Source organism: Rattus rattus, chromosome 11 (genome assembly GCF_011064425.1).
Source record: "Rattus rattus isolate New Zealand chromosome 11, Rrattus_CSIRO_v1, whole genome shotgun sequence".
Taxonomy (NCBI): domain Eukaryota; kingdom Metazoa; phylum Chordata; class Mammalia; order Rodentia; family Muridae; genus Rattus; species Rattus rattus.
The window spans coordinates 74,638,886-74,781,449 of NC_046164.1; the positions used below are offsets into that span (position 1 = coordinate 74,638,886).

At 46.8% G+C, this 142,564-nt stretch overlaps 6 protein-coding genes across 10 annotated transcripts in view; 3 read left to right on the plus strand and 3 right to left on the minus strand.

Annotated features, from left to right (window-relative positions):
* LOC116912780 (ankyrin repeat domain-containing protein 26-like) overlaps positions 1–3,219 on the plus strand; it is a 104,002-nt gene extending 100,783 nt beyond the window's left edge. Inside the window, exons 26-27 of the mRNA XM_032916942.1 lie at positions 409–600; positions 2,965–3,219. Coding sequence (XP_032772833.1) covers positions 409–600; positions 2,965–3,195 — 423 coding nt within the window. The 3' untranslated portion in view covers positions 3,196–3,219. The remainder of the gene's footprint in view (positions 1–408; positions 601–2,964) is intronic.
* Positions 3,220–28,669: 25,450 nt separating this feature from the next.
* Positions 28,670–32,473, minus strand: Mrps24 (mitochondrial ribosomal protein S24). Its single transcript, XM_032916002.1, has 4 exons — positions 32,384–32,473; positions 32,232–32,300; positions 32,040–32,151; positions 28,670–29,086 (listed from the first exon to the last, which is right to left on the minus strand). The coding sequence occupies exons 1-4, from the start codon at positions 32,420–32,422 to the stop codon at positions 28,803–28,805; spliced, it is 504 nt and encodes a 167-aa protein (XP_032771893.1). The 5' UTR covers positions 32,423–32,473; the 3' UTR covers positions 28,670–28,802.
* Positions 32,474–38,408: 5,935 nt separating this feature from the next.
* LOC116912103 (up-regulator of cell proliferation) lies at positions 38,409–82,250 on the minus strand. Of its 3 annotated transcripts, none has more exons than XM_032916000.1 (6): positions 82,026–82,250; positions 48,652–48,678; positions 48,206–48,276; positions 45,928–45,978; positions 45,668–45,706; positions 38,409–41,662 (listed from the first exon to the last, which is right to left on the minus strand). In XM_032916000.1, the coding sequence occupies exons 4-6, from the start codon at positions 45,959–45,961 to the stop codon at positions 39,078–39,080; spliced, it is 2,658 nt and encodes an 885-aa protein (XP_032771891.1). In that variant the 5' UTR covers positions 45,962–45,978; positions 48,206–48,276; positions 48,652–48,678; positions 82,026–82,250; the 3' UTR covers positions 38,409–39,077. The 3 variants fall into 3 exon arrangements, with proteins under 3 accessions (XP_032771891.1, XP_032771889.1, XP_032771890.1); XM_032915998.1 differs by lacking the exon at positions 82,026–82,250 and adding an exon at positions 63,306–63,388; XM_032915999.1 differs by lacking the exons at positions 45,928–45,978; positions 82,026–82,250 and adding an exon at positions 63,306–63,388.
* A 111-nt stretch (positions 82,251–82,361) lies between these two features.
* On the plus strand, positions 82,362–103,527 carry Ube2d4 (ubiquitin conjugating enzyme E2 D4 (putative)). Its single transcript, XM_032915913.1, is given in 7 exon segments — positions 82,362–82,575; positions 89,715–89,734; positions 89,792–89,901; positions 99,570–99,676; positions 101,673–101,726; positions 101,729–101,753; positions 103,482–103,527. Coding segments are annotated over 7 exon segments (576 nt in total).
* A 4,555-nt stretch (positions 103,528–108,082) lies between these two features.
* On the plus strand, positions 108,083–122,632 carry Dbnl (drebrin like). 3 transcript variants are annotated; one of them, XM_032916116.1, is made up of 13 exons: positions 108,083–108,241; positions 112,553–112,608; positions 114,444–114,556; positions 115,182–115,256; positions 117,330–117,476; positions 118,622–118,699; positions 118,886–119,037; positions 119,165–119,225; positions 119,525–119,618; positions 119,916–120,011; positions 120,114–120,223; positions 120,990–121,095; positions 121,576–122,632. In XM_032916116.1, the coding sequence occupies exons 1-13, from the start codon at positions 108,159–108,161 to the stop codon at positions 121,713–121,715; spliced, it is 1,311 nt and encodes a 436-aa protein (XP_032772007.1). In that variant the 5' UTR covers positions 108,083–108,158; the 3' UTR covers positions 121,716–122,632. The 3 variants fall into 3 exon arrangements, with proteins under 3 accessions (XP_032772007.1, XP_032772008.1, XP_032772009.1); XM_032916117.1 differs by having other exon boundaries at positions 119,174–119,225; XM_032916118.1 differs by having other exon boundaries at positions 119,177–119,225.
* Positions 122,633–123,246: 614 nt separating this feature from the next.
* Pgam2 (phosphoglycerate mutase 2) lies at positions 123,247–125,386 on the minus strand. Its single transcript, XM_032916115.1, has 3 exons — positions 124,937–125,386; positions 124,663–124,843; positions 123,247–123,448 (listed from the first exon to the last, which is right to left on the minus strand). The coding sequence occupies exons 1-3, from the start codon at positions 125,348–125,350 to the stop codon at positions 123,282–123,284; spliced, it is 762 nt and encodes a 253-aa protein (XP_032772006.1). The 5' UTR covers positions 125,351–125,386; the 3' UTR covers positions 123,247–123,281.
* Between the last annotated feature and the right edge of the window lie 17,178 nt (positions 125,387–142,564).

Genomic DNA, 142,564 nt, shown 5'->3' on the forward strand with positions numbered 1-142,564 from the left:
AACACCCATTCCTAAGAGTCTCCGTTTTGAGGTCTTTCGTGGGGAAAGGCACTCACCCATCCAGAGCCAAGCAACCGAAAACCTTGCCTTAAAGCTGGCTTAGAAATTACAGAGAAGAAATCACCAGAGATTTCTGTCAGTGTAACCAGACATGGAAAGTGACAGCTGTAAGTGTCCGGCAAAGAGGATGTGTGTGAAGTATAAAGAACATAATTGTGTTATTCCTGCTGGGTTTGACTTCATTTTCTGGATATTTCTAATAGGCCAAGAGTCTAACTGACTTATTACCGCTGAACTGGGCAGACGTGCATTGGTTTTTTGGTTTTTTGGTTTTTTGGTTTTTTTGGTTTTTTATGCCTGATTAGTCGCAGATCCTTCACCTTGAAGCCATGTTATTTATTCCTACAGTTGCACAATCTGAAAGAAAGCTGGGAGACTACCTATTACAAATACCTACACATGGTTGTGAAACTTCAGTTTATCGAGCAGGAGCTAATAGCGATAAAAACAGAGCAAAAGAAGTGCGGGCACCTGCTCGAGAACCAGAAGAACTTGGAAAAAGAAGTGCTCGACTTGAAAAGTTGGATGAGGGAGATCGAGGTGGGTGTCGTGAGGGCAGGCGATTTGCAGAAAGCCGGCTCGTTTGCTGGTCTTTTGAATTCGCGACGTGTTTAAATTCATCCCCGTTGCAGTAAAAATAAAAAAGGGGTGGGACAGTTCCTGGCGGTCGCTGGTTCCAGCTCCCGCGGGCCATTGGAACTACCGCTAATTTATCTCAGCGGCTCCACGCTGCCCCCAAGTACTCTAACCCAGGCGGGTCTCTGCCACGCCAGTTTCATACAGAGACCACCCATCTCGCAGCTCTCTTACTGTGGACTCTGTTCACATTTCTAGCATCATCCGCCCCCTGGTCCCAGCAGCGGCTACCCTCTCGCATCTCTCTGCCACTGCTCCGTTTACATTCCCAACATCCGCCCCCTAATAGTTATGGTATAAACGCCCAACAAGCTGTTAATATCAAGACTCAAACTGTAACCCAACAATCAGACTTATATGCTACATTCTCAATCCACAATACATCCACACAATAAATTTACAACCAATTGATAAGGATATAAACCACCCACCTAGATAAGATAAATTTGCCCACAGAAATCCATCCCAGCTACCTTGGCCATTCAAGACCACCCGGATCTGGGTCTCCATCTTGATTCTCCTTCCTTCTCCTTCTCTCCCGCCTTTCAAAAGCTTTGTCCCCGCCTTATTTTTTTACTGTCCAATCATGGCCCGGACCTAACTGGTGCCAGCCCTCAGCTCCGTGTAGACATCGGCCTACACATCCCTGCATCCTCTCCTCTGCTAACAGCAGGGGGCTTGGCGGATCTCTGAACGTCGTTTGCCTCTCTTTAAAAAAGTTTTCAGTGCACGTCTTTCTGGTTTGCTTTTGCATTGTTGAAATAAAACACTGACTAAAAACAAATGTGGGGGGTGTGCTGGATAGTTTTAAACTCGACAGGAGCTAAAGTGATCTGACTGGAGGGAACGTCAATTAAGAAAATGCCGACATAAGATCCGGCTTTCTTAATTAGTGATTGATGGGGAAGGGGCCAGCCCACGGTGGGTGGGGCCGTCCCTAGGCTCGTGATCCTGGGTTCTAGAAGAAAACAGGCTGAACAAGCCAGTAAACAGCAGCCCTCCATGGCCTCTGCATTAGCTCCTACCTCCAGGTTCCTGCCCTGACTTACTTCAGTGATGGACTAGAGCGTGGAAATGCCAGCCCAGTAAGTCCTTCCCTCCACACTTACTTTTGGTCATGGTGTTTCAGCACAGCAATGGCAGCCCTAAGACAGGAGGGGAGTTTTTGTAATAAGTTTCTACGTCCTTCTCGCAGCCCATCACCGAGAGGAGCCAAAGCAGGAACTCAAATCAAGCAGGGCAGAAACAGCCAAAGCATTAGCGAGCCGGCTGGATCCCTGGGCACACTCGGTCTGCATTTTTTATATAATAGAGAAACACCTGCCCGGGGGGTGGAACCACCCAGATGGGCTGGGCTGGGTCCTTCTACACCAATCAAAACTGGAACTGCCTTATGAACTTGCCCACAGGACAGTCTGAGGGAGGTAGTTAATTCCTCGAGTGAGGTCCCTTCTTCCCAGGTATTACTAGTTAGCATCAAACTGTCAAAAAATAAAGATTGCTCTTCAGCAATATTGTAGTTAGACATCGTAGTTGGCATTTTAAGAAAATTGAGAAGAAAAACTTCTATATGAAAGTTGTCTCATACTCTTAAATATTTCTTCAGTTACAGTTAAATGTTTCTGGTTTTTTCTTTAAAGATTTATTTTATTTATATAAGTACACTGTAGCTGTCCTCAGACACACCAGAAGAGGGCATCAGATCCCATTATAGATGATTATGAGCCACCATGTGGTTGCTGGGATTTGAACTCAGGACCTCTGGAAGAGCAGTCAGTGCTCTTAACCACTGAGCCATCTCTCCAGCCCCACAGTTAAACTTTTTTAATTTTTTTAATCGATTCACTTGTTCTGTGAAGTATGGAACTACCTGAGGGCTAGCATGAGAGCGTGAGAGTGATTCCGAGCTGAGGTGGCCCACACAGGGCCCGGGATCAATCTCCAGCACCATTCAAAGGAATGAAATACACTGCTTTATGTTTTAAACGTTTTTAATTAGGGTGTGGTGGTTTGTTTGTTTCGTTTGAGACAGAGGTTCATTATATAGACCAGACTGGCCTCGAATTCACAGAGATCCACCTGCCCCTGCCTCCTTCGTACCGCCATGCCTGGCTTTATGCTGTGAATGTAATTGGCATTAGTAATAAAAATCTAAATCCTAGCATCTTAACGTACAACAGCCCATGAGCTGGTGAGTCTTAACGATAGGAACAAGAGGCATCATCTGAGGGTTAATTATTTGGAACTTTTGTTCTTTTTTTGCTTTAGACCCAAGCAAGAGATCAAAACAACATCAAAATTTTAAGAGACACCAACGATGCGGCAATGATACACCAGATGGATCTCAGAATTAAGAACATGGAATCTCAGCTAGCCATGACAGGAGCTCAGCAACATGAAGGAGAGATGTCAAAATACAAGCCCCACCATGCAGATGAAGAGGGATGTCAAAATAGAAGCCCCACCATGCAGGAGAGAGTAGCATGGCCCAGCCAGTGAGAACAGAGCTGGGGGAGCAAGCCAAACAGAGCCCAAGGAAATAGCGAAGCTCACTGCAGGGTTTGTCTCCGCTGCAGGGTGCAGATCTCACAGCAGACTCGGGGTTGGAAGATGAATGTGCCCTTGAACTGCCGCTCAGGGAATTCTTCCCCTTTTCAGTTTGGATTTCTGTGGCCTTTTGCCCACTAATGCTCTCGTGTAGCTACCCTGATGCATTAGTCTTTTAGATTAGGATTCTAAAACGTTCTAAATATGGTCTTTATGTTCTTACTAAACTGCTTCTCCACTTTATTAAATAGAAATGTTAGCACGCGTAACTATTTGGGGACTATTACTTGAACATCAGTGGACAGGGAACGACAAACTTCCCCTGGCATGTTCTGACCCGAGCAGACTTTCGGGATTGGGAACCTTGGTATCACCTATTGAAGGGTCCCCATCATTGACAGGTTTTCTAGTTTGTATAAGGACATGCTTATGACTTGGGAAAGAAACACACAAAGGAAGGGGAAAGCAATCACAAAAATCATAGAAATAACTCCCTGGTCAGCGTATAGACATCACGGAGAAGGTGTCGGTGTGCTGTGTCCCTTTCCCATTTGCAAACCCCAAAAGACCACCAAGGAGCTGTTTCTGATGCAGTCGCACTTCCGGGTCCTTTATTACAAGTTCCATCTTGTGCCACACCACAGGTGCAGCCCTGAGCTCTCGGCGGGACAAGGTTTTATAGGCAATGGTAAGCAAGCGAGGGGGTTTCTAGACTGGCCCACATCTGACTGGGGGGCCATTACAGAATTTTGTTGCCCTTTAACATAATTGGGCGGTGCTGGGAGCCAAACCATAAATGTAACTTCTGTTTTCCTCCTGATTGGTGGTTCTTAGAAAGTGGTGCCAGAGACAAGCTTGTGACCTGGAAACTGGTTCTGGCTTGTCGGGAAGTAACCTGGAAACCGGTGCTAGACCCCAGCTTGTTAACTCTGAACTCGAGATCTTCTCCCAGGTGTATAGGTGCCAGCGAATAGGTATAGGCACATAGGTGTAGGCGTATACTTTTCACAACCTACTTTAATAAGAGTTCAACCTCCCCTCTAGCCCCCCACCCACCAGAGTTAGTGGAAAAGAAAGGTTATTAGGATACAGGGGAAGTGGACCTTTCAGGTAAACCTGCTTAGAAATAGTTCTTTGTGGCAAATCCAATCTGCCCTCTTTCTCAGTCCAGTCCACTAGCAAAGGCCAAACATAAGCCAGCAGCTGCAGTCCAGTGCACTCTGCAGACACCAGACACAAATCAGCAAGGGCAGTCAACCCAGGGAAAAAAAAAAAAAAAAAAAAACCAAGGCTGGCCAATTGACCCGAGTCCCTGTGAAGGGGTGTGCAGAAAAAGTAAGCAAGCCCCACCCTCGATGGCTTTAGTACTGTCACATAATGAACTCAGGAACCACTCTCTTTTCTCTCTGATCACCAAATTAGCTTATTCCCACCTCCCCCTAGAGACTGCCATTCTAAATCAAACCCTCACTCAGTGTCAAACACTTTATCCCAGGTTTCAGGTGGATTCTGCAGATACTTGAAGGGTTTACCTTCCAGGCCAATTTACAAAATAAAGTTTTTTCTAGATTGGGTGTCAGTTTTATTTTTAATTAAATACATGTAAGAGCACACTAATTAATGTATGCATAGCATACAAGTGTTTGGGATGGAGAGACGGCTCAGTGGTTAAGAGCACTTGTTGCTCTTCCAGAGGTCCTGAGTTCAAATCCCAGCAACCACATGGCAGCTCACAACTGTCTAAGCTACAGTCCCAAAGGATCCAAATCCCTCTTCTGGCATCCAAGGGCACTGTATGCACATAGTACATGGATATATATGCAAGCAAAAATTCATTCACTTAAAGAAAATAAACATTTTCTTGGCATCAAGCCTTTTAAATTTAATTTTGTTAATTACATGTACTGTGTGGGTATGTGCATGCACATGAGTGCAGGTTTCACACAGGCCAGAGGAGCCAGATTCCCCCTGAGCTGGAGTTATAATTGGTTATAAGCAGCTGATGTGGGCGGTTGTTGGGGATTGGTTCTAATGTTCCGAATTAATTGGGAATCTGCAGGTCCAGACACTAAAGGTCCTTGTCCCCAGTTGGTTTTTGATCAATCAGTAAAAAGACAATGGCTTGGTAGAGAGAGGGGTGGAACTTTTAGTGGAACTGGAAAAGAGGAAGAGGAAGAATCACCATGACTGGGGGAGAAGGATGGGGCATAGAGCTGCAGGAGAGAGAGCCAACCAGGTGTAAGAATCCAGGAAAATAGCCACTTCCCTGATTGGGCCTAGGGTGGCAGGGGAAGGTTTAGGAGTCTCGGGAGTACCGAAGGGGAGTGTTTGCTAACAGGGAAAGGTTTAGGAGTGTCCACCCTCTGGGCTGGTCACAGCATGTCAAAAATTAACTGATGAGCGTGCATGCGTGAGTGTGTGTGTGTGTGTGTGTGTGTGTGTGTGTGTGTGTGTGTGTGTGTGTGTGTGTGTTTCGCTAATCCAGATAGCTCCTGGGTGGGTGCATGCTAAGCGACCAAAGTGGTTCAGCCAAACTACCGCTACCGATGGCTCGCAGTGTGGTAGGTGAGAACTCTATTAAAATAATTAGAGATGCATGAATGAAATGCACACACACCATGAGATAAGTTTAGGAGGGGAGAATTGGTTTCTCGAAGAGCAGAGCAGAGTCATGTGGTTCCCGAAGCCACCTACAGGGATCTACCCCAGGCCCTTTTAAAAGGATTCTAACCACCTCAGAGAGCCTTAGCTAAGATGCTGAGAGCCCCTGCTGTGCAAAGACACAAGATGGCTGGTCCATGACAGAGAGTCCTCTGCCTGCTTCCTACAAATAATCAAAGGATAGGGATAAAAAAAATTGTTTTCAAAGATAGAAGAGAGTATAATGATAATTGTTTAAATGTTCTTAAGTATATACAGAACAGAGTAATCCAGGCCTTTGATCTCAAATGTAAGAAAGACAGGGAGAACAGAAGGGAGAAGTTAGGGAGATTAAATGAAAACATTCATTAAAGAAATTTAAACATCTTGCCAGAACAAATTCTCAAAAACTTTGAACATGGTCCACATGGTATTTTGGGGACGGTTTGACACCTGTGCACATGATATGCACACACAGAACACCTGTGCACATGATATGCACACATAGAACACCTGTGCACACGTGACATGCACACATAGAACACCTGTGCACATGATATGCACACACAGAACACCTGTGCACATGATATGCACACACAGAACACCTGTGCACATGATATGCACACATAGAACACCTGTGCACATGTGACATGCACACACAGAACACCTGTGCACATGATATGCACACATAGAACACCTGTGCACATAATGATGTACGTACATAGAACACCTGTGCACATGATATGCACACACAGAACACCTGTGCACATGATATGCACACATAGAACACCTGTGCACATGTGATATACACATATAGAACACCTGTGCACATGATGATATGCACACATAGAACACCTGTGCACATGATAATATGCACACATAGAACACCTGTGCACATGACTGATCTACACATATAGAACACCTGTGCACATGATGATATGCACACATAGAACACCTGTGTACATGATATGCACACATAGAACACCTGTGCACATGACTGATCTACACATATAGAACACCTGTGCACATGATGATATGCACACATAGAACACCTGTGTACATGATATGCACACATAGAACACCTGTGCACAAGACTGATCTACACATATAGAACACCTGTGCACATGATGATATGCACACATAGAATACCTGTGCGCGATTGACAGCACAAGTTAAGTTGGTTCTCAGGCTCAATGTTCCAGGACTCCCCTCAACTGCTGAAGTTTCTCTGTGGCTCGTTTGCCTCATGAGTCTACATGGCCTTCTGGGAAATCTCAGTATGGAGACTGGCAAACAGTTTCCAGTAAATTATGATGAGTCTGAGACTCACAGAGAGGAGAGCACTGTTGATACTTCCACGAGCTCTTCTCTCTGAACTTGTCAGGGAATTGAGACCTGCAATGTGTGGGTGTGGGCAGCTCCCCAGGAACCAAGACTCCATAAGGAGGGCTGGAGAGGTCTGTCTTGTTGAACTGTGTAAGGAGAACATCTCCACCTCTCCAGACTTTGCCCCTCAGGAGCTGTGTCAATTTGTAGGTGACTCATTCTTGTGTTATAGCCCGAGTACCTAGAAGGTGGAGGCAGCAAGAGCAGGAGTTTAAAGTCATTGTAGTTAAATAGAGGTTTTAAGGCTAACCTGAGCTACTTGAGACTCTCAATCCCCAACCACCCACCAAAAAATTGAAACAGGAAAAAAACAACAAACGGCAAACTTGCTCAAAACATTGTGAGTTTGTTGGTTTGTTATCTTGTTTGTTACTTATCTTAATCCAATCCTTGCAAAAAGTACTCATGTATCAGTATTTCATACAGAGTGGATTGTACTTCATAAACATGTACGATGGTTATTTTTCAATTAAAAATAAAATCTTAGTGGAACGAGATTTCCCAGGTTTCTTGTTAATCTCACAAATGAGAGAAAAAAGACAGCAACCCAAGTGAAAGCCAGCTTTATTTGTGTCACAAGAGATTAGACCCAAACACTGGGGATTTAAGGTTTTTATAGCTCAAACGATAAAGCTTTTCAACAATGAACCTGGTAAGAGAAATTCAGAAGCAGATAGCAGTGTAAGATTACCTGGCAGAACATCTTCTGGTTTCAAGGTCAAGGCACAGTCAGGGTGTGGATTAAGTCAAATCCAGGAAACAGAAATTTAGGTTTTACAGCATTCAGAACTCATTCTGACCTTTAACAAGATGGCTTCTTAAAATGGAGTCAGACTGCTCTCAGTTGATTTCCCCAGAGCCATGATTAAAAAAGACTCAGAATAAGCCATAAAAAAAATATGCAATTCTACCTTAATATGATGGAGTTGCTTTAAAACAGGGTAATCACTTGATTATACAAAAAAGTTTGTCCAAACCAGGCACATCTCAAGAGCACCCACTCACCAGGAAGCTCCAGGTGACCGAGGCTTACCAGTGTTGAATTTTCGTAGAAGTCAGATGTTTCCAACTTTTTGACATTGCAACAAAGTTCACGCTCCAGATCCATAGTCAACTTCCAAAACAAACAAGAAAACAAACCAACAAACTCACAATGCTTTGGGCAAGTTTGCCATGTGGGTTGAGCTGTACTCATGTCTGTTGTGGTTTGCCTTGAAATTTTCTCTGAATTTGTTAAATAAAGGCAAGAGCGTGAGATTTGGACAGAGGGAAAAGTCGGGAGTGAGAGGGGGATTAGAATCAGAGAATAGGGTGAGAGTTGACAGTTGGTGACAGTTGAGCCAGTAGAACCTGAGCAAGGGGGAGGGGATTAAACAGTGGAGAAGGAGTTGGGAGAGAGTAAGGAAAGATAGGTGGAAAAGGGGACTGTTGAGCACGATGGGGTACTGAGAAAGTAAGAGGAATCAGGGGAGAAAGAGAAGAAGCGAGGAGAGTGTCACGTGGCAGAAGAAGAAGCTGGAGACTTGGCAAATAAAAGGTGCAAGGGATGAGAGATTTGGGAACTAGGAATAGGACAGTGTAGGGTGGATCTGCCAAATCTAGACGCTGATTATTTTCACATTAATTGAGTTTGCCGTTTTTCTTTGTACGGGCGGTTCGGGTTGGAGAGGAAATCTGCAACAATTGGCAACGAATCCATTAGAACTCAACTAACCTGAGATAAAAGTTTACTTCCCTCTCAACCCCAGAATAGGGCTCTGATAGAGATCTAGGCAGGAGTACTGGTGGATTGGGAATTGACTGGGTCTGAGGGGTCTACGAAGAATCGAGAGGACTGCACGTGTTCTGAGGCAGAGGGAGAAAAAGGTACAAGGGGCTTCAGATCAGGTACTACTTTGATGTAAGAGAGAGATATAACTTTTTGATACCTAAAGATGAGAAACATAATGAATATCTTTTGGGCATTATGGAATGATATTTTGAATGGTCTGACAGTTGTGAATTTTGAGGAAAAAGACACTTTATCATTTACCAGTATTGCAATATTCATTCTTCTGATTTACTATATCTTCTCAAAAGACAAGGCCCTAAATAGCAAATTTCTAGCCTTAGAACAGAAGATACAGGTAATTATGGAACAACATGAACAACAGAAAGAGAAAATTAAATCTTGGCAATGTAGCCTAGAAGGAACACTAGAATTGAAGACACAGGAAATTATAGATCAGAGTAAGAGACAGAAAGATGAAAATGAAAGTGGTAGACAGGAACTAGAAAGGATGTTAGAACAGAACATACAACAGCTCACAGATCATACTGAACAGCAGAGAGAAAGTAATGAGGTTTGGAAGCAAGACTTAGAGAATAACTTTTTAAAATTAATCAATCAAAAGATAATGGATAACAAATTATTAGAAGTACAATATAAAGAAAAATTCAAAGTGTGGAAGCAAAGCCTTGAACAGAGAATTCAGGAACTCAAGGAACAGGGGGAAAGACAGAAGGAGAAATATGAAGCATGGGTACAGACTTTAAGAGAGGAATTTAAAATTACAACTAAAGAAAAAACTCAGGTAGAGACAGAAGATAAAATTAGGGAAAGCCACCATAAGGTTATTAGGAAACAAAGGCCTCCAAACGATGATCATCCACAGGGTTATGAAGAATTTGAATGGCAACCCATGGATATGTTAGAATTAAGGAAATTTAAGGAAAGCGTAACTAATTTTGGAATGCATTCACCATTTGTAAAACAAATCTTGATTTCTTGGGCTATTAAAAATAGAGTAATCCCCCAAGACTGGAAAGATATGGTAAGAGCAATTCTAGAGCCTGCTGAAAATTTACAATGGATTTCGTGGTGGAGAGAAGAAGTGAGGGAGATAGCAAGACAAAATAGAGCTAGGGGCAGAGAGATTTTCACAGATCAACTGCTTGGTGAAGGCCGCTTTGCTGAAGTAGAGGTGCAGGCTATATATGATGAAGAAACTCTGTCATGGTGTCGATTGTCAGCCTTAAAGGCCTGGGACAAAGTCGCAGAATCAGGGAAAAGACTTGAAACATTCATTCAAGTCATACAAGGTCCTAAAGAAACCTTCCCTGACTTTTTACAAAGGCTTACCTCAGCTGTGGAAAGGAGTGTATCAGATTCAGCGGCAAGAAAGGCGATAATTGAGTCTTTAGCCTTTGAAAATGCAAATACCAAATGCAGGGAAGTAATCAGACCACTAAAGGCGAGGTCCGCACCAATAGATGAGTGGATTAGATATACAGCTGATGTTGGATCTTGTTCTCCTGATACTACTGTGATAGGAGAAGCTGCCACTGGACAGCTAGAGATGACCCAAGATTTCAAATGTTTTAATTGTGGTGAGCAGGGTCATCTCAGATATTACTGCAAGAAAAACCAAAGTAATACCAAAAGGGGGACTGTGCCTCCTAGAATGTGTCAAAGATGTGGCAGAGGTGGACATTTGACTAAGGAGTGTAAAGCAATAACAGACAGATGGGGCCGCATCCTGCCAAAAAACTCCCAGGGGGGCCTCTTGCAGGCCCCAATACCAGGCAGGGAGAGTTCTCCTCCTCAGAACAATTAAACAGCAAGACTTCAAAAATAGATACTCTAGAACCAAAGGAGGCTGAGGAAAGTCCTATGGACAATTCCAAAAACCGCAAGGGGAGCAAAAAACGAATATTTTGGCTAATGTCTATAGAGGACCAAAGGCCAAAACTAAAAATACTGGTAGACAATATCGAAATTGAAGGAATGGTTGACACTGGAGCAGATGTTACCATCATCTCTCCAAAATCTTGGCCCACTAGTTGGCCACTTCAAGGAGTGGATATGCAATTTCAAGGTGTTGGCACTTTATCCCAAATAAAACAAAGCACCAGGTGGCTTAAATGTATAGGACCAGAAGGTCAGGTAGGAAAATTAAGGCCATACGTGGCTGATATAGCCATTAACTTATGGGGAAGAGATCTACTACAGCAGTGGAAAACTCAAATTAATATCCCCTCAGTTTCAGGGTCTGGCCCTGAAATTCATCAGGCTCCTAATAAAAACTTTAAATCAGTCAGGGAATGTTATCAAGGACAGTTAGAGACTGTCCAAGCTGTCCATAATCAAGATACAGCAGAGGCTGACAATTTAGTGCTACTCCAAGGAGCCACGGCTGTTAAGACAACAACAGCCTTGCCACTAAGGTGGCTGACTGACCAACCCATCTGGATTGATCAGTGGTCTATGACAAAAGAAAAACTACAGGCATTAGAACAGCTAGTCCAGGAGCAGCTGGAGGCTCAGCATATAGAGGAGTCCACCAGCCCTTGGAATTCTCCAGAATTTGTCATTAAAAAACGGTCTGGCAAATGGAGGGTGTTGACAGATCTCAGAGCAATTAATAAGATTATTCAGCTGATGGGTTCCATGCAGCCTGGGATCCCACTGCCTTCTTTGTTGCCTAAGGAGTGGCCTATTATAGTGATTGACTTAAAAGATTGTTTTTTCACTATTCCTCTACATGAAGGCGATAAGGAAAGGTTTGCCTTTTCAGTGCCTACCCTTAATAGAGGTCGCCCCATAAAAAGATATCAATGGAAAGTCCTGCCACAAGGAATGTTAAATAGCCCTACCTTGTGTCAATATTTTGTACAGCAGCCATTAGAGATAATTCGCAAAAAATTTCCCCAATCTATTATTTATCATTACATGGATGACATTTTATTGTCTGATTCAGATATAAATATCCAGGAAAGAATGTTTGATGAAGTGAAAAAAACCTTACCATGCTGGGGATTACGAATCGCCCCTGAGAAAATACAAAGAGGAGATTCTATTAATTATCTAGGATATAAAATAAGTCTACAAAGGATTAGGCCACAAAAGGTGCAAATCAAAAGAAATCAATTAAGGACACTTAATGATTTTCAGAAACTACTGGGAGATATTAACTGGTTGAGGCCTGTGATTGGCTTGACCACTCAAGAGTTGAGCAATTTATTTCAAACGTTACAAGGCGATAAAAGATTTAAATAGCCTAAGGAAAACTATCAGCTGAAGCTGAGAAAGAGCTAGCTTTGGTAGAAAGGAAATTGCAGGACACACATCTAGATCGTATTGATCCAAAGATGGCCTGCATATTAGTCATCTTACCCTCTACTCATTCCCCTACAGGAAGTCTCATGCAGAGGGAAGATTATATCTTAGAATGGATATTTTTAGCACATAAACAGAGTAAGAAACTGAAAACCTACATTGAGAAGGTCTCTGAATTGATACTTAAAGGAAAATTGAGACTTCGACAATTAGTTGGAATGGATCCGGCTGAAATTGTGGTACCTTTTACTAGTGCAGAAATTGCCTCTTTGTGGGTACAAAATGAACATTGGCAAAGAGCATGCAGTAACTTCTTAGGAGACATTAACAACAGATACCCTAAAAGCAAGCGACTTCAGTTCATAAAATGAACTAACTGGATCCTCCCTCGTATAATAAAGGGAACTCCAATATCTGGAGCCCCTACATTTTACACTGATGCCAGTAAGTCAGGAAAGTTAGGATATAAATCAGAAAATGTAAGCAAGGTGACTGAGAGTCCCTATAAGTCAGTTCAAAAATCTGAATTGTATGCAATACTCATGGTGTTGTCAGATTTTCAAGAGCCTCTTAATATAGTAACTGACTCTCAATATGCAGAAAGGGTTGTTTTGCACATAGAGACTGCGGAACTTATTCAGGATTATTCTGAATTGACATCACTATTTATTCAGCTACAACAAAAAGATCAGAAATAGGAGTTACCACTATATATAACACACATAAGATCCCATACAGGTCTGCCAGGCCCTCTGGCAAAAGGTAATAATGAAATTGACCAGCTACTGATAGGAAGTGTACTAGATGCTTCAGAATTCCATAAAAACACCATGTTAACAGCAAAAGGCTTAAAGAAGGAATTTTCTATCACTTGGCAACAAGCCAAGGAGATTGTGAAGCAATGTCCTACTTGCTCGTTATATAATCAAACTCCATTGCCTACAGGAACTAACCCTAAGGGCACCCAAAGAAATGAAATTTGGCAAATGGATGTTCTCCATTTTACAGAGTTTGGTAAGCTGAAATACATACACCATACTATAGATACATATTCAGGATTTCAATGGGCAACTGCCTTAGCATCAGAAAAGGCCGATTCTGTAATTACACATTTGTTAGAAGTTATGGCTATAATGGGAATACCCATACAAATTAAAACGGACAATGGTCCAGCATATATCTCTAATAAGATTAAGCGCTTCTTTGAATATTATAATATAAAACATGTTACAGGTATACCACACAATCCTACAGGACAAGCGATTGTGGAGAGATCTAATCGAAGTCTAAAGGAGATGCTTAACAGGCAAAAGGGGGCAACAAAAACTCCCAGAGATAGGCTACATAGTGCTTTATTAACCTTAAATTTTTTAAATGCTGATGAACAAAACAGCACAGCTGCTGAAAGACATTGGATTGTGGAAAAGACTACTGAACTAAACCAGCCTGCTTATATTAAGGATATTCTGACGTCAGAATGGAAAATGGGAAATGTGTTACGCTAGGGAAGGGGTTATGCCTATGTTTCTACAGGAGAAGAAAAGCTGTGGGTTCCTTCCAAGCTGATAAAAATCAGAAATGACAAGGGGAGACCTCCTGAAGTCCTTGGCAACACAGAAGAAAAGGGAGACTAAAACAATTAACAAATAGGTAATGAATATATGAGGATGTTTAGGTCTCCGTGTATGAACTGGCTGAGACTAAAATGTCTATAAACAGCCAGTAACATTTTGAGTACGAATTTCTCATAACTTGTAATACATACATGTATTACAAAATTATGTTACAGTTTGATTATATGATTAACCTAACCTGAAGAAAGGTAGTCACATTTCTTTGTTGATCTTTATTTACCAAACTGTGCACCCTGCTTACTCCATGTGAATGCGCTTACAGAACTATATGATGCTTGTAAAGTTTTGTGTGCTGCAGGATGAAAGAAGAGAAAGACAGCCCTGAAATGATCCACACTCTGGGATGCTGAGATTCCGGGACCTTCCAGTCCAACTTCGTGTTTGATTCTCCCTCAATTACACTGAAGCTGCTTCATTTAAAGGCCTGCTTTCAGAACTTTTCCAGAAAAGTTATCCAGCCCTTCCGACTGTCATAGTCAAGAGGTCAGCTAAGCGATGAACTTTCTCAGCACAGAATGACTGGCAGGCAAATCCCGGCTAGCTCTACTTCGACAAAGCCAACTTTTCCTAATTCCCCTTGGGCCCCAGAAGGGAATTCTTCGCCCCAATTCAGCTGGAAGCAGACAAGGAAGATCATCGTCCCAGTTCCTTATGTTGGGGTGGATGGTTCTGGTTATTTTAAGAACTGTGGATACGTTTTCTTTTAAGGGATACAATACAAATGTAGCTTTGGGCAGGGGGAACTAGAGAATTTAAACTCAGGGATTGCTACCTTTCCTTTCCTTTTTTGTATCCTTCTTAGTTAAAAAAAAAAGGGGGGGTGATATAGTAATACATAGAAGTTAGAGAAATAGACAAACAGGGATAGATTGGCAAACTTACTCTTAAACAAAATTTTACAGCTATATTTTACATTGATAGAAATGTTTGTAATTGATACAAAGTTGAAGCTGCAATCTTTTCATTGGTATAGAATGCATTTTACACAAATGCGAGGTTTTCATTGGTATACTTTCTTATTGATTTATAATTGAGATTAATATTGCTACTTTAACATAAGCATTGTGCCTCCACTATGCATCTAAGAATACAAGTCTTAAACCCAGTCCTATAACTGCTATTATACATTATTTTTAGTTGATTAACCAGTACCAGCTAAAGGTCAGATAGCAAAGTCATGGTTCTAAGTCAGTTTAGATGGGTTTTGTAAATACTTCGATTAGAGAGGGCCAATGGTATTCTATGCTTAACAGTTCAGAAACGCCTATGTAGATAGGAAATCTTCAAGGGCATCAGAAGTCCAAAGAATAACCCGTTTATGGACATTTCTTCGTCTAGATCATTTGACTAGAGACTTGTCTGCCCCTGACAGGACCGCTTAGACTCGAAGAAGAAATTGAGCATCAATGGAGTTGCTCAAATCGTGGTGACACAGCCACTGAGCAAAATTGCTTCAATTCATCTACAGAAAAAACACTGTCCAGAAAAGGACAAATTATGCAGAATAGTCGACTGATAATCTCTGCCAAGGCAGGGTGATCAGCCCTTCAAAATCTGCATTACTATGGTCTGTCAGATGATCCTGGGCCAGAAGGCTGAAGACTGATGCTCCAGCATATTAAGGAATAAGGGGACTGTCCAGGTGATCAGTAGTCTGTATAAATTGGCTAAGCTTGGAAGCCATGTTTTGTGCTTCCTATATTTTCAGGTAATATTAATCATTCTTGGATTTCTGATGTGGTTGGAGACTAGTAGTCTCATAGACAACCCAAACGGTTTAGTATTGAGAAAGATGATAAATCTGTTAGAGTAGTTTTAGGGTGGCATAGGATCTAGAACCAGGATATAGTCAAGTATAGTTTTTAGTATAGATGACATGGTTAATGAACAAAATTGATGGACTGGGTGATGAGTGTATTGTTGGTTTTATAAATTGCAGAATGGTAATAATAATACTTAGTTCACATATGTATTGGGAAAAGGTTTTTTAACTGGACAAAAAGGGGGAAATGTTGTGGTTTGCCTTGAAATTTTCTCTGAATTTGTTAAATAAAGGCAAGAGCGTGAAATTTGGACAGAGGGAAAAGTCGGGAGTGAGAGGGGGATTAGAATCAGAGAATAGGGTGAGAGTTGACAGTTGGTGACAGTTGAGCCAGTAGAACCTGAGCAAGGGGGAGGGGATTAAACAGTGGAGAGGGAGTTGGGAGAGGAGTAAGGAAGATAGGTGGAAAAGGGACTGTTGAGCACACGATGGGGTACTGAGAAAAGTAAGAGGAATCAGGGGAGGAGAAAGAGAAGAAGCGAGGAGAGAGTCGTCGTGGCAGAAGAAGAAGCTGGAGACTTGGCAAATAAAAGGTGCAAGGGATGAGAGATTTGGGAACTAGGAATAGGACAGTGTAGGGTGGATCTGCCAAATCTAGACGCTGGATTATTTTCACATTAATTGAGTTGCGTTTTCTTTGTACGGGCAACAATTGGCGCAGTTTATAACAGTTGGTTATAAGTCTGTGCTGTGCAATTGTATCCACCTGTATCTGGGTGTCCCAGAGAGCTAGAAAAGGGTATTGAATCCACTGAAGCTGGAGCTCCAGGCAGCTGTAAGCTCAGTGTAGTTGCTGGGAACCAAGCTCCAGACCCCAGAGAGCAGGGAGCCTCTTAGCCACTAATTTCCATTGATGAGTCTGTGGAGTGGCAGGGCCACTAAGACAGGCAGCTACAGAAGGAGAGTGTTAGTTGAGGCCAAGGTGCTGACCGTTCAATTAAGCCCCTCAGGCAGAGGAACTTGGTTGTAATCAGAGACAACTTCCTCTGAGGAGAGAAGAGCACCTTCTGTCACAGAAATGAGAGCACCTGTGCCCACAACTGACTAATGAAAGCACGTTGTAAGAGGAAGTGTTTATCTTGCAAGTGTGAGGACTAGAGTTCAAGTCCCCCAGAACTCACAGGAAGCCAGGCACAGTAGCCCCTGTCTGTAACTCAGTAGCGATGGGGGTTAGAGACCAGAGAATCCTGGAGGCTTTCACATGTCACATTCAGCAGGAAACAGCAAAGACCCTGTTGATGTATCTCACAAGGGAAAGGTCGTCTTCTAACACATGGAACACCCACACTCGAACAAGACAGCTATGATAGCTGTTTCAGGTTGTCGCCTTGACTAGATCTGGAATGAACTGCAATCTAGAAATGGAAGGCAGATCTTGAGGCTGGAAGATGCAGGCTTCTGACCCCGATCTTGACATTGGATGACATGCTTTTGATCTAGATCTTGAGGCATGGTGGCCATGCAAAGCTTGTACCCAGGCAAGGTAGTACATGCCTTTAATCCTAGGAGACTGAGGCAGGCAGATCCCTGAGTTCAAGGCCAGCCTGGGACAGAACAAGTTCCAAATCCAGATGTGGTGATACATACCTTTAATCTGGGCCATACCTTCTGCTGGAGACCCACATAAAGACAGTGGAAGCAGGAAGACTCACTCTTCCTCACCTGCTTGCACTTACTTGCCAGCACATCTGTTGGAACCTACTTCTGCAGGATTCCGGTTTATACAGAAGACCAGCTCCAACAACCAGCCTCGTGGACTGAGCAACTACTGGATTCTTGAACTTCCTATTCACACCTGCCCACTGCTGAACAGTTAGATGGACTACAGACTCAAGTCATTACAATAGATTCCCTTAATATAATAGAGACATTCTATAAGTTCTGTGACTCTAGATAACTCTGCCTAATTCAAGAACACACACACACAGTTAAAGGTAAAAAATCCTTCTTCAAAAAGAAAAGGGAGGTTGCTGGAGAGATGGCTCAGTGGTTAAGAGCACTGACTGCTCTTCCAGAGGTCCTGAGTTCAATTCCCAACAACCACATGGTGGCTCACAACATCTGTAACCATCTGTAATGGGATCCAATGTCCTCTTCTAGTGTGTCTGAAGACAGCAACAATGTATACTCCTTTACATAAAAAGAACAAAAATATAAAAAGAAAAAGAAAAAGAAAAGGTACCTTAGTGATAGAGCGCTTGCCTAGCAAACTCAAGGCCCTGGGTTTGGTCCCCAGCTCGAAAAAAAAAAAAAAAAAAAAAAAAAAAAAAAAAAAAGAAAAAAAGAAAAGGAATGTCAGGTAGTGGTAGCATTTAATTCCAGCACAAGGGGGCATAGGTAGGTGGATCTCTAAATTCAAGGCCACCTGACCTACATAGCAAGTTCTAGGACAGCCAAGGCTACACAGAAAAACTGCCTCGAAAACACTAAAAAGGAGGAGGAGGAAAAGGAGGAGGAAGGAAAAAGAAGTGTACCCATCCAGCCAGCATGAAGTCGAACTTCTCTGAGAGGGCAGTGAGGCTGATTATAAGAAGATAGAGGGGGTTGGGGATTTAGCTCAGCAGTAGAGTGCTTGCCTAGCGAGCGCAAGTCCCCAGCTCCAAAAAAAAAGAAAAGAAAAAAAAAGAAGAAGAAGAAGGTAGAGAAAAGATGCAAGAGACAGATGTGAGAGGGCTGTGGTCATTACCACACCAGCCCTGAGTGTATTTCTCGTGGTCTCCTTATACTACAGGACTGTGGGAAGCAAAGCCACAAGCTAACAGAAACGATTTGCTGAAATATACACAAGACATTCGTTCCCATCCAAAAGCCTCCCTATTCCTTCCACCAAGGTCAACGGAATCGTCAGCCCCTCACCTTGAGCCTCAAGTGCCCCTCCTCTTATCGTTCCATGCCTCAGCAGGTGGGGGATCCACCAGCAGACCCTGACCCACATTGACTCTGCCTGGCAGGCAGACTTCTCTCTTCTTATTTCTCTGCTTCAGAGAAGCAGGCAAACGGCTCCGACAAACAAGAGGAAAAGGAAAAAGGGAGGAGGAGGAGGAGGAAGAGGAGGAGGAGGAGAAGGAGGGAGGGAGGAAAGAAGGAAGGAAGGAAGGAAGGAAGGAAGGAAGGAAGGAAGGGGAAAAATTATTTACTTTTCCACGTAAAGCTTCCCTAACCTTCCCTAACCATACGGAATGGACAGGGATTATCTATGTAACTTACTTAGAACAAAGTAACCCTCTAAACAGATTCCTCCTGGCACCACAGCTTCCTTCTTTCCAAACTTTCACCGTCAGTCAGGATCTGCAAAAGCATGGGCATAATTTTGTTGATAACTTAAACTCTGGCATGGTCGACAGGTGGGCGTTCATTTCCGTGTCCTCAAGGTCCGTGCCTCTGTACCTTCCTACTGCAGAGGGGACTTGGGCTATTGGGCGGGACTGGCTGGGACATTGGGGTGCTGGGTCAGCTCTGCAACTTTCCCGTCAGATGTGCTGCATGAATCGGGGGTCTCCTGTCATCTCTGCAATAAGACAGCTGCCCGAGCACAGTTGTCCATGGCTTATTCACAATGTAATGGAACTGTCTGATATTCCCTGTCTGGTGTAGGACGTCACTGTGGGTGAACTTGAAGCCACAGTTAACAGTTACCACGTGATCCTGTGTATACCTCCACCTGCCGGCTTCCCACATTCTGAGGTTCCATTGGAAAGGTGCCGTCGCTTGCCCACCAGCCACAGCCCAGCGAGAATAACCACACAGCACTCGGACAAACATGGTCTGATACTTAAGTTTCACACTTGCTGTGACTTCTTCCAAACAGCTTTCATTTGCAAGATGGGGAGAAATGAGGGAAGGTTTTTGAAAGAGACGTGGAACGGCCACAGCAATCACCCACCCCAGTAAGTCCACCCACGCACACAGCCTGAGCTCCCACACCAAGCAACAGCTCTGACAAGTCAACCCGAAATTACAGAGGAGATTGTAGATTAAAATATGGCTGCACCAGGTATGTGGTGCACACCTTTAGTCCCAGTACTTGGGAGGCAGAGGCAGGCAGATCTTTGAGTTTGAGACCAGCCTGGTCTACAGAGTATGTTCCAGGACAGCCATGGCTACACAAAGAAACCCTGTATATGGGAAGAAAGAAAGAAACAAAGAAACAAAAGAAGAAAAAAGATGGCTACATTCTCCTTTTGAGACCAATCTGATGAAGAAACCTCACACATATACATACATACTTCCTCCAAGATATACACACATATATAACACATAGATACATACATATCACACACAGAGATACATATGCATATATATGCACACATGCTATACACATAAACGCACGTGAATATACATATACACACAGCATACATAAAAACACATAGATACATGTACATATCCCTATATACACATATATACACATATACATAAAGATACATACATATGTACTACACACACATGTACATACTGCACATAGACATAAACACACAGACACACCATGAGCACACATGCATACTCCAAAACAGATACTGAACACCCATCATGTAATTATCTCTTCTTAAGGAGTACTGAAATATTTCAAAGTCAATATGCATGCAAATGCAGTACAACGAATCAAATGTCTTCATCAAACAGTTGCAATCTGTTATCACACTATAATGATCAGATGAAGGAAATTGTGATTGCAGGGTCTACATCCTGACATTACATGCAAATCAATGGGGCCAGGGAGCAGAGGAGGAGACGGCATGAGTGCAGAGCCGTGAATGGGAGGACGGAAGGAGATGAATTGCAGTGGCTTTCCTTGTACAAACCAGGACTCATCTGCTCCTTATCTGGTCAAGGCATTTCTCCACCCCACATGTAGGTCCTGTCCATTTCTCTCCTTAGCTTTTAATTTTAATGTTATTATCTTGGAAACATCCCATATGTTACTTTCTCCTTCCTTAAGGGCTTTGACTAGAGGGAAAATCCGTAGTTACTGTCCATGTCTCTGATTAACTATAACTTGGATAATTTAGCTTTTGTGTTTGCTGTCAGCACACCCACCCCCTTCTTGTACATCATTGTTTCTGAATGCTCAGATGTGCATGTGACTCTGGTGCTAATTTGAGTGAGGCTTCTTTTTTTTTTTTTTTTTTTTTTTTTCTTTAGGTTTTATTTCATGTATGTGAGTCCACTGTCGCTGTCTTCAGACACACCAGAAGAGGGCATCAGATTCCCATTACAGATGGTTGTGAGCCACCATGTGGTTGCTGGGAATTGAACTCAGGACCTCTGGAAGCACAGTCAGTGCTCTTAACCGCTGAGCCATCTCTCCAGCCCTTGGGTGAGGCCTCTTACAATTTCTAAAACATTCCAGGAACTCCCGGAAAGGAGCTGTGATACAAAGACTGAGAAGTTGGAATATTTCAAGTCCACAGTCCTCAGGCCATCATTAGCTCCCTCAGGACCAATCTGCCGTACACCTCAGGATTCACCCTAACACCCTTGTGACTATTAGGACATCATTTACAATATATGAATAGACCCTAAGTGTCCAACAACCCAAGACTAAGAACATGGACAGACAGCATCAGAGGTCCACATCAGAAATGTTCCTGTTTTGCTGAGGCCCACCTACCTGGTTATGATTTTCTCTGTTGATATAAGAGCTTCACACAACTGTTACAACACGAACTTTGCAATGACCTGACACTGTGGTCTTGGGCCACGCCACTCATACTGAGCTCCAGAACAAAATCTCTCTTATGTCCTTTGACATGAGAATTGTGTCTCTTCATTAACAGATTCTTTTCAATACCACCCTTTGCTATCTATTTTAGAATCATTTGTGTCCATATGTGGGACCACAGGACATGCCTTTTGGATCTGCCCATGTAGCTGCAAATATACAATTTTTGTTTTGCTTTTTTTCAAAGGCTGGTTGTCTGTTAGGTCCGCTGTGTGAGCTCCTGTGCTATCCAGACAGGAAGTCACGTGCTCAGTGACGACCATGTTGTCACAGTCTCTGCTGTTTTCCACAGAGGCTGATCCACCTGTAAATGGGACATGTAGACATTATTCGACAACATCAGACCTCATTTCTAAGCAGTATCATGACTGTGCTCTGCCCTCAGAACAAATTATAGCAAGGCTATCCCTATCCCGTGTCCCTTCCCTGTGAGGACCCCCAGTGCTCTCCTGAAACCTGTCTCTGTTGTGAGTGCCATTTCCAAGAGACAAATTTGTGATTAATTTGAATACAGGCCAATTCTCCAGGACTCAACTCAAGGCTCGAAGATGAGCAGTCAACCAACCCGGGGTGCCTGTTGTAAAGGGCTAGGACGCTGGGGTGCAGACAAGGAGCAGCAGAAGGAACACTGAGGTCAGACGTCTCGGTTGTCCCAAAAGCCGGGGCAGAAGAGGGCGGAGTCTGTACTTACACAGCTGATTACTGTTATCCTGTAGCAGCCCCAGGGAAGTCTGGTAACAACCTGCTTTCCCGGCGGCTCCAGGGGCAAGTTATTCCCTGGAATAGAACGCTAGCCAATTGCAGAAACTCTAGGGAACCGGTAAAAGTGACCTCTCATTCCAGAACCTGGAACGCCAGTGCTGCTGCGACCACTGGAATGTGTAGCCCGCTGTTGCTGTCGTCTTTACGATTTCTTTCTCTTTTTATTTAGAGTCTGAGTGTTTTGCCCACATAGATGTTTGTGCACTGTCTGTGAGCCTGGTGTCTAAGGAGGTCAGGATAGAATTCTTGGTCCCCTGGACCTGGAACTGAAGTTGCAGATAGTTGTGAGCCTCCATGTGGGTCCTGGGAATTGCTCTTAACCCTTCAAGCCATTTCTACAGCCCCAAGAGACACCATTTTAACACAGAATATTGCCATGTCCCACAGTGTCCAGTAGCTCTCTTTATAGAGATCCATTAAAGTTGCGGTTTATTTGCTTTTCCAGAAGAACAATAGCGCCACCTATAGGTTACTCAGAACCGTCCTGGCAGCTCATTGGGAAGCTGGGACTAGAGATTTCCTGGGCAGAGACGGATGAAATCATCCTGTGGAGGGTAAATCGCGTAGTGTAAGCACGTAGGAAGAATTCGAGGATCAAAGGGCCTCCCGGGTGAAGTGCATGACTAAAACCCAAAACAGGAAGAGCCTAGACGGGTCTACTGGTGCTAGTGATTGAAAAATGCTTCAAGGCGTGAGACGGGCTTGGCAGTTAGGAGCGCATACGGCTGTGGCCAAGGATCCGAGTTCGGTTCCCAGCATCCACGCGGGGGTGACTCACTACTGACTGTAACCCCAGCTCCAGGGAACCGGACGCTTCTGGTCTCTTCAGGCCCCTGCATATACATAGACCTAGCCATATACAAAGATATTCATAATTTAAAACAGAATTTTACAATTAATTTTAAAGTATGAACTCACCAATCCCTGCCAGAACTTTCGTAATACACCCATGTAAGTGGAGGAGTGTCCTGGCTTGATTGTAATGGTTTGTATAAGTCCCGTGAGCAACCATTGGCATCTGTGGAGACCCAAGTCTGTCTGTGGACAGTGTGGGGAGCTGAAGAGCCCCAAGAAGTCCTGAGCCAGTTATGTATGTATATGGCTTGGGGACAAGCCATGGAATTCTTGGGCTTCCTGACTGAAAACTAGAAAAAAAAATCAAGTATACAATTGGACACCATGGGCAGTTGAGTGGATTTCTAAGCAGAATTTGGACATTTTGTTAAACATCCTTCTGAAAGTTTATGTCTGGTCCCAGAGATCAGTGAGAGTCAGAGAAGCTGGTGTGTGTGTGTGTGTGTGTGTGTGTGTGTGTGTGTGTGTGTGTGTGTGTGTGTGTGTGTGTGTGTGTGTTGCAGCACTCGGCAGTGGCTGCCAAGACTCATAACTGGTCAAAGTCCTGGAATAAACGATGGGTAAAAACTTAAACATAAACATGTCTGCACCTCTCCCTTAGAGAAGCCACCAAAGAAAAAGTAGAATGTAAGAACAGAAGGAACGACCCGGATCCTGACACGGAGCATGGAGTGGCTGTTGCACTCCTGAACCCACGGAACTGACGATTGGGCCTGTCAACACCCGTCATGGGAGGAGCTAGAGGCTCGTGACACCCTATCCCTCCCAGGGGATTTATACACTAGTAATGGCTGATGCAGGGAGAAACGTCTTCAGTGCTGAGGGCATTGGTAAGGCATCCATGCTCCTATGGGGGCGGAAAAAACCTCTGGGCTGGAGGGAGGACTGATGGTCTAAGAGCACTAACTGCTCAAGGGGACCCAGGTTCAAGTCCCAGCACCTGCATGGCAGTTTACGAACACTTGTAACTCCAGTTCCAGGGAATCCAACACCCTCTTCTGGCCTCTGTGGGAACTAAAAACCCACATAGTACAACATTAGTGCTGCCCAATCTAGGCACATAGCTTACAATTCTAATTGGATTATGTGTTTTTATAGGGCCTTACTGGGGTTGGAAATTACCCCCAATAAAATAAAAACAATCATTGACCAACAGGAAAAACAAGAAACTGAAAGTTATCCCTCTGAGGGAGTTCCTTATCTGGATGCTTACAGTCCTGTTTAGCTTGTCGTTCTGCCAAGCTGTGGACTTGTCCATAGTAAGAATGAAGGGCTGTGGCCCCCTTGTCCGCCTGCACAGCATCCTCCTCAGGATAAACTCACTACACCGGGCCATCTCTTCTCACCCACATCTTTCTACACTGGATGCCCACATGGATGGGGGGGGCCTGGATTGCAAAGTTGCCTGATACAAGTTTTACCCAAAGGTGAGACCTTTCCTATGACAAGGTGGCTTAATTTTAGTTTGAAAATTAAGAGTAATGAGAGAAGTGGTAAGCAGAGCCGAGAAAGGAATTTTTTAATTCCCATGTCAGTTTATTATGGATTCAAATCCATGTTTAACTCCGCTGAAAACACTCCTGTAGTGTACAGCATTAGCTGTGCACATCTTTGCACCTACGTCCCAGAGACTGTTTAGAAATATCAAAGAAACATCCTTCTATGTATCAGCCAGGGTTTTCTAGAGGAACAGAACCCCTAGAGCAAGTCTGTATTAGATGGAGATCATTGGATTCACTCAACCTGGTCTGGAAGGTCCAACAATTCTGCCTCACGCCAAAAAGGCCAGTAGCTTCTCAATCCATGGAGAGGTGCCTCAGTAATTACAATGTGGGGTAGCAGCCCCACGTAGAGGCTTTCCAGGAGCTGCTGATCTTCGGTGGACCTCAGAAGCCTGGAGAGATGGGTCTGATATCAGGGACGGAATGCAACAGGGCAGATGTGATTGCCAATATGAGGGCAAAGAGGCCAACAGCCAGGTTTCCTTCTTCTGTCTCCTTTCTGGTTTGCCACAGAAAGGTGCCACCCACATTTGGGGGTGGGGGTCTTCCCACTTCAAGTAATCCGGTCAAGAAAATCCCTCACTGGTGTGCCTTTTGGTTGATTCCAGGCCCAGTCATGTGGGAGGATTTTATTACGCAGGCGAAGGCAGGTACAAGAGAGAACGAGGCCTGTCATTGGAGTAGAAGGAAGGATGGGCGGGAGAAAAATTCAAGGGAAGAGGAGGCGACAAGAGGAGCCGAGAGAGAAGCTGCGGAGAAAACATGGAGTCTGACGTTAAGATTCCATTCTGTATATTTACAGGTTGTTATGAATATTCTTAAGGGATGGATGTGTACAGGGCTTTGTGTGACTAGGTGGGCAATTATATCTTATCGATTGGATCAGAGGTTATTGTGTTGTGTGTTCTTTCTTGTGGTGATTTGACTTTGGGAGAGTGTGTGGCGGCAGAGACACTGGGCCACCACGGAGTTGGGATGTGTGTTTCTGGCAAGATATCTACCAGATATCCAGGGGCACTGCGGTGCTGGACCTAGTGGGGGTAAAAGACACCATTTTTTATAATTTTACAACAACATAGTCATGTTGACAGCCTAAATTGATCGCTGCAATCCTTTTGGACCACGGGAAATGCAAAGACAAATGTTAGGGCTATAGGATTAACTCCCTGGGGTTTTGAGTCAGCCGGAAAAGCAATTGGACAAACAACGTAAGCTACCTCGCTTTTGTACGTGTGTTTACAAAGTACTCCAAGAAAACACGGGGCAGATTACAGTGTTTTGTAGCTGGTTTTATCCAGAAATGATTCAAGATAAGCACTGCATATTTTAAGTCGTATCTTTATTCATAATTACTGTATTTGCTACCAGAGGTGGTTCTATAAACGCTATTGAAAAATATGTAAATTCTTAATGTCCTGCATACTAACAAAAAAGTTTTGAGATTGTGTTTTAGTTGGGGTTTCATTGCTGTGAAGAGATACCATGACCAAGGCAGCTTTTTATAAAGGAAAACACTTACTTGGGGCTGGCTTACAGTTTCAGAGGTTCAGTCCATTATCATCATGGCGGGAAGCATGGCCGTGTCCAGGTCTATATGCTTCTGGAAAAGGACCTGAGAGTTCTACATCTTCACTGGCTCTTCTGCAGGCAGCCAAGAGGAAGGTCTCCCCCACACTGGGTGGAGCTTGAGCATAGCACCCCAGAGCCCACTCCCACAGTGACACACTCCCTCCAACAAGAACACACCTATTCCAACAAGGACACACCTCCTAATAGTGTCACTACCAAGCAATCAAACACATGAGTCTATGGGGGCCATACCTATTCAAGCCGCCACAGATGGGATGTCAAGTTTGAGACTTGCCTCAAACTCACTATGTAACTGAGACGACTTAAATTTCTAATCCCCCTGCCTCTACCTCCCAAGTGCTAGGATTAAAGCTCTGTGCTGCCACATCTGTTTACAGTATTGGGGCTCAAGCCCAGGACTCTGCACATGTTAGGCAAGCACTCTATGAACTAAAGTACCCAGTCCCCTAACAGTGTGTTATGTGGGTACACAGGTACATATTCAGGTATATGCACATGTGTGTGTGCATATGCTATGGTAGCCAGAGGCCAATGTCAGACATGTTCAGTTGCCCTCCACCTTAATTCTGAGACAAAGTTCTCACCTGGCACTCATCAACTTAGCTAGGCTGCCTGCCTCTCTAGAGACCCACTGTCTCTGATACCCCACCACACCTAGGTTTTTATGTGAATACCAGAAATCCAGTCATATTTTCAAGATTATGTGCCAGGCATTTAGGTATTTTTTTCTTTTCTGATTTTTTTTAAGATTTTATTTATTTATTGTATGTATGTGAGTATACCATAGCAGTCCTCAGACACACCAGAAGAGGGCATCAGATCCATCACAAATGGTTGTGAGCCACCATGTGGTTGCTGGGAATTGAACTCAGGACCTCGGCACGAGCAATCAGTGTTCTTAACCACTGAGCCATCTCTCCAGCCCGAGGTTCTTATTTTTGAGGTAAGTTCTACTGTATGTGGACCAGTCTGGTCTTGGAATCACAGATATCCGTCTGCCTCTGATTCCGGAATGTTGGAATGAAAGGGCTTTTCCACTATGTCTGGCCCGAATAATACAGTATGTGAAGTCAAAATCATTAGAACTAAAAAGAGGAGAGCTTCATCATCATAACTCATAACATCATAATGTCATAAAGACATTAACAACAACCCTCCCCTGTCAAAAACAACCTCAGTAGGGCCTTGAGAGATGGCTCAGTGGTTAAGAGCTCTGGCTGCTCTTACAAAGGACCTGGGTTCCGTTGCCAGCACCCACATGGCGTCTCCCAACACTAACTCCAGTTCCAGAGAGTCCAATGCCACTGTCTGGCTTCCGTGGGCACTTTACATATGTAGTGCACAGACAAATGTGTAAGTCTTAAAATACTTTACTTTTCAACTGCCATCATAGACATGTTTAGCTCTGAGTCTCTATATTTGGATGTTCTGCCTTTGGGGGCATTATCCCATTGTATCTGTGCTGAGAATGTGTTGATAATTGTTCATAGTATCCGGTCTTGTCCTTAAACTTTTAAAGCTTTATTCTGTGTTTGTCTGTTCGCCCTGCACAAAGTGCTCTGCAGAGGCCAGAGTAGGCACTGGATTCCGCGGAATTGGAGTTACAGATGGTTGTAAGTGGGGGTGGGGGAGCTGAACCCCGGTCCTTTACAAAGATCAACGAGTGCTCTCACCGGTGAGCCACCAATCCAGCCCTTGTGTAACAAGTACTGACCAATATTTTGTTGACTTTTCTGATAGAGCCTTGCTGTTGGGAGCGATGCCCTTAAAACCCTCCATTATTGATGTTAATATTATAGTTAGAGTTAAGTATGATGACTGGGTTCATTAAGAATTCAGGACGATGGAAAGTCCCCAGCCAGCTGCAGAAGGCTGATACAAATCTGGTGGTCAGGATGCCTAATGATATGACAAACTTGTGACCTTTCTGAGAAACCAACATCCTGCTGACATCAGCCAATTTCCTGACCACAAGAGCACAGTGTCCTTGGCTTGCGTAAATAGTTCCTGCTTCCCCCATCCCTCTGTTACCCCTGCTATGGTATAAATTCAGCCTTGGCATCCTTGAGTCTCTTGTCCTCCATTCTCTCCTAGGTGGTCCCTAACCTCCACTGACTGCCCTGCGGGTCTGGGCACTTGCTGTATAGCCTGGAACTCGCTACTTAACCTAGGCCAGCCTCAAAGTGCACCGGCACCCTCTGCCTGCACAGCACTGGGTGGAGCATCCAGCCATGTCCAGCACGTCCTGTTTTCTTAAGGGACTTCCATCATTGATTTCCTGTTGAGTTTTTAATTAATTTTCAAAAGTCACCTGTAACTCCAGCTCCAGGAATATCTAATGCCTTCTACTCCCGTGCACATACACATGTCTATACCCACCCACATACAATGAAAAATAAAATCTGTAAAAGACACAGAGGGACAAAACATCATCAGGGATTTATTGGACAGCAGCTCGGAGTTGACGCCTCCACCCTCTGAGAGCAGGCGTTTGATCTACTTCGCTTCTTTGGGCCTTTGCAGGTGACATCGTGACAAGAAAGAGCACCCTTCATATGTACTTGTACACAACCTTGGAGGGCACAGTTTGAAGGTGGAGTCGCACAGGACACTTGTAAAAGTGGGACAACAGAGTCTCACTGTAACCCACGAGAAAGTAGAATTTGTGTGCTGGCAGCTGCCTGAGGACCAGGGCACAGATGTCCACTTGGTTGGCCCGGCGCTTCAGAACAATCTGGTCGGCCAGGCAGCCTGGAAAGGTGCCCAGCATAAACTTTCGAAGGAATACATCCTCCAGGGTTCTCTCCGCGGCATGGTCTTCTCCATCCAGGTTACCTGAAGAGGATACCATAGAAGTCAGCCAAGGGAGCTGTGCAGACTCCAGACCTCACATGGAACAGGACCGGGCACTCAATTCTATCCCTTGCCAACAGCCATTTCCCTCTTCTTCTAATGGAGAAGGAAAACTTTGAAAACCCAAAGCACAGGGATGGCTCAGCAACTAACGGTGCTTGGTGTAAAAGTCTACCGACCTGGGTTCAATCCCCAAAGCACACCTTAAGAAGCCAGATGAACTTTCCGTGCTGTAGCTGCCTTTGAGTCCCCTGAACTCACCCATGAAGTAATCCCATTAAACCCGTCAGTGCACAGCTCCTCACACAAAGCCAGAAGCAGCGGCACACACCGGTCAGCCCAGCTCTTACAGCCAGATGACGGTGGAGACGGAGAACTGCCCAGGAGATGCCTGGAGTCCAAACCATAACAGACACGAGAGAGACACCCTGTCTCAACAAGGTGCAGAGACAACTGGCTCCTGAAAGCTGCCCTCTGACCTCCACAGGTGCGCCATGCAAACATGCGCACGCACAGTAATGATTTAAATAAGATCCAAAGCACCATGTCTTTTCTCTAATCAATCCTTTGACGTCAGCACTATCATCACCCACATTTTACCAAAGGCTGAGACAAGCTAGAGTACAAGGTTGGGTACACCCTCCAAGCAGTATCTTACTTAGATCTTTTTGGGCACTGAATTCAAGAACGTGTATTTTAAATGTTTTCCATGTGCATCCTAGTGAATGTTAATCAGGGTGAGGACTCACACGCTGAACAATACACAGGTTCTCCTTAGTTCACCAGAGGTCTGATCTGTCATTGCACACCAAACCCGTGCCTTCTGAGCACCTGCTCCTAGTGTGACTCGCACGCCTCTAGCCACAGTATTTTTTTAAAGAGATTAGTAAATAACTAATTCTGCCTGTCCTTCTATTTAAAGACACTGCTAATGTATAAGTCTGACTCATTAGTATTGAGACCCCATAACTCAGGCTCAAGACAAGTTTATCCAACAAGATTTCCTCCATAAGGCACATCGGTCTTCTTGAGTTCACAGAAACACTAGACAGCATCTCAGGACCACAAAAAGTGCCACATTCCCAACACAAACACAGTAAATGTTTGAAATACCGCTCTAAACTATCAAAAGGGCAGTTTACAATAGAAGCTTGTTCTACCTCAGCTGGGGACCCTTGTGTGAGCCTTGCTCTACCCACCTCCCTGAACGACCTTGAATGACTCTAAGGTCACAGATACATTTTAATCAGTGTAAGAATGAGCAAGGGCTGAGGGGCTGAGCAGATAGCAGTGGGTGTCCCATCTGCTGTACCTCATGTTTATGAGGACCTGAGCTTGGATGTCCAGAACTCACACAAAGATCATCATGATAGTGGGTACCAGCGTCTGTAATCCCCACGCTCCTACTGTGAGATGGGGCAGAGGCAGGAGAATCTCCAGAAGTTTGTATGCCAACTAGCCTGGCATACACAGGTGGTGACAAGAAACAGACCCTGTCTCAAACAAGATAAGGCAAGGACTAGCCTGAGGCTGTCCTGCCTGTCACACACATCCAGTGTCATACACCTGCACTCACACATGAACATGCATACACAAACGTGTATAGACAATGTATAGATTGGGAGCTGAACCTCCAGTATCTATGAAAGATAAACAGGCGGGCGATACAGTGCCTATCTAAACTCCAGCACTGAGAAAAATGAGGCGGAAGTATGAGAGTTCCAGGACAGCCTGAGGGGCACTGCCAGACTCTCTTAAACATGGTTTGGCAGGTGAGGATGCTTGCTTTATCCCTGGGACCCATATGGTAGGAGAGAACTGACTCAGACAAACTGTATACACACACACACATACATACACACACGCACACCAGGCATACTGAAATGTAAATGAACAAGAAAAATAAAAAGAAGGGAAGAGGGGGAGAAAAAATAGAAGTCTGCAAATATGGGTTCTGTGAGTCACGAAGACTACAGCTCATTCCTGCCAAGAGTTTGTAACTTGGTTAATACTACATTATTGAGGCTGGAGAGATGGCTCAGAGGTTAAGAGCACTGACTGCCCTTCCAGAGGTCCTGAGTTCAATTCCTAGCAACCACATGGTGGCTCACAACCATCTGTAAATAGGATCTGATGCCCTCTTCTGGTGTGTCTGAAGACAGCAGCACTGAAATTAAATCTTTTTTAAAAGAAAAGGAAGTACCATACCGCACTGTTTAGGGTTTAGGGTTCGCTCTCCCAGGTCTAGGATTCTGTGTAGAATTCACTACCTCACCACCTCTGGGCTATTACACATCTGCAAAATCTGTAAACGGCTGACATACCACTGTCAAACCCTGTTTGTAGGCATGCAAATACTATTCTATAGAGGCCCAAGTGAGACTTCTTAGCAAGGAATATTCAAATTCCTTTCAACCTCTTAATGTGTGAGTCACACTGTAATCTGTGCAGGCGGGAATGTATGCAGGTGCTCCCCTGACAGAGGCATGGAGAAGACCAGGTAGCTTAACAGCCAATGTTTTTCTCCATTGCTCTCCCTTTGTTTACTTACTTGTTGCTTTTTTTTTTTTTTTTTTATTGTTCTGCAAAACAGCTGCTCTTCCAAGACTGGCTGGCCAGTGACCCCAAGGACCAAATGTCTCCTTCATTCTCACACCCCTCGATCTAAGTTTTCATTTAAGAGCTGGGGTGCATCCTCATTCCTGAGCGGCACATTTTAGCAATCTAACTGGAAACTGATTGTTTCCAGTCCCATAACTAAATGTGACAGGGTCTCTCTCACTAATCTTAACTGTCTTTAAACTCGAGGTCATCCTCCCCAGCGCGTTCGCCATCCTACCCAAAAGTTCAGATCTTTGTCTTAAAGAGCATGTTGGAGAGTCACCATGCCACCTTTCAGTCACACCGGGTGGCGGTCCTTCCCAGGCGCCCTCACCTGTGTGCTGCGACAGCCAGCCCTTTCGGTGTGCGATGTAGTGCGGGGCGTGCGCCTCCTCGTAGCTCACCGGCTTGTCCCCTTTGGCCACGCGGACTCTGGCCGCCCGGTTCTAGGAACGAAGGTGCAGTCACGGGGGGCAGCCGAGCCCAGCCCACCCTGGCAGCCCCTAGACCCGCCCGCTGCACTCACCTTGGCGCAGACCGCGGAGGTGTGCAGGGCGCGCCAGGCGCAAGGCAGCTCCCGGCTGCAGGCCAGCACCTGCGGAGAGACGGGGAGTGAGCGGACACCGGGCGGCGCTCCAGCCCGCCCGCCCGCAGTCCACTCGCCCGCAGCTCACTCACCCGCAGCCCCAGCCCGCGGACGGACGCGGACGACGCCATCTTGGGCCGGCGCAACGCGGGATGCGTCAGTGCGCAGCCGCAGGAAGGAGGCGCCGCAGAGCAGGAACTAACGGGAACCGGCGGGGAGCGGAGCGGGGCGTGGCGTAAGAGAGGGCGTGGCGTAGCCGGTGGCCGAGGGACGTGGGTCTCTGACTACACCTCCAACTGTTCCAATTAGTAGATAAGGGAACTAACTTATAAAGACGTGACCTTTTCAAAATCCGTTGTCCTTTGCAAATGTAAAGTCTTTTAATTTTTCTCAAGTAATCCTTTTAAGCTGTTTTTTTAAATTTCTCATAAAGTATGATAATTTTATAGTTTGTCAAATTACATAAATCTGCTCTACCGTGGAGAGAGATAAGGTATGCAGCATCTGAACTATCCAGGTCCAAACTTGAACCTACTTCCTACCTGTGTAATGTAAGCAGTGACAACCTCCCTGTGTCCAGACTCCTCCGTCTGTAAAATTGGGACAGTCATGTCTACTTTGGGGCTGAGGATGTAGCTTGGTGGTAGGGCACAGGAGTAAGGCTTTGGGCTCCATCCATGAAAACTCACACCATATTACCACAGAGAAGTTATATGCCTTCTGTGTTTGTTTGGCTGCTTGGTGGGGGTCTTACTGTTTCTTTCGCTTGTTTTTGTTTTATTGGTCCTCAGAGGCAGAGAGAAGAGGAAGACAAGATACTCGAGCTACTCTTGAACCTCATAAAGGTGAAGTGACAGGGTCATACACTCTCCTCAGGCAGTAGGGGATGGCTACATGAGCAAGCATGAAGACTGTGCTTGGAGTTTGTTTCCCATCCGAGCATCAGGCATTAGCACGATCAAATGTGTTCTATTCGAGCCAAGATGCCGGGGGTGGGGGGGGAGTCTTCCTTAGTCACCCCCCACCATATTTACTTAAGCACGGTCTCTCAGAAACTCTACAGAGCTCACCAATTAAGCTATATCTCCACTAGCTGGCCAGTTTGCTGCAGGGGTCTTGCCTTCCTCTTTTATGTACTTTTTTTTTCATTCTGTACAGCTCTGCCTGGCCTGGCATGTGCTATAAAAACTATCTGCTTCTGCCTCCCAAGTGCTGAGATTAAAGGCATACATCACCAAGCCAGGCTCATCTCCCTCCCTTAAGGATTGGGATTACAGGTCTTTCTGTGCATATTAGGCCTCCTGATTCTGATCCTCACACTCAGCCAAAACACTACCCATGGAGCCATTTCCCCAACCTAACCAGTGGGAATTTCATTTTTAACATTTGGGGGGGGGTGTCCGTGATTATATGCCAGGTATGTAAGATACCCTGGCACTAGGGAGTCGTAAGCTGCCTGGTATGGATGCTACACTGCAAGTCCTCTGAAGAGCAAGGTGCTCTTAACCAGAGCCATTTCTCCAGCTCCGGGTGGAACCTGTGAAAGGGAGACACGCTTCCTCCAGCGTGCACGTTTTAACACACTGCTCCGTCGTGCTAAGGCGGTATTTCCACTACCTCACCCCATCACAGAAGAGACGGCAGAGACTCTGGATTCAGAGGAGCCGGGCTCGAGCCTCGTTCAGAGCATGAGCTCATTCTATTTCTGGGGTTCCTGCCCCACTTTTGATAGGCTGAAGGCTCAGAACCAGAACCGTGTTAGAATGAGGGAGGGGCCCCAGTGTCTGTGGCTAGGTGATTACAAGGTACAGAGCAGCTTTGGCCAGCAGCCCCATAGGAATGGCCGCAGCACCCCTCAAGGCCCAACGCCAAGTCTGGGGTATACATAGTTTTCTCAGGTGCGAGTTCTTACTCTTCGTGTGACAGCCAGTAGCCTATGCTCTCAGAAGCAGGTACATGTGTTTTCTGAAATCCCCTCAGATGATTAGAGTTTGCAGTAGAGGGTGTGCGTGCATGTGTGTGTGTGTGTGTGTGTGTGAACTTATGTATGCATACTCTATTTGTGCCTGGTACTGGGTGGGAGGGCAGAAGAAGACACGAATGATGAACAACCACATGAGGGCTGAGACAGAACCCAGGTTCTCTGCAGCAGTCATGTGCTCCTAATCACTGAGCTAAATCCCCAACCCCGCATGAACTACTCTTAACTCACATTGGGAAGCCGCCGTAAACCTGTCTGCAGACCTTCCTAGGGGGAAAGACTAGCAATTTCCCAGGCCTGCTGACCCTTGGTCCACCAGGTAGAGGAAGGCCCTAGTTTCTAGATGTCTTAAAAATGATCCATCTGTGAAGTTCAAGAAGGAAGACCAAAGTGTGGATGCTTCAGTCCTTCTTAGAAGGGGGAACCAAAATACCAACAGGAGGAAATACGGAGACAAAGTGTGGAGCAGAGACTGAAGGAAAGGCCATCCAGAGACTGCCCCACCTGGGGATCCACCCCATATACAGCCACCAAACCCAGACACTATTGCAGATGCCAAGAAGTGCATGCTGACAGGAGCCTGGTATAGCTGTCTCCTGAGAGGCTCTGCCAGAGTCTGACAAATACAGAGACAGATGAGCACAGCCAACCATTTAACAGGGTCCCCAATGGAGGAGTTAAGAGAAAGGACTAAAGGAGCTGAAGGAATTTGCAACCCCATAGGAACAACAATACCAATCAACCAGAACCCCCCCCCCCAGCTCCCAGGGACTAAACTACCATCCAAAGCATACACATGGTTGGACTCATGGCTCCAGCCACATATGTAGCAGAGAATGGCCTTGTCAGGCATTGATGGGAGGAAAGGCCTTTGGTCCTGTTAAGACTCGATGCCCCAGTGTAGGGGAATGTGAGGGCGGGGAGGCAGGAGGGAGGGAGTGGATGGGTGGGGGAGCACCTTCATGGAAGCAGGGGTAGGAGGGATGAGATAGCGGGTTTCTGGAGGGGAACCCGGAAAGGAGATAACATTCGAAATGTAAATTTAAAAAAAAATCCTATAAAAGAAAATGATCCGTCTGTCCCAGCATAGCCAACTGTCTCACCTAGACAGTGTTCCAACCTGAGCTATGGAGTGACTTCATGCAAGAGCCGAGAAAACAAGGAGTATTTCCTAGGAATTACTAGAATTCAGGAAGGGTGAGACAGCTTCTTTGGTGTTTTTCTCAGTCCTCTGATATAGCCCCATGTGGTCTCTAACTCATGGTCACTTGGCCTCCCAAATGCACCATCAAATCCAGCCTTTTGGTTCTCTTTACAACTGATTTAACTCAAAAGGGCTGACATTTTTACTTTGTAAATCCAGGCAGTACACGAGACTCACTCCAGTGCTTTTCCTAGGTAGTCAACTGCTGAACCCTACAGGTTAAAACAGAATGGAGCTCCACAGGACTGCAGCCTCCTGCTTCATTCTTCCCATGGAGGAAAAATGGGCTAAGTCCATGGTGTTGGGCACACTACAGCTACAGTCAACTTCAGCTCTGGAGCCCTGAGAATGCTCTCTTCTGACATCAGAGCCAAGGGCAACTAGAAAAGCTGAACAACTTACTGCCAAATACTACAACTCACACCGGGTCCGGCTGTACAAGTTTGATTGCTAAGAGCAGCCCTGACATCCTTGGGCTAGGAACATCAGACTGTCAGATAGGCAAGCTGAGCAGGCACATTACTTCTAGAGCTCAGGGTGAGCTCTTCTATTCCTATGTCTGAGTGTCAGTGGTTTCAGCTTGACTCTGTAAAGTCACAGAATTCTCCCAAAATGCCCTGCTTCCAGGGGAGTCTCCACTACTTCTGATTCTAAGACTGCTGTGTTGTCCAAGTCTGATACATAAAAACAGATGGGTCCTGATATGTGGAATAACTTACTGTGTAGATCAGACTGGCCTTGGACTCGGGGGATCTACCTGCCTCTGCCTCCAGAGTAGTTTTGGTATTTTGTAGATAGGTCTCGCTACGTAGCCCAAGCTAGCCTTGAACTCTTTGCTCTGTTTCCCAAATGCTCAGAATACAGATATGTGCAACCAATCTGTCCTATAATCTGTCCCTTTGAAGCTGTGACCAAAAGTTAAAAAGTACAAACTCTGGGGGCTGGGGATTTAGCTCAGTGGTAGAGCGCTTACCTAGGAAGCGCAAGGCCCAGGGTTCGGTCCCCAGCTCTGAAAAAAAAGAACTAAAAAAAAAAAAAAAAGTACAAAGTCTGCATGGATCTAAATCTTAGGGATACAGAATAAATTTTGTTTCTGGGCAGTGGACAGACTTAATTAAAAAAAAAAACAACCCTTTCAACATCTTGGAGACGGGGGTGGGGGATGGGGGGTGTTGCTGCATATCCGGACTGACCCTGAGCTTTGGATCCTCCATCATCAAGTACTGGTACCACAGTTATACACCACTCCCCGTTTATAAGGAATCTTTTTCTAAGCTGTCATGAATCTTGCCTTTCTTGTCTCAGACTTTAGGAACAGCATAAAGCAATTTTTAAGTATGGTTGAAACTTGAACTTGCGGGAGTAGGAGGGACTCTGAAGGCAAACACTCTGGTTCTATCCCTAGCATGCGTGCTTATGTGTGTTTATGATGTGTGTGCATGGGGGTGGGGGCATGGCACATGTGGAGGTCAGTGCACAGCGTTATGGGGTTGGTTTTCCTTCTAGTCTTATGTGAGTTCCAAGGACCAAATTCAAGGTGACATGCTTTGCTGCAAGTGCTTGTACCCATAGAATCATGTCCCAGGCCCTCTGTATGCAACAATTCCTAAGAAGGATTCCCTGTGCTTGAACTTGGAAGTAGGAATAGAAGTGAAAAAAGGAGAGGTTTTGGTTTTTTATTGTTTTGTTTTGTGTAGTTTTAGACATGGTCTATTATGTAGCTCTGGCTATCCTAGACCAGGCTAGCCTTGGACACCCAGAGATCTACCTGTCTCTGCCTCCTTAGTGCTAGATTAAAGGTGTGTGCCATGGGGCTGGAGAGATGGCTCAGCGGTTAGAGCACTGACTGCTCTTCCAGAGGTCCTGAGTTCAATTCCCGGCAACCACATGGTGGCTCACAACCATCTGTAATGGGATCTGATGCCCTCTTCTGGTGTGCCTGGAGACAGCAACAGTGTGCTCATATACATTAAATAAATAAATCTTGGGGTTGGGGATTTAGCTCAGTGGTAGAGCGCTTGCCTAGGAAGCGCAAGGCCCTGGGTTCGGTCCCCAGCTCCGAAATAAAGAACCAAAAAATAAATAAATAAATCTTAAAAAAAAAAAAAAGGTGTGTGCCAACATGCCCAGCTGGCAAAAATAAAATTTTTAAAATGGAAAAGAAAGGTTTGTTATTTCTAACTGAACCAGCATGTTACAAGTTATCTTAATGCTCTAGGCAGATCAGAGATTCCCCTTTTCCTAAACTTAGTTTCAGCACTGCTTTCCCTCTTACCACACGGCCATACCTATCACCACATCACAGGGCACCAAGTGGTCATCCTGGTAAAGCCAGGGAGCCAGGCCAGCAGAGTGCAGTGGGCCTTTGGTTCAGGAAAGGGCTCCAGATCAGAGAGCAGGCAAGTACCCTGGAACCAAGGGCAACTTTGCTGAATTTAGTAAAGGGACAAGACACAGAAGAGGTTCTCAGGCCACTGCCTCAATTCTCTGAAGACAAAAATCAGATGAAAGGAAAGCCCAAGATCTCAGCAGCAAGACACGGCTAAGTAGAAAGTCTAGGCCTGGATGGAGGCGGCAGGGCCCTGAAGCTTACTGAAGAGACTGACGGCTGATCCAGCCAAAGATCAACAGAGGAGAGCCCCAGGTCCCTGGCCAAGCCTCTGTCCCCAGCAGTGGCTAGTCTGCTGTGGAGACATTTCAGAATCTACAGCAGATCCTCTCTGTCCTGCTACTCAGGGGTAGTGCAGTCTAAGATTTCCCTCTGGCAACCATAAAATGGGGCAATGACTCCCGTGCTGAGGTTATAGGAAGGTACTCTTTCCCCCGTTCCTGTTCCCCAGGACCCTCGTCAGGCAGAGGCCGTTGTCCCGAGCACAAGGACAGTGAAGGCTTGGAGAGGCAGAACCTCACGCTACTATCGTTTGCACATTCATTCAACTCATTAATTCAACAAACATTTATTAAGCGCCTATGTGTGCCAGGCCCTGGGGACCGAGAGCTTCGGCCCTGCCCTGGAGCGGCTCACAGTCTAGGGGCGGACGGTAACATAGGTGACGATGTGCAGTGAGGTGCTGAGGAAGGATGAGAGTGCTGGAACCACAGACGGTGACTGGGGAGCGCTTCCTGGGCGAGGGTCGGAGTGCTCCACACACCGGTGCAAGCTCAGTGCCATGGCGGTGCCTCATCACCAAAACCTTCACGGCTGGTCCATGAAGGACCTACCTGTGTGGCTTCTGCTTCCTTGGGACAACCCGAAATATCCCTGTCTGCCAGCATCTGCAGTGACTAAGGGAGCTGGGCCCTACTTTCAGGGGCCAATGGAGGAGCAGCTACCCAGAGGGCCAATTGCCAGGAGCCTTGTCGTGGGTTAGGAACGGAGAGCAACTTACTGCTTGCATCACCCCACCCCGACCTCCGGTGACTCCGGTATTTCTGAGCTAGTCGGAGGCTGCTGCTTAACACTGTGAAGGGGCCCTTCAGCCCCGGCTATCACGGCCTGCTGCCCCATGAGCAGCAAGTACCAGCCAACCCTCAGGTGCCAGACGCGCGCAGCCTTACTGGCTGTTGTCACAACAGGCAAGAGGCCCTGTAGTCCAAACCGTCACAGCCTCCGCACCAGGTCAATGAGCTGCTGAATGTTTTTGTTTTGGTTGGACAAGCCATTCCTGATGTTTTCTAATAGGCATCTCTTCAATTCAAAAATGGCCTCGCTGTAGCCCAGGCTCACGGAGGCCATAGGTGGTGCTCCATGCCACAGGGCTGGGATGTGCCAGATGTGCTGCCTCTCGGCCAGACCCGCCAGTGTCCGGAAGCCACCACCCTGCTTCTCCAAGTGGGTAGCGGCCCTGCTCAGGTCGCTGGGCGGGTCCAGGAGCTGCCTCCTGTCTCTGGGCTTGGGACTGGGAACAGGCAGGTCGTGAAGGTTCTGATACACAAACTGATAGTTGGGCATGTGTCCCATTTTTTCCAGCCTCAGGAACGCATGGAGAACGGCTGGTGGGATGTCCTTTGTTTCAGCTAGGCTGACCACAGTGACATTACTTAGCCCCATTAGCAGCGTGGCCAAGGAAGCCTCCAGTTCGAACCTGTCTCCAGCAGAGGCCAAGGCCCCACTGATTAAACCCCCAGAGTCTATTACCAGGATTTGGTCACAGCCCAGGTCCTGGCTGAAGCCCTCAGCTACAGGGAGGAGCTGCATGAAGGCCCCTCGGGCACTACAGCTCCTCCCAGTGGCAAACTTCAGGCCAAACATGGTGTTAAGGAGTGTAGACTTCCCTGTGCCCGGCACCCCCAGGGCAGAGAGAACCACTAGTCGAGATCTCCTGTCTAGGCGGACATGCAGCTCCTTGAGAAGCCCAGTGACCCATCGAACAGGGATGCTCAGAGTGGCCCCATCGACCAGCTCCAGGGGCAGCCCACCCAGCAGCAGGTCCACAGCCAAACCTGGGAAGTGGGCAAAGCGCCTCTGGCCAGCAGGCAGCCGCCCTGCCTCCACCAGGCAGCTTTCCGCCTCATAGAACTGCCCCATCTCCCGCAGAAAGTGCTCCACCCCCAAGGGCTCGGGCCAGAGTGGCTCATTCAAGTCCGAGGGCCCACCGAGTTTTGGTCTCAGGGTGAGAAGGGTCTCTGGAGGCTGTCTTGGCCGTGGTTGGCCCAGTCGGGCCAACCCCCACTCCATCCATCTCAGGAAGTACTGCCTCTCACTCGGGGAGGGGCTGCTTACTCCCAGGATGAACTCCTGTACCCCCGAGGTGGGCTCCTGGCCATTCTGCTGCACCCGGAGCTCTAGGGCCCGGCGTCTCAGCTCAGCCCGGTGCTTCTCTGGGGGCTCCGAGGCCCACTGGAGCTGACAGAACTCCCTCTCGGCCTGGGCTGCCTTCCTTGCAGGGTCGCCCTGCAGCCGCAGCTCGTCTCTCTTGTAGGCGTCCACATCCTTGATCTTCCTGACGATCTTCTCCATCCGGTCCTTGGCCTTCTGACACTCCTCAAAGTCCTCGTCAACTCTGAGGCCTAGTTTCCGTGCGGCATGAGCCATGTCCTCCACAGACATCCTCCTGCAGGGGGAGCGAGCCACGCTGCACATAATGGCTCGGATCCGCCTCACGAAGCCCTCGCCATCAGTGCTGCTGACCTTCACCAGGACGTGGGAGTGGTCGATCTTCAGCACGGGGATCAGCCTGTTGAGGAAGCGCAGGTTGGTGTTCCGTTTCCCCCGGTAGGGGCTCAGGATGAAGTAGTACTTTGTAGTTGACTCCCTCATGGAGTACAGCAGTTTGTACTCCTTCTTGCTGATGTTGTCAGTCAGAATGAACACAGCAGAGGAGACTTCTGTCAAGAGCTTGAACTGCAGCCAGTGGGACCCAATGTCACCCCTCAAGTTCAGAAAGGCCATGGGCTCCGGGAAAACATCTAGGTCCTCCTTACCACTGGGGAAAAACCAGGAGATCTCTACTAACCCGTCTGCGATCTCTCGGGGATTCGTACCTAAGTTGAGGTCCCGATGCCAGAAGCAGTCCCACTGCCGTCTGGCAGGGCTGAGGACAGCGTTGAGCAGCTGGGACTTGGAGTTGCTGCTGACGTCCATGCGAACGAAGGCAAACGTGGGCACCCTGGACAGGACCACACTGTCTTCTCGAAGAAAACTCCCAAGGCCCCGTGGGGGCTGGAACCACCATGTCCGTACAACACCCCGAAGGGCCCAGAGCAGAAAGGTGTGGTAGTGGTTTTCAGAATCGGGCAACACAAGTGGGAGTGCAAACTGACAGAGGGACATCTTCAGCAGGACTTCCTGCTGCAGAAAGGTGTCTGAAGACAGCAAGAGGGCACAGAGAAGGTCGAGGGGGTTCACAGGTGTATCGGGCATGGGCAGCTCCGAGAAAGAGTAGATATCAGCAGCGACGTCCTCAGCCGGGTCCCAGTACATCATCCCCTCCTCCGTCTGGCTCCCTTTCTCTGTAGGCCAGGCCTCTGGAGGCGTGTCCAGCACCATGGTGGTGTTCCTGGCTTCAGCGTTGAGGGCCTGCAGCTTCCTGAGGAAATGCCAGGGGAGGTCCTTGGGAGCCTGAGGAGCCCAGTTCTTCATGCTGTCAAAACTGATCTGCAGGGAGTCCTGGAGGGTGAGCTTCTGTACCTGGTATGTCTCCAGTCCCAACAGGGACAGCATTTCCTGAAGCCTGCTTCTCTCCACTGTACAAAAACAAACAGAGACATAAATGTTTAGCCTTCAGTCAAGGCCAGAGCAGAGCTGGGTAGGAAAAGACGACCAGAGAAGGGTTGGAGGACATCTCTGAGAATAGGATGTAGGTCCAAGGGACCCCGAATATGCTGGGCTGACCTGTGATCAGGGTAGAGGGTAAATCCTGTCTCAATTGCACCCCCAACTATCATGTGTGAGACACTGAATACACAGCGGGAAATGGGGTAGCCGGATGACTCGGTAGTTAAAAGCACACACTACTCTATCAGAAGGCCGATGTCAGTTCTCAACACCCTTGCCAGGTAGCTCACACTGCTTATAACGCCAACTCCAGAGAATCCTGCAGCCTCTGCAGACACCAGCACTCACATGCATGCACCCACACAGAGACAAAACCCACACATAGGTAAAACTAAGCTGCACCAAGGCATGGCGATGCACACCTTTAATCCCAGGACTGGGGAGACAGGACAGGGGCAGGCAGGCAGATCTCTTATGAATTCAAGGCCAGCCTGGTCTTCACAGGGCATTCCAGGTCTGCCAGGATCTCACTATAAGACCATAGCTAAGACAGAAAAAAAGGAGGTGGGTGGGGAAACTTAGGAGTTAGATTTAAGAATCAAGAGCGTTCATGTAGAAGCCATGATTTCTAGTTTTTCGAGTTTTTCTAAGCCAGAGCTGGACCTTAAGTGACTAGAGAGAGCACACATGTTCCTAGGTGTTGAGTGCAAACTCCACTTCTCAGATCTCAACCCAGGCCACGTGGTCACCCACCCCTTCATGCTCCAGCCCAATCAGGAATCTGGGAGCATGGCAGACCTATAATTCTGGCTGTAAAGTCAAGACCAGCATGAGACACGGCAAGGGACTGCCTCGGAGCCTGGAGGAAAAAGTGTCGACAGGAAATTCCCAAGGGGGTATGGCCACTCACCAGTCACACTCCAGGTTATCTCTCAAATGCTCTTTATTTGTCAAGAAACTGGAGAAGATTTTTTAAAAGAAAATAGCAACCATATCTTGGCAAGAGTTTGCAAATCTAAGGCCAGCAATTCAGGGCTCCGGCTTATGCTGTGAATTGGGATTTTTCTGGCGCTGAAGATGGGGCACCCTCTGTATGCCAGGCAAATGCTCTACCATTAAGTCATTATCTCCAACCTTAGTTATAGATCAAGATGTGGCAAATATATTTAACTTTTTATTATTTTTTAAAGATTTATTTATTTAATTTATATATGTGAGTACACTGTCTCTATCTTCAGACACCAGAAGAGGACATAGATGCCATTACAGATGGCTGTGAGCCACCAAGTGGTTGCTGGGAATTGAACTCAGGACCTCTGGAAGAGCAGTCAGTGCTCTTAACCACTGAGCCATCTCTCTAGCCCTTATCATTTTATTTTTAAGTTTTATTTTTGTTCTGGGTTTTTTGTCTTATTTTGTTTCTAAGACAGGTCGCTCTATCCAGCCCTGGCTCTCTTGACTCTCACTTTGTAGCCCTGGCTATTCTTAATCTATTTATACCACGATGGCCCCAAATTACAGACCCACCTGTCTCAGGGATGTACTGCCACACCCAGCAAGCACTTGACTGTTTTAAACACATTTTATTTCTTTTATGTATATGAGTACACTGTAGCTGTCTTCAGACACACCAGAAGAGGGCAAAGGATCCCACAGATGTGGTTGCTGGGAATTGAACTCAGGGCCTCTGGAAGAGCAGTCAGTGCTTTTAAGCGCTGAGCCATCTCTCCAGCCTGAAGCTCTTGATATTTTGAAGACAGCTTCATTACGTAGCTCACGCTTTTCTTGAAATTGTTAGGACTATATCTGCAGGCCACCACTCCCTCTGTAACACTTGCCTTTTAGTGACTGTGATTATTATTCTTGGTTGTCAACTTGACATCTGGAATTAACTAACACCAAAAGTGGAGGGCACATCTGTAAGAGATTTTTGCTTAATTTGAAGTGAAAAGAACCACTTCTAATCCAAATCTTTGAGGTGGAAAAACACCTTTGATCCAATCTCTTGAGTTGGGAAGACCCACCTCCAGTGTGGGTCACACCTTCTGCTGGAAGTCTATATAAGGACACAGAAGGAGGAAGGTTTTGCTGTTTGCCACTTGCTCTCACCTTGCTGGCAGATCCATTGCTTCACTGCCATTAGAGCCCACTTCTTGAGAATTCCAACATATACTGAGGACCAGCTGAGACCTCCAGCCTTCTGGACTGAACAACTACATATATATTATGTCATATGTATGTATAGATAGATACATAGATAGATGGATATGTACACACACAGGCACATACACAGACTCACTCTCTGAGCTCTGTTACTCTAGAGAACCCTGGCTCATGCAGTAAGCATTGGGCGCTGACTGTTGCTCTGTAGACAGAATGATTAAGATATTCAAACGCCAACCTCTGTAATGCAGATGTTTATAAGCTGATGCTCACAAAGTTCTCACTGTTCTGGGGATTTGGCCTGATATCTTACCAATTTACTAATGTAAGTATGCATGTATGTATTTATTTTGTAGTACTGAGATAAAAATCCACATGCTAGACAGCATTTCACCATTGAGTGATAGCTAGCTCTTCTTTTTGTTGTTGTTGTTGTTCAAGACTGGAGGAGGAATGAGGGTGTTCCCCAGTCTTCTCTCAAACCTGTGAATGGATTCAATTTTCCTGCCTTTACCTTGGGCATACAACACCATAAGCGTCCCATAGCACTGATTTTAGGGCCCAGAATTGTAAATTTATTTGCATGCATGAGCCATGGCATATGTACAGAGACAAACTAATAGGCATCCCAATGTTACAACTTTGGTCACCAGGCTTGGCAGATAGCACGTTTACCCCTGAGACATTTTGTCAGCTCAGGGCTCCAAGTTCTAGAGCAATACGACTGAAGGCCCACTTGAGAAGTTTCAAAGGGGCTGTGAATTTGTTTTAAAAACAGAACAACTGGCCAGATGATATGGTTCAGCAGATAAAACCAGCTGCCTCGGGGTTGGGGATTTAGCTCAGTGGTAGGCGCTTGCCTGGGCGCAAGGCCCTGGGTTCGGTCCCCAGCTCTGAAAAAAGAACCAAAAAAAAAAAAAAAAAAAAAAAAAAAAAAAAAAAAACCAGCTGCCTCCAAACTTGATGACCTGAGTTTGATCCTCGTTCCTACGTGGTAGAAGAGAATAAATTCTCCAATTGTCCTCTGAGCTCTATACACCTGCACATGTGCATACAAATATAAAAAGTAAGTTTTTAAAAATGTAATTTAAAAAAAGGTTTTGTTTTTATGTGCATGGGTGTGTGTGTGTGTGTGTACACACTATGTGCATGCAGTGCCCAAAGAGGCCAGAAGAGGGCACAATAACCAAACCCAGGTCCTCTTCAAGAGCAACAAGTGCTCAACACTGAGCCAGCTCTGCAGCCCCAACACAAATGTAATATAAGAATAAATGGATAAATAACAACAGAAGAACTACACAGGAAGACAGGGCTGTGACAGAAGTTCTATATTACTTGGGTTTCTTTGACCAAATGAAGCCAGGGATGTACATCAACCATTATTGCTTAAGAGCATGATCCATCAAAGCAATGTGGGAAAACCACAGAACAACAGCCTCATTCTCTATGTAGTACCACACCCCACACGGCCCTTAGGACACCATTCGGCAGCTCTAGGTCCAAGTCTGCCGATAAGCGAAGAAAGCTATTGCTAGTGTTTCTAAATGTAGCTAGCTGGGCACTGGAGTAACTTCAGGAGCTTGTTAAAAATAAGACACACCTTTGCCTACAAAGGCCCGCCGTGGAGGTGTAGCAAGTTAAAGGAAACACTGGTTACTTTCTAGCTAGTAACTTCCACCAAGTGGTTTTCTTCTAGCAACATTATTAATAGTTCATAAAGGGGTGATTTGATGGAGTCAAGTATGAGAACTAGCCACCCATACCGTCCTCCCCTTCAACAGAATGCAAAGCTAGAAAGAGAAATTGAATACCTGTTGGGAAGTCATTGTCCTGAGCCTCATTTGTACCATCTGTAAGAAAAAGCAATGGAAAATAAAGGGGATTAATCAATAGGGTGCGTCTGGATGACAGGAAGTAGCTTAAGTAGAGCCTGAGCCTCCACTAAAACCGCAATTGCAATTCCTGGAATCCTAACAACATAAATTGTAAAGCCACCGGGTCCTAGTGCCTTTCACTTCTTCCCTGCACCCTCCTTCCCCAGCCCAGTGTGTCTAAGTCCTGGAGCCCCTACCTCCATAATGGAACCCGCAGTCATCTCCTTCCATTTCTCTCCATTCCAAATCTAGAAAGAAAGGACACAGGCATTTCACCTCATCAGCAAGCTAGAACCTGTCTATGAAGTCTGAACTGAACATGATATCAGGAAGAAAAAAAAATTGAGGAAGGTGTAACTTTGGAAGCAGGATGGTATGAGTGAAAACACAGAAGGACTCATGCATCAACCCACAATGTCCAGCAATTAAAAATCTCATTTAAGGGCTGGAGAGATGGCTCAGTGGTTAAGAACACTGACTGCTCTTCCAGAGGTCCTGAGTTCAATTCCCAGCAACCACATGGTGGCTCACAATCATCTGTAATGGGATCTGATGGAATCCGATACTCTTTTCTAGTTTGTCTGAAGATAGTGACAGTGTTCTCACAGAAAATAAATAAATAAATCTTTTAAGAAATGTCACTCAAGGGGTTGGAGTGGTAGCTCAGTGGTAGAGTGCTTGCCTAGCAAGCACAAGGCCCTGGGTTCGGTCCCCAGCTCCAAAAAAAAGAAAGAAGAAGAAAAAAAAAAAGAAATGTCACTCAAAGTGAAAGTAAGATACTACAAAAAAAATTCCCTAGGAATTCAAAATGCAGTATGAAAAGAAAGAACAACTAGAAGAAAATCAGAGCCCAGAATAGGTGCTGGAGAAACCAAGAGGTCACCTGATGCTCTTACAGAGAGGGCCTGGTGCAATCCCTAACACTGGGCCCAATTCCAGGGATCCAGTGCCCTCCTCTGGCCTCTGTGGGCACTGTGCACATGTGTGTACAAACATACATGCAGGCAAAACACTCATACATATAATTTTGTGTTGTTGTTGCTGCTGTTTGAGACAAGGTCTATGTAGCTCTGGCTGTCCTAGAACTTGTGAAGTAGGTGAAGATGGCCTTGAACTCACAGAGATCCATTTGCCTCCAACTCCTGAATGCTGGGATAGCAGGTGTGCACCACTACACAGGGTTGGTAATCTGTTAGAGGCAGGAATGTCTGTAATCCCAGGCTGCTCATCAGGAAGGTAGCAAGTTAAAGAACTGACGAGGTTACACAGAGTTCCAGACCAATATGGACAACTTAACAACACGTCTTAAAAATCAAAAGGGTGAGGGAGAGTGTGACTGTGACTCAGTGGCCAGCCCATACTCCACTGGACACAAGGGCAGTGTGTGGCCCAGGTTACACCGTGGAAGTCCCATGCTGTGAGAACTGCTCCAAGCCTACGTGGGGGACTCAAAGTGGAGCACTGAAGTACGTTCACTGGCACCGAGTGGTCTCCCCCTGAGCATCACAGCGTCCAACGCACTCTGGCTAGTTTTCCATCAAGGTAGGATATTGTTCCTGAGCACTAAATGGACGCATCACCACTGTTAGTGCTGGCTAAAGTTCATAGGTCGCCCCCTATCTCACACCATCCACAAGAAATTAACTTAAAATGGACAGTCTACATAAGAACTAAAAACAATGAAACTCAGGGTTGGGGATTTAGCTCAGTGGTAGAGTGCTTGCCTAGGCCCTGGGTTGGTCCCAGCTCCAAAAAAAAAAAAAAAAAAAAAAAAGAAAGAAACTCTTAGGAGACCTGTAAGAAAATCCTCACAGCCTTGGACTTCATTCTAGTTTCTTCGATGTGATACTAAAAACATAGCTGGCAAAGCAAAAGGTAAGTAAAAAATCTGTGCATCAAAAGACAACACCAAAAAAGTGAAAACCAGCAGGCGTGGTGACCTTTACTCCCAGCACTTGGAAGCAGAAGCCAGATCTCTGTGAGCCTGAGGCCAGCCTGACCTACATAACGTGCTCCAAGCCAGCCAAGCAGTTTAGCGAGAGCTCGTCTTAAAAAGCCTGAACACAGAGCTAGGGGTTATCTCAGTGGCACGGTGCTTACCACTGCCATCTGAGGCCCTGGGTCTGAGTTCCAGCACCAGCAGCAACAAAACACACACACGCACATGCGCACACACGCACGCACAATAGAGAGACATACACTAGCACACATAAACACAGGGACAGACAGACACACATGGGAGAGCAGAGATGGGATAAAATATTTGCATAGTATATATCTATGTTTCAAATAAAGATCTAGAATTTGTACGACTTCCAGATTTTTATCAGAAGAAGCTGAGATGGAATAATCTTTCTACAGAAAGAAGAAGAAGAAGAGCTTAGGCTTACTTTAGAGGCCCCCGATCCCCAGCCAAGTCAGAGTGCAGAATCCCACAGCCAGAAGAACCCTATTTAAAAACGGGTCTAATCTTACCTGCAATTGCCACAGACGTTTGGCTGTCTGAAGGTTTTACTTCTGGGGCCACTTCTCCCAGGTCTGAATGCCTGAAGATTTTTGAGAAGAAAATTATCATTAAAATAGTTCACTATTACTTTCGCCTAATCAAATTGGCTGTATATAAAATCTCTCAGGGAGCGTCTGTAAACTACAACCTCGGGTTGTTAAGATGGCTCAGTGCTAAAGAGCACATACTGCTCATCTAGAGGGAACATCCACATATCCTTACAATGTAGTCGTTCAGAGCTACAAACGCTGGGTACATCCTAGATCCTTGAAATCAGACCTGGGAGCTGATCCTGGGCCCCTATGCAATACGCACTACGACTCCAATTGACAGCCCTAGGGAGACACACTAGCCTGGAAATGCCACCACTCACTCACACAGCTGCCAGCCACTCACAAAGATGTAAGATACATACCCTTTGACCAGTAATTCCACTTCTATCCTAAGGGAAAAGAATAAGATTTAGTTACAAAGACGTTGATGTGAGCTTGACATTCAAGAGCAAAAGCTTTGTGCCCATTACAAGTCCAGTAAAAGAGAGGGAATTCAGTCCTATTCTATGGCCAGCACAAAACATTCTTTGGGCTTCTTTTTGTGAACACAGCCAATTTCAGGTACACAAATTAGTAGGGATCAAGTTACAGAATAGTATGATATAAATATGATAAAATTTTGTATGTTCTGCAAGAGATAGAGAAATGTTCATCAAAAGTTAGGGGACACAGAACAAAAATGTCTACACTATAGAACTGTGTGGGAGAGCATAGACCTGTAACCCCAGAACTTTATAGGCTGAGGCAGGAGGATCTCAATTTCCAGGCCAGCCTGGTCGACAGAGCAAATCCCTGTAGAAAGCAAACAGTGCAGACAAGAAGGCGTGTCCTCTGTTTTCACTGTGTGTGTGCTGAGGTACAAACCCAGGGTCTCCCACACGGTAAACGCTCTGTAACCCACTCACTCCCCAGTCCGACACTACAGAAGGCAAGGCAGAAGAATCACAAGTTCCAAGCTACATCCTGAATCCAAAGATAAAATAAAATTCTAAAATTCGAAATTATTTTAGGTGTATCGTAGAAACAACATGGGCCAGAAGGAGGGTTCAGCAGACGAAAGCCCCTGCCTCATGAACCTGACAACTGGGTTCAGTCTTGGCAACCCAGGGGGGAAGCCAGAGGTAGCAGCACTCCTCTGCCCAGAACTCCTCTGACCAGACGGTAGGTAAAGGAGAGAGGGGAGAACAGGCCAGCCAGTCTATGGTAGAAAAGAGGATAGCAAGAGCAGAGGAGCGACAGGCACCATCTCAAAGCAAGGCGGAAGGAGGAAGCAACTCCTCCACAAGTACACTGTGGCGTAAGAGTGCCTGTACACACGGGCGCCCGTGCACACACACGTGCGCACACACGCACACTCACACACACACACACACACACGCATACATGTGTGCACATGTGCATACGCACCCATGTACAATACACATGCTCTTGAGCACATGCCACACACACGCAAATTTTTTTTTTTAAAGAGAGCAAGCAAGCCTGGTTCTAACTGGAAGATGAACACACAAATTGGGCAAAATTTATAAAACTCGCAGGGGGTGCTGGAGAGATGGCTCAGCGGTTAAGAGCACTGACTGCTCTTGCAGAGGTCCTGAGTTCAATTCCCAGCAACCACATGGTGGCTCACAACCATCTGTGATAGGATCCTATGCCCTCTTCTGGTGTGTCTGAAGACAGCTACAGTGTATTTATATATACATAATAAATAAATCTTTAAAAAAAAAACTTGCAGGGGTGTCTGGGTAAACTATGGCCTCTACATACATATGTATGTGTCCCGTGCCTAAGTCTATGTATGTCTGTATGTACATGTCTATTCCTGTGTTTGCTGAACGAGTCAGCAAGCAAAGACAGCAGTAAGCAATGTGAACACCCCATACCTTCAGAGTCATTCCATGTTAAAAGAACTAAGGGCTCCTTGGAGATGGTGGCTAACACCAGGACTGAGAAGGAGAGGAGAGAGACTTGAGCGTGTGGGTAAGGAAGCTCTCTGCAAAGTCTTGGAGAATGTCTCTGCATTCACGTAGCAGCCCAAGGGTCTCCCACTGGCCAAAGCTGGGATAACATGAGCAGGAAAAAAATGAAATATGGTAATTAAAACCAGTGAGAGCTGGAGAGATGGCTCAGTGGTTATGAGCATCGTTGGGTCTTGCAGGTCCTGGGTTCTATTCCCAGCAATCCCATGGTGGTGTGTAACTATCCCCAGCTACAATTCCAGGGGCCCTCTACTAACCCCAGACACACACATGGTACACATAACACACACACACACACACACACACACACACACACACACACACACACACGCAAAACACTGCTATGTATAAATAACTCTCAAAAGGTAAACAATCTAGGAAGTACAGACAGATGGATGACTGTGAGCTCACCTGGGCCTGCATAGTGAGACTGTCTCCAAACCAGCAACAGCAGTAAGAAACAAACACTGAAGAACAAAATGATTTGTCCATATACGTAACAAACAGCTCAAGAAACAGATGGTACAAGTGCAGGGGAGGAACACCAACAGAGCCATCAGGCCAGGCGTGGCAGAGGCAGGTGGATCTCTGTGAGCTGCAGACCAGCCTGGTCTATAGAGTGAGTCCCAGGACAGCCAGGGCTGCACAGAGAAACCCTGTCTCTAAAGCAAACGAACGAGAACAGCACATCTCTCCGCTGTGCTAGCTCTGTCTCGAGTCTCCCTAGGAAGTACCAGTGAGGAAAACCCAACAGCAGAGCTCAAGCTGAGCCGAATGAATCTTAATAATGAGGTCAGACCTTAGTGTGTGCCCTCTGTGGCCTCCCCACAGCACACTGAAGACCAGTGACCTTCTACCGGAGCACGAGAGATAAAGTACCTCAAATACAAAGGGAACATTCCAGAAAACCACACGCAGCAGCTGATCCTAGATTATATCCTGAGGAAGGAATTCTGGGGTGAGGTGAAAATGAAATGTAGGTCCCGTCAATGCTGTGGTTATATAACGGAGTATCTTATTTCTTAGGAAGCGGATACTGAAGGGTTTAAGGGGAAAGCACCAGGAAGCGAGCAACTAGTCTCCCTACACACTGAATGCACTTGGTATCTCAGAGGTCACTGCGCTGAGAGCCTAAAACCAGCACAACGGCATTTGGAGGTGGAGCGCTGGAAGGTGATTAGAGAAACTCCCAAGAACAGGTTTATTAAATGACAGAAGAGGCCCTAAGCTAACAGCAGTCTGGCTGGGGCTGGGGCTCAGTGGTATTGCATATGCACGGCGTGTGCAAGGTCCTGGTGTGAGAGCGGGACTGCACAGACCCTGTCTCGGAGGGCACAAAAGGACGAGAGTAAGTGACTGTGAGGAGGTTCGTGAGATGGCTCGGCAAGTTACAGTACCTGCGGCCAAACCCAGCAACCTGAGGTCAATCCTTCCAGTCCACATGATGGAAGGAAGGAAATGTTGTCTCCTGACTTCCACGTGTTTGTTGCATGCACACAAGTACACTCTCACTCGTGCGCATGCACACTAAATAAGTAACATATAAAAGAAGTGTGTCCGGTTAAACATAGTCCCTCAGAACAGAGGCTGCAGGCCTGCCTGCCTCAGAGGTTCACGAACACTGCCAGAGGATCACAGACAGGCTAAGCCACACAACAGGTTTCTACAGCTCAAGACATAGTTCCAGCCATGTTCCGAGGCTGGACACTCATCCCAGGACATATATATATATACACGCTGGCCAGTACTCAAAACAGGAATTAGACTTCACCCCTTTCTAGTCCACACCAGGAAGCAGTAAGCAAACAGCAAAGAATGACCTCCTAACCATGCTCACTGGCACGTTCTGTGTTTTCGTTCTAGCTTGCAAACCATGTCAACAGAGATGTGCAAAGCAAGGCTTGGGGGTCCATCTCTGCTCCTGTGCCTCACTGAACTCATGATGCCTTCGAACAACAGACTGACTGTGTTACTCAACATTAGTATGTTGAAGTCCTCACCCAATGTGATTAATTTGGACTTGAGATCTTTAAGTAACTTAGCAGGAAATAAGGCTACAAGGTGAGGCCCTCATGTGACAGGACTGGTGACCTCCAAGAGGAGGCCCACTCTCCCCCTGCAGACACAGAGAAATGGCCCTCACCAGAAACCAAATCTCTTGAACCTACCTGCTATATCCCAGAATCATCAGCTATAACCAGTTTATGGTGCCTTACAGCAGCTCATGAAACCCCCGAATCCACACTACAAGGTAGGAAGCAGGGCTCAGAGAGATGTGGCAAAGACCTGCCCATATCACCAAACATGTCTGGAACCCAAAAGTCAGCTGGTTTCTTTTTAGCACATTCTCTGTTTTTTATGAGTTTGCAAAGTTTTTCAGCTTTTCGGTTCATCGAAGTGGTGCTGAGAGTTGACAAGCACAGGTGAGCCACACATCGATAGGTTACTGACTGCTTTGGGTAGTAAGAACACCTCTGTTTTTAACGTTCCCTTCCCCTTATGCCCTACAATTCCAGAAAGTGGCAAGAAAGTTCAAGGTTCCTCTTCTTTGATGCTGACTGTGGACTCTTATCCTAAACTAAAATAATATCCCAAGAAATTTATCCTGCCCCAAAGCCTGGCTTTATGAGACTGAAATATGTAAACCCCTCTGGATATGTCTTGAGGACTGAACTGTGTGTGATCCTAACTGGAAACAGGATCCTTGCTGGTCTAATTAGCTAGACAGAGATGAGGTCACAGCCAGGTACGGTGGTTCATGCCTGTAACCCAAGCTCTTGGGATACTGAGGCTGGAGGTTTATGGCTAAGTCTGACACCAGCCTGAACCACCTGCTGAGTTCAAGTCCGCCTGAGCTATAGAGTAAGATTTTGACTCAGAATAAACAAAAGATGAATAAGTCATGACGTGGTAGGGAGAGGGAAACTGGACACACTGGAAGGACAGCGACAGGTGAAGAGGCAGTGACGTCAGATGTCGTCAGCCTTCAGAATTCTGGGATTTTAAAGCCTCCAGCAGTGAAAGGATAAACACTGTGTCAGGTGTCTCTAGAGCTGTTATACAGCAATTCTCCTCCTAGATTCAAATCTTCCAACTTGGAGGCAAACGTCTTGAGACAGGGGTTGTAAAGGGAAATGAGGACATTCTGGGACAAGGTGGAACACGCCATCTTTCAGAAAAACTCCCTCAAGACAGAGAGTAAACAACTTAAAATAGCTTCAACAGTCCCTGAAACCGAGTCTTCGCTTGGCTCCTCCCTCCCAGGAGTGAAGAGCAGAGACTGCTGAGAGGCTCTCCTGGACGAGTCGAGCTGCACAGAAGGGTCTGAGACCAGACCAGCAGCCCGGAAGAGGCAGGAGAGGCTCGGACCATCCGCCTCCTGTAGCCATGCAGTGTGTTTAGCTCCCAGCTTTGTGGGCTCTCAGCCATGATCCGGTGGGCTTTGGTGATACCGCTGTCCTTGAGTCATTTCCGCTCATATAAGTAACCCCCTACCCATTCTCTGAAAGTAACCCAATAAAACTCTGTGGCTCATCGAACTGGACTTCCGTGGTATCAGTGCTTGCTGTCATGGGCCTCACAATCTGGGGTGAACAGATGTGTGTGTTGCATCTCCCCAGGAAAAGTCCATCATACAACAGTAGTACCCTGTGACACCAGCTACAGGGAACAGCATATGTGCTTCAAGAGCTGTCACCTCATTAACCCAATCTTCACAGCGATCTTTCTTTTAAGATTTATTTATTATGTATAAGAAGTACACTGTAGCTGTCCTCAGACACACCAGAAGAGGGCATCAGATCCCATTACAGATGGTTGTGAGTCACCATGTGATTGCTGGGATTTGAACTCAGGACCTCCGGAAGAGCAATTGGTGCTCTTAACTGCTGAGCCATCTCTCCAGCCCCAGAGCCTTCTTTCTATGTGCCTGATTCTTTTCCATGTACAAGCCCTGGTCATACTACCCCAGAGCCTGCCCTAATCCTGTATAAGACCTCATTTTAACTAATCAGACCTACAAGGATCCAGTTTCCAAAGCCACGTTCACAGGGGTCTCCGGCTTCAACATATCTTATTGGGAGAACATTAGTCAGATTATGATAGCACCGATGCTAGGGCTGGGCTGAAATCATCGGTTGTGTCTTATTTCCTCCAAATTGAGACATTTCCTCCTGGAGGGAAGGGGAGCTCACAAGGCTCAGAAAGCCCAGCCTTTACAAGAACCACAGGCCCCTCCCCAGGCTCCAAAAGCAATAAACAGCAGCCCCAAGATGGCTGTCAGTTAAGTCCCTGCCACACAAGCACTGATGCACACATCTGCTACTCCTTACTGTGGGAGCAGGTCCCGGGGCTCACACCTAGCCAGCCTCCCTGGGTCAGCGTGCTCCCAGCCCAGCGAGAGACCCTGACGTCGTGGAATACAGTGAAAAGTGAGCAAGGGGCGAGAGATGGCGCAGAGGTTAAAAGCATGTGTGCTCTTGCAGAAGACCTGCGTTTGGGTGCCCCTGCTACTAGGGTGGCTCACAACTACCTTTAACTTTAGAGCCAGGGCGCCCTGGTTTTCTAGCCTCTTGGGCACTGCACTCATGCACAAACCCACACTCTGCCGTACATGTAAACATGATTAAAACTCAAAATAGAAAAGTAATTAAGTGATTAAAGAGACACCCAACATGGACCTCTGGTCTCCACATACATGGGTATACACGCCATACAAACAAATGCCACACACACACACTAAACAGGTAAGAATAAGGGGCGGTGAGACAGTGCCACAGGTGAAGGTGTGGGCTGTCAGGAGGAGAGGCCTGAGCTCCATCCCGGGGACTCACACGGCGGAAGGGGAGGTGACTTCCACATGTGCCCTGTGGCATGCCCTGCAGTGCCACCACGCGCGCACACACACACACACGCACACATACACACACACACACATACACACACACGTATACACACACACACTCACGCATACACACATGCAGAACAAACAAAAGCACAAGATAAAGAAGGACAAAAGCAGTAAATAACAGTGGGGCTGCACACAAAGTGTGCAGTAAGCTCCAGGGATGCAGCCACCAGGGTCACCACCCATGCTGATCTCTGGGTGACACAGCTGCTTTTGGATCACCCATGTTCCTATAATTAACCCAATGAACTTGAGTGGACCTGTTCCTTTGTTCTGTCCATTGGGTGCACCAAACTCCGGCCTTGGAGGGAAGCTGGGGCTGAGACAAGCAGATCCTGGTCTCAAAAAAAATAAATAAATAAAGGAAAACAGCAACTGAGGAAGGCACTCAACTGTGGGCCTCCACAGAGCACTGCAACATACATACAAAGTAACACACACACACAGACACACACAGACACACACACAGACATACACAGACACACACACACACAGACACTCACACACACAGACACACACACACACATAGACATACACAGACACACAGACACACACCGACATACACAGACACACAGACACTCACACACACAGACACACACTCACACACACACTCAGACACACACTCACACACATACACACACACTCACATAATACACACACACTCACATACATACACACATACATACACATACAGACACACATACATACACTCAGACACACACTCACAGACACACACACACACACACACAGACACACACACACAGAAACACACACACACGCACATGCACACACACACAGACACACACACACACAGACATACACAGACAGACACACACAGACATACACAGACACACAGACAGAGACACACAGACAGACACACACGCACATGCACTCACACACTCACAGACACAGACACACACTCACACACACACTCACAGACACACACACACTCACATACACACACACACATACACACAGACACACACACACACACACACACACACACACACACACAGACACACACAGACACAGACACACACTCACACACACACACACACACACACACACACACACACACACACACACTCACACACACACACTCACACACACACACACTCACACACATCACTCACACACACACACACACACACACACACACACACACTCAGACACACACTCACACACACATTCACACACACAGACACACACACTCACACACACAGACACACACAGACTCACACACACACTTACACACCCACACACAAATTCATTTCGGAGCAGGTGCTACTTTAAAGCTCTGTTGGGCTTGACTTCCTTCTCTGTGGGAAGGGGAAGCAACAGCACCCTCTGCCCTCTGCATAGACTTGCCATGAGGATTAGTTGACAGCCGAAAGACTCAGGACGGGCCTGACAACACACTTGTTGGAAGTGGGCCGGATCTAAATTTAAGAATAGTCTCTGGACTGGAAAGTCCCTGACTCGGAGATTCTGGTCTTTTTCTAGGCACAGAGAGGTCAAGAGCAGGTCTGATGGTGAAGAACTGCCCCCGGAGCCAGAACACGCCAGCCTCCAGTACCCCAACAAATCACCAAGTACACACATGTGGGGACCTCAGATTTACAGACCACTCAGAGCCTGAGTGCTGAAGGCACAACCAGCCACGCCCCATGTGCGGAGGTCACAACGTCTGTCTATGCAGTGAAGGTGTTCCTGTCAGGTTTCCCCAAAGCATGATGCATCTTTTGTTTCCTCCAACTGTGGCATCTCTTTGCTCTTTCCTCAACCCCCAATATCTGGCCCACTCGGTCCAAGCCAGACTCTAGTATGAAAGGCAAGTCCTTCACTCCCACACATGCTGGGTTGAGTATCTTCCCAGACAGGAAGAGCAAAAGACTAAACTAAGCCTTAGGTACCTTTTTATGTCCAGAAAATGTTAATGCAACAGCTCTTAGCTGCTCTGAGAAGCCTGGGTAGTGGGGATGTCCTGTGGAGAGTGGGCAAAGTGGACACAAGGTCTCCAGGTGGTTATCGAGATCAACTACCTGAGCAGAGATCAGATCTGGAGCAAGGCTGAGAGGAGGGGAGGTGTTGGGAGATGAGAGGGGAAGAGGGCAGAATGAGAAAGGCTGAAGAGAAAGCTCATGGCAAAGAGCTTGCATCCACTTCCCTCCAGTTCTAGGGACCCTAACACCTCTTATGACCTCCCCATGGTCACATGTAGGCAAACATTCATACACATAAAACAAACTAAATAAATAAATCTTTTAAAAATTGGCAGAGAGAAAAGACTGTCATGCTTTGGGGAAAAGGAAAGGAAGAAGGGAAGGAGAAGGCACCAGCCTGGGTTCATATCTACCCTGGCTTCTTCTCACCCGATCCTCACATTCCTGCCTTCACTAAGTTCCCCACGCAGCTCCTCTCACATCCAAATCCTTCTTCCTCACTGTGGGTGATGGTCGCTGCAGCCCGAGCCAGGAGGTGAGAGGCAGGTTCACTTTCCATGCAAATCAGCTGTTACTTGTGGAATGTGGGTGCTCAGCATTCAGTGTTATGAACTGAGTCACATGTTATCAGAACAAAATAAACTGGGCTGAATATCACTGAGGAAATACCAAGGCCAAAGAGGAAGCTTCCTACTTCTTAGGTAGGCTTATTATGTGTAAGTGGGTATAAGGAACTCTTAAAAATCAACAGCAAGAGGGGCTGGGGATTTAGCTCAGTCGTAGAGCACTTGCCTAGCAAGCGCAAGGCCCTGGGTTTGGTCCCCAGCTCCGAAAAAAAAAGTAAAAAAAAAATCAACAGCAAGGGGCAAAATAGTGCCATTTACAGAATACTTTGGTGGTATCAATTTTAAAATGGCCAAGGTATCTACCTAAAATAAAAAGCCAATTCTTTCCCTTTTTTTATTTTTCGGAAGTGGTTAGAGGGAGATAAAGTCTCAGTGTGTGGCCCTGGTTGGCCTGGAACTCACTATGCAGACCAATCTGGCCTCAAACTCTCAAGAGACTCACTTGCTTCTGCATCCAGAGTAGCTGGATTAAAGATATGCAGCCACAGTCCTACAGTGTGCCTTCGTCTCTGCTCTTCAACTGTTTAGGGACACGAATGGGCATTACCTCAGACAAAATTAGTCATTCTTTTTTTTTTTTTTTAATTCTTTTTTTCAGAGCAACCCAGGGCCTTGCGCTTGCTAGGCAAGTGCTCTACCACTGAGCTAAATCCCCAACCCCAGAATTAGTCATTCTTAACTGAACACTGTGACCTGTCTCAAAGTTTGACCTAACTGTCAACATTTGGGTATACATTTCTTTTGTCATAGAATTTCAAGTCAGGTGTGGTGGCTCATGCCTTTAATCCCTGCAGACAGCATGGGAGAATCTCTGAGTTTGAGGCCAGCCTGATCTACAGAACAAGTTCCAGGACAATCAGAACTACATAGAGAAACCCCTTTCTTGAAAGAAAAACAAGGAGCTGGAGAGATTGCTCAGCTGTTAAGAGCACTGACTGCTCTTCCACAGGTTCAAATCCAAGCAACCACATGGTGGCTCACAGCCATCTGTAATGGGATCTGATGCCCTCTTCTGGTGTGTCTGAAGACAGTGACAGTGTACTCACATAAAATAAATAAAACGTAAAAGAAAGAAAAAGAGGCATTGTTGGCCAAATCAAATGAACACAGAACAGTAAGACAATATGACACTCTCTAGCTTCTACAGACTGAAAGGCAGGCTCGGGTGGCACAGGCCTATATGACTAGCTGTTCCAGAGCAGTTACAAAAGGATCACAAGTTCAAGGCTAGCCTGAACCATGTAGTGAGATTAAAAACCAGTAAGATGTACTTCAGATTTAGAAGGCTTACTTAGCTTGTATGGGTTCAATCAATCCCCAGATACCCCCAAAAAGGCTGTATAAATATAACAGACTACATAAAATACACACAGACACACACACACACACACAAAAGGGGATTTCACTTTTCCGAGTTCTCGTTCCTTGTGACCAACTGCAGACTAGACATCTAAACTGAGAAATAAAAAAATAAATAAATAATTCCTAAGTTTCAAAGTTCATACTGTTCTCAACAGCATGAAGGTCTCCTGCCTCCAGTCCAGTCACACCCAGGACATGAATCATCCCTTTTGCTCACATATCTGTGATGTATGTCAGCAACCTATTAGTCATTTAAAATCTCCCTGATTACCAGGTCAACTGGCATAGTATCACAGCTTGTATTCAAGTGACTCTTACTTAACTTACAAATGGCCCAAATTACTGTTATTATAGTATATTGTATGAATGTTTCATTTTTATTATTAGTTGTTAATTTACAAATTAAACTTTATCATAGGGGTGTGTATATAAGAAAAAATGCAAACGAAAATTGCTAGGGACTGGAGAGATGGCTCAGCGGCTAAGAGTTAAGAGCACTTACTGCTCTTGCAGAAGACCTGAGTGCAAGTCCCAGCACCCAGTGACTCCCAACCATTTGTAACTCCAGTTGAGGGGATCTGACGCCATCTTCTGACTTCCTTAGGCACCAGGCGTGCATGTGGTGCACACACAAACATGCAAACCATTCATACACATAAATAAATCTTAAAAGAAGAAAAGTTGGGGTTGGGGATTTAGCTCAGTGGTAGAGCGCTTGCCTAGGAAGCGGAAGGCCCTGGGTTCGGTTCCCAGCTCCGGAAAAAAAGAAAAAAAGAAGAAAAGTTTAAAGGTTTGCTGCATTAGCTGGGGGTGGGGTGGGGTGGTACTTGCAAGTCCTGGGAGACAGAGGCAGGGGAATCAGGACTTCAAGGTCACCCTCTGCTACAGTGAGTTTGAGGCCTGCTCGGTCTACATGAGACCCTGTCTCAAATCATTTGATGTTAGCCAGTTTCAGACATTTGCTGGGTGTCTTAAAAGAAACCCTCTCAAGATAACAGGGAAAGCAACACTAGTATTTTAGAGCTTTCCACAAAGGTAGAAGAATTGACTCTATAAAGTTTTCCTTTAACTTCCAAACATACACACACACACACCACACACCCCACACACACACATTATAAAAGGAAACTTTAGAATCAGGGAATTTAGGATGACCTGCGATCCTGGTGAGAATGAGAATGCTAGGACAAGTAGGGCACAGGGTAAAGGCCAGTGATCGCAGCATTCCAGAGGCTGAAGCTGGAAATTCAAGGCCTGCCTGAGCGACATAGTCACACATACCTTGTCTTGAACCCAACAACAGCTAGATTTTGTTTACAGGATAACACACACCACCATAACACTGCATACAATTTCAAGGAATGGAGAGGCTCCTAGAAACCTACATGTGAATTGTGAATCAACAGTGAGGTCCACAGAGAGAACCATGACAGTGCAGAATACATGTGTTGAGATGAGCAGAGATGGACGACAGAGAAACCCCAGCTATCGAAGAGAAGGCTAGATGGGAAGCTCTCTAGGTGGGAAGTCCACATGGGTGGAGACAAGAAAACAAACCCAGAGTGAGAGCAAGACTGGCAGGTATCTCTCTACCCCTCCTCTGGGGAGTGGGCAAACGTAAGCACTGTTAAAACCGACAGTAACATTTCAAAGTTCAGTTTTATTTTAAGACAGGTTCTCGTGTATTCCAAGCTGACGTCTTCTAACACAGGATGGTTGTGACCTTCTGATCATCTGGCCCATACTTCCAGAGCATTAGCCACCAGGCCGAGCTCGTGTGGTGCTGAGGACTGAGGTAAAGTGCTTGTGGTTAGGCTGGCTGTTAATAGGAGTGAGACCTGCTCACAGGGGCAGGATGGAAACAGATGGGCGAGCTGTGTCACGTGTCCTCTCCCTCTACAGTGCTGTTAGAAGGGATTCTCCCAGAGCTGTGATGCTGCTGACTGGAAATGCCCTTTAGTGGTAGGCAGAGCCCATGGGCCCTTCCTTCTCTTCTTGTCTCGATTCTACTTAGTCCAAGACACAGTGGATTATGGGTCATCTCTGAAACACATCTGTTGCGGTAAATACCTAGCACATCTGTAAGGTCCTCCAAACAGGCAAAGATTGTTTTCTTTCCTCTCTAGTTCTATCACAGTATCACTGACACTGCTACTTGGCAAAGAACATGATATTTAGAGACACACCCCCCCACACCCCCCAGACCAGCTACTTCTATTTCTGCCATGCATTGATCTACATTTGCTCTCTAGAACACCTAATGCAGTAGGTTTAGTGATATCCGTGCACACGTATGCACGGATATGTCTATGAGCTTGAGACCCCAGGCCAGCCATGGTTACATTAGCCAGACCCTAGCTAAAATGATAATGATGATGATGATGATGATGATGATGATGATGATGATGGTGGTGGTGGTGGTGGTGGTGATGATGATGATGATACAGACAACTAGCTGAGTGACAGGGGAGTCTAGGAGGCATTCTCTCACCCACCAGAGAAGCTTATTAAAGAGAATCCTTTGGAGTAAGATCTAGAGAAGTGAACTGCAGTAAATGTATCAAAACAAGCACCCAGTTGTCTCCTTAAATGGAGTACACTAAATAAAAGTTCTGTGACCTCAGTTTTATACCCCTTAGGAAATTACAGATTACTATATACCCCAAATTAACTGGGTCACTCACAATGAGAACCCCCCAATATTAATACCTACTATACAGACCATGGCTCAGGCATTATACTCTTCTGTTATCAGACAGTACAATAGTTCTGTGGGTTCAGGCCCATAGAATTATTAATGCTAGTTAGGTCCTCGTCTGACCCCTGTCTACAAAGCAGTGTGCTTAGACACAAAATGACTATGATGTCTTACAAGCCTAAAGACAGCTGCCAAAAGGCTCAAACACTCCCTCACACTTCCCTAAGAGGCAGGGCAAGAATGTAAGGGGACCTTGACCCTCTGGGTCCATCAGCCTGGACTGCCCAGGATGGGTCACTGTTTATTTTCCTTATGAGCTCAAAGTACTGGAAACCCAGCTGGCACTGGAAAAGGCATGGTCCCAGAAGTGCCGACCTGCCTGTCTGCCTGCCTGTCTGCCTGCCTGCCTGCCTGCCCTCAAGCCTAGAAATGCACTAGGCAGGTGGAAATTGCCCATGATCTGGCTGGCGCCTGCAGGCCTGGATCAAGTTCAGATTGCTTCATTCACCGTCATTCAGACCACTGTACCGAGCCAAATCACTCCACAGCATAGCGGAGTCTGCCTTTGTAGGAGAGCTAACTTCTTTCTGCCTGCTTCCCCCAGAAGTCCTCCTGCACCTGTAAGCCTTCTAACTGCAAAGATGCACAGCTTGGACTGCTACCAGCACTGCTGGATCCGAGACCCTCTGAATGATGGAGTACAGTCAAAAGAGCTGTTTACCGACTACAGCTATGACCTTGAGACCCATCCTCCTTTCTGTGACATAAAAGCATTAGTCCAATTATGTCATTTCAGATCTCCGAACCAGTAAAATCAAATAAAACAGTAGCAATGAACTGTTGAGAAAATGAGGAAAAAAATACAAACTATATGTGTCACTGTAATTTCCTAAGAACATTATTTGAGAGAGAGAGAAAGAACACTAGGAAAGAGGTAAAACCAGAACAAGTGTAGCCAGCTCACAGAAGCACCCCCACCCCCACCCCCACCCCAACACAGACAGGGTCTTAGATCCCGAATCCGCTTTTTTACTCTGGACAGTGGTCCAGTCCAGCTGAGCCCCCTTACCCTGACGTTGCGGGACATCCTGGGGATGTCCCCTAACGACAGTGAACCCAAGCATCAACTTCCAACGCAAGCAAGTCCAAACGCCAGAAACACACGTCAGGCCTGCTAAGCCGCTCTGCGGCCTCAGCCAAGCCCTAGGACCCCGAGTCCCCTCCCGCAGCTTCCCTGTTGCCCCGCTCCAGGATCCGTCTCCCCAGCCCTGACCGGCTGCTGTCCTGGCTGGTCCTGCCCGCGGCCCTGCGGGAAGACCCTGGCCCGGCTGCGACCGCCCAAGGTCGGCGGGGGAGGCCGCGGGTCGTGGACAGGCACCTGGCGGGACAGAGTCAGCCGGGGTCCGGCCGAGGCCAAGGGGGCGCCGGGTCATGGACACGCACATCTCGGCCCGCCCCTCACCCAACAGGCGCCCCCCGCGCACCCGGAGCGCCTCACTCACCCCGGCGACGCCATGAGCGCAGCGGCCTGGGCGCTCCCGCCTCCTCCGCTGCTTGCGCGGCTGCCGCTGGGCGCCGGGGAGGGGCCTGCAGGCCGCCCCCGCCCGCTCCGCTAGGGCGTCGGGCGCCGTGGGCCGAGCTCCCGGTGGAGTGCAGGCGGGCGCCTGGGGCGAGGGAGAGGACGCCCAGGCCCGGGAGGACTAACAACTGCAGCCACTAGCCCAGTCCTCTGCCCCAGGCTGGAACTCACCTGCCGAGCCAGACCTGCCCCGGGGCCACTGACAGCTGCCAGACTGCAGGTTGCCAACCTCTAGTCCCAGTATTCTGATGTTAATTTCTGTAAGAAGTGCCCTTTCCTCTACCTCTGGCGTGTACAGTGTTATTTCTGTTCTTATGAAAAACAGTGTCTCTCCTGTTACTAGTTGGCAGCGGGTTGGAGTAAGGTTGGCCTCTGAGCTGGTTACCCACTTTTTAAAAAAAGTGTGAATATTAGCCTTATATTGTATTACGTAGAAATAAAAAGTTTAGAATTTGTGCAGTGGAGTTTCCTAGCATCACCTACAAGCTATGAATACCTGGGCATGTAAAATTTTGAAGCTAGTTTCAAAGACAAATTATATCTTTTAAGGGAAAATACCTAATTTAAAAAAAAAAAACCAACCAACCAACCTCTGGACTGTGTAGTGCAAACCACTGCTGGTGGCAAGTTTGTGTTATCACATTTTAAGTTGTTTTTTCAATTAATTTTTTTTTCATACATTTTGGTCATATGCTTTCCCTTCCCAGATCATCCCCACCTTCATGTTCCTTCTCCTTATTTTTATTGAGACAGGTTCTGTTTAACAGTGTCCTGAGAAGAACTTGCTGGGTAGACCAGGATAGCCTTGAATTCATAGTTTCATCTGCCTGCTTTTGCCTCCAGAGTGCTGAGAGTAAGAGTGCAGGGCCCAACATTAAGTATTAGTATTCTTTTCACCACTAAGAATATTGAATACCAAAGAGATAATTAAACTCTTCGTTCAGTACCAGAACATCTAGGCTGGAAACTGGGTTGCCCAAATAAGACAGAACCTCTCCAGGGCCACGATTCCTCATTCTCTTCTTTGAGGACTAAATAGATGAGTATTCATTTGGTACTGGTTCTCTTTCCATCCTTGAATCCAGTCAGTGCTGCCGGACAACAAAGGAGAGACCTGACAAATGTAGCCTGGGAAGGTCCGATACAAAGTACAAATCCAGAGATTTTGAGAAAGGTTGAGGTGGATTCTCATGGCAATAATGACTACCACTAGAGGAGGCCGGACTGAAGCAAGTCCAAACAAACAAACAAACACCTAAATGGACTGTGCAAGAGAAGGAAGCCTCTTCAGCCAAGCTGAAGTAGTACAGGCCTTCAGTTCCAGCACTCAGGAAGCAGCAACAGCAGGTGGATGGATCTCTATGGGTACGAGGGCAGACAGAATCAGTGCTTCCTAGCCTGGTAATGTGCGCACTATCTGCGTGTCCAGAGACTTCCCAGCACTGGATACCCCCACCCCCCGTGAACCTATATAACCTATCTTTATGTAACTATACAAAGGGTTTCAATGTAGTCCCGTCTTCTCTGTATTTAGCTTACTTTGTTCCTCAAGATGTATGTAGACTTTGTTGTACATGTGGGATTAATTATCACCAGCACAGTTTTTACCGAATTGTAAATTTTAGGTACTTATACATACCTAAAATTACCCACTCGTAGTCAGACCCTTGAAGATTGAACCAACGTAGGCTACGAACTGTCTCCTTGTAGCAGCTTGTGTTCTCATGCTAATTATGTTCCCCACTCCCACTCCCCAAGTAGTAGTACCAAAGGAAGCCTGTCTCCAGTTGGTTTTTGACTGGTCAATAAAGTTACGGGCAGCCAATGGCTGGGCAAGGAAACAGAGGCGGGACTTTTAGGATTCCCTCGAAGGGGCGGGTGAAGGATGAAGAGGAGATTCCACCGTGAGGAGAGGTGGGACCAGGATGGAAAGGTGCAGGAGGGAGAGACAGCCGAAATATAGGTGCAGGAGGAAAGCGGACCCAGGAGGGCTGCCCAGCAGGGTCCAGGGCAACAAAGATAAAATATAGCTTTAGTATTAACTAAGGAATATCAGAGGGGACTGTGTTAGCCATGTAGAGTTAAGGAATGTCCCAATCACCGAGCTGTTTAAGCTGTTTACTTACTTGAAATATAAAGCTGTGTGTGTATGTGTGTGTGTGTGTGTGTGTGTGTGTGTGTGTGTGTGTGTGTGTGTCTTTTGGGAATCTAGAACATTGGGGCGATAGTGAGAAGTGCATAGCTCCCGCCAGGAAGTATAGAGCAGATTAACAAATTAACTCTTCTCCTCACCTCCTACTAGTTCACTGCCTTCTGTGAAGGTCGCAGAGACTCCCCGCCCTACATCTGCGTAGTGAGTTCTAGGCTAGGCAGGCCTACGCAGTGAGACCCTGTCTCAAAAAATAAGGCAAAATAAAAATAAGTAAATCAACTCATAGTTTCAACTTACTTTTTAAATCTTTATTTTTAAATGTGGCTTACTCTGCCCAGCCTGCCCACTTCAGTGCTAGGACTTTAAGTGTGGCTTACTCTGCCCAGCCTGCCCTCTTCAGTGCTAAGACTCCTGCACTTTTTGTTTTACATTTGACCTGAAAGATATAAAGATCACTTTTAATGAAGTATGCGTGTGTTGTGTGTGGCTGTGTACACACGATTGCAGGTGACTATGGAGGCCTGAGGTATTGTGTCCCCCTGACCTGGAGTCAGGCAGCTGGTTGGAAGCCACTGGACACCAGCTGGAATACAGCCTGGGTACTCAGCAGGCCCAGTACTGCTGAACCCGCCTCATCTCTCAAGCCTTTCAATTGCATCTTTTAAGATTTACTTTTTGTGCATCTGAGTGCTTTGCCTACATATATGTCTATGTTACCACATGTGTGCAGTGCCCACAAGGGCTAGAAGAGAGCACTAGATCCCCTGGAACTAGAGTTACAGATGGTTGTAAACCGCCATGTGGGTGCCAGAAACACAAGTCCTCTGGAAGAACAGCCAGTGCTCTAAACCGCTGAGCCAGCTCTCCAGCCCCTTGTGCTGCGTTCTTAATGGTGACAGAGGTATGCCTATTGCCTAGACAACAGAGACACATAATGCTACTCATTGAAAAATGTATCCCACTTTATACATCTTATATTGAGTAAAATGAAAAAATAGCATATTCATTTTAATTGACAAATAGTATTATTTAGAAATATATTTAGTTATCTACTCCCAGTCTCACTTTAAAAACCAAAACTTTTACCTATGCTAACCCAAGTGTGCTGTGAAGTAACTTGTCAACATTAAGTAACTACAACCATTTTCATTTCTAGAAAATTTGCATCATCTGGAACAGAAACTGACCCTTAGGTAGAACTCTCTATTCCCACTTCCCCCACCTGGAAGCTCTGTTCTGTTATGGCTGTTGAATGTTCTCTTTCTAGGGATCTATTTAATGGGATCATAACTGTCCTTCATGACCAACCAATTTTACTTACCTATAATAAAATTCTTTTCAGTTATTAGAATATTAGGCTGGCAATTGGGCTCCACCAATTTATTAACTATAGTTGCTCACAATGTATTCAAGGTTCATCTTTTTGTGTTTTGTCTGCTCAGATTACCAAAAACTATCAACAGACTGGGTGCCACAAACAACATGGCCGGAGTTCTAAGATCTATTTGTTGTTTTCTGGTTAGATCCTTGTGCCCTCACAGAACCTCTTCTCTGCACATACATGGAAGCATGAATAAGGAGGGAACATAGCTCTCTGAGGGGTTTTCTTGTCTTTTTCTGTTTTAAGCTGCTGACGTCATTTTAGGGACGTTTTATTTTTATGTGTGTGGGTGCTCTGTCTGCAGGGATGTAATTGTATCGATGTGTGAAGTACCTGTGAAAGTCAGAGGGCGGCGTCAGACTCCCTGGAACTGGCATCGGACAGTTGTGAGGTGCTACATGAGTGCTGGGAACAAGCCTGGGCCCTCTGCAAGAGCAGGGTCAAGCTCCAGTTTGCGGTTGCTTTTTTTTTTTTTTTTTTAACTGTACAGTCAGAAGCTGAGTGAGGTGGGGTCTTGATGCAAGGGCACCACTCCCTGGATTCTAATTCACACCTTCTCTCTTTCAGCACCAGCCTTGGTGCCAACATTACATTTCCGTGTGTGTATATGTGTGTGTGTGTGTATGTGTGTGTGTGTGTGTGTGTGTGTGTGTGTGTTTACATCTGTTGTACATTTGTGTGTCTTTTTGCCCCGTTTGTTCTGTTTCACTGTAGACTACATAAGAACAATTGTGAATAACTACATGATAAAGTCAATATTAGGCTGTCTTTTTTTTTGTTTTTTTTTTGTTTGTTTGTTTGTTTTGTTTTGTTTTTTTTAGGCTGTCTTGAAATTGCTACCAAAAAAGAAAAAAGAATAGTTTGTTACTTTTCAATTTATCTAAGGTGGATTCTTAGGATACAGGGGAGAAAACAAAACAAAAACAGCCCTAATCTTTTGCAGAATATCACAAAAATGGCCTCTTAGCACTTGATAATATTGCTCCCATCTGAAACTTCTTGAGCCAGGGCCTACATAGTCCACACATAGTTCACACTCAGAACTATTGTCTTCTAAACTCCTACTAGGGTAGTCTGTTAAAATTTTTTTGCAAGGTCAGGCTATATAGTACCCCACTCCTGGTACCAGCTTCTGTCTTAATTTTCTGTTACTATGACAAGATACCATGACCAACGCAGCTTAGAGAAGAGTTTATTTGAGGCTTATAGTTTCAGAGGTTTAGAGTCTGTGACCATCATAGCAGGGAACATGACACCAAGCAGGCATAACACTGGAGCAGAAGCTGAGAGCTCACATCTGAGGCACAAGCATGAAGCAGAGAGAGAATGGGGGGAATGGTATGGTCTGTTGAAACCGCAAAGCCCACCCTCAGTGACATACTTCCTCCAACATGGCCATACCTCCTACCCCTTCCCAACCAGTTCTACTGACTTGGGACCAAGCATTGAAGCATATGAGCCTATGGGGACCACTTTCATTCAAACAGTCACAAGCAGCAAGTGCTTTTAACCTCTGATTCATCTTTCCAGTCCATCTTCTTTTCTTATAATCACACAATCCTATCAGATTAGGGCTTTATTCTTATGATCTTACTTAATGCTAATTACCCCCTTAGAGGAAGGTCACAGAGTCCTGTTCAAAGTTAGGAATCTAGTCTAGGATATTCTAGTTTTTCAACTATATTATTATTTTCTTTGTTTCTCTTTCTTTTTTTAAAAGGTAAGATCTTGCTGGCACCTGGGCATGATGGTGATGCCTTTAACCCCAAGCACTTGGGGGTGCAGGACAGGCAGGCGGATCTTTTTGAGTTCCAAACAGCCTGGTCTACAAAGCGAGTTCCAGGACAGCCAGGACTGCTAAACTAGCTGAGACTCCTAACAGTAGGGAATGTGGATCCTGAAGTGGCCACTTCCTGTAGCCAGGCAGGACTCCAGGGGCATAAGGATAGCAACCCACTAACAAAACCTTTGATCCAAAATGTGTCCCTGCCTGGAAGCAGTGCAAGCACAGAGATGGAACGGAGGCAGAGAGAATGGCCAAGGCCATGAATGACGCTCTGCTGTGCTCACAGACAGGAGCCTAGCACGACTGTCCTCTGAGGCTCTACTCACCAGTGGCCGAAACAGAGGCAGTGACCCACAGCCCAACGTTGGATGGAGCTGGGGAGTCTTACAGAAGAACTGGAGGAAGGATTGAGGGACTCCGAAAGAATAGGGACTCCACAGGAAGACCAGCAACAGTTAGTTAACCTGGATCCTTGGAGCAGGGCTTATCCCTGAACCTGTTGTCTGCCGGTGGATCCTGCTCCCCTAGCTGGGCTGCTCTGTCTGGCCTCAGTGAGGGAGGATGCACCTAGTCCTGCAGTGGCTTGATGTGCCAGGGTGGGGGGACACCCAGGGAGGGCACCCCCTTCTCAGAAGAAAAGGGAAGGAAGACCTGCGAGAGGAGGGCACTGGGAGGAGATCTGATAGTGGAGTGTAAAGTGAATAAGTAAATAAAGAAAAAAGAGCTGGTGAGATGGTTCAGTGGGTAAAGGCACCTAAGAGCACGCCTGCCAACCTGAGTTCAACCCCGAGGACCCATGTAATGCTATAAGAGGAATACTGTAACGAGCTATCCTCTGACCTTTACGAATGGACCCTGCACAAATGATTTCTATGCCCACCCCCAAATAAGTAAAAAGTTTTTAAAAAATAAAAGGGGGGTTGGGGATTTAGCTCAGTGGTAGAGCGCTTGCCTAGCAAGCGTAAGGCCCTGGGTTTGGTCCTCAGCTCCGAAAAAAAAAGAATAGGTATGGTAAGAAATTTCTGTAAACTTGAATTATTCAATTTTTTTTTTTTTTTTGGTTCTTTTTTTCGGAGCTGGGGACCGAACCCAGGGCCTTGCGCTTCCTAGGCAAGGGCTCTACCACTGAGCTAAATCCCCAACCCGAATTATTCAATATTTTAAAAACCAACAAAGTTTATTTATTTAATTTGTAATGCTAGGATTGAACCCAAGACCTTGCATACACTAAGCAAATGGCCTGCCACTGAGCAACTCAATGAAAGTTTTGATTTATTTTATTCACTAAACACTTTTAAAAGATTTGTTTATTGTTTTATGTTAGGAGTGCTTTACCTGTGTATGTCTGTGCACTACATACATGCCTAATACCTGCAGAAATCAACAGGACATTGGATCCCCTGGCACTGGAGTTATAAGCTGTCATGTGGGAGCTGGACATGACATCCTCTGCAAAAGTAACAGTGCTTAACGACAGATCCGACTCTTTAGACCCAAAATGTATTATCTGGCCCTCCCTCCCTACTTGCTCTAAGTCAAGGATGGCTTTGAACTTCTGGTCTTCCTGCCTCCACCCCAGGACAGGGTTACAGGCATGAGTCACCTCAACAGGCTTATGTGTTGCTAGGAGCTGAAGCTAGGGCTTTATGTGTGCTAGGCCAATCCTACCAACTAAACTCCATCACCAGGCCCCAAAGTTGTTTCTTGGGGTTGGCGATAGCCCAGTTAAGAGCTAACTGCAGCCTGAAACAACCCCTGCTCTTTTAAGATCCAAGGCTGCTGGCCTCAGTGGGCACCCAAAATCATATGCACATACCCACACAAACATAATTAAAAAACAAGTTTTGTTTTTTAAAAACCAAAAGTTGGCACACATTTGCCAAATTAACAAAGGGGGAAAAAGGCATACACAACTAAAATCAGAAACATTAATGGAGACATTGCTATTAATCTTACAGAATCAAAAGAACAGTTGTCCACCAACGAATTAGATAATCCAGATGAAATGAGCAAATTTCTAGAAATAGATTATTTTTAAGTTATTAATCATTTTATCACTGTAACAAAATACATAATAACAATTTAAGAATGGATAAATTTATCTCTGTTCATTTGAGACGAAGGCTGTCATGGCATGCAAAGTGTGGTGGCGGGATCGTAAGAGAGCTGTTTATATTGTACTGACTACCAGGGAATAGAGACTTGGCCAGAAGCTAAGCTAAGCTAACTCTTAAGGTCCCTTGGGAAGTCATAACCCACTTGCTTCAGCTAAGCTAGGCCCCATTTCCTAAAGGCTCCCCAACTCCCCAAACTGTCAGTAGTATGCAAACACGTAAGCCATTGGGCACATTTCACTTTCAAACTGTAACAAATCAAGTTTTAAAGAAAGAAAGGAAGGGGCAGACAAAGTGATGAATCACAGAAAGATCTGACAGAATGAGTAGGGTTAGGGTATGCAATCTCTCAGGAGAACAGCACAGGAAAGAGAGAGCGCATCGTAGAAAGAGAAGATGGGGCAGTTTTACCACAACAGTTTTACAGAGAGGGGTTGCAGCAAAAGACAAATCAAGTCAGAAAAGTAGAAGGAGCCAGAAGATTAGAACAGATTGCCAGACTGAGTTTGAGCCGAGCCGAGCCGAGCAGTTCAGTCACAAGCAGAGTGAAGCTAGTTCCAGAGCAGCTGAGTTGAACCAGCCATGAAGAGGTCGGAAAGAGCTAGAAAGGGTGAGTTTATTCAGCACTGAGCCTCCAAGACAACAATTACATCTGGCAGGTAAAAGACAATTTTACATTTGGTGGAAGGGAAGAACCAACCCCCACGAGCTGGCTTCTGACCTTCTGTGGACATAACCACAGACACACACACATAACTAAATGAAGAAAAGTCCCTGGAAATCCAAATGACCCTATAAGAAGTAAAACTACCGAATCACTTATTAGGAACTCCCAAAGTCTAAGACCAAATGTCTTTACTGGTGAGTTCTTCCAATTTTTTTAGATATTTTAACTTCAATCCTGCTCAAACTCTTCAAAAAAATGAGAATGAAATAAATAAAGCTATATAAAGAAAATAACCTGTGGACCCATTCCCTCAGAATTTAGTTACAGAAATCCTGAAACAGCCAGCACTTGGGAGGAGGTACAGGTAGATCTCTGATAGATTGAGGCCAGCCAATAAGCTTCGATTCCCAGACATTCCTCCCTGCAGTGGGTATTTAAGGTCCGCCCTAAGAAGTCGGTACGTGCCACCCATTTTCCATGGTGACAGTCAGTAAACAGTTTAGAACCATCGGCTGTCTGTTTCATCAAGAATCGCAGTGGGCAGCAGAGGGGTCTTTGACTGCAGAGCCGCTGCCTAAGTCTCCCGTAGAAGGCCCCTCTGCGCTCCCAACCAACCACCACCAAGCTAAGGACAGTCACCTCCGAGCTAAGCCAGAGCTTCCCTCTCCATCCTCACAGCCTGCAGGCCCCCAGCTCCATTTTCAGCTCTTCTGTGACTCCCAGAAGCGCCCGGTATCCTAGAGTCTGAGACCACCATGGCCTCGGCATCATCGCAGACTTGGGGACCCCTGACACTTCGTTCCTGACTTCTCTATGTGGTTCTCCATCGGCAACTGGGGGCCCAGAAGTCAGGGACTACCAGCTCTGACACCCCACATCTCAGACTGCACCCCTCCCCCAGTGGTGTCTCTGCCCTTCCCTGAATCCCTGCACCTGCAGGTGGCAGCGTGGGGTAAATGCAGCCAAACTCTTCACCTCCAGGAAGCCATGCCCTGTAGTGGAGCAGAACTCGGATCAATAATCACCAGCAATTATTTTTATTCAAGGAGGCAGAGTCCTTCAATCAAACCCAGAGCTTGGACCAAGTCTCCTTGATCAGTTTGCTTGGTGGATAACCTGTCTTTGCCTTCTGAGGCCGAAATTGAAATTGCAACACCCACTTAGCATTTACCTTGGTGATCAGAATTCCTGTCCTCACACTTGCTAATCAGACACTTAACCGCTGAGCCGTCTCTGTGTGGTGGCAATTTTGGAACTTGGTTTCTTTAAAAACATAAAAACATTATAAGAATGTGCTTCCATTTTAATCCAGGTGTGGGGATGTGGGGCTGCCTTGAACTGTCCTCAGTAACCAACTATGGCTTGCCTCATGCTCTAGCAGAGGCATGGTTTTACAAGCTGCAGATAGTTTCTATAATTTTGTGATGCTAGGAATTCTGGGAACTTTTCAGAGGATATATAAATGCTAGAGCCCCTATTTTGGGTGGGTGGATGAGGTTGGTTGTGGTTTGTTAGTAACCACAGTCAAAAAAGAAACAAAAGGAAAGAAATGAGATTCAGAGATTTTTCCTAACTCCTCTCTCTCTCCCCTGTATCCTTGTCTCTACATCTAGTGATAGAGGACGAAACAAAGGGGATACAGGGTAGGAAAAAGAAGAACCCACAAAGTAGCAAAGACCAGTAATACCTTAGCCCCTGTATTCTAATCTCTCTCTCTCTTTTTCTTCCTGAAATGTGGTCTACATAGTCCTCCTGGCTGTTCATGCCCCAAACTCACAGATATCTACCCACTTCTGCCTCCCAAGTCTCTCTCTCTCTCTCTCTCTCTCTCTCTCTCTCTCTCTCTCTCTCTCTCTCACACACACACACACACACACACACACACACACTACATAACATATATGCATATATTCAGTTTATAGAAAAAAATACAAGTTAGGGAGGCTGTAACAGTTAAAGTGAGCTGAGAGATGTACAAATGGAATCTGTCCTGACAGCACAGTGAAGCACTGGTGTGATGGTCTGACTAAGAATGGCTCTAGGGGTTGGGGATTTAGCGCAGTGGTAGAGCGCTTGCCTAGCAAGCGCAAGGCCCTGGGTTGGGTCCCCAGCTCCGAAAAAAAGAAAAAAGAAAAAAAAAAAAAAAAAAAAAGAATGGCTCTAGACTCATACAGTAGAATGCTTAGTCATCAGAGTGGTGATATCTAAGGATTAGGAGGGATGACTTGATTAGAGGAAGTGTGCCACTGGGAGTGGGCTTTGAGGTTTCAAGAGCCTAAGCCAGGCCCAGCCAGGGGCTCTCTTCCTTCTGCCTGCAAATCTGGATATAGAACTAAGTTACTTTTCCAGAACCATGCATGAACTATATACCACTGTGCTCCCCACCATGACAATGGATTAAACTTCTGAAACTGTAGTCAAGTCACAATTAAATGCTTTCTACAAGTTACCTTGGTTATGGTGTCTCTTCACAGCAACAGAACAGTGACTAAGACAGTGGGAAAGAAGCTGTTGTTGATAGCGTTGAGAGGAAAGCTGCAGAGTTCCTGCAGCAGGCCACAGGCAGAACCAGGTCTAAGGGCAGTTCAGGTATAGACGAAGCAAGCCGGTACAGCTGGCAGCAGTCAGGTAGTTCATGTCAAGAGTGGACCAAGACTCACAGAGGCCCCAAGAACAGTCCAGAGTTCTGTCTGTCTGTGGTCCTTGATACACACCCAAGCATCAGGTAGTAGAGGAGGTGGGCCATCACCATTGAAAGGTTAGGTGCGGGGCTGGGAATTTAGCTCAGTGGTAGAGCGCTTACCTGGGAAGCACAAGGCCCTGGGTTCGGTCCCCACCTCCGAAAAAAAAAACCAAAAAAAAAAAAAAAAAAAAAAGAAAGGTTAGGTGCCTACCACTTTTTGGGGTCCTGGTTGAGGACCTTTTCCCTGGGTTGGCTTATGTCAGAAGAGTTCTTAAGCCTAATTTGTTTGGTATCTAATCTGTTTGGGGTCTCAACTCACCCCAATAAATTTACAGGATGGCACCCTCTCTTCTACCAGGAGTCAGTCATTAATCAGCTTGTGCTGCATGGGTGGTACCTACCCCTATTGTTGACAGATAGTGGTGTTTACTTGTACATCCAGAGCAAGATCCTTCAAAGCTGCTTACAAAAGTTCTCTCAGGGCAACCCACAGACTGGCAACCACTGTTTTATATACCATGGGGTGACCTGGAGTAGAGGATAGCCTGATCTCAACAGTGAGTGCAGGGCAAGCACTGCTGTGTAAGACCTTCGCTAAGAAAGCACAAGAGTGGGAGAGAAGATTTGCAGGGTTTTGGTGTGTGTGCTGTGTATACTGGGCATATACATGCACACATGTGTGGGTGTACATGTGAAGATCAGAAAACATCTTGTACAGTCAGTTCTCTCCTTCCTTCAGGTGGCCTCTGGAAGCCTAACTCAAGTCACCAGACTTGTGCAGCAAGTGCCTTTACCTGCTATGCCAATTTGCTGGCCCATACAGCAGACTTGGAGTGAGGGGTGTGTGCCCTTGAAGGAGATCATGGGACAAGCAGTCCTCTCTCTCTTTTTTCTTCCACTTTCTGGCTGCAGTAAGATGAACAGCTATGTCTTCCCCACATGGCTTGTATTACATACTGACTTACCACAGGTCCTACACCAGCGGATGGTCTACTGTGTGTGAACCAAGGTGAACCGTCTGCGGTTGTTTGTCTGTTTGTTCTGGGGGATGAGGTTACACAGCCCAGGCTGCCTTCAGCCCTAGAGATGCACCTGGCTCTCCCTCACAGGACTGAGGTAAGGATATGTATCAGCACACCGGACAGACTTTGCTGAGATCTTTATTTCAGATACTTGCAACGGTGACAAAACCTGCTTGCCACGGCTCCAAAGCAGGTCTTAAGTTTTTTTTTTTTTTGGTTCTTTTTTTCGGAGCTGGGGACCGAACCCAGGGCCTTGCGCTTCCTAGGCAAGCGCTCTACCACTGAGCTAAATCCCCAACCCCGGTCTTAAGTTTTTTTATCTTTTTATTATGTGTATGTGTCTGAGCAAGTGAGTGAAGGTAAGTCACGGAGATCAGAGGCATTGAATCCCCTGGAACTGAGTTAAAGGCTGTTGGTCTGCGAGAGCAATAGTCACTTCGTTACCAAGCCGTCTCTCCAGCCTTTAGAATGCTTTTCTTGAGGAAATGTTATCTTGTTGCACTACTGTATGCCTTCCCAGCTTTGCACCACAGAGCACTGTGAGGCGGAAACTGAGCAGTTACAGCTGTCCAACCTTAGATGTCTTCAGGACTGTGAACTACATTCAAATACAAAAACTGAGTCACGTGAGAGTGTAGGCTGAACTCAAATTTAAGATCCCTCTACCTCCACTTTCTAGGATTCTAAGCACTGTTGTATTGATTTTTGTGGCAAACTACTCTGACCAGAAGCAACCGGAAAAGGTTTACTGGCTTAAAATCCATCACTGAAGGAAGTCAAGACACAACTTGAGGCAGGCCTGATTTCTACTCCATGTGGCATCACATCCAACCATGAACTCCCTTCTCAAAGAAGCAGAGTAGGGACCACAGGGGCTGTCGCTTATTGGCTGGCATGCAGGCTCATGAGCTTTCGGATACTCGAAAGTCACCTTACTAGAGAATGAGCAGAGCCCTCCCAGATCAATTAGCAATCAAGACAATATCCTTAGGCCACACTGATCTAGATAATTCCTCAATTGGCGTTCTCCTCAAGGGATGCTAGTAGGTGTCAAGTCAGCTGATAGCTAAAGCTGACCAAGACAAACATGGACCAGCCTGGCTTTTTGTTTTGTTTTTAACCCAGACAGAGTTTCTCTGTGCAGCCTTGCCTGTCCTGGAACTAGCTCTGTAGACCAGGCTGGTCTTGAACTCACAAAGATTCACTTGCCTCCCCAATGATGGGACCAAAGGTGTGCACCACCAGCACCAGGCTGCCTTAACTTATGTACATATACTTTTCTTAAATTTTCCACATTATCTTTCAACTCTGAGCAACTTTAAGAATTGATCTTTGAGAAGGAAGGCAAATGAAATGGCCAATAAGGAAAGGAATTGCCAACAACCAAATTCAATCCCTGTGACCCACATGGTGGAAGGAGAGAGACAACCCACCTACCTATCCATACATCTACCCACAAATAAATAAATGTAATTTTTCAAGATGTATCTTTTACAGGAGTCTGGAGAGATAGCTCAATGGTGAAGAGCACTGGCTGCTCTTCCAGAGGACCTGGGTTAGATTTCCCACAACCACATGGTGGCTCACAACCATCTGTGACTCCAGTTCTAAAAGATCCAACACCCTCTTCTGGCTGCCACATTTGTGTACAAATACAACATACACATAAAAATTGTTTTTAATCTATCTTTTAAAAAGTCTGGGGCTGGAGAGATGGCTCAGTGGTTAAGAGCACCGACTGCTCTTCCAGAGGTCCTGAGTTCAATTCCCAGCAACCACATGGTGGCTCACAACCATCTGTAGTGAAATCTGATGCCCTCTTCTGGTGTGTCTGAAGACAGCTACAGTGTACTCATATATAATAAATAAATAAAATATTTAAAAAGTCTAATGTGTGAGCATGCTTGCCTGTGTGTGTGTGTGTGTGTGTGTGTGTGTGTGTGTGTGTGTATGTGCGTGTGCACATGACTAGTGCCTGTGAAAGGCAGGAGAAAGTATTAGGATTCCCGAACTGGAGACAAGTATGGTTGTGAGCCTTTATAGGCATTGAGAAGCAAACCAGGGTCCTCTATAAGAGTAACAAGTGCCCTTTACTACTAAGCCATCTTTCCAGCCACCAAAAGTGTTATCTTTGAACTTGTTATCATTGTCTGAGACATGGTCTCACATAGCCCAGACTAACTTAGTATGCATCAAAGAATGACCTTCAATTTGTTTCTCCTGCCTGCATTTCTCTTCTCAGTGCTGAGGCCACAGCTGTGCAGGTGTTTTGCTAGAGTTTTCGTCATGTAGAGATGCCGTAATTTGTTGTTGTTGTTGTTGTTGTTGTTGTTGTTGTTGTTGTTTCAGGAATACACCTGTGTCCTTTCATTTTCCTTTTGAATGGTTCATACTTTTCTCTTTATATTCTTTATGATTTCTTTATAGGTGTATTTAATCTAATAATGTAGTAACACTCCCCTTCCTCCAGATGTTTTGTTGTTGTTGTTGGGTTTTGTTTGTTTGAAATAGGGTCTCATGTAGCCCAGGCTGGCCTTGAATTTGCTATGTAGTAGTCAAGAATGATGATGAGTTTCAGATCTGTTTGTCTCTTAAGTGCTAGAATTACTGGTGTAAGCCATTAGGCCTGGCTTTTTTGACTTAATACTTTTTTAGACTATTTTATGTGTGTTTTGCCTGCATGTATGTATGGGTACCATGTGTATACACGGTATCCAGAGGCCAGAAAGACATCCCCTGGAACTAGAGTTCATATGGTTTGTGAGCCATGTGGGAGTGCTGGGAATGGAACCTGGGTCCTCTGCAAAAACAAGTGCTCTTAACCACTGAGCCATCTCTCCAGTCCATGCCTAGCCTTCTGTATTATTTCTGCAATTCATATATATATCTAATATTATTTTGCAGTACAAAATATTAAATGTTATATATAAGCATAATAAAACATTTAGAAAGCTATGGGCTAAGTCACCAAGAGAAGGTAGAAATCGAAGTTTTCATTTTTTACTTTATGGAGGTCTGGGTTAATGTTTTTTTTTCTTGGATTATGAAAATAATCAAATTCTTGGGCTAGGCAGTAGTGGCATACACTTTTATTCCCAGCATTTGGGAGACAAAGGTAGGCAAATCTCTATGAGTTCAAGGCCAGCCTGGTCAATGGAGCAAGTTACAGGTCAACCAAGACTACACAAAGAAATCCTGTATTGAAGAACCAAAAGGCAAAAATGAAGAAAAAAATTCCTGGGGAAGACCTTGAAAATCAGTCATTAAGGTCTCAAGAAATGGCTCAGTGGTTAAAAGCACTGGCTGCTCTTCCAGAGGACCAAGGTTCAAATCCAAGCAACCACCAAGTAACTCACCACTGTCTATTACTGTAGTCTCAGGGCATCTGACACTCTCACGCAGACATACATGCAGTCAAAACACCAATGCACATAAAATGAAAATAATCATAAAAAGAGAAAATCAATCATTAATGAAGCCAACTCGCTGAGACTTATATTCTGATACAAATACATAATCAATTACAAAAACCTTGGAGTCACTTTTTCCAAGATGTGTGCAGGGGGTTAAATAGTATGGGACGGGTAGCCCATGAACTAACATTTATTTTTACTCTAGGGTTTTGTTTTGTTCGCTAGGTAGCACTAACTGCCCTTAATTCACTTATCCTCTGACTTCTGCCTCCCAAGTACTTAGCTTACAAAGAATGAGCTGATTTTTTAATCATGTTTTTAATTTATCCTTTGAGAATTTTATATACACTGTATTTTGATCATATTCTTTACCCTCCCCCACATCCCAACTACCTATATATTCAACTTCATGGTCTTTTTCTCTAAAACCACAAATACATGAAGTCCAACTTGTTTTGAATGACTACTCCTGGAATGTGGTTGATACACCCAGTGTTGCTCCATTGAAGGAAACTGATTTTCCCTCTGCCAGCAGCCTTTACTTGTAGCTTCTCGGCACTTTGTGTCGACTTCCCCTTCGCAGTGCTGGGATTGTCTGACTTGAGTAAGTCTTCTGCATGCTGTCAGTCTGTGAGTTCATACATACACCTGCTCTATGTGTCTGAAAACAAAAAAACAAAAAAACAAAAAACGCTTGCCTTGAAGTTACCATCACTTCTGACTCTGACAGGCTCTAACAATCTTTCTGCTCCCTCATCGACATAGATCTCCTGAGAAGGGTGTGATATGGGCTGAGTGTTCCAAGTCTCTTATTCTCTGCAAGGTGACCAAGGGTGTGTGTGTGTGTGTGTGTGTGTGTGGTGTGTGTGTGTGTGTGTGTGTGTGTGTGTGTGTTTGGGAGGGAGGGAGGCAGTAGTTGGTTTTTGCTTGCCTGATTTTTTTTTTTTTTTTGAAACAAGATCTCAGTATACAGCACTATATAGACCGGGCTGACCTCAAACTCAGAGATCTGCTTCTGCCTCCTAAGTGCTAGGACTAGAGGTGCGCTCCACCCTGCCGGCTCTGTTAGGTTTTTTGAGACAAGAACTCACTTTGCAACCCCGGCTGGCCTTGAACTAACAGCAGTCCTTAGTCTCAGCCTCCCAAGAGCTGGGATTACAGTCACAAGATACCAACCCCAGTTACATTTGCTTGTTTATTTTTTAATGGGATTCTACATGTTGCCCAGGTTGGTCCCCAGCTCTCGATATCCCTGTCTTAGCGTCCAAGTACCTAGAGTACAAATGAAAGCCTCTGCGCCTAGCTGGAAACGTGCACCCAGCTGGCCTGTGAAAACATGACTCCAGAAGGGAAATCCTGTACTTAAGCTATCTGAGTGATGTTCCAACTAGCTTTCAAAGATTACTCAAGAAAAAACAAGGAAGGTTTCCAGATAAAAGTAGGCCACGAGAGGCTGGAAAGATAACCCAGTGGACTTGAGCGTGTGTTCCTGCAAAGGACCCAGGAGTACATGGTGGCTCACAACCACCTTTAACTCCAGTCCCAAGAAATCCAACTCCTCTTCTGGCCTCTTCAAACTGCTGTGGATGGATACATACATGCATACATACATACATACATACATACATACATACATACATACATAGACATACAGGCAAATATTCATACATATAAACTAAGTCTAAAAAAGGAAAAAGCCAAGACATAAAGATATAGATGATGAGGCTGGAGGATGGTTCAGTGGTTAAGAGCACTGACTGCTCTTCCTGAGGTCCTGAGCAAAATTCCCAGCAAACGCATGATGGCTCACAACCATCTGTAATGGGATCTGATGCCCTCTCTTCTGGTGTGTCTGAAGACAGCACCAGTGTAGTTATATATAATAAATATATAAATAAATCTTTTTAAAAATGTAGAAGGTACAGGATGGGTGGATCTCTGTGAGCTGAACGAAGACCAGCCTATTCTATAGAGTTCCAGGATAGCCAGGGGTACAGAGAAACCCTAGCCCTGTCTTGAAACATCTGCCTACCTTTGCCTCTGGAGTGATGGGACTAAAGGCACGAACCACACCACCATAGCATAACCAACGTTAAGGAAGCAAAGAGCACAGATAGCAAATCCTGAGGGATCACAAGGAGCCCTGAATGTATTCCCGCAGGCCACAGGGCTTCCTTGTGGAGTTTTGGAAAAGGGTGAAATTTGGTAAGGTTTCTATTTTAGAGGACAGTTCATGACGTGTGTTTAGGACTAATTAGGGGAACAGGTGAATGGAATATAGGAATCTGGCTGGGAAATCATTTAAGTGTCCAATTCATTATTTTTGTTTTGGGCAGGAACATGGTGCAGGAATGTGACAGAAGCCAGAGTAGAATGTCAGGTGTCTCCTGCTACTCTCTGTGCCTTGCTGCATTTGACACAAGGTCTCTCACTTAACTGGAAGCTCACTGTCTAGGCTAAGCTAGCTCCAGGGATCCTGTCACCCCATCTACCCAGTGCTGGGGTTAGAGACAAGAGCAGCCAAGCTCCACTTTTTATGTGGGTCCTCATGAACTCAGGTCCTCATGCCTGCACCACAAGCACTTTTTTTTTTTTTCTTTTTCCGGAGCTGGGGACCGAACCCAGGGCCTTGCGCTTCCTAGGCAAGCGCTCTACCACTGAGCTAAATCCCCAATCCACCACAAGCACTTTTATTTAGTATCTCAACTCCTATTTGTTTTAAATTTTCCTTTGGGGCAATTTTTTTTTTTTTTTTTTTTTTTTTTTTTTTTTTTTTTTTTTTTTTTTTTCGAGCTGGGGACCAAACCCAGGGCCTTGCGCTTCCTAGGCAAGCGCTCTACCACTGAGCTAAACCCCCAACCCCAATTTTTTTTTTTTAAGACATGGTCTTACTCTGCAATCTAGGCTGGCCTCAAACTCACGATGTAGCCCAGCCTGATGTTAGAACACCTTTGGTCCAGAGCAACTGCATTAGCATAACCTATTAAGTATATCTGTCTGGTGGGGAAATATACATATATATATATGTACATATATATATATATATATATATATATTTCAGATTCTTTACTATGTGATAAGCTGATACTTTGTATCAGCTTTGATACTTTGATTTTACCGCATTCTATTTCATTTTCAAGATGTTGGCTATAATCTATTACAGCGATTTCTGACATAATACTAAGTTCATTACTACTTGGTCTTAAACACCTCAGCTGTCTTGGGGAAAGGGAAGCAGAGTTTACCTTGGGGTGTGCACTTCCAGGTTGAGTCTCAATAGCGTCAGTGCATTAAAATCACCTAAGTCCTACTGAAAATGCAGCTCTCCAGACATGTAGATGCATTTGTGCTCAGCACCTACGCGTATTCAGAAATACCTGTAACACTTCTGCCCAGAAAGCATATAAAAGCGAATGTATACTTACAGAGCTGACAACCACTAAGCTCGGGAGTTAAGTGACAGCCTGGGGAGGAGCCCAGGTAGGGGCAGAGAGCATTGCGTGTGGCACCTGCGGTGTCAGGCACGTCCTGGTGCCCAGGCCCTCGCCTAGCAGAAACCAGAGCCACAGGGCCCAGTGACTGGCCGAGTAACTGACCGTGTGCGACAGGGTTCTCAGACCCGGGGACTGCTGCGCGCACAAGCTACCCACAGTGCACCGCGGCACGCACGCGTAGACTGCCGCTCCCGGGGTGCAGAGGTGTGGCCCAGGCGGCCGCCTCAGGCTGCCCCGCGAGGCTGGCGGGGCCCTAGCAGCGGGAGCATGGCTCTGAAACGGATCCAGAAGGTATGGACGGTGGAAACGGGGTCCTCCCTCCCGTCCTCTCCGCGGGCTGCCACAGCGAATAGAAACCCGCGGCTGAGACGCGTTGACACCTGCCCTGCGCCAGGCAGAACCGCCGCCTGCGCAGATTTAGGAGGTGGGAGCCTACGCCTAGCGGGCGGCCCGCGGGGGCGAAGTCACGCGACCGTGTCACGTGCGTGCGCAGCTGCGGGTTGGAGTTTAGGGAAGCCGTGAGGCTGTATCCCAGGGCGCCTACCTAACCAAAGAGGATGGGTGACCTGCGGGAGTATTTCATCCTGTAGATAACGGTTTTGTATTAGTCCATTAACGTAGAATCCGGTAAAAGCATCGCAGAAAAATAAAACAGAACCAGTTCTGTTCTGCTCTTCCACCAATCCGCCCTTTACCATTTGCTAACGTTTTAGCGCATCTGCTTTTCGTCCTTTTCCTAAAGAAAATTATTCTTTATTTCTATGCTGGTTTTGGCTAGTTTCATTTTGGTTTGGTTTGGTTTTGAGACAGGGTCTCTATGTAGCCCTGGCTGACCTTGAACTTGCTATGTAGACAAGTCCAATCTCGAACTCACAGAGATCCACCTGCCTCTGCCTCCCGAGAACTGGAACTAAAGGCGCGATCCACCACAGCCTGCATTATACTCTTAATTTATGATCAATGTTTTTACATACCATTAAAAGTTCGGATTTTCTATACTGCAACATAGTGTTTACAACCTCTTTTTTAAAAAGATTTGCTTATGTTTAATTTGCGTGTTACGGGTTTTTGCCTGCGTGTGTTAAGTGCCCCCAGAGGCCAAAAGAGGGCATGTGTTTATTGCTCAGGATCTGCTCACTCATATGTGGTTGTAAGGTGCCTTATGTAGGTGCCAAGAAACATACTCAGGAGCTCTGGAAGAGCAGTGCGTGCCTGTAACCACCGAGCCAACTCTCCAGCCCTATAATCCTAACTTATAGCATTAGCATGATTCTTTCCACCGAGTGGCTCCAGGGTATGCATCTCAATCATATTTCTATTGCTGTGATAAACACCACAACCAGAAGCAGCTTGGGGAGGAAAGGGTTTGTTTGGCTTACCACTCTTATGTAGCCCATCGTCAGAGGAAGTCAGAGCAGGAACTGAAGAAGAGGCCATGGAGCAGTGCTGCTTACTGGTGTCTGCCAGTTTGCTTTATTTTATTTACCAGGGCACGGTGGGCTGGGCTCTTCCACATCACTCATCAGTCAAGTAAATGTCCCACAGACTCGTCTACAGGAGGGATTTGCATGATTGAGGTTACCTCTTCCCAAATGACCCTGGCTTGTATCAACTTAACAGAAAACTAACTAAGTTGACTGGCCCTTATCAACTTAATACACCAATACATTGTTATTAAACCATAATATCACAATACAAAATACATTGCAACTTTTAAATAATGTGCTTGGTTTTTTAAGTTATTTTATGTGTATTGGTGTTTTCTCTGTATGTATGACTGTGCACCATTTGCATGCTTGGTAGTTTGCGGAGACAAGAAGAGGGTGTCAGATCCTCTCGGACTACAGTTTTAGGTGTTCGTGAGCCACCACGTCGTAGGTGTTGGGAGCAAATGCTCTAACCACTGATCCATCTCTTTCTAACTTAATATAGTCCCACTGTCATTAAAAACTCAAATATGTTAAAAGGTCAGTGTGGAAAGACAGCTCAGCAGTTAGGAGCACTTGTTGCTCTTACAAAGGACTTGCACTTTATTCCCAGCATCCACATGGTGGTTCACAGCAGTTCACATTCCAGTTCCTGGGGGTCAGGCGCCCTCTTTTGACATTCACGGTCACCAAGCACACGTGTGATGCACATACATACATGGAGGCAAAACATTTACACATAAAACATAATGAAAATAGGGCTGGCTCAGTGGTTAAGAGCACTGACTGCTCTTCCAAAGGTCCTGAGTTCAATTCCCAGCACCCACATGGTGGCTCACAACAATCTGTAAGGGGATCTGATGCCCTCTTCTGGTGTGTCTGACGACAGCTACAGTGTATTCACATATATAAAATAAGTATTTAAAAAAATAATGTATAAGAAGTACTCAAGTTAATAATAAAAAAAAAATAATGACGGGGTTGGGGATTTAGCTCAGCGGTAGAGCACTTGCCTAGCAAGCGCAAGGCCCTGGGTTCGGTCCCCAGCTCCGGAAAAAAAAAAAGAAAAGAAAAGAAAAAAAAAGAGAAAAAAAGTCTCAGACTGGAGAGATGGCTCAGCAGTTAAGAGCACTGTCTGCTCATCCAGAGGATCTGAGTTCAATTTCCAGCAACCTCATGGTGGCTTACAACCATATGTAATGGGATCTGATGCCCTCTTCTGGTGTGTCTGAAGACAGCTACAGAGTACTTATATACATAATTAAATAAATAAATCCTCTTTTTTAAAAAAATTTCATTAAGGGCTGGAGAGATGGCTCAGTGGTTAAGAGCACTGATTGATCTTGCCAAGGTTCTGAGTTCAATTTCCAGCAACCTCATGGTGGCTCACAACCATCTGTAATGGGATCTGATGCCCTCTTCTGGTGTGTCTGAAGACAGTGACAGTGTACTCACATATATACAATAAATAAAAATCTTTTTTAAAAAAATCTCATTAAGAGGCTAATTTATTACACCCTTCTCTTTTGCATGGCCTGAGGATAATCCCCCTCAGGGGATGTGGTCTCTTAGCCAGGCAATTAATCTAGCCAAACTAGATTAACTCTTACGTTTTGGGTAGCTTGGAATTGTGGGTCTCCATCCAATCCAGATATAGACTCCATTGTCATGATGATGAGGAGATGGCTCTGTCTTAAGGGGCAGCCAATGCCACTAACATTCACCCCTCTGAAGAGGTAATTCTAAAACCTTTTAAGAGATAAGCCAGACTAGGGAATAGATAAAATCTATTCCTATCAAGAAAATCAAGACACATAGTTCCACAGCTGTTCACTAGAAGGGATTGATGTCTGTGTTGGAGTCTCTCACTGTCCAAGCAAGGGTGCTCATCCAGGAGAAGGGAAGAAGCCACAGCTCCCAACTGACTTTCATAGTCAAGGAGCCAAGGCCATCCCTAGAACTGCTGCTTTTGGCATCCCTGCCCCTAAACTGTCTGGTCAATCTTTATCTCCTGTCCCATCATCTCCACTCAAAAGAATTAACCCCTGTAGCTGCTGGTATTACGAATGCTAAGAGTGTCTACAATGTCACTTCTGGGAACCTGCTCTCAGTTTGTTGATTGGTAAAGATGCCAACAGCCAATACCTGGGGAGGGAGACAGAGGCAGGATTTGAGGATTCAAGAGCTTGGGACCGGGAGCAGAGAGAGGAAGAGGAGATGGGCCATGCCAGGAGAGTGTGGAGGAGAGGAGAGATACCATGCCCGAGAAGAGGGCAGGACAGAGGGGCACGGCCCCCATGGGAAGGAGCCGGAGGGCAGCCGAGATGGCATGTGGAATTAGTAATAACTCAGGATTAACAGCAAGGAGGTTAGGCAGTGGCCCAGCTATTGTGTTGGCTAAGGCATATTAAAATATAAACGCTGCGTGTGTGTCTTTTATTCAGGAACCTGACCAAGCCAGCTCAGTCAGCAGGGTCTCCAGGAAGGGAATGAGGACTGAAAAGAAAAAAGACAATTAGGGGTTGGGGATTTAGCTCAGCGGTAGAGCACTTGCCTAGCAAGCGCAAGGCCCTGGGTTCGGTCCCCAGCTCCGAAAAAAAAAAGAAAAAAAAGAAAAAAGACAATTAGACAACACTGTAGCATGTCTCCAGGCAGTACTGAGGCTAAAGCGGATTTATTTTTTCCCAGTCTGCTTTTATACCATTTAAAGTACATGCAAAGAATGAGGTCAGTTCTAGGTCAAGGAACAAACAAGGCAACAAAGTCCTGTGGGCACTGTTTCTAGGGGCCTATCAGGATGACTAAGATAAAAGGAATACCACACATTCCTCTACTGAGTTTACCTTGAGCTTTGTATTAGCCCAAAAGTACTCTTATCTGAGTCTACTTCCCTGTCTAGCCCAAAGTCAAATTCTTGCCCAAGCTTACTTCCTTATCCTAACCCAAAGTCAGATTCCTGCCTGAGGCTACATTCTTATCCTGGCCCAAAGTCAAATTCTTGCCAAGTTTCTAGAAGCCACTGCAAAAGCTCTCCACAGGAACCTAAACCATTGGGAAGGGTAGCAAACCCACTGCCGGGAATTCATTCTATTTATTTCAACAAACCCCAGCTATCACTTCGGAATTAGGATGAAGTCACCTGACTTCTTTGAGCTTGTTGGGTCATCAGTGATGGCAGTTGGGTTACCCTTCCAGCAGACTCATCTAAGGGACCCTGAAATTGCAGTAATGGTCCCATTTTTACAGCAACCTGATGTAGTGAGGAAAGGAAGTTCTTGAAGAGGAACTTTCGAGAGGAACTTGAAAGGAAGTACCTGGAAAGGAACATCAGGGAAAAGTGAAATTGGAGCCCTGAGAGCAGAAGAAAAATGGTTCCATTCTCCACGAACTGGCATGAGCTAGTATAAAAGTATAAGCCCTAGACAGACAACCAGGAAGACAGAACAGGCCATTTTAAAGTGTCCAAATCCACGTTTGTTAGGATCCCTTGATAGGCTCATAAGGACATTCATACATTAGGTTCCTCCTCAGCTAGTTTTTCTGTTTGGCTCTAAAGCTTGGCTCCACCATGATGTTAGCAGATTCTGCTTCTAGGCAGTTTGACTAGCTAGGCTCACAGTGTGAGATCCCTTTTAGATGGTGCGTTAGTCAGGGTTCTCTGAAGAAACAGAACTGGTAGAAAGGGAGAATGTGTGTGGGAATTTTTAGAATGACTTGCAGGCTGTGGTGTGGCTAGTCCAACAATGACTGTCTCTCTATGCAAAGGTGAAGAATTTGGCAGTTATTTTAATCACCGGGCTGGGTGTCTCACCTGGTCTTCAGTGTTCTTGGAATTCCAAAGAAGCAAATTCTAATACCAGCAAAGGATTGCAGGTTAGATGACCTTGCCAGCAAGAGTGAGAGTGAGCAGGCAAACAGCAAAGGCTACCTTCCTCCACATGGACTTTCCGTGGGCTGCCTCCAGAAGGTATGGCCAGTAGATGTAGGGTGGGCCTTCTAATCTCAATTGGTCCAATCAAGAAAATCTCTCACAGCTGCTTGCATTTTAATTGACTCTAGATTTAGTCTAGTTGACAATCAAGATTGTCCATCATAAGTGGCTTCAACAAGTTATAACCAGGCACCCCAAAAAAATCACATTTTGATCTTCATTTGGTTCTTAGGTGCAAAGTGTTCCTCACTTCAACCCTATATTTGTGTCTGTGTGTGTGTGTGTGTGTGTGTGAGAGAGAGAGAGACAGACAGACAGACAGACAGACAGACAGACAGACAGACATGTGTAAGGACTCCCTTGGAGGCAAGAAGGGGGTGTTAGATCACGTAGAGCTGAAGTTACAGTGGTTGTAAGCCCCTCGATGTGGGTGCTAGGAACAGAGCTCTGTCTGCTGAAAGAGCAAGTGCTCTTAACTGCTAAGTGTCTCTAGTCTGTCACCGTGAACTCTTGGCCATCTTGTATCCACCTCTGTAAGTAGCCTCCTCCTGGCCTTCTCACCTCAAAGGGCTTCATGGTCAGAGGACTAGTGTATACAGGCAGCTTCCTAGGCATATAGCAACCTAACCTCTAGCCTCTCATGTTCTAGGAACTGACTGACTTACAGAGGGATCCTCCCGCCAGTGTTCTGCAAGGCCTGTGATGACTGTATTTTTCCAGGAGGTTTCAGAAGGCTTGCAACCAACACCTCCTGTGTGTGTCATCAGGGACCAGACCTCATCCCACTCTCCCCACTGAGCAGTTCTTAAGATGTCCAATTGTTTTCCATTCACATGCTTATGAATTGTCTTTTGTTTCGTTGGTTTTTTGCTGTTTTAATACACGTCTTGTTCAGTAGCTGAGGCTGGCCTGAACATACAATGTAGCCCAGGTTGGCCTCAAACTTGTAATCTTCTTGCCTTATTCCCCCGGTTGCTAGGATTATAAATGTGTGCCCCCTTGCCTAGTGTGGATTGCATTTTTTTCTTTTCTTTCTTTCTTTTTGTTTGTTTGTTTGCTTTGTTGTTTTTTGTGTTTAAAGCTTAAGGCCCGTTTCCCATTGTATTAGAATTTGAGAACAACAACAACAGAACAGGCAAGCTATAAGTTTCTGTGGAGAAGAGGAAAAATTACGTTCTGAGTTAGAGTTCAAGAAAGCAGTTGTGTTCCGTAATGGAGCTCAGCCTCTGTGTCAGGTTGGGAAGTGGGTTCTCCAGAGAAACAGTGAGAAGGTCTAGACAAGAGGCAGTTTGAGCATGCTTAGGTTTGAACTAGTGGCCGTAAAGATAGAAAGAGATAAGTTTTAGAACTCAGTAAAGAGGGCAAGCTTAGTGAAGGTCTGGAAGCTACAGCCTGAACTGCTTTTTCAGTGGGGACCATGAGCTCATATCAGGGTGACTGGTCAGGTTACACTCCAAGTGGAGCCTGCACCATCAGAAATCGTTCTTTCTCTACTGAGTCAGAAGGAAGACAGGTTGTCCCCACGGGACACTAGTACAAACGGTACACAGCTAGTTGACAAGAACTGGGAATCATGCTGACAGGAGGACCAGCAAGGGCCACAGTAGCTGCTGTATGCCTCTGCCAAGAGAAGAAGACAGCACAAGTAACTGTCATTTTCTCCTACATGCTTCTCCATAGAGAGACTAGAGAGCAGCTCTGTCAGCCCTCTGCCACCCCCACAGCAGGGTGTGTGCGTGTGTGCGTGTGTGCGCGCGCGTGTGTGTGTGTGTGTGTGTGTGTGAACACATGCATAGACACATGCAGACAAAATACTCATACACATAAAGTAAAAATAAATCTTTTAAAAAGAAATCAAAAGAATTAATCTCAACCAGAGAAGATCAGAGGGAACTGTAACCTGAGCTCTGAGAGATGCTCATCAGTCAAGGGCTCATGGTGGGGTCTCACTAATGCTCAGCACTGCTGCCCGGGCCAGCATTCCTGATTGGCAGTAACTGCCCAGGGAACTGCGTTTGGATCTGGGTCACATTTGTACCTATAACCCTGGCTGCAGCAGCTTCTAAGGAGCCCTGAAGTCCTAGTGAGTTGCGGGTTTGAGAGTGCGTCTCAAAGCCCCACACTTGCAGTCCATGTCAGAAACGAGGCAGGCTTGTGCGGACCTTGCCTCTGAGCCTAGCGGTGCCTTTCCAGTAGAACAGGCAGCCTTCACTGAGGAGCCCTTACACGCCTGCCTCTCTTTGTCTTGTGTTCCGCTGGCAGGCCACCATCATGGCCCTGCGGTAGTGCTGCTGCACGCACGGCTCTAGGCTGTTTCTGCTACTTCACCTCTCCCGCAGGCATCGATGTCTTCCTCTACCTGGTCCTTCCAGAATGACAGTCCTTACCAAGGAGGTGGTTTTTCCCTGACCATCCCCTTCCCTACAGATTATCCTTTCATGCCCCCGAAGGAGAGGCTGCCTCCAACTCCCACAATGTTCTGACGGACAGACAGCGTATGAGGACTTCTCTTGGCACAGTACAGAGAGCAGTGTGTGTACCTTTTCCCAGGGCTCTCCCTCACCAGTCAGTGGTTACACCCTGCTGAGACCCCTGACATTAGCCTTATCTTACAGTTTCTCTTGCTGTGATGAATGTCATGACCAGTAGCACCTTGGGGAAGAAAGGGTTTATTTCATGTTACAACTCTTAGGTCACACTCCATCACTAAGGGATGTCAGGACAGGCACTCAAGCAGGAACCTGGAGACAGGAATGTGCAGAGACTACGGAGAAGGAACGTTGCTTACTGGCTTCTTAGCTCATGGCCTGCTTAGCCCATTTTCCTATACAACCCAGGATCATCTTCCAAAGGGTAGCACCACCCACGGTGGGGCGACTTCCTTCCTACACCGATCACTAATCAAGAAAACACCCTACAGATTTGCCTACTGGCTAATCTGATACAGATTTTTCTCAGTTCAGTCCCAAAGGACTGGTTTGTGTCAAGTTGACAGAAAGCTCACCAGAACTCTTGTGAGCAAGGCTGTGTATGGTAAGTGGTTCCTTTTTTTTTTTTTTAAAGATTAATTTATTTTACATATGAGTACATGTGGCTGTCTTCAGACACACCAGAAGAGGGCATTAATTAGATCCTATTACAGATGGTTGTGGGCCACCATGTGGTTGCTGGGATTTGAACTCAGGACCTCTGGAAGAGCAGTGCTCTTAACCGCTAAGCTGTCTCTCCAGACCAGCAAGTGGTTCCTTAATGAAGTCACAGCGTTTAAGGTTTCTATGGCACCAGGACTAATGAGTGTAAAGACCTGGCCACTGTAGGCGGAAGGTACCAGAGTCTGAAGGGGGAGGCAACAAGAGGCACGACAGTGCACAGCTTTCATTCACCTGTAATCCCAGCACTTGGAAGACACAGGCAGGTGGATCTCTGTGAGATGAAGGACAGCCAGAATTATACAGCCTGTCTCAAAAAATAACTAATAAAAGGAGAAGAAAATATGCAGGTCCACTTATAAAGCAACTAACGAGAGGCAGGTGTTGTTCAGTTGTCTATTGGAATGTATTAGGAGATGCAGTATATTGGAGAAAATAGATCACGATTGTTGCAGTAAAAATAAAAAGTTGATCAGTGGCTACCAGTTCCTGCGTTCTCCTCTGTGCAGATCTCTGGAGTCGCATGCTTCGCTGTTTCTCTACCAGCCGCCTTTACACACTGTCCCCTTGGCGGGTTGTTACCACACCTGACACACGCATTGAGTTCCTAGGGCCATTCTAGCCTGCCATATTGCCACGCTAGCCCCAGGCATTCTATAGCCTAGCACGGCTTCCTGCCACTGACTCCCCACACTCCCAGCAACCACCCCTGGTAGTTAAGGTATAAACTCCCAACTACCCTATAAAGTCAAGACTCAACAAGCTGTAACCCAACAATCAGACTTACATGTTAAATTCTCAAGCCACAATACATCCACACAATAAAATTACAAACAATTGATAAGGATATAAACCTCCCACTTAGATAAGATAAATTTGCCTACAGAAAAACATCCCAGCTACCTTGGCAATTCAAGACCACCCAGATTGGGGTCATCCATCTTGATTCTCTTGCTGCTCCTCCCCTCCTCCCCCCCCCCTCCTCCCCCTCCCCTCCTCCCCTCCCTCCCCCTCCCCCCCTCCCCCTCCCCTCCCCCCTCCCCCCTCCCCCCCCTCCCCCCCCCCCCCCCCTCCTCCCCTCCCCCCCCTCCCCCCCCTCTTCCTCCCCCTCCCCCTCCCCCTCCTCCCCTCCTCCTCCTCCCCCTCCCTCCTCTCGCTCTGCTCTGCTCTACGCCTCGCTCTCGCTCTCGCTCTCGCTCTCGCTCTCGCTCTCGCTCTCGCTCTCGCTCTCTCACCCCCCCCTCCACTCCCCGCACTAGACTTTCCCCTGCCTACCCTTCTTTCTCATCCAATGATAGGCCTCGCCTTCTCCTGGACCTGCCCTGCTACATACTGACATCATCTTACTCGGGGTTAATAGGGGAGGTTACAATAGTCACAGATGGCAGCAGGCAGGTTAATGTGGATCCTTAAATGCCCTGTATCGCTGTAGGAGAGTCTGTTCAGGCTCTGACTTCCTTAGTGTCAGAGTCCTGCCCGAGGGAGGTTAAGACAAGGTCCTGGGGGAGGCAGTGTGCTGTGTGCCCAGCTCAGTGAGGGTGAGGAGTGGCGCTGCACACTCTGGGGTGATGGGTGTGCTAAGGTGCCCGGCGCAGTGAGGAGAGCTGCACGCTCTCCGCACCCTGAGACTGCTCCTCTCCTCCCGACACTAGAGAATGCAAAGGTGAAGACACCTGGTTTTAGAGCCCGAAAAAGTCAATTTTGTTGTTAAAAGGATTTCAGACATTCATTCCTTCACATACATACCGTTTTGTAGTGACAGTTTTTGATTCTTAAAAAACAAAACAAAACAGAAATATCATAAGGCTGTTTTTATTTTATTCCCAGGTGTGGGATATAGGGCTGCTTCAGATGCCCACAGCAGCTAGCTGTGATTTGCCTCGTGCTCTAGCAGGGACAGGATTTTGCCGGCTGCAGACAGTTTCAATTGTGTGACTTTTTGAACTCAGGGGAAATTTTCAGGGACTGTGTAAATGCGAGGGCCCTGAGAGGTGGGGTAGGTGGTGTTTGGGTGTGTGGTGATCGTGGGCTGATTGCTGGGAAGAGTGGAGACAGGTGGAGGAAAGAAGAACTCACCAAGTAGCCAAAGGCCGGCCACCCCCTGAGTCTCGGTTTCATTTCTGTTGCTTGGATAAATACCTGTCAGAAGTGTCTTAGGGAGAGTCCATTTCAGTTCACAGCTTCTGGTCACAGCCCGTCATCTGAGGGGAGCCATGCAGCAGGAGCTGGAGACAACCGGTCTCATTGCATCCACAATCAAAGAAGCAAAGTGGAGCGGAACATATACATTAGTATTCACTTCATGTTATGCACACGAGTGTTTGGCCTGCCCATATGTATGTGCGCTGTCTGCATGCTTGGTGCCTGCAGGGGTCCGATAAAGTGTTGGATTCCTTTGTCCTGGAGTTGCAGCCCACTGTAGTCGCCATGTGTGCCTGGGCACTGAACGTGGGTCCTCTGCAAGAGCAACAGGTAACCATGACCACTGAGCCATGCCTTCGGCGCTAGTGCGTGCGTTCTTAAACTGAGTTCCCTTTGTCTGTCTGTGTGCTGCTCGGCGCTCTCAGCCTCGGGAACAGTGCAGCCACAGAGGCCTTCCCACCTCAGTTACTGCAGTGAAGACGATCTTGATCCAAACAGTTCTTCACTGAGACCCTCTTCCGAGACGATTCTAGATGTTGTCGAGTTGACAATCACAGCTGGCCATCACACCATTCCCCCTATAAATGCTCAGAGAACAATTCCATCAATGAACGGGAGAGACCTGCATAATGAAATACGGTTAACCCGGCAGGTGTGGGCGCTTCTCACTGCTGCCCCAGTGTTGTGCATTCTTGGATGAAAGACACACACACACACACACACACACACACACACACACACACACACACACAGAGCCTTCTATTTTAATATGCCCTAAGGAGCTCAACAGCTGGGCCACTCCCAAACTTTCAAGTTGCTAGTGCTTCCCCTCCAGTACTCCTGGATTATTACTAAAATTTATATCGCATCTGCACTACCCTAGACTCAGGGAGTCTAGGGACCACCCTCGGGGCCACTCTTCCCAGGCTCTTACGTGGCTATACACTCCTGCTTCTCCAGCTCTCAGGCCAGATCTTCTGCTTCCCTGGCAGGCGATTCTAAAAACCTCTTCCTCCCAGGGGTTCTCTTGCCCAAGAAATCTAAAGTCCAGCCTCGGTCTCCCTGCCCAGCCACTGGCAACTTTTATTCACCAATTAAAGCCAACTGGGGGCGGGGACCCTCAGTGTCTCACAGGCAAACATGCGGGTTCCCATGTAATTTGGAGAGTCAAATTAACACAAATAGCATTAGAACGAACCCACACATTTTACTCTTTTCATCCATCAAAAGGGCCTTTTATTGCAGATATAAATTAAACATAGTTATAGCAGTTGTATAAACTATAAGGTATAATATACACTAATAACATCCAGCCCATCAATCTTGTCAATATAGATACATTACTCTAACATCTATTACAGTTCTATACCTGAATCGTAACTTACATTACCATCTAAAAAACCATCCTATCTAATGTACATCATCTTCCTCAATGCTAAACAACTTGTTTGATTTTATGAGACTATAAGTAGTCTTCAACCCCATTGGAAATCTGAGAACAAATTAAATATTACCTAAATACAGAAGAACACAAAAACATAGCTTCCAAAACTTAAACAAATTGCAGTGACAGCTGACTACCTGGACAGTTTCCTATTCTTCAAAACATCAGGGCATCTCTCTTCAGCCTTCTGGCCTATAGCCATCTGATAGACCTTAAGTGGAGCAGGAAATATGAAGGATTCGCTTACCCTGTCCTGGCAAGACAACTGGAGCAACTCCATAGGGAGGTTATGATGAGCCATGAAGAGGGCACTGTCGGGAGCTGACGTGTCTCTTAGTCAAATCTAACAATAATGAATGATTATAAATGCCATGTTCTGTAGACTTCTGGTGTCTTTGAAGACTCTCTATGTAAAGTACATCTGAACTGTTAAACCTTGACTACTCTTAGCATTCCTATTTGAATACTATTCAAAACACCTTACTATAATTAAATCAGAATCTAATCTAACCATGAGTTTACTCTCTGGTCCTTAATTTGCATTCCTTACTCATCCTGAACAGTTTGTAAAGCAGCTGTAGAAGGACTGGGCCAAGGCCTTGTGTTCTTAAATGAGTTGCATAGGCACAATGCCCATCTAAGAGTGACAATATTGATTTCAAATTTTGTATCAATATACAAAGATTTATACCAATGAAAACCTTAAATCTATATAATATATAAATTCTGAACCAACGTGAGAAATTTTAACTTCAATTTTGTATCAATTATAAAGATTTCTACCAATGTAACATGGCTATTCAATGCTTTGTTCAAATATAATTTTAGTAATCCATCTCGTATATTTCCTCCTTGTTCAAAATTATTTCCAAATGATTCCTTAAAATGACAGCCTATCTATAATTTATAAAATAACCATACCCAGACACTCAAACACAAGGGATCGGGATGACGACTCTCCACAACTTCTTTCTGCTGAATAGGGGTGATGAAAAGATTTTAAAGGGGTGGGCAGCTGGAACAGCAGGCCATTTCAGCGTCCCTGCAGGTGAACCTTGTCAGAGCTGCAAATTCTGTAATATATGAGTCTTACAGTCTACCTTCTGGCACTATTGAGACATTCGTGTGGATCGTGCAGGGTGCACAGATCAGTTAAGGATGATTTTCTGCTCCTTGTTTGAGCAGGTGAAAGAAAACTATCCCTTTATGAGTCAATCTGATCAATAACCAATTGTAATAAACCTTCATTTATGCCATGTGAAGGATGGCATGATGAATCTTAAGGATTTGTAACCAACAAGATTTATTTCTAATTTTAGCTGAAGTTTTGGCTAGAGACATTTTTTTTTCCTCTTCTTTTTTTCGGAGCCGGGGGCTGAACCCAGGGCCTTGCGCTTGCTAGGCAAGCGCTCTACCACTGAGCTAAATCCCCAACCTCGGCTCTAGCCCAACCCCAGCTAGAGACATTTTTATGTCTAAGGCAATTACAGGGCTGTTCCCATGTGGAGGAATCAGCAAATTATGTTACGTTACCTGTCCTCTTTGGTTTTCTTGAATTTTTCTTTTCTGTATCCAAGTTTTCTGTATTTTCCCCTGTCTGATCCATATCACTGTGGAAGGGATCTAAAGCCTTTTCCTTTTTCCTATTAACACAAACACAGAGCCTCTCTCCCACAATAGTGGACCCTTGGTCCTGTAGCCCGAAATCATCAAAGGTATAGATTGATCAAATTAGCAGTCTCCTTTTTCAGGCTTGCTCCATCTTGACCTCTCTCCCAGAGGATTTTTAATATCATAACCATCAAACTTACAACCACGTGCATTTTGATAATTATTTTGTTTTAATTAAAACAATTGAAAGCGGGGTTGGGGATTTAGCTCAGTGGTAGAGCGCTTGCCTAGCAAGCGCAAGGCCCTGGGTTTGGTCCCCAGATCTGAAAAAAAGAAAAAAAAACAATTGAGAGCAATCTAAACAAATATTATTACTCGTTGAGACGGTGTTCTTTAACTATCCCCTGCCTTGTTCTTTTTTTTTTTTTTTTTTTGAAGATTTATTTACTTAATGTATGTGAGTGAGTACACTGTAGCTGTCTTCAGACACACCAGAAGAGGGCATTACAGATGGTTGTGAGCCACCATGTGGTTGCTGGGAATTGAACTCAGAACCTCTGGAAGTGCAGTCAGTGCTCTTAACCACTGAGCCATCTCCCCAGCCCCGCTGCCTTGTTCTTACACAATTAATTTTTAATAGTGAGATCAAGACCCTAAATGTATTTATCTATGAATACTTAAATTCTCCCTTCTATGGAGATTAATATCTCTGTAGGTATATATATCCCCTTTCTCCTTATATAACCTGAATTAACATCCTTCCCTATGTACTTAACTTCAAGGGAGGAGACATGCCAAAAAGACACATAAGCAATGGCTGGCACCAAGAGCCAGGTGGCAGTGGATAGCTCTCTAACGAGCAGGCACTGCATACGTTTAAGCAGGGAGGGGACTACAATGAACACCTCAGGAGAGCAAGCCTTTGTGAGCGGGAAAACTCCTATGGGGAGAGAGGCCCAAGTGTTACAGCTGAGAGTGGGGTCTGCGTAAGCAGTGTGTGGGCATCAGTTCAGGAGCCTGACAGAGACACCTTTGAGAAACAACCAATGGAAGTAGGCCTCTACCTCCATACATGGTCTGTGTTGCCAACAACAACAACAACAACAATAATAATAAATGGCAAAAGGTAGCCTGATAGCTTATGCTTGTAATCCCAGCTTTTGGAAGGTAGATCCAGAAAGATCAGGAGTTCCAGGTCAGCCTTGGCTACATGAGCCCCTACCCAAAACACATCAACAATACTAGTACAGATCAGTGGTCCCAATATTTAGAAGCTTCAGACAGGAGGATCTCAAGTTTGATACTAGCTTAGGCTACATAGTAAAAACCTGTCTCAAGACAAAAAGTAAGAGGGCTGGAGAGATGGCTCAGTGGTTAAGAGCACTGGCTGCTCTTCCGGAGGTCCTGAGTTCAATTCCCAGCAACCACATGGTGGCTCACAGCCATCTGTAATGGGATCCAATGCCCTCTTCTGACCTGTAGGCACACATGCAGGCAGAAAGCTGTATGATGTATACATAGTAAATAAATATTTTTTAAAAAAAGTAAGGCCCAGCACGGTGGCACATACCATACAGTTGGTGTGTTTCTTAAAAGAGTAAAGGTTTTACCTTTAAATGAAAGAAAACGTATCAGTGTTTAGACAAGGGTTTTCTGACACTAGGAGAAATTGGGCAAGGCTGTGTGTGACTGTTCTAAAGACGCTGAGACATATAACACCTGAAACTTTGAAGTTAGGCCCCACCTGAGGAAAGCATATGGTAAAAGATCTTCAAATCCCCATTCACACTGCCCTTGCCCTCCTCATGTCTTGTGGGAAAGCATGCTTTTTTTTTTTTTTTTTTTTTTTTTTTTGAAGTATTTCTTAGGGCTCATTGGTAGAGGAGTAGGACTGAAGAGAAACCGGATTCCCACCCTGTTCCTTAGATAGTTAAAATACACATGCTTCAGCAACTTGTCCTTGGTGTGGAGGATAAATCATGGGTTCCATATCAACTCTGGTATCAGCTTAGTTCCCTGGGGCGGTGTGTATTCACCCTAGATAGGGCAACTATGGCAAACAGACCGGAGAATGACACCACCTAAGGCTAACTTGGTGAGCAGCGAGTTCAGTTGGGATTACTGAAAGGAACAGGAGTTATTGCTGCAAGAACAGGTAACATAGGGGTGGCCTACAATGAAAAGATGATCTCTCCCAGACACCCACACGGTGCCTCACAACATCCGTAACTCCACTTTCTGGGCTCCACACTCCCTCTTCTGACCTCTGTGGGCACTGCATATGCAGGCAAAATGCTCGTGCACATAAAATAAAAATAAATAAATCTTTAAAAGAATTTTCTTGGGGGCTGGAGAGATGGCTCAGTGGTTAAGAGCACTGACTGCTCTTTCAGAGGTCCTGAGTTCAAATCCCAGCAACCACATGGTGGCTCACAACCATCTGTAATGGGATCCGATGCCCTCTTCAGGTGTGTCTGAGGACAGCCACAGTGTACTCACATATATAAAATAAATCATACAGAAAAGAAAGTAACAAAAGAATTTTCTCCCCTTTCCCAGCAGCCCCCATCCTGGGCCACTCAGTGGCAGTGTTCTGCACTTTGTGAGCCCTTCCTCCCCTCCACAAAGGCCTGTAGGAGGCCCTGTGCAGTGAAGATCTCATGTGCATAGTGACAGCAGCTCTCTTCAAGTTGACAGTGGCTATACCATTCCCGGCAGCATGCATTCCGTAATGCCAGGGTACATCAGCCTGTTCCTGATGAGAGAACTCAGACCCAGAGAGATCGTATTAAGACATGGTTTGTGAGCTGGTTGTGGTGGCAAACATCTGTAGCACTGAGGAAACTGGTGCAAGATGTAAAGCTGGATGCCTGTTCAAGATTCCTATTGAGTTCTAGGCCAGCCTGAGCTACACAGACTGCTTAAACGTATGGGAGAGCCAATAGCATTTGAAGACTTTTCCAAGTACGCAGGCCTGATCCTGGTTAGAGTCTGAGATCAGAAGAGGTCCGACAGGGTCGAGAACCTGTGGCCTAAGACTGAAAGGTGAACACTGAGAAGAGAATCATAACTGGGTGGGACGTGAGATTACCTGTTAATGGTTCATCTTAGTCCCATGGTGCTTTTCTTCCTTGATAAAACGAAATGTCTATGCTTGGTGTTCACCCAAAACCAATGATGACTGAAGTAGAAATTTTCAACCGGACACGGTAGCACACATCTTTAATCCCAACACTTGGAAGGCACAGGCAGGCAGAACTCTGTGAATTTGAGGCCAGCCTGGTCTGCACAGTAACTTCCAAGGCAGCCAGAGCTGTAGTGAGACGCTGTGTCATAAAAAAAAAAACATTTTGGAGTTTTGTTTTGTTTTTTTTCCCCCATCTAAGCCACCTAGACTAAAGTAGTTAAGCAAAGAGTGAGGGGTGAATTTTATCTGGCTGTTTCTTACACTGTTTCTTCATTGTTACCATAATTAGAGTTGTTTTCTGCATAGCTGTTTGGGCTTTTGGGGATCATTCTACCACTCTGTTATTCATGACACACTGCACAGGGAAGCAGGCATCAATCCCCGTGTTCAAAATGAGAATCCAGTCAGAAATGGGTTAGGGTGCTTTTACCCCTCCTAAGGTTGCCTGCCTGTCTGCCGACACGTGCCCCATTGGAAGCTGGGGTGGCTTTGCTGACAGAGCTCAGCAGTAGCTACTTCCTCTTCACGTGGATTATTTCCCAGACTCCCCTGTGGCCTATCTGACTTAATGTCTTCTTTTTACGGGTTGCTTTCTCTACCAAAACCTACCATCCTAACATCAACAACAATGGTAGCATTTGCCTGCACATCCTGAGGTCACAGTGGTCCCCAGCATTACCCATGTCCAAAGGTAGAGACGCTGACACGTACTCAGCCTGCTTGTGTCACGTTCCCCCTTGCTGACTAGTGGAGAGGGAAGCTCAGGAAGAGCAGACGGCTTCCCCAGATCACGGAGCCCTGACCCAGTCTGTGCCCACCTCGTTCTCCACACTGTAAAGTGGAGTCCCTATGCCCTAGTTATCCTCGGTCGTCAGCGGCTGTGTGTTGCTCAAAACTATCAAATGGGCACAAAGACAATACCAACTTGCATTTTCTCCTAAAAGCCAGAAGGCAAATATTAAACTTTTCTCTTCCTTCCTTCCTCCCTCCCTCCCTCCTTCCTTCATCTGCAGACCAGCACAGGCTGTGAGTCATCTCTGATCTCCAGAGTCTGTTACGAAGTTTTCCTTTCCCAAAACAAGTGATAATGAGGATATTGGTGGACAACATTAAGAATTCAAGGTGTACACCTATAATCAACACTCAGGAGACCGGGGATCAAGAGAGTTCAGGGCCAGCTTAGGAGGGACCCCCACCTCAAAAACCAAAAACCAATCCAAACTAAACCATGCTATAGAACTATAGGTACTCTGGAACAAAGAGTAGGTGGAGGGGTAGGACAAGCCACCAACCCCAGGTAAGTGGATCATAAGGCTTTGTGCATTGGGAAAGGCCTCAGACTATGGGACAATGGTCAGGATAAGCTTTGGAATGCTTTAAAAAAAAAAAAAGCCTGCAGAGATAGACTAAATCCAGAAGGACAGAACTCTGTACTGTGCAGGGTCACAGTGTACCCTCTCAGGGTGACACATCTAGGAAACTGGCCAACATTCTGCCAGAACGACTCTTTTCTGGGTTGTTCCTCAGCTAGGCAGCCTTACCCCACTGCCCAGGACAGGCAGAGCAGCCCTCAGGGTCTGCCAGGTCCAGGGCCAGTGGCACCTTAGGGAAGGACTCAGGAAAGACAGAGGAGAGGGGAACAGCAGCAAGGGCACTTAAGAAAGGACAGGCAGCCCTGAGTGGTGTGGAGGACATCACAGCCCTGGAGTGGCAGGTTTCCGGGACTTCCGAAGAGTTGAGTGTCTGTTAAGAAACGTGCCCTTTGGGGTTGGGGATTTAGCTCAGTGGTAGAGCGCTTGCCTAGGAAGCACAAGGCCCTGGGTTCGATGCCCAGCTCGAAAAAAAAAAAAAAAAACCAAAAAAAAAAAAAAAAAAAAAAAGAAACCTGCCCTTCCCTCAGGCAGCCGTACCTGTAGGAAACTGGTCAGGACTTTGGACTCCAGTTTATTTTGAGTCACGGTGGATTTAGGGCAAAGCACAAATACAGTTCTCAACATCCCATCTGTTGCTCAGCAAGCCCTGGTAAACCCCTCCCCTAGTCCAAGTCCTTTACTATTGTCCCCAACGCGGGAGAGCATGGGGTGGGGATATGCTGGCCCCGCAGGCCTGGTTCAGAGTCTCAACTTCAGCATTCTGAACTCCTGTTTTCTTACCAGTAAACAACGGCTTCTGGGACACTAAAGATGTGTGGTGTGGGTACAGACTAGGGGGGTTGGAAGAGTGTGAGAGCTAAGGCTACAGGGATTTCAGTGAAGGAGAGGAGTAAAGGCCAGGACCACATAGAGGAAGGAGGTGTCCTAGAACAGTGTTCTGAGACTACACTGTACTGTGTGTCCTGCTGGTATTTTTTTCTTGAAAGTTTTATTTATTATATATAAGTACACTGTAGCTGTCTTCAGACACACCAGAAGAGGGCATCAAATCCCATTACAGATGGTTGTGAGCCACCATGTGGTTGCTGGGATTTGAACTCAGGACCTCTGGAAGAGCAGTCAGTGCTCTTAACCGCTGAGCCATCTCTCCAGCCCGTCCTGCTGGTATTTTAACATCAAATATTACCATTACTTGAAAAGAGTCCTTAAATAGGAGTTCTGAGAGAAGTAAAAACTACTTCAGGAGGCTCACTGGGCACACAAGGAACCCGCGCCTCAGGGCCTCAGCTGACTGACCCTTTCTTTTCTCCCTAGTTCTGTCCATCTGCTCTCTGCTGCTCGACTCCAACCCTGATGACCCACGGGTGCCCACACTCACAAGGCCGACAGAGAGAAGTATGCACTCTCTTTGCGTTGGCTTTGCGTGCAGCTGTCCAGGTTCCCAGACATCTTCTGTCCAAGCCAAGCCCATGTATGCAGTGGGTGTGCCCAGGGCATAGCCTCCTGGCTCTGTAACTAACATGTCCTTTGACCAGAGGAGGGAGAAGGGATAAAAGCACTTTGTCCTGTTGGATAGCTCACCAGCTTCCCTTGCTGAATCCTAAAATATTGTCAAGCCCTGACCTGAGGACAGCCAAGTCAGTAGTCAGCCAACAAAGGAATGAACCATAAAGGTGGGGAACACTGCCAAGATTAGCTTGCTGGTTAAGATAGAAGTCTGAAGTGTGTGGCTAGACCCGGATTTGTCAGACTCCCTCCCATGGCCAGGCACAATGAAGGTTCACTGAAGCTTGCTTACTAAAAAGCTCATGCAGGAGTCACTATCGAGTGTTAGTCTCTGAGCAGGGGGTCAGGTGTGGCGGCCCTGCTAATGGCACCGCCCAGGATGTACCTCGGGATCTGACTCTTTTTTTTTTTTTTTTTTGTGAGATTTTTAATTTTATGTGTATGGATGTTTTGCCTGCAGAAATGTATGTCCACAACGTGCTCACAAAGGCAAGAAGAGGACATTGGCTCTCCTGGAACTAGAATTACAGAGGATTCTTAGGTGCCATGCAGGTACTAGGAATTGAACATGGGTCCTCAGGAAGAGTAGCCAGTGCTCTTAACCACTGAACCGTTCATTTCTCCAGTCCCCACTATCCACTCTTTTAAAGATTGTCTTCAATAAGTCTTTTATTTCATGAGGTACTTTTATCTAAAGAGATTAGTATAGAAAGTGATTTTTTTTTTGTACCAGAATTTTTCTTGAGGTCTTTATAAATCTGATTTCCTTAGTGAAGTTTCCCCGGAGTGATCAAAGTAAGTTTAAACTGACTGGATCTGAAGAGTTTTGCTTGCTTGGTTTGGTGGTGGTGGTGGTGGTCTTGGTTGTGGTAGTGATGGTGTTTGAGACAGAGTCTCACTGAGTAGCCCTGACTGCCCTTGTCTGCCTACCTCTGCCTCTTGATGCTGGGATTTTGGCCCACCATTATGTCTGACTTAAGCTGTATTTATTTTACCATTAGTAGTAGCTGTTTTAGACAGACAGAACTATCTACTCAGTATGCTCTGACTACACATTTCTAATTTGCTGTCGTATGGCATTAGCCCTCATTACAATGTGAGAGTAAATGCCCATGGGTACAGAGCCCTCCCTGGGCACCAGGCATGGCCCATGAGCTTTAACATAGACTTGTCCAGTCCTCTTAACAGCCCCACAAAGTAGATGGTGTTTCATGGCAAATAGTCATGGGAGCGAGTACACAGGTGACCCAGCCAGCGGCAGGTCTCGTGGATTCAGACCATGCCACCATTCTGGAGTTTTGTGTGCCCGACAGTCTGGAATATTCCAAGCTGAACTCCTTCCACGTCTTGTATTCGTACTGAAGGGTATGGGAGAGAAAAGATGAGATTGGCGTTACTGCATGTTCCACCACACTCAGTTACGGAGGAGCAACAGGAATCATCAAGCTGATAGGTTACATCATGCCTGAAGTGCTGCTTTTCCAAGGTCGCCTTTGTTTCACTCGTCCATCAACTCCAGATGCCCAGAGGCAGCAGGTCCCCTCCTGTTCTCTGTTCCACACTGCAAGGACAATCATTTTAAGTGGAGTTGTTGCTCAAATCTGCTTTTTCTTCTAGGTACAACAGACTAGCAAGAGAGTGGACACAGAAATATGCTGTGTAAGTGCCTTGAAAGCTCCATGGGAGAGCCTGTCCAAGAGAAGCCACAGGCAGTGGCCTTCCTGTGGAGCTCTGAGCTATTGGCTAAGGCACTCATGGAACATGCTCTGTTCGCACACATGTTGGCACGCACCTCTCTGGCTGCAGCATGCTGGTGCCACTTTCAGCCATGGTGGCCTCAAGAGCACCACACCTTTGATGCCCAATCAGCAGCCATCGTTACGATCTACAGTCTTCCCGGTTACACTAAAATCCGTCTAGGCTCCAGTTTCACTGCTTGTGTCTGGGGAAACAAGCCCTGCGTGCCTCCCGTACTTGTCCTCAAATGGTGTCACTACTCACTGTGGCACTGGATAAGGGCCCAGTCTGCTCCCTGACCACATGCCCTTTGCCTTAGAGCACAGTGCTTTCACGAAGGCCCAGACAGAGTGGGCTTCTTCGTATTTTGTCTGCCAGAGTCTGCCACAGAACCGTAACTGCAGGAGTCTGAGTGCATCCTGGAGGCTACTGGAAATTGGAACAGCATCCCCTGAAAGCCATCTTCTGCCACTTTCTGCTATCTCCCCGCTCCTTCCTCCATAGTGCTCTATGCTGCCTCTCTCTCCTCAGGAAACAGAGAGTGAGGAGCATCAGGGCATTTAAAGCATGTGCCACCCCAAGAGGATAGAATTCTCAGACATGGAGAGATTTGGGTTAAGTTTTTGTATGTAATGAGGCTTCTTCTACCCTCTTCCCACTGGGAACTTACCATGAAATCCAAGCATAAGTCATTCACAGACTGGAACACTGGAATACTTAAGAGGGGCTTAAGTGGAAATGAAAGGAAATTCCTGGGGTTGGGGGTTTAGCTCAGTGGTAGAGCGCTTGCCTAGCAAGCACAAGGCCCTGGGTTCGGTCCCCAGCTCCAAAAAAAGAAAAAAAAAAAAAAAAAGGAAATTCCTTCCCAACTGACAATTGACAACTAAGTCTCCTTTTTCGTTTTTCAAAAAACAAAACTAACAGATCCTTCAGAGATTTGATTAGGCTTTAACTACTTGGCTTCTTCTGTTGGCTTTCTGGTGCAGCACACATCTTAAGAGTTCAGAGCTTTGAGATTAATTACCTAGGAAAACACAAGAGTGAGTGCATCTCTGTGTGTAAAAGAATTGGTTTTTTGAAAGGTTTTTTATGTAACCCAAGCAGGTCTTGAATCCTTGTGTCTCAAGTCGTCTGAAAGCTGGCTTACTCGCATGTGCCACATCTGGCTAGGGAAAAACTTTCTAGAAAGGACTACAAAGAGGGAGGAGATTCAAAGAGTTTACACAGAGGTTTTTTGTAATTTTTAAAAATATTTTATTTATTTATTTATTTATATGTAAGTACACTGTAGCTGTCTTCAGACACACCAGAAGAGGGCATCAGATCTCATTACAGATGGTTGTGAGCCACCATGTGGTTGCTGGGAATGGAACTCAGATCCTCTGAAAGAGCAGTCAGTGCTCTTAACCACTGAGCCATCTCTCCAGCCCTTTGTAATTTTTTTTTTAAAGATGAGCTCTTAGAGTATAGTCCGGCTGGCCTAAGAGATTCATTGGCACCAAGAGAGAACAGGTATACCCATAACACCTAGCCGTGACTTAGTCTCCTGACTTGGTTATAAAGCTGGTCTATACCCAAGGAATAGTGGTTGGTGAATCAGAAAGGGGAGAGAAGAGAAAAACTGCTGCTAAAAAGGTAAGACCTTTGAGAGCAAGAAGGAAGAAATCTGCAGATCTACCACTTGAGAATCAGCCAAAAGAGATTGATTTGCTTTAAAAACACTGGCCGGGCATGGTTACACATACCCATAACCTTAGTATGCAGGAGAAAGTGGAGGGGGGAGGTTCAAGGCCAGTCTCAGCCACAGAAGGCTACGAGAGAAGTTAACCGATGCCCGTGAAGAGTTCCACTCTCGCCACTTCAGCAGAGCCTGGCATTTGCCCACATTTAAGATTTCCTTACAACGGTCTCTTTGGGGTGCTCAGTCTTTGTGCCTTGCTTCTCAACCTATTGAAAGTTGTTCTTTAAGTTCCTGCTTTTTAAGAATTTTCTACTGAAGTGTTCCACAAAGTTGTTAGCATATGCTGTCTCCCAAGCTCAACACCACGTGCTATGTGAAGTCATATACTTGAGCTCAGCAGCACACAGCGATGTGTAGGTGATAGCCTCGCTAGGAAAGGGGCACAGTTTCATGTCAGAGGCCGGCAGAGGGGAAAGTCCTGGTCCGACATGGTGTTAGTGCTGTAGGCATCCACACTTAAACCTGTCAAGCAGAGTTTATAACTCCACACAATCTCCCAAGCCAGACCTCTCTACTGGAGAATAAGTAGAAGAAAGTAGCCCTCTGACTGAAATTGACTGCAAAGCTAAAATGAGCTTCTATGCTGGCCAGGCCACTTGGACAGTCTTGTGCTCAGGCAAATCCTTTGGGTTCGCTGCTGCTGAGAAGGGGCACATATTTGCCATGCTCCTAGGGATCTGGTCAACCTGGGGGAAAGGTTCTTGAGCCAAAAGTCTTATTTTGAAAATAAACCACTGTACGGGTGGTCCGTGTTACCCACATCTGTATATATACTTCCAAGTCCAGTCCTAGGTCAGTAACTGAACAGAAGCAGATCTGGAAAGCCAACTGTGGGTAGAGTAATGGGATCTTTTCCCCACTAGTGAACCATAGAGATCAGAGAGAAGCATGGGCTTAAGTTAGTGGTTCCTGAGCTGTGGGTCGCACATCAGGGATCCTGTATATCAGATACGTACATTACCATTCATAACAGCAGCAAGATTGCAGTTATGAAGTAGCAATGAGATCATTTTAATGGTGGGCACAACACAAGAAGCTGTTTTAAAGGGTCACAGTATTAGGAGGGTTGAGAACACTAGTTTCAGTGATCTGTGAAGAATAAATGACTGTTGGGGCTGTGGAGATAGCTCAGTGGGAAAGTGCAGTTTTTGCACAAGCTTGAAGACCTGAGTTCAAACACCCAACACCTGCTTAAAGAGCCGGGTTTGGCTTTGTATAGAACGTCAGTACTGTGAGACAGCAAAGACAGGAAGATCACTGTAGCTGGCTACCAGCCTAGCTCCAGGCTCAGTAAGAGAGCTGCCTCTAAGGGACAGGGTGGACTATCAAAGAGCAGGACACTTGTTCTCTGGCCTCCAATAGCACACTATATGAACCCCCATGTGCATATACCACACACAATGTTACCTCTCTTGGAAGATTGGGGTTTGCTAGATGGAGCTGGAGTTTCTTTTTTAATACTTTTTCTGAGACAGGGACTCACTTGTAGCCAGTAATTCATTATGCAGACCAGGCTGGCCTCAAACTCAGAGATCTACCTGCCTTTGCTCCCCAGGTTCAGGGATGGTCATGTGCCACCACGCCCATCTTATTTATTTATATTGTGTGATTGTTTTAGTGCACCCTGGCCACGCCTGCTGTCTGCAGAGACCAGAAGTGGGCTAGGACGAGTTACTGAGGGTTGTGAGCCGCCATATGGGTGCTGGGAATTGAAGCTGGGTCCCCTGAAAGAGCAGCCAGTGCTCTTAAGCACCAAACCATCTCTCCAATCTCCCACCCTCACCTCGCCCCCTTGTCTTTGAGACTGGGTCCCTCAATGTCCTGGAATTCAACTCTGTAGACCAGGCTTGCCTCTGCCTCCTCAGTGCTGAAAGACATGAACCACTAAACCCGACCTTCCAGCACCATTTTTGCAACATTTTAAATGTAACTTCAACCCCCACTGTTCTAGTGTCATTTCTGTTGCTGTGATAAAATGCCCTGGCTAAAAGCAATTTAGAGAAGTAATGGGTTCACTTTAGTTTACTAGAATATGATCTCTCATAGGGAAGTTCAGGCAACTGTTTTAAAATAGAACTGAAGCATAGAGCAGGTTCTCCTCATTACCCCACTACTGCACCAAGTATTTTATTTTACTTTATTTATACGGTCTCTAGAATGCCCAGGCTGGTCTAGAACTCAAGCCTCTGCCTCTGCCTCCTGCGTGCTAGGATCACAGGCTCGTACCTCTATGACTGACATCGCATATTAATTTTTTTTTCCTTCTTGGGTTTTTCCAGAAAGGGCTTCTCTGTATAGCTCCCCGCTGTCTTGAAACTTGCGCTGTACAAGGAGCTAGGCTGAATTTAGAGATCCACCTGCTTCAGCTTCCTGGATGCTGGGGTTAAAGGCGTAGGCCATCACGTCCGACTATCAGATCAATTTTCTGGGGCGCCCGAGCGCACATATAGGTTCAGGAGTACACGTCTGGAGAGATTTGGAGATCTAAGCTTGCTCTCAAGCAAAATACATTAACTAAAACAAGAATGAGAAAAGAATGGGCGTGGTGCTCTAACTCGAGCCCACGCACTGCGTACTTCGGACCAGGAGCTATAGGCAGGCCTGGCCCTCGCGGATTTTAATTCACCAACTGCCAACCCGCCTCAATTTTACCCGCAGAGTAGCTAACAGTCTCCCTACTTCCGCTTCCGGCCTTCTGGGCACGGCTTCTGCACGTCAGAGGCGAGGCTTCCGGCTGCCGGGGCGGGGCTTCCGTCCGTCACTGGAGGCCGGCAGAAAGCTGAGGCTGCTGCATTGCTGAGACCGTGGGGCGTGACATGGCGGTGAACCTGAGCCGGAACGGGCCGGCGCTGCAGGAGGCCTATGTGCGGGTGGTCACCGAGAAATCCCCGACCGACTGGTAGGCAGCAAAGCAGGGCCGGAGAGGCGCTGAAGCGGGAAGGTGGAGGTCGCGGCGTGGCCGTAGTATTGCAGGATCACCTGTCCACCTCCCTGAAGCGTAACGAGATGCTATCCCACCCTCGCCACCGCTGTCCCCCAGCGAGTACCCCCAAGGCCTCTCCCCTGCCACCTAGTGGTCGGCTCTGCCCTGGGATTCTCTTGAAGGTCTCTGCCTGGTTAGGCTTTCTTTCCGCCAGGCTCTTTGCCTTTCTGGGACTTCCCTGGACAAAGGGGTCCCGCGCAGTTCCAACTCCCTAGAAGGCGGAAACCACGTCGTCTAAACCCTGAGTTCAGGAACAGGCCTTGAAAGCGGCATAAGCAGTGGGGTTGAGGTCATGAGCTCACACAAGGCTCAGCCAAGGATGTTAGGAGTCTGGGTTCTCTTAGATCACGGTTCTGAACTATAGAAAGAGGACTGAAAATGGGATCCTGTCACCTGTTTGAGAAAAGGCTCCATCCTCCATCACCCCCAGGACATCCTCCGCTAGGCTGCCTGTGTATAGGTTTCAGCTTGCAGTTCTTTTTACTCGGGCATTACAATACTGTGAAATAGGATCTGAAGTTTCTGGGGTGACCCTGCTGAGCCCACTCTTCAGCTCTCTGCTGCATGCGTACCGATCTATAGTAATTCCCTTTCACTTTCCGTTTACTTAACCTGCTTCCATTAGCCAGTTCTTAGTGCTTCAGTTTCCAAGAAATGTGATGAGTTTGGCAGGTGAACAAATTCTGGGGAGTACATACTGGACTTTGGAGTTGTGCTGGGACCACCACTATCTTGTGGTTAGCACTGAGGGGCGCCATACTGAGTTTGCCTGTGTTGAGTCTTCCCTGGAGACTTCCCCTATTGCAGGACTCTGACCAACTCTCTTCTGCCCTACTGTGTTGTCTCTCCTCCCTATCTTTTGGCCACTTAGTTTTCTCAGGAACCATCACTGTTTGGTGAGTGATACCTCACAACCTCGCTAGTAGTGTACTTCACCCTTGCTTATAACTCTTCACTGGGCTAGCTTGTTTGCTTTTGAGACAGCTTTACTATGTGGCTCTGGCTGGTCTGGAACTCACTGTGTAGATCAGGTTGGCCATGATCTCACCTGTGTCTGTCTCCCAAGTGCACATTGAACCTCCTACTAGAATCATCTGCTCCTCTTTGGTTTTTCCTTGTCAGGGGGAGATGCTCTCTCCCCATACAGTACATCCGCCCCAGCGGCCATGCCACTGCCCAGCTTCCTACAGTACTGCATGCAGACGTGCTGCCACTCCAGTTGAACGAGCCTCTGGCCTCCACCCTCATTGTCACAACCATTTCAGTAGTTACTCAGCAAGAATTTGTGGCAGGTCCCCACTCGCTAGCTAAGAAAATATCTGGGCCATCTTAACTTCCCTGCCCATAACTGCAGTGGCTTCCTGTTGCACTCTGAGTAAAGCCCAGACTTGCTGTGTCTGACCTGGTTCCTGTATCCCTCCTGCTTACTACTCTGGCCACACCTGCTGACCACCCTTGTACCAAGTCTTTCTCTTCCTCAAAACTGCAAGCCAGTTCCTCATCAGTCAGAACCTTTGTTCTTGCTGCTTCCCCTGAATGGAACATACATCATGTTGATTGGCTCTTGTCCTTCATGTCTCTATGCTAGGGTTGTCTTCTCAGAGAGTCCTCCTGAATTCCTAGTATGTGGACCACATGCATGCCTGGAACCTTCAGGGGCCAGAAAAGAGTGTGGAGTCCCCTGAAACTAAAGTTAGAGTCACCTTGTCCTCTCTCCAGTTTCATTTCCTTGTGATACAAATAAGACACATGCTGGGAACCCTCATGGACTCCGTGTGTGTGCGTGCATATGTTCTTATCTCTTCTCTACCACAGTCAGGTAGGCCTGTTTCTGTCCTTGTGCCTAGCTGTCATATGTTTTAATGGTTGGATTAAGTCATGTAGAAAAAGAAACTGTCAAAAAAAAAAAGGTAGTCATTAGCCATGGCACCGTAGACCAGAACCATAGCTTTAGTCTATAATCTAGCTTCAGCCTCCTCCCGGGAGAGCTCGCCCATCTGGTTCCCTTTCACTCTGTGCGTACTTCAGTCCCTGACTGTACTTAGCCTCAGGCACCTCCGGTTGGGAGGTGAGGTCCACGGGTCAGGCCTTTCAGGGGTTGTTCGTAGCTGCAGTCCTGTCAGCACACGCTGCCTGGAGAGTGGCTGGATGACAAGGTCCTCTCTTGCTGCACACAGCCCATCACAGCCTTGTTTATAACGATGTAAGAGAAGGGGTGGGGGCTCTGTTGAAGGTAAGAAAAAACCTCAGGCCTGGAAATTTTATTTTGGGGTGGTATATGTATGTGTGCGTGTGTTCGTATGTGTGAGTGTGCGTGTGCACATGCGTTTACAGGACATGTGTGTGGAGGCCAGAGGTCGGGGTCAGTCTTAGTCCCTCTCTGCCTTACCTTACATTTTAAAGGTTTATGTGTATAAATGTTTATCTGCATATATGTTGATGTACCATGTGCATGCCTGGTGCCCCTGGAAGCCAGAAGAACATGTGGGTTCCCCTAGGACTGAATTTACAGACAGTGGTGTAATTGATGGGAACCAAACCTGGGACCTTTCTGCAAGAGCAGAAAGGGCTCATAGCCACTGAGCCATCTCTCCAGCCTGCCTGCCTGCCTTTCTTTCTTTCTTCTTTCTTTCTCTCTTTCTTTCTTTCTTTCTTTCTTTCTTTCTTTCTTTCTTTCTTTTTCTTTCTCTCTTTCTGAGAGAGAGGAGGCACCTCCTCGGTCTTGATAGGGTTTTGTTGTTTTCTTTAGGCCAGAATCTTTCCATATAGTCCAGGCTGACCTTGAACTTGTGATCCGCCTGCCTCTGCCCCCTCCCTCTTGGTGCTGGGATTACTGAGCTCACACCACTGTGTCTAGCTTGAACTGAAAACATTTCTGAAGGTGATTTCAAATAGACACAAGAGAATGTGAGGCCGAGGTTGGAAGCCTACATCCCAGACACCAACCAGGAAGGCCTTTCTCTGCTGCTAGAGTCCATCTGTCTTCTGCTTCTTCTAGTCCCCCTGCCATGACTGCCAGGGCTCATCACCAAGAGAAAGGGACTTGTTTCTTCCAGAGAGTTCTACCAACTACCAACTCGGGCCGAGCATCAAACTGTCCCCATTGGCTCAGGGCTTCACTCTGGAGACTTCTCTGTTCTGGGAGTCCTGTCTGCAGCCCTGCCTGGTAGATCTGACTCTCTGGACATGCCCCAGTCACAGCACTGACAACCTCTTAGAACTCAGTCTGGAGCTTCTGTCCACCTGCTTATCAGGCCAAGAGACAACAGCCAGATTTTCTTTTTTTTTTTTTTTTTTTTTTGGTTTTTTTTTTTTTTTTCGGAGCTGGGGATCGAACCCAGGGCCTTGCGCTTCCTAGGCAACCGCTCTACCACTGAGCTAAATCCCCAACCCCGACAACAGCCAGATTTGCTGTCGCTTGGGTCGGTCCCTGTAGCTCATGCCTGTCGGCCTTGCTGGGGCTGTTAGTGTTAGTGCAAGAACTGTGCTAATGTCAGGGCCCCATGTAGTGACCCTCAGGTACAGCTTGCCTGAAGAGGACCACCTCTTCAGGGTTGATCTCCTTCAGTAACCTTCATTCTGGTCAATGATTTCTGAAGCCCGGACTTACTGTGTTTCCTCACTACTTCTAGAGAACAAGTGTATAAGCCAAAATCATCTCCAGAGTCTTATGAATAGTTCTGCACACCCCGCTTGGGGTCAGCACATCAAGTTAAGGCTCCCCTAGATGGAAAACATGCCTCTGGGCAACTGTCCGTTAGAGGCCTGGTGCTCTGTGGTCCTAACTGGTACTCAGTGTTCCATCATTGTCTGCTTCTGTTGCTTTATCTGCCTGGTAACGGGCACGTTTGCCAGGAGAATCTCAGGACAGGCAGCCTGCTGCTCTGCCCTCAGGCTACAGAGGGCGGGGCCGATACTCAGGAGTACCCAGTGCACCTTTCTCCTTCCTGCCTCTCCATCTTTTGCCTTTGGAAACTTCTGTGCCTGAAAGCCAGCTGAGTGTTCTATTCCCCAGCGTGTAGGAAGAGCACACCACTCTCCTGCTTATTATATCCCCACGAAGTATGTGTATGCGTGTCTTTCCCCAGGCCCCATGGCTTTCTTGGAGTGAGTCCTGTAGCTAGCTAGCCCCGGAGTAGCCTGTTGAGTGGTCTCTGCTGTGGTCGGTGCAGAGAAGGCACGGAGCCCTGAGTGCCGCTCACCGAGCCCACTCGTGTTTCCTTGCAGGGCTCTTTTTACCTATGAAGGCAACAGCAATGACATCCGTGTGGCTGGCACAGGGGGTGAGTATGAACCCAAACAACAGTATCGTAGTGAGATGACACGGGGAGAAGTGCGCCTAACTCTGGGCCACCTCAGTTGATGTTCAAGCCATCACGGGAGAAGGGACTCAGGTACACAGGCACCTCCTTCCTCCAGCTCAGCTGCAGGGACGCTTCCTCCCCCAGTTGAGTTTTCCTGCAGACCTGATGCCAAGTCGGCTCCACTAAAGGCTACTCCTGATCTGTATGAGGGCCAGCATTAACCAGGACCAGGGCCAGAGCCATGTCAGTCTTGATACACTGTTGCAAACCACGAGTTTGTTAGTGAAAACATTCTTCTCTGGCTGGGCCAGCTTCCCAGGTCATGGGCAGCCCTTCCTTGTCCAGGGAACTGCACGTCGAGGACACCAGCCTTGAAGCTGATGCAGGGGAAGGTCTACGTCCACGTTCTCTGATTCTGCCCTGCCTTGGTCTTGGGCAGCTATATCCAACCCTCATTGGGGAGAGGCAGTGCCACTGGAAGTGGTCATGAGGACCTTGATTTGGTGGTCTAGTGTCTGTGCAGAAAGACAGAAGTACTTTTGTCCTCCACAGGGATAAAGTGGCAAGTCCGCTGATCCAGACATACCTGAGATATGAGATAGACCTGTCAACCGAAACCCTTGACTCTTTCCCTTGCCTGAGGCTAGCGTGACTATCCGTGGGGCCCACCTAACCACCCTCTACTCCCAGCTCCAAGTGGATGCCCCGAACATGCTCTCTGCTCAGCAAATGAGAGTGTGGTTTTAGTTACTGTTGTTGATTGAAAAGTCCCTTTCCACTGTGAGCTATTCCTGCTGATACATCCTCTTTCTAGAATTGCCACCAAACGGTCATTTCATGTGACATGGTAGGTGCCAGCGAGTTGCAGATATCAGCATTCCTAGCTTCCTGCCGGCACAAAGCAGGGCTCTGTTGCTCATCGGAATGCTGCCTGCCCCGGGTTCTGTGGAGCCCTGAGCTGAAATGCCTGACCTAGCTTCTGCTGTGTTCTACTGTGGCCTGGGAGGACTAGAGAGTGAAGCAGTGTCAGGAAGACTAGCTTAGGGCTGCTCCTCCTGACCCCAGCCAAGAGTGTGACAGTTGAACTAATTGGGTAAAAAAAATTGGATAAGCATTAAAAAAAAAGAAAAGAAAGAAAAAGAAAAGGTAAATATAATAGAAATAGCAATTTAAAAAAAACAGTCCCTTCTCAGTTTAGAGAAGTCGTTTAAAAAAACAAACAGAAAACCTTATTGTGGGTAAAAACAAAAAGTCACCTAACATGCTGGTCAGAAGTGCACTTTCTTGTGTCCCAACAACTCCACTAAATCAGCTGAGTGGGGTTGAGGCCCAAGAATCTGGTTGTATATTAATTTATTTATTTGCTTATTATTTTGTGGTGCTGGAGAATAAACCAGGACCTGACATATGCTAGCCAGGCACTCTACCACTGAGCTTCAAATTCTTCTTTAGAAGTTTTATTTTATTTTATTTTATTTTTCGATATAGAATAGAGTTCATTCAGGGCATGGGGATGGGATTTAAGAGGGTAGTAGGGCAGAGAAAGAGAGAGAGGGAGAAGTAGAGAAATAGAAGAGTAGAGGCCAGCCATGAGCACGTGGAGAGAAGGAGGGAGGGGAATGGGGAGAGAAGGGACAAAGGGGGATGAGGGGGAGAGAGAGAGAGAACAAGAGGGAGCAAGAGCAGGAGTTTGAGTTTAAACCTGGGTCCCAGAATGATTCTGAGGCAGGTGGGGTGAGCATTGATGTAGAAGTGGTCCAGGCACCAGTGAGCAGGGGTGCAGGCTGCCTCTGAGCCTTCCTGTGACTCTGCAGAGGGAGGCCTGGAGGAGCTGGTGGAGGAGCTCAACAGCGGGAAGGTGATGTACGCCTTCTGCAGGGTGAAGGACCCCAACTCCGGCCTGCCCAAGTTTGTCCTCATCAACTGGGTATGTGAATTCAGCTCCTTTGATGCCATTGGGGAAGTCCTTTGTCTGCTTTCCTTCACTTGAACCTTGGGAACAGAGTGTTTTACTACACCATTCAGCAGGTCAACAGACCCATTAGTTGTAAGTGGGTGAATGGGCAGAGCAGACTTCTGTTCACATCGTGAACTGAGGAATAAATGGCTTTGCTTGGGCTTCCCCCTCCAAGCCCAGAATGGTTTCTTGCAGAATGGAATAGAAATGATTAAAAACCCCCACCCTGTCCCCTTCCCAGAGATGGCTCTGATGGAGCAGAGGGTCTAAGGATGTGTTCAGGAGCATTAGGAGGGTAGCGATAGGAGCTCCAACAGAATGTATCCCCCTAGTTGGGGATCAGGAATGTTTGAGAAATGCTCCCACAGGGGAAGTCAGCAACCATACTTCTCGAAGTACATCCTGAGCTCTTTGGGAAGTACGAGGAGTGATCTCATCTGTGTGACTCATTTGGGAGAATGGCTTTGGCTTTGGCTGGGAGTTGGGAGTAGGGACTAGGGAGTACCTCTTAGGAGAGATAGGGAAACTGTTGGGTTCCTGGGAAATATGGGCTTTGGAGGAGGCCTGGTTCACGCAGTTTGTGCTTGTGTTGCAGACAGGCGAGGGTGTGAATGATGTACGGAAAGGAGCATGTGCCAACCACGTCAGCACCATAGCCAACTTCCTAAAGGTAGGAACTGGGCCAAGACCTGCAGGGACCTTGCAAGATCCAGTACTATAGATTCTCGGGCCAGGTGAACTGGAAAAGGACTGGGATCAGGAGCAGGGCTGTAACCAATGTTCTGTCTGGACAGCAGGGAATGGGATCAGGAGCAAGGCTGTAACCAATGTTCTGTCTGGATAGCAGGGAATGGGCAGAGCCACCTCTAGCTGGCTCAGTGTGGGCAAGGTAAGGACCACTCCAGCACTGATGGTGTGCAGGGGCGCTGAGCCCTGCATTCTGGTTTGTTATGGGTGCGCTGTCTGAGTGGTTTAGCAGCAAATGGTGTAGTGACTCAAACCTTTACTTTCAGCACGCAGAAGGCTGAGGCAGCCAGATTCTTGGAGTTCCAGGCCAGCTAGAGCTGCACAGTGAGATCTCTTGCCTCATAAAACTAAAAACAAAAAAGAGAAAGGGGCTATTTAAGCAGCAGCTAGACTTGGAGGAGGGAACAAACTGCCAATGCCCTACCCCATGTATCCTCTGACACCCCATGTATCTCTCTGACGCCCCATGTATCCCTCTGATGCCCCATGTGTCCCTCTGATGCCCCATGTGTCCCTCTGATGCCCCATGTATCCCTCTGATGCCCCATGTATCTCTCTGATGCCCCATGTATCTCTCTGACGCCCCATGTATCTCTCTGATGCCCCATGTATCTCTCTGATGCCCCATGTATCCCTCTGATGCTCCATGTATCTTCTGATGTCCCATGTATCCTCTGACACTCCATGTATCTTCTGACGTCCCATGTATCCTCTGACACCCCATGTATCTCTCTGATGCCCCATGTATCTTCTGACGTCCCATGTATCCTCTGACACCCCATGTATCCTCTGACACTCCATGTATCCTCTGATGCATTCCTTTTCTGCCCATTATTACAACCATTGTCATTCATGCTACAGCTGTATTTTTTTTCCAATTTCCAAGACATTTTTATCACAATTTATAACTCAAGTTTTCAGATGACTTTTTGCATTTCCTTGGTTCCTGGCAAGAAAACTTGAGACTGGCTTCAGTTTCTGCCTACATGGCATACCTTAGTCCTTCCATCTGGCGGGTGACAGAAGCTTCTAAGCTTTTAATTAAGTTTTAAGGTTTTTGCAGTGGAGAGATCAAAGATATCTTCTCAAGTGTTAACTAGGCAAGTACTCTGGTACTGAGCCTGCATCCTCAGTGAGCTTCCACACATGTTAGATGTATAATAACAGTTTATGAGGTCACCGGTCAGCTACCCGGAAAGGAAGAGATAGAAGGTGCCTGAGCATGTATTGATCTCAGCAGGAGCTGTATGACATGCAGGTGGGGAGAGCAGGGCCTGGTGTGAGCTCAGCAGGAGCTGTATGACATGCAGGTGGGGAGAGCAGGGCCTGGTGTGAACTCAGCAGGAGCTGTATGACATGCAGGTGGGGAGAGCAGGGCCTGGTGTGAACTCAGCAGGAGCTGTATGACATGCAGGTGGGGAGAGCAGGGCCTGGTGTGAACACAGCAGGAGCTGTATGACATGCAGGTGGAGAGAGCAGGGCCTGGTGTGAACTCAGCAGGAGCTGTATAACACCCACAGGTGGGGAGAGCAGGGCCTGGTGTGAACTCAGCAGGAGCTGTATGACATGCAGGTGGGGAGAGCAGGGCCTGGTGTGAACTCAGCAGGAGCTGTATAACATCCACAGGTGGGGAGAGGAGGGCCTGGTGTGAACTCAGCAGGAGCTGTATAACATGCAGGTGGGGAGAGCAGGGCCTGGTGTGAACTCAGCAGGAGCTGTATGACATCCACAGCTGCAGAGTATGGGACCCTGGCATCAGGAACTGTATAAGATCCAAGGCTGGGAGGGATTAGGGATTTAGCTCAGTGGTAGAGCACTTGCCTAGGAAGTGCAAGGCCCTGGGTTCAGTCCTCAGCTCCAGCAGTGTTGGGGAGTAATCCATGGCTTGGGAGAGCAGGGCCCAGTGTCTCCTGACATGAGTCTTGTGTGCAGCAGTGGCCTGTGCTGCTCTCCTGAATTTGCAAAGCTTATGCTGTAAGAGCTGCTTGTGTTCTAGGGTGCCCATGTGACCATCAACGCACGGGCTGAGGAAGATGTGGAGCCTGAGTGCATCATGGAGAAGGTTGCCAAGGCTTCTGGGGCTAATTACAGCTTCCATAAGGAAAGCAGCTACTTCCAGGATGTGGGGCCTCAGGCCCCAGTGGTGAGTGCTGCCCACCTTTCTCCATGCCTGAGAACAGGGATCAGAAATGGAGTTTCTGCCTAGCAAGTGCAAGGCCCTGGATTTGGTCCCCAGCTCTGAAAAAAAGAAAAGGAAAAAAAAAAATAGAAAAGAAAAAAAAAGAAAGAAAGAAAGAAATGGCGTTTCTAATGTCTAGGTAACTAAGTCCTCCTGCCTGGCATCTTCAGAGGGTAATCCTAAGCCCTGGTGGGCATCAACCCACTTGCTTGTCAAAGCCCCTTCAGCAACTGTCTACAGCTGAGAGAGCCTACAAGGGCTACAGCGTCAGCATGCCTTGGATGGCCTCTGGTAGTGGCCATTGTGGAGGACATCTGGTGGCTTTGTTGTGGAGCCTAAAACCACACAGGCATGCATTTCTGGCATTATGTGGAGCTCATGGCCGCACAGCACTTGTTAGTCATACAGTTGGAATCCATGGTGATTCTCCGGGATGCTGTCAGCTGTCAGCTGTCGGGAGCAGCCTGCTTTAGAGCTGCCAGGAGTCTAGGATAAAAATCCTCTCCTGTGCCCATCAACGAGGACCAGTCTCCACCAGAGACACACACGTTTGCACATATACCCAGTGTTCTCAGGACACCATGCCCTTGCCGGGTGGTTTCTCTGGACTTTTGTCTTTCAGATGTATTTGTATGTTATGTGTATGGGTGTTTTGACTGCTTATATATGTATGTGCACTACATGTGTGCTGTGCCTGCAGAGAACAAAAGGGGTATGGGATTCTCTGGAACTGAAGTTAAAAAGGCTACTCCATGTGGGTGCTGGGAACTGAACCTGGTCCTCTGCGAGAGCAGTGAGTGCTCTAAGCAGCTGAGTCATCTTTCCAGCTCTTGTTTTGTATTTTTGAGACAGGAACTTACTCCATAGGCCAGGCTGACCTTGAACTCAAGAACCTTCTGCCTCGGCCTCTTGGGTGCTCCTAGAATTTTTTCTGAACATCTTGCTGCGTCTCCTTGTGAGTGGTAGGCCAGGCTCCCTTGAGCCTTCCAGGTGCAGTCCTAGTAGCTTTCACCTCTGTCTAGAGCTGGAAACCCCCTTTATCCTGCCCTATCGCATACGTGACCTTCCACATGGCGCCAGACCTCTAGCGTGTACTGTGTCGTCTCTAGGGCTCTGTGTACCAGAAGACCAATGCCGTATCTGAGATCAAGAGAGTTGGCAAGGATAACTTCTGGGCCAAAGCTGAGGTGAGTGCTGGCAGTGGGAGAGGCCCACTGACAGGCAGCTTTCTGGGCATTATCCTTTATGACTAGTTAAACCGAAGGCACATGTAAGTTAAGTCACAGGGCACGGTGGGCTACAGTGTCTACAGTGGCAGGGGCTGAGGCAGAGGGGCTGGCTGCACGTGGCTGAGCAAGCAGTTCCTCCTGCAGAAGGAGGAGGAGAACCGTCGCCTGGAGGAGAAGCGGCGGGCTGAAGAGGAGAAGCAGCGGCTGGAGGAGGAGCGGCGGGAGCGGGAGCTGCAGGAGGCTGCCCGACGGGAGCAACGCTACCAGGAACAGCACAGATCAGCTGGACCCCCAAGGTAAGCCCACCCTGCACTGGGGCAAGTGGTTACAGCCGTCCCCAGATGCTTGCCTGTGCTGAGAGGCAGGGCCACTGAGGGAACGGCACGAGGAGCTCCTGAGGGACCTCAGCTCCTCTAATTTCAGCCCTTCCAGCAGGACAGGTGAACTGGAGCAAGAGGTGGTTTCAAGGAGCAGACAGGAATGGGTGAGTCTTGAGACTTCTCGTCCTGGACCTGGGAGCTTGCTGGTTTGGATCTGTCTTGGCCACTTGGTGAAATCCTTGATCTTGGATTGAAGGCTTAGCCTGAGGCACATCTCTGCCCTTCGTCAGGGAACCAGTGGGGGAAGCCAGGACAGAAGCTCTGGGGAGAGGCCCCGTCCGTCAGCTCCTCTGGTTCCTGGTCCCCACGCTACATCACCCCATACATTCTTGACAGAGCTTGAGGGCCTGCTTCCTGAGGTAGGAGCAGTCGGGGTTAAGGCATGCTTCTGTGCTTCTCCCAGGAGTCTGCTGGGCAGCAGGCCCCGCACCCACGAGAGATTTTCAAGCAGAAGGAAAGGGCTATGTCCACCACCTCTGTCTCCAGCTCTCAGCCAGGTGAGACCTCCTCTGGGCCTGCCTTACAGCGGGGTGGACTGAGGGGAAGCCAGGGGCCTCCGATGCATGTGTTAAAGGGTGATAAGTAAGTAAGGAGAGCCACCTAGAGTCCCCTCATGTCCTGCATTATGGCCATTCTGCACCATTCTGACCACTGAAGAACACAGGACTCTGCTCACAGATTCTTACCATGGTCTCACACTCTGGGCTCTTTCCCCGGAGCCAGGGCCCTACTCCAGACACCTACGCGGTCTGTGTGTCTGCAGTGAGGCTTGAGGTGTTTGCTGGACTTTTCAGGCAAGCTGAGGAGCCCCTTCCTGCAGAAGCAGTTCACTCAACCAGAAGCTTCCTATGGCCGAGAGCCCACTTCTCCTGTGTCACGGCCTGCAGCAGGCAAGACTTTGTAACGGCCCTTGCGTAGCCCGGAGGGGAGGGGTGCTTGAGAAGGGGAGTGCGGCTGGAAGAAGATCACACCCTGCTGTTCCTTTGCCGCAGGTGTCTGCGAGGAGCTGGCACCCAGCACTCCGCCCTCAGCCCAGACAGACGATGAACCTACGTATGAAGTGCCCCCCGAGCAGGAGACCCTGTACGAGGAACCACCACCGGTGGGTCCCTGGCGCGGGATGGGGTAGACATCAGCCTGAGTCTCCTGTGGCACATCGTAGGGTACTAGGCGTGGGGTTGGTTTGGTTGGTTGGTTTGGGTTCGGTTTTTTGTTGTTGGGGTTTTGTTTTGTTTTTGTTTTTGTTTTTTTTTAAAGATTTACTTATTCTATATAAGTACATTGTAGCTGTCTTCAGACACACCAGAAGAGGGCGTCAGATCCCATCACAGATGGTTGTGAGCCACCATGTGGTTGCTGGGAATTGACCAGCCCTCTGGAAGAGCAGTCAGTGCTCTTAACCCCTGAGCCATCTCCCCAGCCCCCACCCCCACCCCCACTGCCCCTTACTGCTTCTTAAAGACAAAATCCCCATGGCCTTCAGCTGGAGAGCTCTGGACACAGCTCCTTGAGTGCAGGATGGCAGCCGTGCAGAGCATCATTTTGTTTGTTTTGTGGCGTGGATGATGGAGGCCGAGGCCTGGAGCAGGGTAGGAAGCAGCCTGCTAGTGAGTGTGCTCTTGTTTGCCTTGGAGCCGTGCTGTACTTGGAGGTGTTGATCGATGTTGAGATGTCCAGAGCTCCTCGGTTGTTTGCTGCCCTGCACTTCTGTACCTTCCAGATGAGAGCTGTGCTGCACAGATCAGGCAGCACAGCCCCCAGCCCCGAAAGCCCTCCTGCGTCCCGTGCCCTTCCTCAGCCTCCAGCTTACCCTGACCTCGGGAGAAGGCGGAGTCTAGAGTGACGCCATCTTTTTCACATTCTGACAGGTTCAGCAGCCAGGGGCTGGCTCCGGACACATGGACAACTACATGCAGAGCCAGGGCCTCAGTGGGCAAGGGCTGTGCGCTCGGGCCTTGTACGACTACCAGGCAGGTAAGATCCCCCACTTGCCCGTCACAAGTCACGGAAGCTGAGATTAGGGGACAAGAATGTGTAGGGGCTTCATGGAGGTCAGCTCTAGAGGACGTCTGAGGGGGAAAGCCCTGGCAGTAGGAATGGCCTTGGAGCAGTGTGCCTCCAGCTAGCTGCTCAGCATCTGTGGTCAGGGACCTCTGTAGCCGTCCTTGCTGTAGACCTTCCAGGTCTCATCAGAGGGGAGGCCTGCACAGTGGCTCCTGGTCTTCCGGGGGAGGCCTTGGGGAATGGGCTGGGGGTTGTGGCGCTGCCTTTTACAGGCATGCTCTGGAACAGGCTATGCCTTGAGAGGTGTCCTCAGTCACACTGACTTCAGGCTCGTTGGTGAGGAGGAAACGGAGTTTCTGACCTTTACAGCAGAAAAGACAGGCCTCCCCGGGGATAGGTGAGGGGATAGCAGGCCCCTGAGATGCCATGCCTTGACTTCCCTTCCTGCAGCTGACGATACGGAGATCTCCTTTGACCCTGAGAACCTAATCACAGGCATCGAGGTGATTGACGAAGGCTGGTGGCGTGGCTATGGGCCTGACGGCCACTTTGGCATGTTTCCTGCCAACTATGTGGAGCTCATAGAGTGAGCGAGGTCTGTTGTCCTTCTCTACCACAAGTGGCTTCCTTGTTGCCTAAGAGTTAATGTTCGGCACTGTTCCAGAAATGGGACTTGAGTGAGGACAAGGCTTCCTCTGCCCTGAGTGCTCCTGTTACCCCAGATGTAGCAGCTCCCACTGCTCCCCCAAATGCTTACCGCAGCCTCTAGGCCCTTCTGCCAGCCTTACACTTGACCCCGGTGGGAATGGCATACTGAGCCAGGCTTAACCTGTGACCAGCTCTGGATGGCCTCTGTCCAGGGACATCCGCACTGAGACATTGGACATCCGGGGCCACACTGTACATTTGTCTGTCTTTCTGTGTGGCTTCTAAGGGCAGCAGCTGCAGCTGTTTAGAAAAGCCCTTGGAGATCATGAACTTAAAAGAGAATTGCTTTCAGTGAAATCTTGACCAAAGTCAGAGTAGACCTTGACGGTTCTGACAGCAGGGAGCTTTTCTTACCAGAGGCTTCCTCCTTTCCTATCCCTGTGTCTGCTGTGGGAAGGGGGGATGGGATGAGCAAGCTTCCGTCTCTGGGAATGTGCAAAATCAAAGACATGCGTCATGTGGTTCATCTGGTGCGTCCTATACCCTGGCTCTGCCCCTCTGTCTGGGGGATGAGTCTAAGCCATGTGGTGAGGCCCACAGCCCATCTGCCCCACTGTGACCTGAGTGGGGAAGAAGTCCAAGCCCACACCATACCTGAGCGTGCACACGTGTGTCAGACTGTGTAGCCTCCTCCAGGAAGCGTAAGTGAGCAGGCATGGTAGCTAGCTCATGCCTGCACTCACGAGGGAGAGGCAGAGGCGGGTGGGTCTCTGAGTTCAAGGCCATAGCCCAGCCTGGTCTTCACTGTTCCTGGACAGCCAGGGTTAACAGGGGTATAAATGATATAACTGATGTTGGAGCCTTTGTGTGTGTGTCAGTTCAGAAGAGGCCACTGCTACAGTATTTCCAGGAACCTTTGTGACATGGTCCAGTGCTCATCTGCCTGGAGATGTTGCGTGGACAGGCTTAACGCCCACATTTACCCACCAGCAGCCTGGAGTGGAAATGCACCAGGAAGGCCCTGACCTCGGGCAGCTGTCAAACCTCCTCCTCCCCATCTTCTGCTTGTCCTTTAGGCACCGTGGTGATAACAGGCCATGGAGGCCCTGTGAACTTAAGCTGTTGCAGGCTTGTCTTGCCCTGAAGGTACACTTAGTATGCCACTTCAGAGGTCACAGGGATAGCACAAAACCACCCTGAAGGAAGCTGGCCAGGAGCTGTACTTCCTGTTCCTTGGGGAAAAGGCCAGATCCCATTGCTTTTGTCCCTCATAGAACCAAGGGATTCCATAGCCCCAGGGCCACTACAGGGGTGGGTCACACTACAAAGGGTGTGCAAGGTCCGGATTCATGCCCAGTAGCCTGGGATGGGTGCTGGGCTTTGCCTCTACACAGTGACTTGGGGATAACTGTAACCCTGGACCAAGGAGGTCCTGTTGGCCTGGGCGGACCAAACCTGGCCATACCGAACGTGGCTGTGCAGAAGTGACTTTATTGCCCTGCCCACTCTCACTTCGCCTTTCCCTGGGCAGCCACAGCCTCCATGGCCTTCCGAACCGTCTCTTCGTCTCCCAGGAACCTCATGGGCTTGGTGGGCTTCAGCTCCTGGTTCAGCTCATACACAATGGGGATTCCGGTGGGCAGATTCAGTTCCATGATGGCCTGGTCTGACATCCCTGAAGCAGAGTAACAGTGTTTTAGCCCCTTCCATTCAATTCATACAGAAGTGACCTTTGTGGGTCATGGTACTGGGGTGCTGGCAGTTAACCCATCCCTGAGAGCAAGGCCACAGAAAGGTACCTAAAGGTTAAGGGATACCTGGCTACAGACAGCCCAACAGAAAGACAAGAATGTCCTCCATGAATAGCTGTGACCTGAGTGCCCACACATACTCTCAGTACAGCGGGAATTGGCCAGGCTAAAGACGGTTTGAAGAAATGACATCTGGTTTCTAGAGCTTCTAAATTCTGAGCTGGGGAGGGACAGGAAACCTGACCCACTGCCTGCTCCTGCAGCCCCTGCCTGGAATAGCAGCAGCTCAACCTTCGCTATTGCCATCACCCCACCCCTAACAAGGAGGCCCTGGGAATGTTCCCTGGGCTTTGGGAGCACACCCCTACCTCTTTCCCAGGTCACGGCCAAGGGAGGAGGGGCATCACCCTCCTGCCACTGCTAGGAGCTGGAGAAGTGGATCACACCCCAACCCTTTCTTAGGAGCCCAGCAAGTCTAAAGGTCATCCAGAATCTAATATAGACTTCCGTGTCTAAGACCCAGTTGGGACCATAATTGGTAACCTCCCTGCACCACTATGCCCCCTTCCAGGCCTGTCTTCCAGCCCTGGCTCTTTAGCCAGAGCACCACTACAGATTTTAAGTAGCTCTGTATCTCTGCACTCAGCTGTTTTTGCCTAGAGAAGCATGGGGTTGGGGGAGCGGGGGAGGACGACACATGATGTGTCAGCTTTGTGTGTGTGTGGATGGACTATGTATTGTAGCCCACACCTGAGGCAGAAGAACCTCTAACTAAGACACTGAGTACATCGACTATCAAGAGAAAAAGAACGCAGGTAGCACCAGGAGAGATCCCAAGAGTTATAACAGCTCAAGTGGCTTGGTTGAGCAAGCCAATATTTGGCATTAATGCCTAGAGCTCTGGCCTGTTTCCCCAGTGGGTTAAGCTTGCTCTACCTATAGTCAGCTTCCATGGGGTGCCCCAGCCGTGCTGTGCTGACTAAATTCACCACCCTTGTCATAGAGCCCTCTCCGTACTGGAAATAGAACAACACAGCATTCCGCAGTCAAATTTTGAAACCCTGATATCTGTGAAATAACCGAAACAGATCTACTTCAGTGATTTCTGTCTCACATCTTTCCTGAGAGCGGGCCTCACCTTCCAGATGTTTCACAATGCCTCGAAGGCTGTTCCCATGGGCTGCAATAAGCACTCTCTTGCCAGCCTTAATCTTAGGTGCGATCTCCTCATTCCAGAAGGGCAGGGCCCGGGCAATGGTGTCCTTGAGGCTCTCACAGGTAGGCAGCTCCTCAGGCTTCAAGCCTGCATAGCGCCGATCCTGGGGACAAGGGCACGGGAACATTTGCTTGTTTACTGGGTAGCCCTCCCACCCTGGGCTCCCAACCTTACGCCTTCCCAGCACCTGGCCCACCTTGCTGATGGAGGCGTAGTAGTTGTGTTTCTCATCCATAGGTGGTGGCGGGGTGTCAAAGGAACGCCTCCAGATCTTCACCTGCTCCTCCCCGTGCTTTGCAGCCGTCTCAGCCTTATTGAGGCCCGTGAGACCTCCATAGTGCCGCTCATTGAGGCGCCAGGTGCGCACCACGGGCACCCACATTTGGTCCGTAACATCCAGGATGGTCCAAAGGGTGCGGATAGCCCGCTTCAGCACCGACGTGTAGCAGATGTCAAACTCTATCTTGGCATCTTTGATGGCAGTGGCCCCCCGCTTGGCCTCCTCTGCCCCCTTCTCACTCAGTTCTGCATCAAACCAGCCACAGAAACGGTTCTCTTGGTTCCATGAGCTCTCACCGTGGCGGACCATTACTAGGCGGTGGGTGGCCATGGTGGGCAGGGGACACAGGAGCTCCAGGTGACAGCTGCCCCCTTAGCCCTTTAGGCTTTATAACAGTCTTCCCAGCCCCCACTCCAGCCCTAACTGCCAATCAGCATTCCAGGAGGTACAGGCAGGGGCAGGCAACCAGTGGCAGAACAGGGGGTGGGGTGTAGTCCGAGGAGCTGGACGTAAAAATAGTCCCACAAAACCAACAGCTCATATGACAAGTCTGTAACCAGCTGGCACCGGGTGCCAAGCCGCATGGGGCTGCAGAACTGGAGCAGGGTGAAGGGCAGAGGTCAAACCTGGGGGTGTTCTCCAGGTGGAGACGCTCTGACACCAGCAGCTTTCAATCGCAATCAGCCCTTTCCTGATTCAGTAGAAACATAACTATTCCAAGGCCATTTCTGATATATACATATATTTAAAGAAAGGGTTTAAACGTGTGACCCAAGCTGCAGTCTCGCCCTTCAGCCTCTTAACACAATTAAGACAACCACAAACATGTCTCAGGAAGAAATTTAGCCTATTGCTGAGGTAAATTGTGTGTGTGTGTGTGTGTGTGTGTGTGTGTGTACACAAAGAGGTCAGTGCATGCATAAATAAATAGGTGTGTCTGCAACAGATGACTATTCTCTGCCCAGGTGCTTGTCTCAGTATCCATGCATTGTCTGTGTTGCTGGGTTGGTTAAACAGGGAAGGAGCACACGCTTTTACCACGAGGATACTCCCACCCCCGCCCCACTAATTGCTCAACTTAGTAGAGAATTTTTTAGGTTGGAGGCCCTCTTCAAGCCCCTGACCACCTGCCTCCCTCACAGGGCCCTCTCCTGCCTCCCATAGGTAGCCACACTAGGTAGACAGAGGGGAAAAAGTCATGGTAGAAATAGAGTAGGTACCAAGCTGTGGCTTTGGGGAGAGGTCCGGCCTTGTGGAGGACAGCACCAGACAGCAGAAACATGGACTGACACACACACACACACACACACACACACACACACACACACACACCTTCACACCTTGGATTGGTTTCCAGAACGATCAAAAAACCTCTCCTCCCTGGGTTCCCTTGTTGAGTCTGAGATGTCATTCAAACCAGTTTCATCCCTCCAAGCTGAGACTCACCTTGGAAAAGAAAATAGGATTCGTGGTACCTGCAAGCCCCCACTGTCTAGGTACACAACTGCACTGAGTTAGTTATAGGGCACATATATCCCTTCTCAGGGGCCCAGGGATGGGTTGAGATGGAATGAGCAGCATGGGGTCTAGAACATCTGCACTTGAGCTTGGGGGACATCATCCCCACACATCTTCCTGCATTCTACATCTCCCATCAGAAAACAAGAATGGGTGGGTGATAGGAGCCTATAGGCGTGTATGCAGGGAACCCTCCATATTGGTCCCAACACACAGAGAAGGCTCTGTAGACCAACACTGCAGACCTCGGGGCTTGCACATGGACCCCATCCCTGGTCTCTCTGCCCTTTGTCACACTAGAAACCCCACTGTATTAGCTAACTGGGACTGGGACAATACCACGGCTGGACAAGCCTGCTATGACTAGCACCAGATGCTAGGAAGGAAGGGGCATGATATGATATGGAGGACAAGAGGAGCAGTCGCTCTGAGGGGTGCACAAGAAGAGACAGCTCCCCAGATGACACTTGGATGAGCTAGGAGAACACTAAGGACTGAGCTGTGAGCCCTACAGGAAAGGTATACTGGGCTGAGGTGCCAGTAAAAAACAGATCGCCCTAAAGAGCTGGAGAGATGGCTCCTCAATTAAGGGCACATCCAGAGGCCCTAGATACAATCTCCAGTACCCACATCGGGCAGCCCACAACTAACACCCGTAACTAGTTCCAGCGGCACTCGACAGGTCTGGTCTCACTGGGTACCTGCACTAATGTGCACACTTCCCACCCACAATTAAAAATAATAAAGATAAGCTTGAAAACGTTTTAGAACCCAGTCGTGCATACTTTTAACCCTGCCCCCTCTCCCTGAGCTGGTATTAAAGGCTTGCACCACTGTCAGCCCTGTTGTTTTAGAGACAGGCTCTCACTGTGTAGCTTTGGCCAACCTGGTACTCATAGGGTTCCATAAGGATCTGCATTACCACACCTGGCTGGTGCACTTAATGAACTCTAGTTAAAAATACAGGGGCCAGAGCAAGGTGTGGTGATCGAAGCCTGTACTGCTCTTGGAAAGACCTCAGTTCAATTCCTAGCTCCCAGGTCCGACAGCTGAGCTCGACCTGTAACCCAAGTTCCAGGGGATCTGATGCCCTCTTCTGGTTTCAGTGGGAACTGCACTCATGTGCACAAACCCACACTCTCACACACATACACACATAAATATAAAGTTAAAATATGTATTCAGGTTGGGGATTTAGCTCAGTGGTAGAGCGCTTGCCTAGGAAGCGCAAGGCCCTGGGTTCGGTCCCCAGCTCCGAAAAAAAAAGAACCAAAAAAAAAAAAAATGTATTCAGACTACAGCATCTATCAAAATGGTTTTGTTACTTAGCAAAAAATATACAACTATCTTAACATATGCAGAAAATACATTGTACGAATCTAACACTTTCATAGTAAAAGCACTTCCAGGCTAGGAATAAAAGAAGGTGCCCTCTGCTCTCTGGACAGCATGGAGGAAGGTTATAGCTGACTAGGAAGCAAGACCCTCCTCGTACATCCTTTACCAAACTACAGTCAAGTTGACTGGCTTTGTCATTTCTGGAAAAGCCTATCCAGGACAAACAGTGATAACTAACATCAGACTTATGAAGGCCAAGATGAGAGACAAGGTCCTCACACTCCCGTAGAGCACGGAGGTGCAAGCCAGGACAATTAAAGGACATCTAGATGGAAAGGAAGAAGTACAATTATTCCCACGTGCAGATAGCTTGGCTTTATCTCCAGAAAACCCTAGGACTCAGACATAAGAGTGGGTGAGTTTGGGCTGGAGAGATGGCTCATTGGTTAAGAGCCCCGACTGCTCTTCCAGAGGTCCTGAGTTCAATTCCCAGCAACCACATGGTGGCTCACAACCATCTGTAAAGAGATCTGATGCCCTCTTCTGGTGTGTCTGAAGACAGCTACAGTGTACTTATATATATAAAATAAATGAATAAATCTTTAAAAAAAAAAAAAAAGAGGGAGAGTTTGCCAAGGTTGCAGGGATGCAAAGGTCCACTGTATTTCTACCCACCAGCAAGAAGTAATCTGAAGATGAAATTAACAAAGACAATCCCCCTCCACACAGCCTCTGACGAATAGGATACACGGGGCTTTTTCCATCTTTGAGAAGTTGCTGGGCAGGTTTTAATCTCCAGGACTTAGAGGGGTGAACCTACATTGGGTTTAGGACTAGAGTTAACAAAAGGTCTATAAAATGTATACTCTAAAAACTTAAAATGGCCCAGCAGGGTGACTCAGCAGGTAAAGGCTTTGCTACTGAGCCAGCCAAACTGACTTTGAGCCTCATATACCCACACAGGAGAAGGACAGAAAGGACTTCCACAAGTTGACCTTTGACCTCCACATTTATGTCACAGTTGGTGTGCATGCACACATATAGGCATGAACACACACACTAACTGAAAATCGGAAAAAACTATAAAACCAGACTAGAGAGACAGCTCAGCCGTTGCATGCCCTTGCTGCTCTTGCAGGGGACGCAGGTTTCATTCCTAACACCCATGTGGTGGCTCACAATCATCTGTAACTCCAGTTCCAGGGGATCGGGCACCCTCTTCTGACCTCTGCAGGTACCAGGCACACACGTGGTATTCCCACATGTATACAGGCAAAACACACAAATCTAAAACTAAAAACTATAAAGATTGTTAGAAGAAACTAGAGGGTTTCTGAATAACCCACGTTTGTGGATTAGAAGACACACAGCTAGGTACATGTCTTTAATCCCAGAACGTAGAAGACTAGGAAGACAGAGGCAGTTGGATCTATGTGAGTTTGAGCCCAGCCTGATCTAAATAGTGAGTTCTAGGTATCCAGGGATACACAGTGAGACGTGTGTGTGTGTGTGTGTGTGTGTGTGTGTCTGCCTGTCTGTCTGTCTGTCTGTCTGTGTGCCTATGTGTATGTGTGTGTGTGTGTGTGTGTGTGTGTGTGTGTGTGTGTGTGTGTGCGCACGCGTGTAGCTGGTAATTTTCTGCAAGTGACCTAGACCTTCAAAGCAGTAGTGTCCTAACCCGCTGCTTTGCATAAATTAGGGACTCAGAGCAGTGTCTTAGTCAGGGTTTCTTTTTTTATTCTTCTTTTTTTAATTAGATTTTTATTTACATTTCAAATCAAGATTTTTTTTTCTTTTCTTTTTTTTGGGGCTGGGGATTGAACCCAGGACCTTGCGCTTCCTAGGCAAGCGCTCTACCACTGAGCCAAATCCCCAACCCCCTTATTTACATTTCAAATATTATCCCCTTTACCAGTTTCCCATCCATAAACCGCCTATCCCCTCCCCCTCCCCCTGCTTCTATGAAGGCGTTCACCCACCCACCCACCCCCCTTCCCATCCCCCACCTGTTAGGGTTTCTATTCCTGCACAAGCATCATGACCAAGAAGCAAGTTGGGAAGGAAAGGGTTTATTCAGCTCACACTTCCACATTGCTGTTCATCACCAAAGGAAGTCAGTACAGGAACTCACACAGGGCAGAATCCTGGAGGCAGGAGCTGACGCAGGAGGAGTACTGCTTACTGGCCTTGCTCAGCCTGTCTTCTTAGAGAACCCAGGACCACCAGCCCAGGGACCGCACCACTCACAATGGTCCTCGCCCCTTGATCACTAGTTGAGAAAATGCCTTACAGCTGGATCTCATGGAGGCATTTCCTCAACAGAGGCTCCTTTCTCTGTGATAACTTCAGCTTGTGTCAAGTTGACACACAAAACCAGCCAGTACAAACAGTTCAGTATTTTTTTGAATAAAAACTTGGGGCATTTATTCTCTCGGTTTCTAAATATTAGTCCATAACTGTAGGGACAGAGACAACGTGGTTATGTGAGATAAACGGAAGTCGATGAGCAGTACTGAGTCAGAAACCTCCCCTCACACTGTGGTAAGATGGCCTTTGACAAGTGTGCCGAAAGAATCCAGTGAGGAAAGAGTAATCTCCTTAGCCAATAGTTTTGGATGACTGGACAACATGAAAATCAACGAAGGGAGACCCCCTACCTCACACCTGATATAAATTTACTCAAAATAGATTAATAATCTAAATACAAGAGTGAAAACTAGGAGCTGGGGGGATAGCTCAGTTAGGAAAATGTTTGCCTCACAAGCATGAGGACTCAAGTTTGATCCCCAGAACCCATATACAAAGGCGGAGCACAGATGCTGACTTGTAATCCCAGTTCTGGGGAGGTAGGGGTGAGAGGACCCCTTGGGCCGAGTGGCCAGTCACTCTTCCCTAACCAGTGAGTCCCAGGTCCCAGTGAAAGATCCTGACAAAGAAGCATATGGTTGTACTAGAGAGATGGCTCAGTGGTTAAGAGCAACGGTTCTCTTCCAGAGAGACCCAAAGCATGTCTACTAAAATTAGGACCAAGACAAGGCTGCCCACTCTCTCCTGCCTATTCAGTATAGCACCCGAAGTCTGAGCTAGAGCAGTGACACCTGAGGGAGATCAAGGGGATACAAACGGGAAAGGAAGGAGTCAAAGTATCTTATTTGCAGATGGTATAATTTTATACATAAATGACATCACCACCACCCCCAAAAAAATTCCACCAGGAAACTTGAACAGCTGATAAACTGTTAGGGATACAAAGATCCTTGTGCCCACAGAGCACAGGAGAACCAGGAACATTAAACACACAGAGCCCTCTCCTCAAACGAGGAATTGCCTGTTTTCCACCCAGAAGGCCGGGAGTGGATATTGTTAACGACCTGGTAACCTTTCGCTATCTGTGCAGGCAGACCTCACCCAAATCCCCCAGAGTTTGGGAAAACTCTTCCTCCTTAGACCTTGGTCTTAAGTTCCTTAGGGAGATGTCTCATGCATTTTATGGCCCGCTGATATAGATGTTATCTCAGTCAGAGACCACAATAGATTTGCCTTTTATCGATAGACCCTACCCTCAAGGTCATGTGTTCTTTGTTAAGGGGTTTCTATAGTCACACCTTAAGTTTTACTGTGCACCTGGGACTGGACTGATTGTGGCCTGGAAACTTTCTTCCAAATTGCACTGCGTTTTAAATATGCTGACAGTCAGCCCCCTGTCATCAGACTCCCCGCATCTGATTCAGGATGAGGACGTCAGTCTGAACCAAGCCATTCTCACCTCTTGGAGATCCGTTGCCCTGCCCAGACATCCTAGGGGTCTCCCTCAATAAACACTGCCGTCAAAGTAGCAGGGTGCAAAATGAACACTCAAAAATTAGTAGACGAGGGGTTGGGGATTTAGCTCAGTGGTAGCGCAAGGCCCTGGGTTCAGTCCCCAGCTCCGAAAAAAAAGAAAAGAAAAGAAAAATCAGTAGACGAAGCATCGCAGCAGCTGAAAAGCATACCTGGGACCTTCTCCATATTGACAAGCTAAAAAATTGAAAGTATATGGATTATTTTTTTATATCACAAAGAACCAAACTAGAATTCCGAAAGATTGGAGAAGCAGAGCAAGCAATACCCTTCTGAACAACCATTGGATCCTAGAGGAAATCTCAGGGGAAACAGAAAATATTGTGAACTCAAAAAATACAGAGCCACTTATGTTGGCACAGGAGTACGATCCCAGCTGGGTAACAACAATCGGGAGTTCAAGGCCAACCTGGGACAGTCCATCCAAACAATCAGACCAACTAACAAAAAAAAAAAAAAAAAAGGGGGTTGGGGATTTAGCTGAGTGGTAGATTGCTTGCCTAGCAAGTGCAAGGCCCTGGGTTCTGTCCCCATCCCCGGAAAAAAAGAAAAAAAAAAAAAGCCAGAGTAACGAGGCCGGAGAGAGGGCTAAGCAGCTAGGTATACCTGCTGCTCTTATAGAGGATCCAGGTTCAGTTCCCAGAACCTGCATATTGATTTCCCATCATCCTTAACCCTGTTCCAGAGGATCTGAACCCTCTTCTGACCTTCCTGTGCACCAGGCGTGTGATACACCTATGTACATGTAGACAAAAAAAGCTCACACACATAAACTCCAAATATCAAAGAAAAAAACTAAAGTAATGAGAAGAAAAAAAACCCAACTTTCCCCACAATACAAGTTAGCAACTTATGAGGCAGTAAAACACAGGATCAGAGGGAGATCGAACTCACGTGCTTAGCTAAGAACAAAGGTAGGCCTCAATCTTGCTTCCCACTGCAAAGGAGGTAACAGAGAAACAGATGAAATGAACGAGGGAAGTGAAAGCAATGAAGAAAACAATGTAGAGAGACTGAGAGAGGATGAAGACACTCACAAACCTGGGAAGGAGGGGGTGGGGGCAGAGCAACCACAGCCACTGAAAACCAAGAAACACTAACAGCTCTACACACATGAACAGTTTTGGCAAAAACAGACCTACGGTTTTAGAAGTCACAAACTACCGGTACCCAAGAAGATAAAACAAGAATCACCCTATAGCTTAGTTCATAACTTTAGACCTTTCGTAAAAGAATCCCTTTTGCTGGACGTATACATAGCAAGTTACAGACCAGTCAGGGCTGCACAGTGAGATCCTGTCTCCAGAAAGAATTCTCTAGACCCTGGCAGTTTCACTAATGAGTTCTAAATGTCTAGAGAGTAATTTTTTTTATAATATCTTCTAGCAAATGAGAGAACCCTACCTAAGCAGTAACTCGATTTGTAGGAACCTGACACCCTCCTCTGACCTTCAAACACATCAGGCAGGCATGTGATGTGCATCTATACACGTAGGCAAAACACTCACACACAGAAAGGAAATCCAAATAGCAAAAGCAAAATTGGAGTAGCAGAAAACACCATGTGTGTGTGTGTGTGTGTGTGTGTGTGTGTGTGTGTGTGTGTGTGTGTGTGTGTGTGTGTAGAGCAGACACTACCACAAGCCAGTGTTCTTCGTGAAAGCAAACAGGAAAGTCCTCAGCAAGCATTAATTCCAGCATCCCTCAAGAACATGCTCCGAGCACGGGAGCTCATCTCAGGAGCAGAAAACTAGCTGCATATTCCACAACCGACAAATGCAGACAGGCTAAAACCAACCTTCACACGATCATACTACTGGATGCCAAGAAAAGCAGCTCGCAAAACAGCATTCACTCCTTATAAAAACTTTGAAAGCTGGTGGCACGGCTGAATGAGGAAGCCAATCTGTTATCCCACCCACCCCTCAACAAGATGGGAGAGAACCAACTCCCGAAAGTTATCTTCTGACTTCCACATGTGCACCACTGTGCATCCATATGCCCACACACAGCCCCCAAAAAATGTGATGATATTTTTTTTTTTTTTTTTTTTTTTTTCGAGCTGGGGACCAAACCCAGGGCCTTATGTTGCTAGGCAAAAGCACTACCACTGAGCTAAATCCCCAACCCGTGATGATATTTTTTAAAACGTTGAAAGTGCCCTAGAAATAAAGAATAACAAAAGGCATCTACAAAGAAAAACAAAAAACAAAACAAAACAAACAAACAAAAAACCACCTCGTGGAGCTGGGGAGATGCTCAGTGAGAGCACTGTCAGCTTTTGGGGAGGACCCAGGTTTGGTTCCCAGCACTCATAACCAGATGGTCCCAACCATCTGTAACTTCTGTCCCAGGGAATCCAACACCATTTTCTGGCCTCCACAGGCACTATGCAGGCAAACAGTCAAACACATGAAATAAAAATAAATCTTAAATTGGGCAGTGGTGGTGCATAACTTTAATCCCAGCACTTGGGAGGCAGAGGCAGGTGATTCTCCATGAGTTTGAGGCTGTCCTGGTTTGTAGAGCGAGTTCCTGGACAGCCTGGACCACACAGAGAAACTCTCTGTCTTGAAAAACAAAGACAAGTAAACAAAAAAACTCTTTAAAAAAACATTGTATCTTATGTATTGCGAAACACTAAATTCTTTCTACCTCACATCAGGAACAAAGCAAAAATGTCCACTTTTATTATTCCTGTGTGACACCAGAAGTTCTAGCCAGTATAATGATTCAAGAAAAAGAAATAAAAGCCATGAGGATTGGAAAGGGATAAGTGCGCATCTCGTTTACAAACAATACGATGAACAACCCCACGGAACCCACCAAAAATCTCTTCTGACTAAAATGAAGTGTTGCCATCCTTCAGGATACAAGGGGAACTGATAAACATCAGGTGTGTTTCCATGTTCTAGGAATGTGTCACTAGACATTGACACAAACAGCCTTTGCTGCCGTCCTAGGCAGGCATGGTCTGTCCTCTGCCACAGAGTCCAGCTCCCCTCGCCATCCAGCAACCAACACAGATCACTGCAAGCGGCTGAATGCTGTTTCCCCGTTGTCTAACATTGCCCAGTCTGTGCACAGGGCTTGTTTGCTATCTGCATGCTTTAAGGTTTTCCTACTGTTGGATTTTGAAAGTTGTTTGTTTTGTTGTTTTTGTTGATTCTGATGTTTTGAGATAGACTCTTAACTATGGACTCACAACGCTCTTGCCTCAGCTTCCATGTGCGGTGAATTTTGAGAGCTCTTTCCATAATTCCAGTTCCAGGGCATCCAGTGCCCTCTTGGTACCAAGCAAAAATGTGATGCATGGGCACACATGCAGAGAAAAAGCATGCGTGTGACAAATGACCCAAGAAAAATCCCAAGAAGCAAAGGTGAGGTCCTGTGGCTTGAGCACTTACACGATACTCTGGATTCCATCTCCGGCACCACGTGACCGCGTGACCACGTGACCAGGGCGTAGAGCTGCACAGCCGTAATCTCAGCACTTAGGGAGTAGAGGCAGGAGTATCAGAAGTTCAAGGTCACCCTTGCCTACGTAGCCAGTTTGGCTCCATTGAAACCCAGTCTCCTGTCACTTACAGCAAATCGTGTGTGGTATGGGAGCCACAGATCAGCAGAGCTGCTCACCTCATGAAGGCCAGGAAACATGAGGACAGCGTGCGTGCTTCAGGGCAAGACCCTCCAGCCAGGACACCTTGTAGCCTCCATGGCCCACCCAAGGAACACCATCAGAGAATTAATCCATCAGTGGCTTGAGCCGCTGGTTCCGTCAGGCACCTCGTGGTTAGCCAAACTTCTCCAAAGCCACATCTCTGAGCCCTGTGTTAGGGACCAAACCTTCGACACGTGAGTTTTTGAGGGGTCATCATATACATTACCATGAACTACAGAGCTTCAGCCCTTAGTTTAAGTTTCATTACTATGAACAGACACCGTGGCCAAGGTAACTCTTACAAAAGAAAACATTTAACTGGGGCTGGCTTACAGTTTTAGATGTTCAGTCCATTACCATCATGGTGGTAAGCATGGCGGCATCCATGGTGCTGGAGAACCAAGAGTTCTACATCTTGATCCAGAGACAACCAGGAGAGACTGTCCTCGGCAGGCAGCCAGGAAGAAGGTCTGTCTTTCCACCCTGGGTGGAGCTTGGCATAGGACATCAACGCCCACCCTCACAGTGACACAAGGCTCGCCCACTCCAACAAGGCCACACCTGTCAGTAGCGCCACTTCCCAAGGGCCAAGCATATTCAAACCACCACAAGCCCTATTAGAACAACTAAAATAAACGCAGAAACTATTCCGAGCAACAGCCTCCTAGGAGACTGTCAACTTACGTGGATGGCTCACAGTGTGATAGGCCAAGCTTCTCCATCTTGTTCCTACCTGCTACAGCCATCCAAGGTCTTACTCAGAGCTGATCCTCTACCCGTTACTCCTGCCTGAGGAAAAATCCTGTAGAAAATTACCAACCATGTCTCAGGGACTTGAGGTCAAGACGCCCCAGCTAACTGCCTGCGTGTTGTACTTCCCCTGTGACTGGAAACCAGAACATGGCTTTAGCCTGCAGAGTCGCACTGTGAGAGCCATTTTTCCTGAGGTGGCTGCTGGCTGGCTGGCTTAATAAAGACTCCGAATTCAGACTCTGGTCCTTTGGGTCTTTCCCAGATCACAACACTGTCAATGAAGCAGAGGGGAACTTGAAGAGCACAAACCCCAAGCCCGGCCCCTCCTTGAAAGCTTTTTTTTAATGTAACTTTTAATTGAATCTTTGGGAATGTCATAGCATGCACCCCAATCCCACACAGTCCTTCATAGCTGCCTCCACCCTTGTAGCCTCCCCCAAAAAGTAAGTAAAAAGTGAAGATTAGAAAAGAAAGGAAAGGGGTTGGGGATTTAGCTCAGTGGTAGGTTGGGCCCAGTGAGTGCAAGGCCCTGGGTTGGTCCCCAGCTCGGGGGGAGAAAGAAAAAAAAAAAAGGAAAAAGGGGCTGGAGAGATGGCTCAGTGGTTAAGAGCACTGACTGCTCTTCCAGAGTTCCTGAGTTCAATTCCCAGCAACCACATGGTGGCTCACAACCATCTGTAATGGGACCTGATGTCTTCTTGTGGTGTGTCTGAAGACAGCTACAGTGTACTCACATACACAAAATAAATAATTAAAAAAAAAAAAAACAAAGGAAAAGAAACAACAACAAAAGCCATCTCACGGACCCCCTAAGCGATGAGCTGCTCCTCTCTCTACCACAGCCTTCAGAGCATGACCGATTGGCTCCTCCATCTTTCCTGTTCTCCATCACACATTCTTTCGTGGTAGTGGCATTGGAAGTGTTGGTATGTCCAGCCACACACCCTTTTGTCCAAAGAGCTTTACTTGCGAGTGTCCAGTCATTGGAGACATTAGGCTAGTCCGAGGCCTCCGACGTCTGCTACAACATCAGTACTGGACCCTCACAGAGACTCTCAGATACCCTGCTGCTTCCCCACAAATCCTCAGGAAGGATCAGCCCCTTCCTGAGTTCCAGTCATAGATGGGGAGGGTGTTGGACGAGGCCAACTCAAAGCCCTGGATCTGGGCCTCGTTTGTAGCTCAGTTGGTCACCTGCAAGTTTTCCCATGCTCCCACCAACAAAGCTGTCTCGCCTGATGGCCAGGTGAGGAGCAGAGCAAATGTTCCCGTATCCACATCACCACTGAGGTTACTATGCCCTACCAGGGGAGGGCAGAGCCACATCATCGCACCCCTTGGACATCAGTGTTGGGGTCCAGGAGTTGCTTCACAAACCACACGCTGATCTGAGTCAGACAGGGATGGTTTATTGAACACACCCTAAGACTGATCGATCAGGACTGTAGCTCAGAATTCAGGTCCGAGGCTACAGCCCTGAATATCTGTCAGCTTATAAAGGCAAAAATTGCAAAAACCACGGTGAGCTCATATGCAGGTGCTGGAAGTGCTGCCCAGTGGTCAGCTCTGACTCCATTTCAGATGTAACAGTTCATATTGACTTTTAATTTGACAGGTCCTATGTAAAACTTTGTGGACTTTCTTAAGACTATCAAATATATAACAGGATATGTGACCAGCATTGACCTTGCTCTGAGTCAAGTTACTTTTTTTTTTCTGTGTCAATGACTGGCTTGCAGGCATTGTGGAATGGCAACAATATGAAATGGCTGGCAGGCATGGAACAAAATGGCTACAGCTATGTGGGGGAGGGGGTAGGTCTGGACAATCAACCTGGTTTCAGGCTGCAGTAAGAAACATAGCCTTCAGTGGTAGTTCTGGCCATGGGCATCATCAACACAGATCCTGGATACAGTTGGACCATAGACCCAGACACGGCCCTCAATGGCAGCTTGGGCCAGAAATTACCACAACCTCTGGTGGCTGTGCAGTCCTCTTACGTCAGGCTGTGCCTTGCCACCATCACGTCTCCAGTTGCATTTCTCGTCTTAGCCCACAAGCTGTTCAGCTTCTCTTTCTCTCTCATCTCTCTGCCACATATTGGCTCGATTCTGGCTGTGCCCACCAGGCAAGGCCAGGGAGCAGCCCACAGCATCCAAGGGACTTTTTGTTCTTAGTGAAAACATTGATCTTTGAGATGGGTCCTTTAATCTGGACCACACCTTCTGGGGGCACCCAATATAAAGGTCATAAAAGAAGGAAGTCTCAAAAAAAAAAAAAAAAAAAAAGAAGGAAGTCTCAGGGCTGGAGAGATGGCCCAGCGGTTAAGAGCACTGATTGCTCTTTCCGGAGGTCCTGAGTTCAATTCCCAGCAGCCACATGGTGGCTCACAATGGGAATCCGATGACCTCTTCTGGTGTGTCCGAAGACAGCTACAGTGTACTCATAACATAAAATAAATCTTTAAAAAAAAAAAAAAAAAGGGTTGGGGATTTAGCTCAGTGGTAGAGCGCTTGCCTAGAAAGCGCAAGGCCCTGGGTTCGGTCCCCAGCTCCGAAAAAAAAGAAAGAAAAAAAAAAAAAAAGAAGTCTCTGTAGGGGTTGTTCTGATGCTACGGTCCTATTCCCCAATTGGTTCTGGATCTGTCAGTTCCCCAATTGTGAATTGCTGGGCAAAAGCAATAGGCGGGACTTCCGGGTCCCTGGAGGGAAGCAGAGACACAAGGGAGTAGAACAGAGCTCACCATGCTTCAAATGGAGAAAAGTGGACCAGCCATGTGAGAAATGGAGTGACCACGCAGGCTGCTCCTACAGGCGGGTGGGTGGTCAGGGGAGTTTAGCAGGAGCTAGAGGTAACTGGGAGGTGCAGAGCTAAGAGTACTGACAAGGGCACGCAAGCCTCTGGAGTTTAATAGTGCCCAGCAATTTACCAGGAAGGCATGAATGATTAACTGGGTGTGAGTCTTTTCTCCTTGGATTCGAGGGAAGCTGGGTGGGGGCTGGTAGTGCAGCCTGTTCCCGGAGCTCAGGTAGGGTAGCAAAGACTACCCGAAACAAGTCTCTCTCTCTCTACTTGCTTGTTCTTGCTCCTGCTGGAAGTCCATCCCTTCACTGGTATTAGAACCGACTTCTTTGGGAGTCTGGTGTATACTGAAGACCAGTTGAGACATCCAGCCTCATGGACTGATCAACTAGTGGATTTTTGGATCTCTCTTGAGAGATAGCCATTGTTGGACTAGCTAGGCCACAGCCTGTAAGCCATTCTAATTCCCTTTCTCTATATAATAATATAGATATATGATAGATAGATAGATAGATAGATAGATAGATAGATAGACAGATGATAGATAGGTGATAGATGATAGATAGATAGACAGATAGACAGATAGATAGATTCTATGAGTTGTGTTTCTCTCAAGAACCATGACTAAACATATTTTGATAGTAGAAGAGGTTCCAGAGTAACAGATGTATATGGATAAATTTTAAAGTTATCTGGAATAGGTTTTCCAATATGCCAACGCCTACAGTTAATGAAGCCTCTCCTAAAAGCCCATGGTGTGAACTATTTTACAAACTTAAGAAGCCAAATGAATTGATTATCCTTATTCACCAATTATGAGAGGCAACTTTTACTTGTTGAAAGATAGGAAAAGTTGATAATGCTAGCATTTCTGTATAAACTGACAAAGAAAAAGAATGAGCTCTGTGATAAATAAAATTAACCAGTGTGGTGGTTAGAATGGGAAAGATGCCCATTGTCCTAGATCAGATAATCCTGAGCCACGTTCCTGGTCTGACCAGTATTAGGATGTGCAGTCAATAAACTGTTCTTGATTAACTAAAATAGCCATTCTCACGGATTGAAAGAGTTGGTCACAAGGGAGCGGCACTATTTGAAAGGATTAAGAGATGTGGAATTGTTGGACAAAGCGTGTCACTAATGTTATGGTCTGACCACCTTCCAGCATAGCTGCAGCCATTTTGTTCCATGCCTGCCAGCTATTTCATGTTGTTGCCATATGACTGCTGCTAGTCATTAACACAGAAAAAATAACTTGACTCAGAGCAGAATCATGCTGACCACATCCTCTATTATGTTTGGTATGTTCTGAGGTTTGTCAATCTTAAGAAATTCCACAAAGCTTTAGGTAGGACCCATGAAATCAAAGGTCAATATGAACTGTTATGTCTAAAATATCTTGGGTCAGAGTCAACCACTGGGCAGCACTTCCTGCCTGTGTATGAGCTCATTGAGGTGTGTGTGTGTGTGTGTGTGTGTGTGTGTGTGTGTGTGTGTGTGTGTGTTTCCTTTAAAAAGATGTCTTTTGGGGTTGGGGATTTAGCTCAGTGGTACAGCACTTGCCTAGCAAGCGCAAGACCCTGGGTTCAGTCCCTAGCTCCGTAAAAAAGAAGAAAAAAAAAAAGATGTCTTTTGTCATAGTTCAGATAATCCTAAGCTATGTCCCTGGTCTGACCAGCATTAGAATATATGTTCAATAAACTATTCTTGTTTAAACGAGATCAGAATTCATATGGTATGTGTGGCGATTCCTGATCCCCAACAACTGAGGGTATCTATCTGTCTTTTGCTACCCGTGGGCTCTTCTACATTTTAAACACATCTATCAGTCAGGAGGAAAGGAAAGATCCCAGGGGTCAGAAAGGAGGTAATGTTTTTGTCTTAGACTTCCTCCTGATCATTAGGGGCATTGAGTTCCTTGGGACAAGTTTGATCTTCACCATTAGGATATTAAATTTCTTCTTATGTCTTCTTTGCACACGACTACTTAACAAACCACCACCCACGACTAGCAACAACCAACCAACAATTCCCTGACAACAGACCAATAACCTACTCTGCCTATCAGGACTTTACCATTTACATATCCTCTGAGAAGGCCCCAGAATTCCAAACATCATGCATTTGCAGAAACTATCTGTAGCTGGCAAAAGCACGCCTCTGCCAGAGCATGAGGCAAATCATAGTCGGCTGCTGTGGACAATCCCAGCTATTTTCTCTAGCACCATGTGCCCCGCCATGATGATAATGGACTAAAACTCTGACTCTGTAAGCCAGTGCCAATGAAATGCTTTAATGCTTTTCTTTGTAAGAGTTACTGTTGTAAGACTCCAAAGTGGTCTTATCTCAGGAGCGAGACCCACAGAACACAATATGACGATGGACCGATGCAATGGCAAGAGGTTTATTGATCCATGTGCATGGAGTTGCTCAGCCACGCAGGGAGAGTCAACCCCGAACTCAAAAAGCACACATCTTTTATACTTTACAGAGAGCAGACCTCAGCAACAGGGCTAGCTGGCTTACTCTGATTGGTGGAACACAGGACAAAGGATCTCTTCAGGCATTGGTTGGTTCACTCAAGGGGCTGTTTTTGGCTTAATTGGCCAATTTCCTCATTCTGCTCTGCACCTGGCCTCGGAAAGTCCCTGGGAAAGGGGGGAGGGGTGGGGAACTGGTTGGTCGGATAAGGTCAGGCTGACACATATTTCTTCATTACCCACCATGGTCATAGTGTCTCTTCACAGCAAGACAACACTAAGACAACCGACTTCTATCATCTCGGAATGCAGTGAAAAATAATAATGAACTCAATGGTAAAACTGACCAGCTCCAGATGCACATAAGCAGTCTAAACACTTCTAAGTGTGCCCTGGAAGAGACTCTTCTCAACAGCCACAGAGCTCAAGTTGCAGAAAATCAAACTAAAGCCTTTGTTGTAAGTCTGGATAAATTATAAAGAAAATCCAAGTCCCAGCCTCAGAGAGTGTTGGCAGTTAAAGTAAGTGTCTTAGTTAGGGTTTTACTACTGTGAATAGACATCATGTCCTAGGCAAGTCTTATAAAGGACAACATATATTTGAGGCTGGCTTATAGGCTCAGTCCATTACTATCAAGGTGGGAGGGAGCATGGCAGCATCCAGGCAGGCATGGTGCAGGCAGAGCTGAGGGTTCCACATCTTCATTGGAAGGCTGCTAGTGGAAGACTCAATTCCATGCAACTGGGGCTTAAGCCCATGCCCACAGTGACACGCCTACTCCAACAAGGCCACACCTCCTAAGAGTGCCACTGCCTAAGCCAAGGATATACAAACTATCACAGAAGCCTACTGCATTTTTGTTTGATCTGTATAAGTGGAAAGAGTCTCAGACAAATGGAAGAAAGTCTCCATTGGATTGTGGCAGAAGGGAATCTTGGTCCATGAACCAACTTCCAAACTTGAACCAGTTTGCAAACACAGAACCCATTGAATGAAGAGATGGCCAGTTTCTTATGGAAGGGCCTTGATAAAATACCTAAGGGTTTTATTGTTAGGTTTTCTCTAGTCATTCCTCAGAGGGACCTATGGACATTTGCAAAGGTAACTATATGCTGGGGGAAAAGAAACAATCAGACTTTCCTGTGTCTGTGG

Excerpts from the sequence above, each read along its gene's own strand:
- Pgam2 (XM_032916115.1), bottom strand. The coding sequence starts at position 125,350 with ATGGCCACCCACCGCCTAGTAATGGTCCGCCACGGTGAGAGCTCATGG. Across the intron at positions 124,844-124,936 it reads ACTACGCCTCCATCAGCAAG|GATCGGCGCTATGCAGGCTT; the intron begins GTGGGCCAGGTG and ends CCTTGTCCCCAG. Across the intron at positions 123,449-124,662 it reads CATTGTGAAACATCTGGAAG|GGATGTCAGACCAGGCCATC; the intron begins GTGAGGCCCGCT and ends ACTCTGCTTCAG.
- Dbnl (XM_032916116.1), top strand. The coding sequence starts at position 108,159 with ATGGCGGTGAACCTGAGCCGGAACGGGCCGGCGCTGCAGGAGGCCTAT. Across the intron at positions 108,242-112,552 it reads GAGAAATCCCCGACCGACTG|GGCTCTTTTTACCTATGAAG; the intron begins GTAGGCAGCAAA and ends GTTTCCTTGCAG. Across the intron at positions 114,557-115,181 it reads AGTTTGTCCTCATCAACTGG|ACAGGCGAGGGTGTGAATGA; the intron begins GTATGTGAATTC and ends CTTGTGTTGCAG.
- LOC116912103 (XM_032915998.1), bottom strand. Across the intron at positions 45,979-48,205 it reads AACGTCTGTGGCAATTGCAG|ATTTGGAATGGAGAGAAATG; the intron begins GTAAGATTAGAC and ends CTTTCTTTCTAG. Across the intron at positions 45,707-45,927 it reads CTGCGGGTTCCATTATGGAG|ATGGTACAAATGAGGCTCAG; the intron begins GTAGGGGCTCCA and ends TTTTTCTTACAG.
- Mrps24 (XM_032916002.1), bottom strand. The coding sequence starts at position 32,422 with ATGGCGTCGTCCGCGTCCGTCCGCGGGCTGGGGCTGCGG. Across the intron at positions 32,301-32,383 it reads TCCGCGGGCTGGGGCTGCGG|GTGCTGGCCTGCAGCCGGGA; the intron begins GTGAGTGAGCTG and ends GTCTCTCCGCAG. Across the intron at positions 32,152-32,231 it reads CCTCCGCGGTCTGCGCCAAG|AACCGGGCGGCCAGAGTCCG; the intron begins GTGAGTGCAGCG and ends CTTCGTTCCTAG.